Source organism: Harpia harpyja, chromosome 21 (genome assembly GCF_026419915.1).
Source record: "Harpia harpyja isolate bHarHar1 chromosome 21, bHarHar1 primary haplotype, whole genome shotgun sequence".
In the NCBI taxonomy this organism is placed as follows: domain Eukaryota; kingdom Metazoa; phylum Chordata; class Aves; order Accipitriformes; family Accipitridae; genus Harpia; species Harpia harpyja.
The window spans coordinates 741009-880640 of NC_068960.1; the positions used below are offsets into that span (position 1 = coordinate 741009).

At 54.0% G+C, this 139632-nt stretch overlaps 4 protein-coding genes across 8 annotated transcripts in view; 3 read left to right on the forward strand and 1 right to left on the reverse strand.

Moving 5' to 3' along the window:
• The first annotated feature begins 15767 nt into the window (after nucleotides 1-15767).
• HS3ST2 (heparan sulfate-glucosamine 3-sulfotransferase 2) lies at nucleotides 15768-30638 on the forward strand. The gene is made up of 2 exons (XM_052773042.1): nucleotides 15768-16357; nucleotides 29337-30638. The coding sequence occupies exons 1-2, from the start codon at nucleotides 15867-15869 to the stop codon at nucleotides 29953-29955; spliced, it is 1110 nt and encodes a 369-aa protein (XP_052629002.1). The 5' UTR covers nucleotides 15768-15866; the 3' UTR covers nucleotides 29956-30638.
• A 24239-nt stretch (nucleotides 30639-54877) lies between these two features.
• On the reverse strand, nucleotides 54878-101826 carry USP31 (ubiquitin specific peptidase 31). 3 transcript variants are annotated; one of them, XR_008232810.1, is made up of 19 exons: nucleotides 101133-101826; nucleotides 86526-86663; nucleotides 85941-86029; nucleotides 84187-84279; nucleotides 82879-83014; nucleotides 82228-82372; nucleotides 81259-81442; nucleotides 80402-80513; nucleotides 79694-79788; nucleotides 79065-79142; nucleotides 78463-78592; nucleotides 76998-77117; nucleotides 76596-76821; nucleotides 75592-75750; nucleotides 74714-74866; nucleotides 72109-73667; nucleotides 64808-64905; nucleotides 64029-64256; nucleotides 54878-57962 (listed from the first exon to the last, which is right to left on the reverse strand). XR_008232810.1 is itself a non-coding variant. In XM_052772706.1 (17 exons), the coding sequence occupies exons 1-16, from the start codon at nucleotides 101739-101741 to the stop codon at nucleotides 72124-72126; spliced, it is 4011 nt and encodes a 1336-aa protein (XP_052628666.1). In that variant the 5' UTR covers nucleotides 101742-101826; the 3' UTR covers nucleotides 54878-57962; nucleotides 72109-72123. The 3 variants fall into 3 exon arrangements, 2 of the variants coding, with proteins under 2 accessions (XP_052628666.1, XP_052628665.1); XM_052772706.1 differs by lacking the exons at nucleotides 64029-64256; nucleotides 64808-64905; XM_052772705.1 differs by lacking the exons at nucleotides 54878-57962; nucleotides 64029-64256; nucleotides 64808-64905 and having other exon boundaries at nucleotides 65468-73667.
• Nucleotides 101827-102199: 373 nt separating this feature from the next.
• SCNN1G (sodium channel epithelial 1 subunit gamma) lies at nucleotides 102200-114579 on the forward strand. The gene is made up of 13 exons (XM_052773185.1): nucleotides 102200-102329; nucleotides 102610-102940; nucleotides 103835-104129; nucleotides 104558-104751; nucleotides 105710-105813; nucleotides 106279-106442; nucleotides 109385-109483; nucleotides 110703-110820; nucleotides 111314-111392; nucleotides 111472-111529; nucleotides 111888-111949; nucleotides 112151-112226; nucleotides 112676-114579. Exons 1-13 carry the CDS (start codon nucleotides 102299-102301, stop codon nucleotides 113063-113065), a joined length of 2001 nt encoding a protein of 666 aa, XP_052629145.1. The 5' UTR covers nucleotides 102200-102298; the 3' UTR covers nucleotides 113066-114579.
• Nucleotides 114580-124916: 10337 nt separating this feature from the next.
• The window catches only part of SCNN1B (sodium channel epithelial 1 subunit beta), an 18369-nt gene continuing 3653 nt past the window's right edge, over nucleotides 124917-139632 (forward strand). Inside the window, exons 1-9 of one of the 3 annotated variants that reach the window (XM_052773280.1) lie at nucleotides 124917-124991; nucleotides 127359-127590; nucleotides 130596-130910; nucleotides 131801-132257; nucleotides 133519-133712; nucleotides 134580-134683; nucleotides 135156-135319; nucleotides 135777-135884; nucleotides 138861-138978. In XM_052773280.1, the coding sequence (XP_052629240.1) occupies nucleotides 130600-130910; nucleotides 131801-132257; nucleotides 133519-133712; nucleotides 134580-134683; nucleotides 135156-135319; nucleotides 135777-135884; nucleotides 138861-138978 (1456 nt within the window). In that variant the 5' untranslated portion in view covers nucleotides 124917-124991; nucleotides 127359-127590; nucleotides 130596-130599. Of the gene's footprint in view, nucleotides 124996-126175; nucleotides 126379-127358; nucleotides 127591-130595; nucleotides 130911-131800; nucleotides 132258-133518; nucleotides 133713-134579; nucleotides 134684-135155; nucleotides 135320-135776; nucleotides 135885-138860; nucleotides 138979-139632 lie in introns of those variants that run through there. The other 2 variants (XM_052773281.1, XM_052773279.1) reach the window with 2 other exon arrangements.

A 139632-nucleotide genomic window follows, 5' to 3' on the forward strand; every position in this document is an offset into this window, starting at 1 on the left:
TTACGGGTCGTTCTCCCGGGGATGCCCACTTGTCTGCAGGAATCGATGTTTAGCCTGAAGCCAGTTAAGTAATCACAATAGCTCTTAAAAATGGCGCATGTTCGCTGCCTGGGAGTTCCTCTTCTTCCAGGTCAGGACATTCCCAGCGGCTGGGGGGATGCTGCAGCCCGCCGGGCACAGGGCAGTCCTGCAGCAGGAGCAGCACGCAGCGGTGTCGCCCTGGGTGGCGGGCACAGACCAATGTTAGAGACATTACTCCTCGTTTAGCCCATCCTGCACCCTAGGCTGTGTCCCTGAGGGGTCCTGTCCCCATCCCAGGGGCTCAGCACCAGCACGGTGGAGCGAGGGCACCCCTTCCCCACTCTGCCCCCTTCGTCCAGGTATGCCGTAGCTTTGACTGTTTTTCCAGTAATGAAACTTTTTTATTATTATATTATAATCTGCTTGGTGTAGATGGCTTGTCCAGCCAGCCCTGCAAATCACCTGTTATCATTGCAGTCAATGGTGTGTGTCAACCCAATTTCACAGACAAACGCTTCTCTCCCTGACCACGGTCACTGACATGGATAACTCTGATTTACAAAGCCAATAAAAATAAAATCACTGAATTACTAAGAACCACTGACTTAATATAGGAGATTAAAATCTCCAAATTTAGGGTGACTGGAAGCCATTTAATACATGAACGGTGGCAAATGGGTTATAGAAATGTCAGCCTAGCCAGGGTCAGATGCCACAGTATGGTGATTTATTGGTGAGAAAAGGGCTAATTGATAAGTTACCTTTAATGCTTTTTTCCAGAGGCCAGTTTATTTATATCATGGTTTGTTTGTCATCTTTTACTTTTGGGGTCAACCAAAATTTTTTATGGTAAGAAAAATCTCAGTGGCCTGTTCATTAAAGTAGCAAGGTCAGGCTGAAGGGTGGAATTTAGCTGGAAATAATCGGGTTGGTGTGATTAACTACAGCCTCGCCACCTCTCGGTGCAAGCCACCGGCAAAGCCAGCCTTCAGAGAGACAAAGCGTCAGCCACCGGCCGCTGGCAGACATGTCTTTAGAAACCGCCAATAAATAAGCAGAGAGAAGGCGATGGGCAGTAACGAGATGAAGCACCTGCGTTTCCGACCCCATCCCTTGCTGGGAACTGTGGTCACCTTCCCCCTTGCACTGTCTCCGAGGGGGCTGTGGGCAGCAAGCTGGCCCCCCGCGGCCCCTGGCCCTGCCTGGGGAGGGTCCCCAGGGTCCCCCCGTGTGCCCCAGGAGGGTGAGGGGGCACCCAGGGTGCTGCAGGGAACCTCCGGGATCTTCCCCCAGGCTCCCTCTGGGCCTCAGCCTCTCCCTATTTCTTTGCATGATTTTTGCCCTTAAAGATCTTCCCAGTTTGTGTCTCTGCCCCACCTGCTGTTTGCAGATGTTTGCAGATGTTGTTTGCCGTCACAGCAGGGTCTCCGGGCCAAAGCCTGCCCTGGGTGCGTGAGCAGGTGCTGGAGCAGAGCAGTCCTCCCAGCCCCTTGTTCTCCTGGACACTCAGTGCTGCGCCAAGGTCGGGGGGTTGCACCCCCCCACGGGGCACGGGCACAGCCAGCAAAGGACATTAAAGAGCCAGATGAAAGCACAGCCCCCAGAAGCCAGTTAGGAGGGATGTGGGATGACAAATGAAAGGCTTGTGTAGACTTTAAACTTCACTCTGCCTTCATAAAGGTGTCAGCTGGAATTATTTTGGGCATTTACTTGCGTGGTCTAGTGCATCACTAGCTAAAACAGTTTTTTTAAATAATGGAATTTGCTGCTTGGCTCATGCATATAAAATAGCGAGAACACGACCCAATTGCATAATTTTTTGGTAATAAATAGAGTCAAAAGTGTTTAGCTCAGCTGCTGGCGCAGTGGGAAAACCCTGTGCGTGGGGACGTGGGGCAGGGAGCCCCAGGCAGCGCAGCCCTTCATGGCGTACTTGTGACCAAGTCCTCGGGCCAGCGCAGAAGAGACAGCGGGGGAGACCCTGAGAGATGCGGCACCTCGGCTGCTTGCGGTGGCCCGCTGCCCGCAGCCGTGGTCCCATGCCACAGGAGGGGCAGTTACCTGTGGGGGCTGCGCCGGCCTCGTGTCACTCCTGCTTCATCTGCGTGTCCCGCACGGCTCAGCCCTGGCCCTCCTCATGGTTCAGCATGGCCGCGCTCCTCTTCCCACTCCAACTGCTCCATCTCCAGGAAAGCTGCTCTCCTCCTGGAGAAATGCAGAGCATGAACCATTTTACCTCCACGCTGTTAAACAATTGGTGCATGAAATATGTTTCTATAGGAACCCCTACAGATGTTAGCTCAGCGCAGCCCAGCATGGACGGGAGGTGAGTCACTGGAGCATGCACAGGAGAGCAAGATGTGGCAGGAATGACGTGGCCAAGGCCAGCCTTTCATCCCCGCCGGCATCAGGGCCCTTCTCCCGTGCCCCAGCGCTGCCGCTGCGGTCTGGCCATCAGACCAGGCTCACCCAGGACCCGCGGCTCCCAGCCCGCACCTCCCCTCCTGCGAGCCTGGGACTGGCATCGCCGAAGCTGCTGGGCTGCCTGCACGGGCTGCCGAGGGTCTCTGCAGCTGTGGGTGCTGCAGGTGGACACAGGACCAAAGGGACCCATTTACCAGCCTCCTGCTCACCAGACACACCTCCCGCCCTAGCACACCGGGAAATGCGCTCCTATTGTATTTCTGACAATTAAAAAGGTTCGCAGCAATTAATGCTACCTGTGGTGAGCCAGGAGATAGGCATAGCAGCCGGTTATGGCCCCCAAGGGAGCCGTCCCGTGCCTGGTCCCCGGAGCAGGGCTGGGGGCCAGGGCAGGGCGCAGCGGGACCCCCCCCACAACACAGCCACCAAGCCCAGTGCAGGAGCCTGGTGCAGGGCTGCAGGTGCCAGCTCTGGACGGGGCACGGGACGTGCTGGCCCTGGCCCTGCTCCATGGGGTGCCCGGGAGCCCGGGGAACTGCAGCTGGGGGGGATGCCCTGCCCGAGGCACAGCACAGCCCTGGGCACAGGGATAGAGCAGCCTCTTCTCCTGTGCAGAGGCAGTTTTATAACAAGTGGCATTTTGATTGATGCCATTTGACATACAGAGAATTCCCCACAGCGGGCAGTCACTCACCCGGCTGATTACGGGCACCGACTTCTTTCTCTAATTAAAAGTCTCCCTCCCACTTTAATTCCTTTGCCCCCGAACTCCCTGTTCTGGATCACGTCCTAATGTGACACTAACTGCCTGTGACAGGCAGCCAGGGATGTCCCATGCCCGGACCGTCCAGGGCCCGGTGCTGGCGAGCACAGCTGCACGGCAGCCCCGACCCAGCACCGCAGGGTCGGGGCACGCGGGGACACCCCTGCCCACCCCTGCTCCTGCACAGGCTGCCCGCACACCTGGCAGCTGGGTCCCTGCCCGGCCAGATGTGCCCCTGCCCTGGCCAGATGTGCCCCTGCCCCTGCTCCAGCAAAAGGCACGTCCCGCTCTGCCCCTGACCATTTTCGAGCTGTGTCCATAGGGACACACAGACCGCAGCCTCATCCTTGTGAGTCCAGTGTCTGGATTTTTGGTGGGCATCTCTTTGCAGTGACCTGCCCAGGGATATCCTCACCTGCACGGCAGGGGTCTGCTTTTCCCGCATGAGAGAGTCAGGTTTTCACGACTAAGTTGCAACCATTTCCCTCCCCTCCCAAATCCCACACTGTATAGGAGCCATTCAAACCAAATCCCTTTCCTTAATGTGTCCCACCTCCCCACAGGCAGATGCCTGTCTGCAGCTCGGTGCAGCCCTTGCACGGGCTGCCTGCATTGGGCAGCACTGGCAGGGTCCGCTGAGCATGGGGGCAGAGCCCAGAGCCCTGCCTGCACGGACCCCAGCAAAGGCGTTTGGACAAGAGGGGCCATGGAGAGCGCTGGCCCCCGCAGGGCAGGGCAGGCAGGGCAGGCAGGGCAGGCAGCCAGGCTCCGCTGCAGACCACGCTCCAGCTTGTCTCTGGTTATAGCTGACCAAAGCGGGACGAGTAAAATGGGATTTCTGAAGGAAGGCAATAGCCTGCCCAGGGGGCTGGTGAACACAAAAGGTCTCGCTCAGGTTTTCTTGGCACCCTGGGACTCATTTTTAATGTAACTGAAAGGAAAATGTGTTTAAACACAGGATTTAACCCTCTGACATGAGCTTTATTATGGATGAAAGTAAATCCCCAAGGAGCAGAGCCCAGCGCAGAGGGCACACGGCCCCGGCGCAGGAGCATGAGTCAGCGATGCCGGTGGGGTGCGGTGCTGCCGGACCAGAGCCCACCCGCAGACCCCTCCCCAGGGACCACAGCCGCCTTGTCCTCCCCCTCCCTGCTCGGCACCCGCCTCAGCCCTGGCCCTGGCCGCACGCTGCCTCGCTGGTGCCTCTCCTCTGCGGGGGGGACATTCGCTGTCCCAGCTACATCTGTATTCAGCCCCAACACCCCGCCAGGCTGGAAGTCGCTTGCTACAAAAATGTGCAGTTATTTTATATAAACAAGTTACCAAGCTGGAGTTTTACTGCAGCGGGTAAATACTGGGTCAGGCCCTCTCGCAGCAATGTCTCTCACTGTAATTAATATTGATTTTGTGCAGCTGAAATACAGCTACAAAATTTAATTTTGCTGCTAAGATTTTTGACATCGCTGTTCTTAGAGATTAATGTGGGATTTAATGAAGGATTTGGCCTCTCATCTGTGATGTTCCCTCATCCTGTCGTGTGCCGCAGCCCCGCTGCTGACTGCTCCATCGGTCGGCTTATGGCGGCGTGTGGCCCTGTGCCCGCAATGCCAGCGGGGCCGGGGGGACCGGACCAGGCGCACGGCTCCTGTTCCTCCGCGCTGCTTTAGAGGAGAACTAGGGCCCGGGGTATGCCGGGAGATGGAGCGCAGCCCCTGGGACGGCACCACGGCTGTGCCACAGGCAAGGGTGGTTTCGTTGCCACTGCCACCGGAGCGCGGCCAGTCGGTGGCTCTGCCCACCCCAAGTGGGACAGTAGGAGTGTGGGACAGTGGGACAGGGAAGGGTCCTCTCCTCGCACCCTGAGATGTGCGGTGGCTCCCGAACCCAGCCCTGAAACAGAGGTGGGAATTGTCCTGCCTCGGCTCCAGGTCCAGTAAAGAACGAGCTGGGGGGGCACGTGGTCCCGTCAGCCCCTTCGCTCTCGGCTGGGTTCAGGGTCTGACCCCTCTAGCCCTGTGCCCGCGCCCAGCAGGATGAGGCCAGCACGGTCCCCTGCACCTGCTCCAGCAACTCGGCACGGCACAGCACGGCACACCATGGCATGGCACAGCACAGCACAGCACAGCATGGTGTGGCCCAGCACGGCACGGCACAGCACAGCACATCATGGCTGGGCAGGACCCGGAGTCCTCTGCCCCGGGGAAGAGCATTGCAGGGGGCTGGCCCTCGAGCTTGGGGCCACAATGAAAAGAGCACAGGATGGCACCCATCCTTGCCAGTGCCTCCGAGGGGAGATATCGCATAGAACAAGGACCATGTGGCCAGAGCAGATTTTTCGCTTATCAAATCAAGGAGCAGCTGGATTAGAGGATTAGAAACCAAATTAATTACTAATGACTTCCCTGGGCCCCTGGGCGGTTCTGACATGAGTCTCCTAGGCAGCAGCAGGCAGCGGCAGTGCCCATGGTGCCGGGCACGCGGGGAGGGGACCATTCATCAGCGGGCAGCAGGACGAGTGTGCAGAGCCAGAGGATGGGACCTGGTCCCCATGGGAAGCCGGCACCCTCCCGGGGGGGGTCCTTGTGCCGCACCAGCGGTGTCCCGCAACTGAGCCTGACAGCCGGCGGCTGCTGCACCTGACAGGCAGAGCTGTGGTTGGGGGGAAAGCGCAGCCCCTCGCCACTGGCTCCTGCTTAGCACAAGCTGGAGCGTTTCCACAGGCGTGTCTGAGATGTGGCCCCCCCAGCCCAGAGGGAGTTTGAGTCGGGGGGACCTCACCGTGGCTGGCCCTGGGATGAGCCTGTGCTGCTCCAGTTTCCCTGCGGGATTTTGCTGCTGGGGCAGTGCGTGGCCCAGGGTGCCTGCGCCGTCCCCCCCCCAGCGCTCCCCACGTTACCTGACCTGCTGAGCTGCAGCAGGAGATGGGAGCCGGAGTGGGAGGGGGCGAGCGGCTGGTTTTGTTGGTGCAGTTAATTGACTCGGTAAACAAGCACTCATAAACAACTGTTCCTGTCCCCATTAGCCAGGACAACTGGGCTGGTTTCCATCTGCTTCCTGACCTGGATATTAAATTGCAGCAGATGATGAAAATATGTCAATGGGAAGAAAGTTTTCTTATGCCTGCCAGAGCCTTTTGCTCAAGTGTGCAAGTGCCAGGCAGAGAGACAGAAGGACGGAAGGACAGGAGGACATCGTGGGGAAGGGCGAGAAGGGCAACAGGCTGACTGTGCGTGCCATCCCTCTGCCAGGCGCCGTGTCCCCACACTCTGGCCACAACTGGGCCACCCCACAGTGCCGCAGCTGTGCCACAGCCAGGAGCTGCTGGTGCAGCGCTGGGGACATCCATGGGGCCCCGGGCGGCCGGCACAGCCGTCGGCCCAGCTCTGCCCAGGAGGGCATTTCTGCAGCGGTTGCGAGCTCCAGGATGCCAGTCGATCAAAGAGCTGGAAGGACTTTTTAAACCAGATCAGTCTCTGCCTCTCCCTTTCTCTGGATGGAGGCTGGGTTGTCTTTTTAACCAGGTACGTCACAGCTCGCAGAGGAGCTCCCCTGGGACATGAAACCTCCCGGGGTCCCTGGGGAGGGCGCGGGGGCAGTCCTGGCCAGCGGAGGTGGCTGCGGCCGCCCCTCGCTGCAGCCGCCTGGCATCGCTGCTCCCCGGGGCCAGGCCCACTGCGACCACTGTCGTGTCCCATGGGATGTGGGGGACACGGCATGGGGACAGCTCTGCACAGATGGCACTGGCTTACAGAGCCCTGTGCGAGGCTGGCGGCCACCCGCTCTGCCTGCCCCATGGCACAGCCAGCGCAGCCCAGCCGAGCACGGCCGTGCCGGAGCGCCGCAGGAGCACCCGTGCCTGCTGGGCAGCTCCCGGCTCGTTTCACTTGTTACACTGGGCTAATTGGTTTAAAAGAGATTGCTGGGTCACTAATTATGGAACCTATTGAACGGCACATCTCAGCTTAGGGATACAATTAAAAGTTCACCCTAATTAATCAGGGGTAATTAACAGACCTTGCATTTCTCTGAGATTAATTAATCAAGGAATCCAGAGCAAATCAATGCGGGCAGGAGGGAAGCAGGGGAGGGAGCGAGCGGATGTCGCGGGGGCGACGCGCTGCGTGACCCACTTTTCTGGGCTGGGAGCAGGGCCGGGGTCCCCACGCCAGCTCCCGCGGCTCCTGGGTCTGTGCCACCCCCCCAGCCTGCTGCCACCGCTGAGACCCCGCTCTGCCCCGTCCTCAGCACAGGGCTCTGCACGGCTGCAGCGATGCGGGACTTGGCTCCTGCTGCGGGTCTGGCCAGAGACAGCACCGTGGCGTTGCTGCCGGCACCGTGGGGGTCCGGCCCGGCGGGGTCCCGTGTCCAGCCAGCCGGGTTCAGCCCACCGAAGCCTTCGCGCCCTGCTCTGCCTGGGCCTCGGCCATGCACACGCGGGCAGCAGTGCCCACGCAGGGCTGCAAGCCCAGGGGACGGGGTGACAGCGGCTGGAGCACCACGGTGTCCTCGGCTGAGGGCTGCTGCAGCCGTGCCAATCGTTAACGGTGGTTTGGCTGCAACTGCTTTATCTCCAGCTCCCCAAGGAGAAGTGTATTGAGATAATCCAGACAAAATGATAGATGTACATCGGTGTCTTGTGTATGGATCTGGCTCAGTGTTTGTAATATTTTGTTGCTAAGGAAGCCCTCGTTTGTGGTGTGACAGAGGACCCTGTGCCAAATCACAGAAATTGATGTGCTCATAGTGGGAAACTTAATCACCAGAGGGGAAATGCCCACCTCGTTTTTCTCATGAAAGAGGAATGCAGTGCTTTGATTTTTGGCTCCAGTATAAACAGGGTGTGATTAAATATTGTTTCCCCTTTCTTTCTTGTCATTAATCAGGCTATAGCTGTGAGCGCTGGGTGTGATGTGGGGACACTTGCTTTGATTCCTCAAGTTCTTAAATGGTTTTGTTCTCTTTTCAATCCCATTAAAAATAGAAGGCAGGGTGTTTCAAAGTGCTCCTGCTGGAGAGCGCTTCTGATCTGAAGGATGCGCGCTCGCCGGGAGACGCGCCTTCTGCAGCTGGTGGCTGCGCCGGCAGGTAAAGCACCAGCCCCGCGGCTCCTCCCGCACCTTGCACGTGCGGGCGCTGCTGTGCCGTGCCGTGCCGTGCCGTGCCGTGCCACGATGGGCCCTGGCAGCTGGGGCAGCCTCGTGGCACCGGCGCGAATCGGGGCTCGAGGCTGCACCCTGCAATGCAGTGGGAGGGCGGCCGCCCTGATGCGCATCCCACCCTGTGCTGGCAGGAGAGCGCAGGCCAGAGCCCCAGCAGGGCACGAGCCCCCGCCGGCTCCTTGCGGCACGGTGCGGTGAAGCTGTGGCTCCTTGAGTGCTGCCCCAGCCGGGGCGGTTGGTGCTCACTTCTGCCAATACAGGCGTCCGATGCGGGGAGGTGCGGGGCAGCCCGTGCCCCTGGGACCCTCAGCGAGGGCTGGTGTAATCGGCTGATACGAAAGCAGATAGATCCTCTCCTTTAGGTGCATCCACTCCCCTGACCTCGCGTGGGCCATGATGGGAATTACTACCCGCAGCAGGGGAGGCTGGGCTGGAGGGAGCTTTTGGTCTCCGGCCACGCTGCCCAGCAGAGCCGGCGGCTGCTCTGGCCGCTGCAGGAGAGCACCGGGATGGGGAAGCCTGCGAGCACCATGGGCTGGGAGCCCTCTCGCAGCGGGCGCTCTCCTCCCGCCTCCCCTCCGCCGGCCGCCACATCTGCCGCCTCCCGCGCAGTCAGAGGACGCTGCAATGTCACCGGTGGCTGGTTTAGGCTGTTCCCAACAGCCGGAGAAGGGTGTCGATGCCGGTGGTTTTGCAGGGAGGAGAGTGCAGGCAGCGTGAGCTGCCGGGAGCCCTGCTCCAGGCATAGCCCACTGTGCAGGCAGGACGGATCCAGCCCCGCAGCCCCCTCCTGCCCACCCAGGCTGGCAGCGACCCACGGCTCCGTGCTGCCAGCATGCTCTTCCCGGCAGCTGCCTGCACACGCTGCACGTCCCTGCCTGCAGCTCGCCGAGACGGGCAGCGCTTCACTTCTTTGCTCCCGCCCGTGTGCTTCGCTTGCTTGCAGCTCGGGCTCCCATTTTGGTGGAAATGCACCAGAAACTGCTTTAAAATAAGTTAATTTTAGTGCAAAGCTGTGACAGAAGCTTCTGTTCTGCCTGTCACAACCTCTCCTGTCTGGTACAGGCACACCACCCCTCCCGGGGCTGCCCAATGAGCCCAACAGACAGGTCCCCACTAAGCATCCCCCTGGAGAGACCTTGTGGGTGCAGGTCTTCTCTGGACCCCCCCAGTCCAGGTGAGGAGCATGCAGGTGATTAGTCAGGTCATTTAAATTGCCAGTGGGTGAGGCTTTAAAAGCTTCTAGCAGTGCAGCTCTGTCAGGAGTAGGGTTGGTGTTGTCAGTCCTGTGGGTACAGCACTTGTGTGAGGCTCAGGTGGGTACCCCGTGTTGTGCCTGAGTGGCCCCAGGGCCCCCCAGCACCAGAGCCATTGGGCTGCCAGCCCAGAGGGGTCAGAAGAGGAGGGAACTGCTTGCAGATGCCCAGCAGCCCCCAGGAGATGGTGCAGGTGGGTTAATGCTGGTGTTGGGGTGATTGCAGGGACCCCTCCTGGGCTGGGGGGCTGCTCCCCCTGGAGCAATGGCTTTCCTGCAGCCTGAGACCTCTGCCAGCATGCCCTCCTCTCCTGGTCTTTTGTGGCTTTTTAGCTGGCCTGTGGCTTCCAATGTGGGGAGTGACACCTCCTGGCATGTGGAGAGGGTCTCTCTCCCCAGTGCAGTGAGGAAGAAGAGGGCAGGCCTTTCTCTACCCAGTGAGGGTGCCAGAGGACACAGCAGTGTTGGGAGTGAGTGTGAATTACTCAGTTCTCCCCCTTCAGTGTGAATGGGGTGGCTTGCTTCTTATTTTCTGCCTTGAAGTTTATGTAAGGCGAAGATGGGGTTATAAAGATATAGAAGAGCTGGGCTGAACATGAGGCGACACTGAAAACAAGCTTTAAAAAAAAAAAATTACCAGCTTGTGTTTGAGTACAGATTCCTCATTTGCAGTTAAATATAATTGTGAAGGTCTGTGAGCCAAAGAGATATTTCTAGTTATTGGAGAACTAGCTCCTGCCCCTGTGATCCCCAAGGAATGATAATGAGATTTAACCTAAGCAGATGCTGTGGAGAGCCTGGGAGAGCTTCATGCGTGATGGTGTAATGATGAGGAGCAGAGGATAGTTACAGGGTCCCTGTCTGCTGCAGCGTGCAGATGAACTCTGCTGACTGCATAATTTTCTGCACTGTGCTGTTCATACAGTGGCTCCATGGCATGAGATGCTGACAGACCCGGCACGGCCACGCAGAGCCCTCCAACACCAGGGAGGTGCCTCTGGCTCCTTCAAAGGTAGGAAGGATGCTCGTGGTGGAGAGAGGGAGGATCCAGCTGCCCTTGGGGGCCAGGACACGAGGAGATCCTCAGGCCTTTGTGCATCTCCAGCCCTAGCACAGCCAGGAGGTGCCCAGCCCCGTGGGCAGGATTCAGCCCACAGTCCCGTGGCAGCTGCCTCCTTTACCCAAACAGTCATGGTTGGGGACGGAGGGTCAGCCTGACCTGGCATCCTCATCTGCCGGCTGCAGTGCTGGGGTTGGCACCCACCAGACGACATCCCGGTGGGAGCAGCCCTCGCCTCCGGTGTGGTGGGTGGCGGGGCTGTGGCACGGCCGCCCGCTACGAGGGGCAGGAGCTCAGAGGGCGCCGGTGCACCCCTGCCCGCCTCTAGTTATGGTCTTTGCAGCGTCAGTGACAGATATGGAAGGATTAAATTGCAGTAATCTCTGTAATCTACTTACTGAGATTAAAACCTCCCCCCGCCCCCAGACTTTATCCCGTTCATTCCAGGACTCTGCTAGCAGTGATTACAGCTGGGGGAAGCCATTTAGCTTTTAAGCACCACTCCATCCTGCTTAAAAATGCATTTCAGAATCAAATGAGTTTGTGCAGCATGGCCAGGGCTGGCTGCTCTGGCTGGGCAAGAGAATTAGGACCAAAGTAGCTTGAGTCAGAGTCAAAATTAAATTTATTGTTTCTGGCCTTATTCAGAATACAGTGCATTTACAACTGATTAATGAAGCTTAACAGGAGTTTCAGACTCAATTCAAGGCAGCTTGGAAAGTCTCTGCTTCCACCCTTCTGTCTGACAGGCACTTTTGGACTCTGCTGCCCTTGGGAGACCCCACACTTCGGAGCTGGGAGACCTGTGTTGAGTTTGGTGGTGATGAGCTGAGGGGCTGCGGGAGCTGGCATCAGCCTTCGGAAGCAGCTCTGAGGCCAGGGCAGCTGAAGTGCCATTAGCTGATGGGACTGAGTATCACATCCATCTTCCACATCGCCAAGCCTGTGGCTCTCGCTGGGGCCAGGATGTTGTGAGGGCTGCACCAAAGAGGAGCGAAGGAGAACCACCTGAGTGCTGACAGCCACTGCAGTGATGCCAGAGCCTTTGGCATTGGCTGGAGCAGGAGAGAGGATGCAGTCCCAGTGTGCTCCTGGTGTTTGGGAATGGCCAGGTCCTGCTGGCACGTGCCCTGTCACAGTGCCCGCAGCGGTGCTGGGGGACGTGCCACAGGTCTCTGAGCACCATCAGCCCTGACCCCCATCCTCGCACCCTCCTGGCCCCTCACTGCTGCCCACAGATCTGGCTTGGCTGCATCCCTTGCTCCTCCACTTCCTGGCTGCGAAACACTGAAACATCCTTTTTCCAGCTCCAAGTTTCCTGCCAGGTCAGGGAGAACGGGGAGACACTCGAGCAGCAGACCCTGCGGCAGACGCTTCGTGCAGGCGTTCAAGGACATTGCCAGGGCTGTGAGGCTGGAGCAGCTCAGCCCCAGCTGCCCCGGGGCACTGAAGATCCCCCCCATCCAGGTACATGTACTGCTCAGCCATCAATTCCCAGCACAAAGGAAGGTGGCAGTTTGTCAGCCCAGAATCAAAAGGTTGTTAATGACATACATATTAGACACAGAAAACTGGATTAACAATGACACTTTGGCCCTGAGGGCTTTTTTGGCTCTGGAAATAAATACTAACCTTGATCTCTTCTGTCTACAACCTGAAGACATCAAGGGCAGAATACCACCTTTAATCTTATTTGCTGTTTCCAGTATGCATTTTATTGCTTCTCTTTTTTCCTATAGGTTTCATGTGTTCCTGGCACAGACTTTCTTTGTGTATTTCTGTAATAATCTCCTGATCCCTATGTTTCTGCAACCTTTCTCTTTTTGCCTGCATGTCAGCTGCCTGTGCTTGGGATGAGCCCTTGGACCGGGTCCTCGCTGGTGAACCCACCGAGCTGGGAGCCCCTCGGCAGCAGTTCTTGCCTGCTGTCCATTCGTGGCCCTGGGTGATCAGTGCCTCGGGGGGTGGGGGGGGAGCAAGGTGAAAGGACTGAGGGATAGGGACAAGCTCCAAATCCCTTCCATGGTGTTTGTGTCATGAATGCTGTCTGGCCACAGTCCCTGTGAGCTGGGCGCTGCTTTGGGCAGGGTGGGAACAGAGGAGCAAGAGATGCTTCCTGGGGGCATTGGGAGAAACTGTCCTGGGGCAAACCAGCATCCAGGAGCATGCAGTGAGCTGCAACTGGCCTGGGAGGGACCTTCAGGGTTAATGCTGGGCAAGGCTGTGGGGTCTGGAGCTGCTTTGGTAAATCCCACCCCAGCAGGGAGATTGGAGAGCTTGGGAGTGATGAAGGAGGAAAGATGGGAAAGATCAACTTGGGAAGAGAGCCAAGAACCCAGGAGAGGTGAGGAGGAGAGGGGGGCACCGGCAGGACCCTGAAAAGGGGCCAACTGAGGCAGAGGAAAGAAGACAAAGGAGAGGAAGGTGTAAGGCTGGCAGCAAAATGCAGTGCCAGCTCAGTTCAAGAATGGGTGAAGGGGGGCAAAAGAGGAGCCAGGACCTTCCCTGGAGCTCACAGTCATTCTTCCAGCTGCCGTGCTGCGAGGTGCTGGCTGATGAGAGGGGAATCTCCTGCAGTGATTCAGAGGGCTCCTTCCTCCCTCGATGCCAGGGCAGCTCCAACAGTGGCACGGTGCCTGGCTCCCGCCCCACGGGGAGGATCCCACTCGGGGCTGACTCCTGGGGCTCCTGTTAGCACAGGTGGCAGGGCCAGGAGCGTGCCAAAAGTGCTAGAAAGCTGTTGTTTATGTGGAGTGGGGTGTAAATAGCAAACACGTCACGGAGAAGACATGCCCTGCAAAGATACAAAGACTGAAAGCAAAATTGTCAGCTTTATAAAACATTCCTCCCTTGTAAGCAGAGAAACCTGGAGGTGTCTAGGCATCCACACCAGCTTTATTTATCCAGACGCCTCTAATGTTCATGCTTAAGCAATGTGTTTGCTGCCGAGGCTGGATCACCACATGGAGGCAACAAAATGGCTAAAAATGGAAAAAGCAACTTTTCCACAGCTTTGGCAGTTTGTCGTGGAGCGGAACTGAGTGATGGACACCTCCTACCGCTGGAAGGGGAGCCTGCCGATGCCCGGCCCCTCGGGTACGCCTGCTCCTGTGCTCCTGCCCTGCTATCACTGCCTGGGCAGAGCAGTGTCCCCTGGCTGAGGGGCTGAATCCCTGCGGGCTCCATCAGTGCCTGCTCGGTGCTGTACTAGCTCAGGTGGAGGGTGTACGGCCCGGTGGAAGTACCAGATGTGGGTGAGTTTACACCAGCCAGGAACAGCCCAGTACTGGCTGGCTCCTCCAGGCTGACACTGGATGCACGGCTCTGTCTCCCTATCTTGACCCACACAGAGGTGCTGGTGCCCAGCCCTCCTGGGTAGGAACTGCTGTTGCACAGAGCAGCAAATGCAGTATGCAAGATCCCTGTGGGTCACTTCGGTGTGTCAGGATGATGAGGTTGTCCCCATGAAGACTCAGCCCCTGTTTTTAGTTCCAGAGCTCTCCTGAGCCAGCAGGCTCTTTCTTCCTTAAGAAACTATTTTTAAACTCCTAGGGAGATCCAATTCCACTGCTCCCACACCAGCACAGGTGAAAGAGGCTGCAGAGAGCACTGCTTTTCAGCCATTTCTTCCATCTTTCTTTACATCTGCACCGAGTTCCTGGGTGTTGCACAAGAGGAAACCTCATCCTGACCCTGGACTGGCTGCCAGGGAGCCAGCAGCTTCCTTGTTTGTGTTGGGCTGGCACTTCTTGCCTGTCTCTCTCCATTATCATCCTTCTTCCCAAGTAACAAGACAAGTAGTTTTCTGCAGCTGAACAAGCTTTCTGTGCTGAGAAAGCAGGGACGATGACTGTTAATGTTTAAGCGGTGCTGCGCACAGCCCTTTGGCTTTACCATGAGCAACCAAGCAGAAGCCTGGGATGTCAGGGCGTGAGAGGGAGGGAAGCCGTGTCAAGCAGAGGGAGCCAGAGGGGTGGGGATGGAGCAACACGCTGCACCCGCACCCTGCAACAGCCTTGTGGTTTTCCTGGGTCAGCCTGCTTGTAGGGCATCGCAAACCAGACAGGCGAGGCTGACCATCCCCGGCCTGGCAGAGAAATTTAACTCTTTCATCATCTTCAAGCCTTTCCTTCTCGCTTACCGGAGGCACCACAGCGGCCGATGGCTGCTCTCCCTGTCCTTGCTGAGGACAGAAATCGTTGCTGCCGTGCGGGGCGGCCCCTCCTTGCTCCCGTCCCCTCCCTCGGAGGAAGCCGGCTGCGGGGCAGCGCGGCTCCGGCACCCGGGAGAGGGGGATCCCCGGGGACCGGCTGGGCGGGTTGCCCCACAGCTGCCAGCTGTGCCCGGGCACGGCTCTCAGCCCCGTCTGCCCGCCTCCCGAATCGGTGCCTGCTCACACCCGCTCCGCTGCCGGTTCGCGTTCCCGGCCCGGGGGCCGTGCGGCTGCGGGAGGCTCCGCTCCCGGCCCGGGCTGGGGGGGGGGGCAGAGGCGGGGGTGCCCCCGGCCCCGCACCGCTGCTCTGGGTAGTTGGGGACTCGCTGCGGGTTCAGAGCTGCCCGCGGGGCCGGGCAGGACAGCGGGCGCCTCCGGCCCTGCCCTCCCGCCCCGGCGGCACGGCGGAGCCCGGGGCACCGGCCGGGGCGGGACGCTCGCACCGGGGCCGCGCCCGGGCAGGGTGGGGTGGGGTGGGGCGGGCGGGGGCCGGGCCCGGCGGGGGAGCGAGGCCGGCCCCGGTCCCGCGGCAGCCCCGGCCCGGGCGGGAGGGCTCAGGTCGGCGCGGCGGGTACCGGCGGCCCGGCCCGGCCCGGGGGAGGCTGCGGCCGCCGAGCGATCGCGGGGGCTCCGGGAGGAGCTGACGTCAGGCGGCCCCTTAAATAGCAGCGCAGCCGCCTCTGCCCCGGCACTTCCCGCGGAGGCGAGCGCCGGAGCCGCCGCCGTCCGAGCGCCGAGCCCAGCCCAGCCGCGCCCGCCGGGGATGGGAGCCGCGGCGGCGGGGCCGCGGGCGCGCAGGGGCCGGGGCGGCGGGCGCAGCCCCCCGGGGCGGCCCGGCCGCGCCGCCGCGTAGCCGCGGGACATGCCGGAGCGGCCGCGCAGGGTGCGGGGCGCCGCCGCCGCGGGGCCCCGGGGGCAGCGGCGCGCCGGGCCGGGCCGCGCCATGCCCGGCGGCGCGGCCCCATGGAGCCATGGCGCATAGGGCGCCGAGCGGGCGGGCCCCGGCTGCGGCTCCGGCTCCGTCCCGGCGGCTGGCGCGGAGGGTCCTCGTCCTCTTCACGCTGTCGCTCTCCTGCTCCTACCTCTGCTACAGCCTCCTCTGCTGCTGCGGCGGCGGCCCCGCCGCGCCCCGCGCCCGCTGCGCGCCCTCCCGCGCCGCCGCCGCCGCCAAGAAACTTCTGCAGAAGTCGCGGCCGTGCGGGCGGCCGCCCCCCGCCGAGCCCCCGGGCAGCGCCGCGCCCGCCCGCCGCCCGCGGGAGCCCTCCGCGCCGCCGGCCGGCAGCCCCCCGGGGCCGGCCCGCCCGGGCGCCAAGCGCCTGCCGCAGGCCATCGTGGTGGGCGTCAAGAAGGGCGGCACCCGCGCCGTGCTGGAGTTCATCCGGGTGCACCCCGACGTGCGCGCCCTGGGCACCGAGCCCCACTTCTTCGACAGGAACTACGACCGCGGGCTGGAGTGGTACAGGTGAGGGCACCCCTGCGCCGCCCGGCCGGCGGGAGCGCGGCCCCGACCGGTCCCCCCTCCCCGTCCCTCCCGGGTCTGGGGTCCCTCGGCGCGTCTCCGGTCCGGTCCGGTCCGGTCCGGGCGGGCGGCCTTGTGCTGCCGGCGGAGTCTGTCGCCCGGCCGCACTCGGGGAGTTTTCCCTCCTCCTCTTCCTCCTCCTCCTCCTCCTCCTCCTGCGGGGCCGCGTGGGGCCGGGCTGGCTCCGTGGGAACATGGCTGCTGGAGCCCCCGCCAGCGCTGCGGCTGCAGCCGCCCGAGTCCCAGCCCTGCCGGGAACGGGCTCTGGAGCCGGGACGGTGACAGGGTTCCCACCCCGTCACAGGGAACACTTGCCCGTGAGAAGGGGCTTCTAAAACGCCAGTGAATGACTGGCCCGCGGGACGGCACGGCTGCCCTCCCCGCAGCCCCGCTCGGGGTGCCTCAGCACCCTTCTGCCGTCGGGTTTTACCTCTGACTCCGTCAGAGGGGCAGTCCCTGTCCTCCACCGTCCTGTCTCTCTGAACTCGGATGAGTGCGGCTCTACCTTAGGTATCTCATAATTTGCAGAGAATGGCAAGTGCATGTCCAGCAGGAGATGATAGGATTTTAATTTCAGTAAAGGCTTTTGTGAGGAGCTCAGGGGTGCTCACGGAAAGGCATGGAGTACCACGTGTAAGTGGGTCACAGCGCCCGTGGGCTCATTCCCTATGGCCCCACAGCACCTGTGGCCCCACACTCGGTGCTGCAGGCAGTTCACCCCTAGCTCCCCGCGGTGTCCAACCCAGCATACCGGTGGTTGTTTGCTGCGCCGTTACGGAGCGCTGCAGGAGCTCTGGGCTGCTCTTGGGCAGGGCCACGGTGCTTCTGCTGGGCATCAGGCTCAGGAGGCAGAGGAGGGCTCAGTCTGGCCCCGGGTGCCTGCGGGCTCGCAGCGGGGGAAAGGACACCTGGCACAGTCAGTGCATTGGAGCATCATGGCAGGCGGTGGGAGGCAGCCCGAGGGGCCACACACGGAGCTCGCTTGCCCCTCCATCTCAGCAGCGGTTTCCCAGTGGAGATGTCCCCTGTTCCAGAGCAGGGCAGTGCTTGTCAGCTGCCAAGCAGGTTGGGAGGCACCGTGACATGGTGCTCGCTCCCAGCTCTGCTGGGGTCCTGGTTTGTCTCCTTGCTGGGCAGGTGTGAGTCGTGCCTGTGGCACAAGGATGCCGGTTTCTGACCATGAGTGGGTCAGAGCTTCTCTGAGCAGCACCTGCCTGCTGGGCACTCGGCTGGTGCTCTGGCCCTTGTAGCTGGGGTTCATGCCTGGGGAGGCAGCTCAGGCACTGCACGGGGAGGGCTGTCTGCAGACACAGGCAGGTCTACTGCCCTGTGTTGTACTTGGGTCACAGTGGACCCTGCAGCTGCGAGTGTTCAGCTCCTTTTGCAGCGGTACCGGTGGCAGGTGACAGGAGAGCCAGAACAGGCACAGGTGGAACTCTCTGAAGCTGTTTCCCTCTCCTAAGGCTGTCCTGCAGCATGCCCAGTTCCTCCTGCCCTTTGGAGAGGAGCTGCAGCAGTGTCCTTTGCCTGGTCTCAGCAGGTCTATGTCATTCCCCCACCCTCCCTCCGACATCAGACACTGTCACCCATCTCGCAGCACCTAAAAGCAAACAGCTGGGAGCAGCCCTGCAATACAAGCGTGTAAGGACAGGAGCAGCAGTGGTTTGTTTAAACCAGAGTAGCAGGATGGGCGATGGAGCAGGACATGGGTCCTGGCTGAGCTCCTCGCTCAGAGGGCAGCTGCGTGTGCTCAGTGCCTGGCTGGCAAGCAGCCCCTCTGATCCTGAGCTGGGGTGCCCCCGCACAGTCCTTGGCCCTGCAAGCTCTCCAGGCTCTTCTTGCACGCGCATGCTTCCCATGCGCACGGTCGGTGTGGGGAATTTGGGGCTGGGAGCCTCACGGGCAGCACACGACTGACCCTCTGGGCACGGCTCCTGCAGAAGCCAGGGCAGTGCTTGCCAGCGCCCGTCTGAATGAAGAGAAGGGGCTGTCCCCGGGACAGGCCCTGCCTGGGGCACATAAGGGCACCTGTGGGCACCCGGCGTGGTGCTGGTCCAGGAGCCGTGTCCCCCTCCCGCACACCCTTCAGCACCGCCGAGCAGCCGATCTCCTGCCCCGAGCCGTGGTTCAGCCTGGGATCCTCCATGTGAAGGGACTTGTCTGTGACCAGGAGGGACGCAGCCTGTGACAGTGAGTGGCAGTGGTGACAGGCAGCTGCTGAGCGAGGCAGGGGCAGCGATGGGAGCGCAGCCGGGTGAGCAGCCTGCTGCCCAGGGCCCGGCTTTGCATCTGGATCGATGGAAAGATCACGCTGGAGCAGCGGAGACTCCAAATTAGTTCAGCTAAAACAATTAAATGACACTTCCCTGGTTTTATTACTTTTTCTTTTTAACCTCACGAATGTGCCAAAACTTAAGCACAGAGGCCGCTAATGTATCAAACGTGGAATTGATTTTCCTCCTTGCAAGTGGAGCAATTAAATGTGGAGCAGGTCTAACCCGCAGTGTGATGAGCTCCTGTCGCTCTGCCAAGAGGCCGGGGAGCAGGAGAGCAGTGTCCTGCCGACGGCCGTGTCCCGGGGAAGGGCAGAGCTGACCCTGGGAACTGCTGGCTGCGAAGGGCTGCCCCACCGGGACCCCGGGGCGGGGAGGCTGCTCCTGGCCTGCCTGGAGGCTGTCCCCAACTGCCAGCTGGGGAGAGGTGATGTTCCCGTGCTTGGGGAGCACTGCGGTGCGGTGGGGTCTCTGCAGGTAGCCTGGAGCACAGACCCCTTGGAAAGGCAAAGGCTTTCCCCATCGTGAGCAGAGACTTCGCCTGCAGGAGCCCCTGGCTGCTGTGATGGCCGAGCGCCCGGTCCAGCTCCATGCTTCCTATTTTGTGCCCCAGTGGGGAGCTGGGCAGAGGGACCAAGTAGGTCTTCGATGCAGTTGAGAGCAGTGCAAGAGCTGAGCTCCTCTGATGCTCAGAAAACATCAGTTCCTGTTTTTCCACATTTTCCCCTGCCCCGGAGTTGGTCTGACGTGGAGGTGGCAGAACCAGCAGGAGGGGACATCTCCTGATCTGCCTGTCCTTGCCGGCTCCAAATGTCGTGCTTGCTCACAGCTGCTATTTTCGTGGTGCCTCCTGTCTTAGCTCCTGCCATCGCCCCAGTCAGCCTTGGCTCCCTCTGCTCTGGGAGAGAGCACGCCAGGCAGAGCCAGACCCCTCTGCTTATCCCCCGTGCCAGACCACCGCCCAGGAGCTGCCTGCTCACCGACTTCAGACCCAAAACACCCGTGCTGCGCCCAGTTCCCATCAGCCTCTCTAATCCACCTCATTAGCTACAGATACACTACAGGAAAGGTATTTTTAGCAAGATCTGTTTTAAGACAACTGAAACCAAACAGCCAGCTACTGGGGAATATCGATTCATTACCAATCCTGGACTAAATGTTCAATATAGAGCTTTTTCCTACTGCAGGTAGCGTGTGCCAATAACCTTCAATATTTTCCAGAACACGGGGAAGACAGTGTCGTTTAATTTGCGGTTAACTTTGAGCAGTGACTCTAATTACAGCATCTCAGGGTGCAGTTTTACTCCCTAGAATTCCTGAGTAACCCTGTCAGATGCTCCAGCGTTATTTTCACAGAGAGGGGCTTTTCCTAGCAGGTCCAGCTGCAGGCTGAGCCCGGCTCCTGCCTGGCAGGCTCCGCTGTGCCTCTGTCTGCCGGAGCTGGGCCAGGCGGCAGGCGCGGGCGCAGGGGAGAGCCTCGTCTGGCTCCCGTGCGGACCCACCTGCCTGAATCCTGTCCCAGGGACCGCGCTTGGGCCAAGCCCTGGCTTCCCCACGTGCCGGTGCGACAGGTCCCCGGGAGCACCCACGCTGCTGGGGCTCTGCCCCATTCCCCCCCCCCGTGCCGCCTTTGGTTTTGGGGTGCTCCTGGAGCTGCCGCAGCACGAGGAGCGCTGCTGGCCTCTGAGCGGTGGGCACTGCGGCTGCCCTGGGGGAGCAGACCCCGCCAGCCGGGGAGCATCGCCTCGCCGTCCCCCGCCGTCCCTCTGCCTGTGGGAGGGAGAGGAGGGAGCGTGCAAACCCGGCTTCTGCACTCCGCCTCGCTAATTGCTCTCTGCTAATGGCCAGGTTGGCTCACGCACAAATGGGAGCCCATTAGGCTTTGCCCAACGACACGGACTGTTTTGTGGGCTTGACTGACAGTGCATTTTGCTAAAGTTAATTAGTAAGAAGAGAGGAAGGCAGCAAGCTTCAAGGATGCTTTGAAATTTCCTTGACTTCAGAGAGTGCCCTGGCTCTGAGGAATGGGTACAAAACCTCCTGCAGAGACTTCTGTGTGAGGAGCTGCCCTGCAGGCAGCGTGTTCCCTGGTCACTGCCTTGCCTACGTCTGCCTGGGGCAGCGGTCCTGCCCTGCTCTCCTCTGGGTGGGCTTGGGTGCTGCACAGACCCTCGCTCAGGTCCCGGGAAGGCTTCCCCTGCCAAGGTGCTGGGAGAAACGCAGGGAGGTAAATCCACGCAGGGCGCCAAGCCTTCAATATTAATGAGGTGTGTTCTTGCTCTGTCTTCCGTGACCTTGTTTGTAAATGCTGCAATTTGTTCTAACCTTCCCTTCGGTAGCACGAAATCCAGCTCGTAACCTGGCGTGGCTGTGGGCACAGATGCTTGGTGAAGCTGACAAGCGAAGGACACCGGTCCCTGGTGACCTTGGGTGTCCATCGAGGTGCTGTCTATGGTATCTGCCATGCAGTGCGTGCTCCAGGGATGGCTGGGGCATGTGTGCTACCCACTGCCGCCAGGCTGGGAGCAGGGACCAGGGCAGGCTCCCGGGGCAGGTGGTGCCCGAGACCCTCCGGCAGCACAGCCGGCCACCCCGGCATGCGGCTAGCAGCACCCAGCCTTTGCGGCTGGAGACGGGTGTCTGCAGCCCTGGATCCTCTGCATGATGACCGTGTCCCAGGTGCGTCCCCGGCAGCAGGCGTGTTAGATGTGGCTGGAGCTGCTCTTTGTCGGCGCTGGCGTGTGACGTGGGGTCTGTGGGACCCGACGCTGGGTCGGTGTGGTTCGTTCTTGGTGCCGGCACGTTGTCCCATCCTTTTGCACACTCCTGAGCACTGGAAGATCACCAAGTGGGCAACATATCTCTGACACCAGCTTTTAATTAGGTTTTTAAAATTTTAAAATGCAGCAGCTGGGGCATATTGGGTGATTTTTTAAATTTAATATTAATTTTTAAAGTTTCACCTATGGAAGGACTTGCCTTGGAAATGGGAGATGGGGAGACCCCAGCCTTTCTCGCTGAGCCACGGGGCCTCACCCAGCAGGTGGGCTCACACCGGGCTGGGGTGCGTGCGCTGGCTGGGGGGCTGTCTGCCCCGACCCAGCTGTAGCAGCAGGGCCGGCGAGCTGGGTTCTGTGAGCATCGTGCTGGGAAGCCCTCGCGTCCCACTGCTTCCCAGCCGCACTCCCCTCGGCACTGGCCTTGGGTTTGTTGGACCCTCACCTGCTGCTGGACGGTCATTTAGGATGATGGGAGTTACACGTCGGCTCGTGTGCATGAAGGGCGTCGGCAGTGTGCCCTTTGGAAAAGATTTTGTTGACTTAAAGGACAGCACAAATCTCTGGAGCATTTAAATGATTAAAAATGAATCAGCAACAAAGTTAATTACTGTGTTCACACTGCTTTTATGCATTGAAATGTCCCTCATTAGCTGTCTGTGAGCACTGGTGTAAATTCTTTGAACATAAACATTTATTAAAGGCAGCTGATCCATCATTAAATCTGAGGCTGCCTTAGTGCAGGGTGGTGGCAGCGGGGACGCGGGGCCGGGCCAGCCGCTGCCTGGGCCACAGTCCCTCGGGGCCACATTTCCCCGCTGCGGACACGGTGCAATCCGTGGAACTGTGCGGGCTGGGAGGATGCAGCGAGTCCATCCCGCTCAGCATTGCAGGAGCCCCGCTCCCCGGGCCAGCCTGCTCCCGGCCCCATTACTGTAGTGCTGCCAGCCTTAGTGGGTCAGGGGAGGGGACGCGGCTGCGGCGCTGGGGGGCCCCAGCCTGGGGGATCCCTGTTTGCCCCGTGAACCCCTCGCAGGGGTCTTTCACTGCAAAGCACCAGCTGTGCAGCTCTCGGCCGGGGTGTCCCTGTGTCCTAGACGTCCGCTGCAATGTCACTCAGCCAGGGAGAGCTTTTCATCTTCTTCACACCTCAGCTTCTCGCGTGCTTGACCCAGTTTTGCTTAAACCTCCATGTAGCCTCGCTTGAGCTTTCATCTAGTGATGCTGTCCGTGATCCCGCTGGGCCACCAGGCGAGAGTCAGTGGTGGCTGTCAGGTGCGTGCACCCACAGCACGGCACAGCGTGGCACGGCACAGCGTGGCACGGCACAGCCCCCTCGGCAGCGGGCAGGGAGCTCAGGGTCAGGCTCCTGCTGCGGTGCTGACTCCCGTGCAGCAGCCGGGCTCACTCCGCCATTGCGGGTGGGATTCTGCCTGTGCCTTCCCCTGCTCCTGCCGGGGCAGCGCAGCAGGGATGAAGGGCGGGCTGTGGCATGGGGAGGTGACCTGCCATCGGGTCGAGGTGGAGTGGTCCCACAGGACCATCCTGATGCCAGTCTGCGCTCTTGGAAGAGTTTCTGTGCTTGTCTCCAACATGTTGAGCTGCAGCTGGAGACGCGCTGGCAGGCCACCCTTCTCCCAGCTCCCCGGTGCCACACGGAGCAGTGACCCTCACTGCTGCCTCAGCACCCTGCGAGCCCCAGCCGGCCTGGCCCCACCGGGAGGGTGGCGAGCGGGTGGTCGCTTGTGCTGGAGGATTTTGGCTCCCAGCCTGGCGGGCTCCCCTCTCCCTGCCTGTGCGCGGGCAGCGTTCCTGCGTGCAGCTGCTGAGCCTGTGACATCAGCTGGAAGAGGGAAAGCGCACAACCCTCATCACAAGAGCCAGCACTTGGGATTTTTTGCCAAATTAAACAGTTTGGTTTTATGCCGATGAGTGGATGGAGTCCAGGATTATGCACACGTCAGTCTGTAGCCTCTGAGGAGAGCCCGGGATGCGCCTGCCGCGTCCTCGCACGCAGCCAGCTGCAGCAGGCAAATATTTACCCGGGAGCTGCCCTGCTCTCCTCCGTGCTCTGCAAGCTGGATGGAGGGGCTGGTGCTGTAACGGGATTATTGGATGGGTGCTCCCCCCACGCACGCTTATCTGCAATATCTCAATCATCTGATGAATTTTTGTACAAATTCCTCCCTGGAAGAGTGTTTCACGCATGTTCGACATCAAAGCAGTGCAGCCAGCAAGGGAGCACATGTTTCTTTAATGTGGGAGTGTTGTAGGGGCCGTGGGGTGCCCAAAGGCAGATTATAAGAAAATTAATAATTCAGGTCTAGGAAAGGTGCTGGTGAGAAGTTAACTCCTTCAGGGCGAGGCACTGCCTTCGCACTGGCACAGCCGCAGCTGGGGCTGGGCTCTCCGCTGCTGCTGCCCCACAGCCATGGGGCCGTGGGGGCTGCCCAGGGATGTGCCAGCTCCCAGGCACCGTGGGGCATAGTGATGCTGGCTCGGCCGCGTCAGGGGAGAGCAGCTCTTCTGGGTCTGTGCCAGCGATGGGATGTACCCGACGTGTGGCCCCTCTCCAGTAACGTGGGCAAACACAATCTCTAAATCTGCAGGTTGGAAGGGGGCATTAATGCCCATATCAAATGGCACTAAAGGGCTTTAAGAATTGAGTACCTATAATGAAAATAATCTCTAATTCAAGAGGAATTAAGGCTGTCTCTCCAGCTAGAGTAATGCGCTGAGCGGGGGATTTGGCTGGTGCCGGGGATGCCCCCCGCTCCCCCTGGTACGCTCAGCAGGTCCTACTGCGTGGGAGCCCCCAGCCTCGGGGTAGTGTCTGTAGGGGCACGTCGAGCATAGGTCCCTGCAGCGCCCGGCTGATGGGCTGTCCTGGGGGGAGCTGTGATGCCCCTGATAATTAAATGCCTCTGCTGATCAGAGCATCGGCCTTCTTGGCAAAAGCAATGAAAAGCAAATGAAGTGAAAAGCCTGTGGCTGCTGAATGGCATCTGCGGGGAATGAGGGTGCGCTGCATCCCACCGTTACTGCTGGAAGAGCTTCAGACACCTCCCGCCGAGGCTCGTCCCTCCTCGGAGCGGACCCACCCCGCACATCCCTGGAGCGATGCTCCGTGGGCCGAGGCCATGTCTCTGGTCTTGCAGCTGCGGGTGGGTGCGGGCAGCGGCGCAGGCAGCAGCTCCCGCCCGGTCAGGGAGCCCGGGCTGGGGCAAAGCACGGCATCCTCTGCAGAGAGCGGCAGGGCTGCGCCGGCGCTGGGCACGATCCCTTGTGGTTCTTGTCTCCCAGGCAGTCGGAGGGAGCTGGGTGCAGGGGAGGGACAGGCGGCTCTGCTCTCCAGCCCACGGCGTTGCTGCAAGGCCAGAGCGGAGTTTGCTCCACTATGTCCCTGATGATTTCTGTGCAGAGCTGCCCTGGTATTCTCTCAGCATCAGCGTTTTTGACCTCCTCCGTTTCTGCCGCATGGCAGATTCCCATCACCAGGATATGGTGCGGATGGCTTGTGGACCACTGCCGGGTGGAGAAAGCCTCAGTGTTTCTCCAGCCTGACCATACTGGTGGGGAGAGGGCTGGCAGCAGCTGGTGTGACACCAGCATGGGCAGCACTGTCACGCTGCAGGGGAACCGGAGGGGCCCTGGAGGGGAGGGCTGGGGACGAGGGAAGCGGCCTCGCGCTGCCCTCCCAGACCACCAAAGTCACCCCCCCGCCTTTCCCACGGCAGATGCGACCCCCCAGCTCCACCGTCACGGGGGGACCCTTTATCTAGCAAGGTTGTGAGCGTGGCCATGCCATCCGCCTCCCAGCAGCACCATCCTTGTCCCTGGTTCAGGAGGAGACGGCTGCTGACCGTCCCTCGGCACCCAGCAGCTCTCCCAAGAACGGCGGGTTTGGTGTCTCCTCTGCACCCCACAAGTGCTCCAGCCATCCCTCCCTGCCGGTGTCGCCGGTACGTCACCGCCACCGTGCTGGTGTCAGCTCTGGCACTGCCTGGCAGAGGCTCGCTCAGCATGCACCAGGAGCCGGTGCCGAGGCTGTCTGTGGAACTTTAGCAAAGTCACAGGCACCCAGGACGGGTCCCCAAAGCAGCAGGAGCGGCTCCTGCCTGAGCCCTGGCCGTGCGGTGCCGCAAGCCAGTTACCAAGAGCCTTCACACCTAAACGCGCGAGCCTTGGGCTTAAAACTATGTGACATGCTATTTGTATGCAAATAACTCTGTGAATGCAGAAGTCCAAAAATATCATTTTAAAGTCAACTGTAATTAAGTTTGCAATGCATTTCCCTGCTCTTGCAGCCCTGGGGATCCCGCCGTTAACGTAAAGATGAATGCCTGGATGACATTTCTCCCCCTTGCATGGTTTCACTGGTGATTTATTTATCTATTCGGGTTGTGTTTTGTTGTCTCAGCAGTCTCTGTTGTTCAGGAACAGCAAACACTGGGAGTCCATTTAAAAAAAAAAACAACTCTTGTCTCATTTCAGTAATTTACTATGCAGAGATTTTGTGTTTTTCGTAATGGATTAGAACCTGTAATTTCGTTTTTTGAATACATGGACCTAATAGCTCACGTAATGAAAGTCTAACAAGCCTGAAGATGAGCCATTAATGAAACAGCAGTTTTATGATTCTCCGCCAATATATTGTAATAGTGAATCACTTATAAAGCTGTCCCGTGCTGATTTATGATGAAACTTGTTTGTGATAACGGAGATACAGCCGTGGTGCCTGCCACTAAATTAGCATTTCCTGACAGTCATTAAACAATGGGAATCATAATCTGGATTTATGGCGTTTGAAGCGGAGCAGTGGGAAAGGCCAATTAAGCCACGTCTGTGCTCAGGTACCTCTGTAAAACAGCCCTGTTAATTTATGTTAACTAATCAGTTTGGTCTCTTTCAAATGAGGAAACCGGTCAAGTGCACGTGAGGGTGCGCAGGCTGGCTGCCATGCTGCCCCGTCCCTTCGCGCAGCCCCGTCCCCTCACCGACGGGGCAGCGGGGCGGCAGCTCCGGGGCCACGTGGGGCAGGGGGGCTGCAGCCCTGTGCCAACACCCGGGGGAGCGAGGCTGGGCTCGGCCATCGTCCCCAGTAGCTCCCCAGCAACCTGGCGCAGACCTCTGGGCACGTTTCATCAGTATCTCTCCGCGGGTCTCTTCCAGCTGCTCATCTGGTCCCCCTGGGCCACGGTCTCTTCTTGTCCCCACGTCACCTTCACAGGGAGCGTCCTGTGTCCACCAGCGACCCACCACCCTCGGTGCGTGCTGCCACCCTCCGCGATGTCCCCGGTCTTCCATCGCGGTCCCCTTGTCACACAGGATGTTGTGGGCTGCTGTTGCATCTCCTCCCAGTTAGGGCTTTCATCGAGTTTCTACAGAGCAAGCCCCAAAGCTGGTGGCTGTGGACCGTATTTTAGGGACCCTGGAGGTGTCTGGTCTCGGTCACTGGGCTGATGCAGCTCTCAGAAACACCCATGTTGCAGCATGCCAGCGAGGCAGTGTGGCCGTGGTGGTTGTGCAGGGTTTATCCCATGAATAAATCAGTGCCTCACTCTCTCGAGCTGAATTGCTGCAGACAGGGTTGCTGATGTTTGCTCTCCCTGAGAGCTTCTGTCCCGAGGCCTCGCTGCGTTACCCAGACATCCATAGCTCCAGGTCTATTGAAGTGACTGTTGTACCAGCTCCTCCCCAGATCCTTCCCCGGGTCCCCTTGCAAGGGTGAGCATCTGCTGGGGTCCCCGGCCGGGGCAGACCTTGTCTGGGGGATGTGCATTGCAGGGGAGCGGGGGGCTGACACGGAATCCCACGAGCTGAGTTAATGACGTGCCTGCTCATGCAGCGGCTGCTGCCGGTGCCATGGGGCTGCCAGGGTGCGGATGCGGCTGGAGGGCAGCAGCCTCGCTGCCCAGTCCCCCTCACTGCAATGCGCTTGCTGTGCACTGAAGCACCTTCCCGCGTTCATGAGAGGAGCAAGCCGGCTGAGCTCACCCGTTCCTTTTGGAAGAGCGCTGCTGCATCCCTGGAAAGGTGCGGCGGGAGGTGACTGACTTGGGGACACCTGTCCTGCTCCCTGGGGCCCCGTGGCCAGGCTGCCTGCGTGCTCTCTGGCAGCCAGTGTTCTGGGCTGCTCTGCTCTGGGCATGTGTGGGCACCTCGCGTTAAACATACTGGCTCTCTTTTAAAGGAAACACTCCTGGGGGCACTTTTCACAGTTCCTTGTAAAATTCTCCCCAGGCAGTGCCTGACTGTGCCTCTCAGCCTGTGTTCTGCTGCACAGCTGAATCCAAATCAGCCAGTTTATGAACAGGAGCCACCAACTCGTGCTGCAAGGTGGGAAAAGTGACAGATGCTTCTGAGCTATGAACGTAACGGCAATAGAAGGTGACCTTCCAGCCTGCGCCTCTCCCCGAGGGGCTGGGGCAGGAGGGCAGCAGCCCCGGGGCAGGCGCCCGGCTCGCTATGGCACTGCTGCTGGGAAGGCTCCTGCGTGCCCAGAGCTGTTGTGGCAGCAGCACGCTCCCTGGCATGGATGCTGGTGCCAGTCGGTACCCGTGGGGCGCTGGCCTCGTCCTGGCTGCTGGCATTCCCTGCCCACTCCAGGCAGGTGCTCCCTGCCCGTTCCCTGCCCACTCCAGCGAGGGGACCCGGGGCGCCATGAATCTGGCTGCAATGGATTTGATCATTTACTCTAGTAATACAGGACCAATTTATAAATCTTTCCATCCCATTAGTTTTTATTTGATTTGGATGTTCACATGTCAAAGCAAATTATTTAATTAGCGCTAAGCTGGGCTGCAGGGATGCTACATTTTCCCCCGCTCTGGTGCTCCCTCCCTGGCCTTGCAGCCCAGCTCCCTTTGCCAGAAAGAAACCGGTGTACGCAGGACCCCATCTCAGAGCCCTTGGGCCTGATCAAGCCCTGGCAGTGTGGGTGATACCCTCATGGGCACGAGCCCCACGTCCCCTGGCAGCCCCTTGCTCCTGGCTCCCACCGGCGGAGCAGCACAGCACCCTGGGGCCTCGTCCATCACCCCGCAGCTTCCCATGGCGTGGTATCACATAGCCACCACGCTCCTGCATCCCGGCCCTGGCACCGTTTGCCATCACTGGGCACAAGGATTGTGTACAGGCAGCACTGATTTCCTGCCCGCCTCCAGGATGAAGGCAGAGGATGAGGGAGCTGTGCTCCCGCTGGGTGCCGGAGACTGGCACACTCCTGGGCTAGCACCCTCCTCTGCCCTGGGCACGGCACTCGCCACGGTGCCGGCGGCACAGGGTGTGCAGGAGCCTGGGTACGCTGTAATGTGATCGGGGAGGAAACACGCCACGTAATTGCAGTAATTCTGGAAGGAGCCACTATAATTTCTTTTGCAAATGGCAACTGGTATAGGAATGGGGTATGAAAGGCTGCAGCAGAGGCTGTCTGCTGGGTGATGCATCCATGCGAGCGACCGGGGTGGGTGGCAGGACCCACTCCCCTTCCTGGCTGCAGACTGAGCTCCGGTGCTTTCCTTGCATTGATAACAACTTTACTGCTGATGGGGACAGAGCAGCCCTGGCTGCTGCGCAGCGGCAGGGTCCCCAGCAGCCTGGACGTGCCCTTGCCCTCCGTCCTGCCTGGCTCTGGCCTCCCTTGGGAGCTGAGCATCGGTGCCCCTGTCCTTTGCGTGGGGGGGGTCCCTTGGGGCTGGGATGGACCCGGGAGACAGCCACGGCTGGGAGCCCTCTGCACCGCTGCAGGAGGGAGCTGTGCCTGCCTTGTCGTGCCGGGAGGGGACACCCCACCAGCCCCACGTTGCGGACACCACCTCCCGGTGCCTGGCCCGGCTCCTTCCTCACTATCACCTTTTGCTTCACTTGCAGGAGCCTGATGCCGCGAACGCTCGACAGCCAGATCACGGTGGAGAAGACCCCCAGCTACTTTGTCACCAAGGAGGCACCACGGCGGATCTTCAACATGTCCCGGGACACGAAGCTGATTGTGGTGGTGAGGAACCCGGTCACGCGGGCCATCTCGGACTACACACAGACGCTCTCCAAGAAGCCAGACATCCCCACCTTCGAGGGGCTGTCCTTCCGCAACCGCAGCCTGGGGCTGGTGGACACCTCCTGGAACGCCATCCGCATCGGGATGTATGCCGTGCACCTGGAGAGCTGGCTGCAATACTTCCCCCTCTCCCAGATCCACTTTGTCAGCGGGGAGAAGCTGATCACGGACCCAGCCGGGGAGATGGGCAAAGTCCAGGACTTCCTGGGCATCAAACGGGTTATCACGGACAAGCACTTCTACTTCAACAAGACAAAAGGCTTTCCTTGCCTGAAAAAGTCGGAGAGCAGTGGCTTGCCTCGCTGCCTGGGCAAGTCCAAAGGCAGGACTCACGTGCAGATAGACCCCGAGGTGATCGAGCAGCTTCGGGACTTTTATAGACCGTATAATATCAAATTCTATGAAACAGTCGGGCAGGACTTCAGGTGGGAATAAGTGTCCGGGAGCAGAGCTGCGGTGACATGAGGCTGCAGTCTTCCATGAGGGGGGGCCCAGGAGGGCTAGAGCCAGGACCCCCCGGCCAGCCTGTCCTGCCCAGAATCCATGAGCAGAGGCAGGTGGGGGGCTTCCCTGGCCCTTGGGAGGCCGGGATGCTCCAGGGCCAGCCAAGACGGGGAAGACACAGAGTCCTGCCACAGCCACTGAGGGATGCGTGCCCAGCGGGCATTGCCCATCCCGGCAGTGCTGTGGCTTGTGCCATGGGGTCGCATTTGATTTTACTGCCACATGGTCCCTGAGGCCACAGTGATGGCCCTGTCGTGCAGGCTGCTCCAAAGCACATCCCTCCTCTGCGTCCCAAAGCAAACGGGCGCTCCTGGACACCCCCAACTGCGGGCAGCGGCCATGGGGCTGTCCCTTGGTGCCACGTCCCACCATGGTGCTGGAGTGGGCAGAGCTCTGGCCGCTCCACTTTGCCTTCGTCACTTAAGCGCAGTGTGTAACCATGAGGACTGAGATGTATCTGCTTGAAAAAGAAGTCTATGAAAAACGTTGTACCAATATTTTGTCCTGTGAATAAAGCACAGAATCCTGCTGTTACGGGTACTTTAGTGGCACTAGTTTCCTTGTTCAGCATGTGATCCCTTTGTGTAAATAAAAGCGGCTACCACCGGTCCGTATGCATGGGCTTTTCTTAGGGCAAGGCTGGGCAGCCCCGTGCTGCTGGGGGCCGTGCAAAGCCCCACTGCACCCATGGGTCAGGCGAGGCGGCAGGCACGGGGCTCGGGCAGGACGGCGGATCAGCCCGGCACAGCGAGGAGGGGACCTGTGGCACAGCCCTTCGCAGGGGTAACGGCACCGCTCGGGAGTGACGGAGGACCCCGGGGTTAATGCTGCCTCCTGCCAGGCGCAGGGGCGGACGCTGCATTAAACGCAAGCAGCAGTAATTTATGGTTGAATTTAATGGGCTGTTCTATAGGAGCCCACAATTACATTGAAATGTCAAGTGCTGCACGCTTTGCTAGATGGCCCCCCCTAGCCTGTGCACACTTCCCGGTGCATTAGTCATGGTTGTCCTTTGATTTACCTCCCCAGAGGCTGCAGCTGACCTGGGTGGAGGTGCTGCACCATGGGCAGGCTCTGCAGGCAGGGACAGGCAGCCCTGGCAGATGCCCTCCCCTCCCACCCTGCCTCACCTGCACGAAGCGGAGCAGCAGCCGCAGCACCTGCAACGCGGTGTTGGGGAAGTGCCTCAACGCACACGTGCCCCGGGGAAGCTCCTACGGGATCTCACCCAGCCACAGGAGCCGGGAGCTGCCGCACCTTCCCAAGCAGGGCTGGAGCAGAGCCCCCCCGTGCCTCCCCGCTGCACCCCAGCCCTGGTCCCTGCGGGTCCTTGCGGGAGGGTCCCTGGTCCCCACCCTCAGCACCAGCCCAGCCGCTGGTCCCCGAACCCGGCCAAGCCCCGCAGCAGTGCAGTATTGGGTGGCACACAGGCAGGAGCCTCTCGCCCCAGCCGGGTCAGCCCCCTCGCTGCCCCTCCTGCAAGCACTGCACCGCTCCCCGTGTCTCTGAGCCGATCCTGGGACCAGCCACCCTCTGACTGCTGGCGCGTTCGGGGACAGGGAATTCTCCCAGCTCAGCATCCTGCCTGGAGCCGAGATTGATGGGCTGCATCCTTGGGCGCTCAGAGGCAGGTGCAGCATCACTGTGCTCCTGGCTCAGCACTGCTGTGCTCCCGGCTCAGCACCGCTGCGGGTCCAGCTCAGCACCTTGTGAGCAGCTGGGGGGGCCTGGGGGCCCAAACAGCTCCCGCAGGGCTCAGCTATGGGGAAGAGCCGCTGGGCACGGCCAGGCAGCGTGGGGTCCCAGCCTGCCATGGGAATGCCTGCTCTGTGGATGCACACACGTAGCCCCATCCTATCCTGCAGCAATCCATCTTACAAGCCTGTTAGCAGGCCCTGTAATGAGCACCGCTGTTCATGAATATCAATAACGGTTCTTGTTGGAGTGGTGTTATTTGCCTTTCCGAGTGCTGGACTGTTTGAATCATCTATTGATTTTTGTAGTAAATCTCAGGCATTTCTGTCAAAGGTTGCAATTTACCACTAGCATCTAAATCACAGCCCAAGCCTTCAGCCTCTCCCCCGTGCCCACACAAACCCGTCTCCATGCCATTCTGCAGCTGGGCTCTCTCCGCTGCAGGGAGCAGCCGGATGGGCCAGGAGGCTCCCACCACGTTTGCCAGCGCAGCATGGGTGCCGCAGCAGGGCTGGTGCTTAGGTGTTAGATTCCCCACATGCTCGCTGGCAGAACAGCCCAGGGTATGGCAGGACAGGGACAAAACCCCCTTCCCAGGGCCCCTCCGCCAGCTGCCGGTGCAGAGCTGGGCACAGCGAGGGGGATTCCTGGCCAGCCCCACTCAGACGCATCCTCCGGCAGCACCAGGGCCATGGGGAAAGTGCCTGGGGAGAGTGGCAAAAGGTCCAGGGGGGTCCTCCTAGGTTGGCTGCAACCCAGGAGGGCATGCTGTCACCCCATGGTGTGGGGGACACAGGCACCCCCGGAGCCGGTGACTCACAGGGGCATGTTTCACTCTGAAACCTGTGCTTTCTGCTGGGGCTGCACCAGGCAGATGCAGCACAGGGGGATCGGCCTGAGCCCAGCCCGAGCAGCCCCTTGGCTCCGCGCACCTCGGGGACACGCTGGCACGGGGGCTGTGACAAGTGCCCAGGAAAGGGGACACACCTGGACGGGACCAGGGGCTCAGTTTGGGACAAGGCTGCTCCCCCCACCTCGCGCTCCGGTGCTCCGTGCTTGTACCGCAGGCTTCCCTGCGGAGGGGTCAGCTGCGGGGCTGCTGGAGACCCCAGGTGATTTGGCGATACGTCCGGAGCTCCGTGCCGGCAGGACCAGGGCACAGGTGACTGCGGGGAGCCACGGCCCCAGGCAGCCTCTGTCCTCTGGCGTGGGGCTGGAGGATGCTTTGGAGCGATGGATGGTGGCCATGTGGGGATGCAACACAACCACAGACCAGTTTAAGAGGCCTTACTGGCAATGATTACTGTCCAGCGAGCTCTAATAGGAAAAAATTGGAGGTAATTAATGGAGATCTAATAGAGCCCTATCTGCATCTCTTCCACTATCATCCGGCAGCAGCCACAGGAGCTGCGGGGCGACCCAGCAGCGAGGGTACCCAGAGCCAGCTGTGGGCAGGCGGAGGGAGAGCAGGGGATTAACAGTCATCTACAGGAAGATGGGATATTTTCTTGTATGATTTTTCCTTTAAAGGAGAAAAACATTCACAGCGAGACTCACAAATCCCAGCCTCGCAGTAGAAAAGCCATTTCCAATCCACTCTGAGGAGGCAGAAGGTGCCGGGTTAGATTGATCCCCCTGACAATACTGTATTAGTGGGAAATTAGAGCTGGAGCCTGAGGAAACCGCTGCAATATCAAACAATTACTTTACATTTGTCCTTACAAACGGAGGGAGCAGAAATGTGCTTAAATCAAGTATTAGATTTCCAAAGGGTAAGCAAATGAGGGCTCAGGAAGGGCTGTACTGAAAATGCTTATCACATTAGGAGCTCTTAAAACGCGGCTTAAAAAGCCTCAGAGTAGATGATCTGCATTCCGAAGAGGCAGGGCGGGGGGGTTGGTAAGGACATTGGGCAGCGCTGGTTTGGTGACGCCGATGCTGAGCAGAGGGGCTGCCAGAGGGAGCTCCCCCACTTGGCCAGCCCGGGTCCTCCCCTCTGTGAATGCCCCCAGCCTGGGGGACATGGGGGGCCAGAGCCACTGCTCTGGCCATGAGAGCCAGCTCGAGGGTCCAGGGTCCCCAAAACACCTCTCCCTGACTCCTGCAAGCCACATGCCATCGCCACCCCAGCCTCCGCGCAGGCAGGGGCCACACAGCCCCCAGGTGGGCAGAGGCTCTGGGGGAGCAGCCCGGGTTCCCTGCGAGCCGGTGGGCAGGCAGAACCGGTGGGCAGGGCTGCGGTGCTGCCCTCGCTCTCAGGACAGTCACTCACATCCACACTGCAAACAAGCAACATATCTGCCGAGTGCGGGTCCTGCTCCAGCCACTGCCCCCCGAGCACGGAAGCTCTCAGTGAGCACCATGATGCATCGCTGGCCTCCTCCCCCCGTGAGCCCCAAAACTCCGGCCAGTCCTGCCAGACGCAACAGCGCAATTTCAAGCAGACCGGTTTAGCTGCACTAATCCCTTCCCAGTGGCTAAATCTGCTCAGAGCTCTGGCTTTGCGAGCACGGTGAGATCCGGCCAAGGCGCGCAGGACCGCGGTCGGGGCGGGAGGAGAGCCGTTGGGTGAAAGGGTGCGACTGGCTCAAGGTCCAGCCATAGTGTGTGTGGCAACACCTAAACCAGAGGGTGGTTTCCAGCCGCCCAGGGAGGGGGGCTCTGGTGCAGCAGGGGTTTGCAGCGATGCTCGGCATGCCGGGATTGCCACCGTCACCTGCGAGGAGCAGGAGGGCCCCGGTGCAGGGCCGTGCCTGCATCCCTGGAGGAGCGGGAGTGTCAGGGGATGCACGCTGTGCTCTTCCATGGCTGCTGTCGGTGACCGTTCAGGTCCGCTCACAAAACGTGCGGTACGGCCCTGAGCGGGAGTGAGACCCGTGGTGCAATTACAGGGAATTGGCTTTGTGAAAAGTATGTCCTACATTATCCAGCTGCCACCCTGAGCAGCTCCCACACCATTAAATGGCTGTAACAGTCAGGAGGAAACCACTTTCTTTAAGTGCGAACTTTATAAGCCAGCATGTAAATTGTAACGACTACTGTGTAATTTTTACTGGGCTGGAAGGTACGTGACTTAAGGCAACTGTTTCTTTGCGAAAGGTGACGGGGCCTTACTAGAGCGTACTGCAAAGCCTTGATGAAAGTGTCCAAAGACAGGATGACAAGGGGACTTTTTGCTGACCTGATTAACGTGTGTACCAAGTTCAAAGTGCTGAACCCCACTTGCCCGCAGAGGAGGGCTGGGCTTCAGTAACAGGGTGCCAGAACTGGAGCCGAGCGCGCAGGGACACAGCAATGCCCCGCAGCCGTGCGGGTGGCCGGACCCTGCCCTGGGGCTGGGCACACGGCGTGCAGGCTGTTGGGGTGACCCGCGGGATTCGTGTCCCACCAGCGAAGCTGGTAGCACAGACACAGGGCGCTGGCTATGTCGGGGGGGCCAAGAGACACTTGACGCTGATCAGCAGGAGGGTGCACGCGACCGTGCGAAGCCATCCCTGGTGCAGCACATCCCGTGGCCTCGGCTGCCCCAGCGGCACGGCCACAACCGTTGCGTGCAACATGTTTTGATTGGTTCACTCAGGCTTGAACCCCAGAGAGCAGCTGTTTAATATTTATCAGCTCATAAATACTTAAACATAATGAATGCGACCTAAGTGGTCCCTGATCCTGTTCATGCTGAAGAGCTCTTGAGATGCGCTCGGTCAAGGGAAACCTTCCCAGGGCCTATTTACATCACTGCCAAGTGCAGGGCAAGTGCCCTGCCCTGCCCTGCGGAGAGCAGAGCCGCCGGCACGTCCCCAGGAGCCGCAGCACTGCTCCTGCCCGGCAGCAGCCTCTCCTCCCCTAAACGGCCCTGAACGCCCCCTCCCCGGGGGGACCATCCCAGGACCCCCCGGTCAGAGATGTTAACTTCGATTTAGCATCTCTGTTAGTTATTTACCTTCCCTGTCTCTTGATGAGCAGACCCTGACCCCAGGCGTGAGCCACCCTGGGAGCACTGCAGTTATTCTCTACTAGCAGGCAAGTGCCCAGAGGCCCCGGCCAGGAGGAACTCCACACCAGCAAGCTTGAGCTGCAGCGCTGGACCGGCACATTAAATTAAGCCCAAGTATTTTTGGTTGCACAAGGAGCATCATTCATCTGACCAAGGTGAGATCACAGCACCATAAGCACTGAGAAAATTTGATTAACTTCTTATTAATGAATATAATTCAGTTTCACTGCTGTCTCCATGCTTATTGGCAGCAGTGGGGATGGAGAATGCAAGCAAGCCCTGGGAGTGGTGGGTGGGGGCAGCCCTGCGGTGGGGGAGCCCCAGCCCTGTCCCCACTCCGCGATGCTCCGGAGCTGGACCCCTGGCTGGTGTCGGCTGTTACAATCCCCCCCACCATGGCTGTGCCTCTGCACTGAGCTACGCGCATTTCTAACACACCCTCTCCCTCCACCCAACATGGAGCTGAGCAGCAAATAAATACGATCATTAACAGAAACCTCTAACCCCTTGGAAATGATTAAGGCTCAGGAAGAGCTGGGATGCTGATACATTCAAGTAGGTCAAGTTTCCTCCTATTATTTTATCAGGCTGCAGCAAGGGACAGAAACGTGCTGTTGGCTGAACCCCCAGGCTCTGCCACCGCTGCCCAGGACAGGTACAGCTGCGACATCACCCAGCAATGCCGGCACCCGCCTGCCTGGGCAGCACAGAGGCAGGGCAGACACAAAAGACGGACTGCCTGGAGTGCCAGCTCTGCGCCCACAGTGACCCCGGGGACGGCAGACATCCCTCCGCAGCACCGGTCCCACGCACAGGCTGTGGGAGCTGCGCCCCACTGCCTGTCCTCCCCTTCCCCAGTGGGAACCCTCCAGCCTCTCCCAGCAAAGGTGTCTCCACCGAGCTCCCAGGAACCACTAGCCTCCGACCCCCAAATTTGCTTTCCTTCCTCCCAGCCCCACTCTCCTGCCCATGGGCACTCAGAGAGGGGCAGGCAGCTGCCCACGGGCACCGAGTCCCCACGGCCGTCCCCTGCCTGCCTGCAGCGCAAGGGGGGTGACAAGCTGGGCAAAGGAGGAGCTGACGTCTGTCCCTGAGGCTGCCAGCCCAGCTGCTGGTGCCAGCCCGTCCGCCTGCTCTCCCAGTGACTTGCCACCGCGCACAACTGATTAACACGTTTAATTTGCTTTGAAAGTTTTCCAAGTTCTTCTACAAGCTCTGCTCAGTGCTCCAGCGAACAGGAGCATGTAGAAATGAGAGGAGCTGATGGTATCAATACTGCACTGAAGTCCAGGCATCACTGCATAATTCATTACCTGACAGCTAATTAGCCGGCAGGTCCAATTAGGGTGACTCCTCCGCAGCCAGGGCTCAGGGCGCAGGGAGGGGGGCTGACACTTGCTGGCACGCAGGCAGCCGTGCCGGTGGTTTGCAGGGCCCGGCGAGGATGTCAGCTGCCACATGAAACTGCTGCCAACAGATGGTGGCGGGTGCCGGGCACGGTGCACAGCGATGGCTGCGAAAGCGCCTGTCAAAAGCACTTTCGCACTGACTGAGGAATGATGCTCCTTACATCCCTGCAGGACCACGGATTCCTGCAGCAGCCCCGAGGGCCCCCGTGGTATGAGGGCGGCCAGAAACGGGGGGAAGTGCCAGACGCCCCAGGGAAGGGCACATCTCACCAGGGCACGCAGGCAACGCTGCTGCCAACGCAGAGCCCTGCTTGTCCGCAGGATCAGTCCCCAGCTCACCCGGCAGAGGCTGGCAGCAGCAGCCACGGCATGCAGCGGCGGGCAGGCTGTCTGCGGGACTGCTGCTGCCAGCCTGGGGTGGCTGCCAGCTCCGAGGAGGGAAAGGAAAGCTGGTTTGGGGCTCACGCCGCATGGCGCTGGGTCCCCGGCCGGTCCTGAGCCACAGCATCAGGCAGGCCCACGCTGGCACTGGCAGGGTCAGCGCAGCTCCCCGCTAACCGCAGCCAGCTCCTGCAGCGAGCACAGCCGTGAGGACAGCAACCCTGGCTCCTGCACGCTCCAGTGGCTGGCGATAAGGACGGCTTACGTATAAATATTTACCCAGTGACTGAATGGATTCAACTGAGTTCATTCCTATTAGAGGATGTGTTAGTAATTATCTGAAGACGCGTTATTACCTGGGGACCTATAATCTGCCACAGTAATGAGTTCAAGTGGCTCATGTGGCATAATAAGCAGGAAAGGGAAGGTGGGAAGGGGCCTGCTGCTATCCGCAGCAAGGGCAGGGCAGGGCTCAAGGACAGCGGAGTTGCTCGGCTTCGGGGAGCTGCCGCTGCCGCAGCACCGCAGCTGCGGGACACAAAGCTGCTGCTTCGCCTCCCCGAGCAGCGGGTCAAGGGCGAGCCTGGGCAGGGTCCAGGCAGAGCTCAACAAGCTCGGAAAGGCAAAAAGAAGCTGAGACCTGAGTGAAACTGCTGCTTCCCCGGCCAGGCGTTGCTGCAAGGGATGCGCTGCAGGACACAGCGCCTGTACTGGGCACGGGGTGAATCCTGGCTGCACGGGGCAGCCCTGGGGGGCTGCTGGGCTCCGCACCCCCACAAAGCTGGGCTGTGGCTTGGCAGCATTGTCCCGATCCTGCCTGCCATATGGACTCACCCTGCAAACTTGAATTGACTTCATGTGACTCAACTAAAATAAAATAAGTAACGAGTAGGATGCAAGGCAGAGAGCTTATTATCCTCTGCAGCAGATACTGATATATCTCCACAGCTAGCAAGGGAGAAAAGTCCCCATCTGGGAGATGTGTCCAGGATCTGTGTGTGTTTGCAAAGTGCATGGTCCATGCTGCCGTTGCCATTCGGCGCATGTCCAGCCCTGTGCACCGCGGGGCATGGCAGCTCCGCTCCATGGGGTGGGGAAAGCTGCAAGTGTGTTGATGCCCGAAACGGCACCACAAGAGGGAAAGTACCCAGGAGTGATCGAGATTAATCACTCTGCTGCTAATCCTGTGAAGGATCCAACCTGCCAGCTGAAGTGAAAGCCCGCAATCCATCTCTCGTTATCACACACACCATTTTCCCCTCGCTGGCACATGGCACTCTTGGCAGCCGGGCTGCCAGAGCCCAGGCTCACACCGCAGCTCCATGGCCGGCACCGGGGAGGATTGAGGGGTTTGAGGTCCCATCTCAGCCCAGCTGAGGGTGACCCACCTCCCCAGGGCAGGGGCAGGGTCTGGCTGAGCCCGCAGCGCACGGGTGCCCGCTCGCCCCTCGCTCGCAGGGTGCAGCCGTCCCCAGCCGCCCGCTCCCCCCGCAGCGGTCCAGCCCTGGACTCGCGGTGCCTGCCGGTGAGACGCTGGCGCGTTCAGGTCGGGAGAGCTGCAGCCCCTGCTTTGGGCAGCCTGGTTTGCTTGTTAATCGTTCAGTGCTGGAGAGACACAGCTTGGCAAGGTGGCGAGAAGAAGGCGTGAGGGCTGAGGAGGGGGTCCCACCGCAGACCTTGCCCTGGCACGGGAGCCCCGCTCCCCCCGAAGCGCTGCCCGCGGCACCCACCACGCAGGCAGCCCCGGGCCCTCGCTCAGCCCCTGTGGGAAAGGGCATCACCGGTCTTGGGAGACAGGGGCTTCGGCCCATACCCCTCCTCTTCATGCAGCTCCTACCCTCTCCCACCTTCCCTGAGCGCTGGCAGGTCCTGCTGGATTTGTGTATTTTAAATGTATTTCTTTATTTAAGAAATAATGATCCTAGACCAGCAGATAATCTCTGTCCCATCTCTGCCCGCTGCAGTGCTGCCATGTGATATTACTGTATTTAGTCACGGCGCTGTTATGAGAGCAATACAGTCATTAAGCTCTAATTTCTAAAACAAAGATAAAATTATGTGATTAAGATCTAATTAAAGTCTAACTACCAGCACCACGAATCACTTCAGCACACAGTTTAATGGATGTCTTTTGAAGCCATCATTCATTTTGTTTCCTTCTGTGGCCAGTGATTTCCCTGCAGGGACTGGGTTTGCTCAGGCTGATGTTTGCTTTCACTGTTCCTGCTTTGGCTGGGGACCACTAAAAATGTTTACATGTGAGCGAGGAGCTCAAAAATCCATTTCTAACCAGACAGAAAATTTCACTTGACAAGCTCGTTCAGATGTGCATCTCTGTAGAAATAAGTGGAGCAGGGAGGGTTCCTCACGCCGACGCCGGCCCCTGGCCCCAGTCTGGGAGCATCATTTCAGCAATGCCATGTGCTTTGGTGCAATTAGCACGAACCGCAAGCACGCTGGATGGCCTGGTGCCGAGGTGCCTTGTGGCCAGAGCTGTGCTAAGTGCCATTAAAACTCTCATTGTTAGGAAAAAAAAAAAAAGCAAACAAGAAAACCTCCCTCACAGCTCCTGGGCTGTTGACTCTAAGGGACAGCTCTATAATAATTTTGATGGAAAGTATTGTCATTTTCCTTTTTCCCAGCAAAACATCGCCTGTTGATGTCCCACAGCTGCCTCTGCCAGATCAACACAAGCATTTTAATGCCGTCGCTCCTGTGGCCACAGCCTGCCAAGGCGGAGATGCTGCCAAGAGCTGCCTCCCCTGGAAACGGCAGCCGCCGTGGCCGGCAGCAGCCGGACCTGCCACACCGTCGCTGCCCCGGCGCACGGCCAGGCCGCCCGCAGGCACGGGCTCTGCCAGCGGCATGGCACGATTCCCCTCTGCACCGGGCGCGCCAGCCCAGCCCCGATGAGCCCGTCCCAGAGACCCTGCCTTCTCCTGCCGCCCTCCGTGGGGCCGGACAGCACGCTGCCCATGGGCTCTGCTCGCTCTGTGCTCTGCTTCCAGCCCAAAAGGCAGCACCTGCAAAACACTCCTCGCTTTTCAGAGCCAGCGCCGCATTTACGGAGCTCAGTGGGGGGGAGACGTCGGAGCCGTGTGGCCCCTGGCAGAGGCAGCGGTGCAGCCTGTCCCCAGTGGTGGCAGGAGCTGAAAGCCCCTCCAGCTCCCACCAGCTTCACTGCCAAGACCTGAGGACCTGCCCGCGCCCTGGGAAGCGGGTCTGACCCCAGACATGGACAGCCCCCCTCCATCCCGGGGGTGCCAGGCTCCCAGGAGAGCCCGCAGGCAGGCGGCGATCCCGCTACGAGCCAAGGCAGCTGAGGCAGATTCCTCCGCGCTGTGTTGACCCTGGAGGATTAGGAGCAAGAAAATCTTATCATGACATGAATCCAAGGAAGCCCAGCGGGGAAGGCCCACCAGAAGCGCACGTCTGCATTATTAATGCAACGGCCACCCCTGCTCACCGCGGCTTGGCCATGGGAGCAGCCGGAGGGATCATCCCGCCTGTGGCCTCACAGCCCCGCGGGAGCAGCCGGAGGCACGCCAGCACGGCTGCCGGGGCGGTTATGTCTCTCTGACCAGCCAAGCACCACGAAACCCGTCCCCAGAGGCCCCTGCAGTGATTGGCACCGTCCGGGACAAGACGGACTGCACCTACCAGCTGAGGTGGCGGCTGCCATCCTGCCCGCGGTGCTCCCGGCGCTGCAGAGGTGGGCAGCACAGCCCCTACAACACCAGCCGCTCAATGGATTAATTACACCCACAGGAAAGTTTAAGATGAAGACAGCCCGGTGTTTCCCTTGGGGAGAGCACACAGTGAAATGACCTCTTCCCTGTTGCTCACAGGTGTGGGATGGATAGAAAAGGGTGTTGGAGGGAAACAAGACAAAGAAAACTTACAGCCCCATTTAGGTTTGTTTCGTTGCCTTTTTTTAGTAGATTCTTCTACTTTGTTTTCCCTGCGATGACACATTAAGTGAACACGTGTCCTCCTGGGGATAGCTGCAGCTGCAACAGGTATCTAACAAACTGCTAAATGGGAAAGAAGATTTCCATCATTAATCACACACTGTGAAATGAGGTAGTTCTCAAAATTGCACCCCCGTATAATTGTTACTGGATACAAACAAGGAGCAGTAAGTCAGGGTAATGTTCCCCAGATGACTCAGACAGCCAGAGCAGATAAAGGAATTGAAATTCAGGAGCAGTCCTGGTTTACATCATCAGAGGGATGAACTTCCTTAAAATGCTCGTTAGAACACAGCGGGGCTCAAAACCAGGTTGTTCCTTTTAGGAACTGGACAAATGCACCCCCTTGGCTTTGTGAAATATGAAATACCGGCAAGACAAGCCTGGGAGGGCAGGCGGGCGTGCGGTGTCCGCGGAGCTGCCGCAGGGGAGCTCAGTGCCAGTGGCTCCGGCCGGAGCAGAGGGGCCACAATGAGCCCCCGGGTTGTCTCTGCTTCCTCCTGGCCCTGGGGCCATCACCGGGGGTGCTCGGTGCCCCCGGGAGGGTGCCTGGCCCTGTGCTTTACTGCTTTACCGGCACCGAGCCCAGGCACTCACTGCACTTCCAGCTGCCACAGTCACAGTACAGACGCTCAGTGGCACCCGGAGCAGAACGGCTCACACCATAATGATAATTATTTATAATGAGGAAACGCCAAGGAGCGAGCAGGGTTAGGCTATTCCTTAGCCAGCTGGCACAGTGTGCCCATGCTTTCAGGAGCGATTAGCAGCTTTGGGTGCTCAGCTTGAAGCAGTTTCCAAGGGAAACATGGAGGTGATGGAGCAGAGTCACTGAAGATGTGGGGACAGGACCACACTGGTATGATTCCCAGGTGCTATCAGGGTGCCCAAGTTGCTGTGCGGAATGACAGCATCTCTTATTGCCAATAAAGCAGATCCAAAATAGTGTGACACCCCATTCTCGGTCTCCTGCCTTTTTCCCCCAGCCCAGCTCTGTCCCTGTCTGCGGTCACTCAGCTTCGCCAGAGAACCGGAGCCACCACGGCCCCTGTGCAGCAGCTCGTTCACTGGAATTAGCAAAACCAGCAGTTAGAGCAATGTGAGCTGCAAGCAGAGAAATAAGAGGGGACAGATTGCTGATGCTCAGGGTGCACATTAACAAGGCTGTGATTAAGGCATTTCATGCCTCCAAATAACAGGAATGCATGCGCAGCCGGCCGTGTCCCGGCAGCAGAAGCGCTGTCGGATGCCCTGGGTTGGCTGCCCTGGGTCGGCCGGGCTGCACCCGAACCAGAGATCGCCCAAGGCTATAAAGAGATGAGCTGCAGAAGTGACAGAAAACATGGGGCTGTATTTTACTGGCTGCACAGAGGACCTGCACTTCAGGCTCTGCTGAACGAGCCCATGGTGTGGCCCTGGGCAGGAGATGTCAGTGCCTCGTGGTGGAAATCTCCTCATTTTACTGCTAGCTGCCCTGGCTAATCCATTTGCAGAGAGAGCTGAGGCACCAGCCCCGTGCCAACAGTCACACCAGGCTCAGAGGAGTCCCACTGCCACTTCTCCTGTAGAAGGTGCGAGAGCCAGGGCAGGTCCCTCCATCTGCGTGCTCCTCTCCAGCTGCACCCACCAACACCGGCAGCGAACGCCCATGGCTCTGCAGGGGGCTCGGGAGGGACGGGAGGTGCCCGGCCGGGAGGACGTGCGGGGGCTTGCCTGGCAGCGGGTCCCACCGGGATGCTGCTCGTGGGCGCAAACAAACGGCCAATGCTGCATCACCTGCACCCGGCCCTGCCAGCCCCCAGGGTCCCTGTCCTTGAGGGCAACTAGATTGGATGACACGATTTGGCTCTGGAAGACAGATCCGTGTTGGCTGTTCCTCATCTTGTTTACTCCTAGGTGCTCACAAGCAGTTTCCTTGTCTGTCAGCTCGGCTGCAGTTTCTGCAAACACCCTGCGACCGCCAGCAGAGTGGTCGGTCCCCGACATTGCAGCTCCTGCCCTCACTGCTCGTTAGCGGAGGGCTCCCCTCACCCCCATTACCTGGAAGCGAGGCTCAGACATGGCCATTAATGAGCTTCTGGATGCTCCAGCTACTTGCTTAAATTAATTTGGGCCAGCCTGCTTGAAAACATGTGGTTTAGCTGTATAGTCCAGTCTGGCCTTTTCCCGTCTCCTCGGGCTCTTACCTCGTTGCAGGGCTGGTGAGTGAGTGTGTGTGTGAGCAGTGCCGCACTGTGTGTGACCAGCATCGGTGGTGTCGGTTCCCCTGGTTGCAGGCAACTGGTTTTGGGTGGTTATGAGAATCACGGTGGGGTTTACACCTGGCTAAGCCAGGAGGAGATGGACTGGCATGGGATCGATGAGGCGAAAGGAAGGGAAGAGCATCGGCAATGGAGGTGCAGGGCAGAGGATGCTGCGGGACAGCCACGGGGCTGCGCTGGCACCGGCACCTGGCACCCTTCCCTGCCTGCTCTGGTGGGACGTGGTTCACCTCTATGCCAGGACAGGGGCTGCCTGGGGCAAACTTCAAAAGGGGGAGAAAATATTGTTTCTCTGAGTTAATATTCCCTTGCAGATCTTGTTCTCCTCATTATTCTGGTCGTTACTTAAGCAACAGCCGCTCGTCACTTGTGGTTCAGCAGCTGAGGGAAGGTCTGAGTGCAAGAGGCTAATTTATTTTCTTTTAGTGCTTCTCATCCATGGCAGCCCTTGGCTGCTCCTCACCACTGGTAACCAACTGGAGGCATTTCAGATATTTCTAATGTATGACAGCAAGTGGGAAACAGAAATTACCCTCTCTGAAATAATTCCTGAGATGGATTTCTTTTGGCACTTTGCAACTGATATGCAGAGGAGACATGGGCTGCATGTACTAGTTTGCCTTTCCTGAGCAATTTATTAGACCTGCCATCTGGTTAAGACCTTGTTTCTTTCCCCCAGATAAACATTCCTCATTGGCAGAAATGGCAGCTGCAGACACGTGGAAAAGCAGAGGAGAGAGCAAGGGGCTCTCCTGCTCTGCCGTGCTGCATGGCGCACCAGCCGGCTGGGCTCTTTTGCGGCGCAGGGCTTTGCAAAGCCGGGCTCCAGCCTCGCCTGCGCTTGAACGGCGCTGGGGGAGCGTGGTGGCCCTGTGCAGCCCCGCCGGAGGGACCGACGGGTCCCTGCCCCTGCCGTCCTGCCCCCCACCCCGGACCTGCCTCCGGCCACTGGGCAGGGTCCTGCCCCGGCGCCTCAGCCCTGCAGCAGAGCACTGGGTGAGTGGGGCGGTGGGCCTCGGTGCCCTCCTGCCCTGGCTCGTCCTGCCCAGCCGGCTCCCTGGCTCCATCGGTGAGGAGCCGCCGGCATCATCTCACGTGCTGGGCCCCCACCGTGATCCGGAGCAGGAGACAAATGATCTGCTTAGGATGCGCTGCCTGCACTCCGCCTGCTCAGCCCAAATGAAATTAAAATATTGACAGAAACAATTTCCAGAGGGAAATTGGAAAAGGTAGCGGCGGTGGCGAAGCCGTGCGGCTCCTGCGGGGCACTCAGCAGCCACCAGCTCTGCTGCCCATCATCTTCCTGGGGAGCGTGGGACGGGCAGCATCCTCCAGCCGCTGCAGCCAAGCAGCACCGGTGGGTGCCCGGGCACGGGGCGGCAAGTCACTCCGGCTGTGATGTGCCACCTGCACCGGGGGAGCATGTTGCCCTGGTCAGGGCAGTCCCCGCAGTCAGTGCTGCCTTATTGCACTTTATTTAAGTCAGCCCAGGGAAACAGGAGTCAGGACATTACCGACAGAATGCCCGAGCACCGCCCTGGGATCCCTGAGCGGGCATCGGAGATCTGGGGCACTGCTGGCCCCAGTGCTGCCCCAGGCCACTGCACAGACCCAGACATGCCCTGGCCATCACACCCCATGGCATGCACATCCCATCCCTCCCCGCCACGCTGCACCATGCTGGCAGCCCTGTCCCGGCAGAGAGTGTCCTGCAGCAGCCTGCAAACCCCTTCCTCTGCTCTCGCTCCAGCCTCCTGCAATGTGGGGGGACCCATCGCCTACAGACATGAGAGCCCAGGGCAGCGCGAGGGAAGTGGGTGCATGGATGGGCAGTGAGACAGTCGGCCAGCAAGAGACTGAAAAACAAAAAGAAACTCGGCTGGAGTGGCCCTGCAAGCGAATCAGGGAGAGCATGAGCCCCACGGCGCGGTGCGGTGCTTACAGGGCAGGGACAGGGCAGGGCCGCAGTGAGGGTCTGCCTTGCTGGCCAAGCTGCCGGAGCTGGGGGAATGCAAAGAGCACCCCAAATGCAGTCTCTGAGCATGGCCTTCCCCTCCTGCTACCGGTGCAGCTCCTGGCAGAGGAGCCCCAGCAGCAGCACCATGCTCACGCCAGCCGCGATGCCGGGATGGGAGCTGCCGGGAGCACACCAGCTGGCACCTCCAGCAAAGTCCCCACTGCTCTGTGAGCCGCTCCCCGCGGCCACTCGGCATTTTGTGGCAGCTCTTGCGGGCCTTGGGTGGGCTCTGACCTGCCAGCACGCTGATCTGAAACAACAGACCTGCAGGAGATCAAGCCGGCTGCAATAAAATTTTCATTACTGGTGTGTTTGAAAAGCTGTTGTACAATTTTAGAGAAGAAAGGCAATCAGTCATGGCTTACTAATGCACCCTAATGGGGTCCTTTGCGTGCGAAGGACACGTGGGGTCCATAATGTTTACCGGGGGCTGAGCAGCCCCGGCGGAGCACGCACGGGGCAGCGCAGCCCTGCCACGGCACGGCCCTGCCGGCTCAGCCCTCCCGGCGAGCACGTCCGTGCCAGCCGGCCCCGGCCCCTCGGGACACGGGGGGGACGCAGGGAGGGCGGCTGTCGGCAGTGAACACGCGTGTGTCCGCGCTGCTCTCCTGCTCTTGGCTGCTTCCTCTCCCCCAGGAGCTCTAGTGCAGCGTGGGACTTGTACCTGTCTGCAAGTACGGCTAGCACGGCTGTGCAAGTGCTGGATTTTAAGAACAAAAAGCAGTATTTAAAAAACAGCAATAAAGGACTTCAGCAGGCCCCATGTTCTCACAAGCAGGGAGCTAGCAGGCCCCCAGCACACCTTCAGCTGTTACCGGCGGGGAGCACCGTGCCTCTGCCCACGTGCAGCTCCAGCAGCGTGGCAGCCAGCAAGGCGAACGGCCGTGAGCATGGAGCTGAGCAGGCTTCTGGCTTCTGGCACAGCGGGTGGCAGACTGCCCGTCCCAAAACGGCCTGAAAACTCCCGGAGGAGGAACCCGGTCCTGAGAGCAGACGCCATGAACGGGGCAGGAGTCGGCTGCCCCCCAGCCGCGGTGCTTCCCGGGCAAGCCCAGCAGCGCCTGCTCGGCAGCACCGGCAACCGCTCAGAGCTCGGCAGCCCAGCGGCTTCCGCGCAGAGAGGAGCAGATGCTGCAGCACAGGGGCTGCGGGCACGAGGTCCTGCCCAGGGCTCCAGGTGCTGGAGACGACAGCAACACACCCGGGCAGAGCGCGGCTTCCAGCCAGGTGCTAAATCAGCCAGGGACCTCTGCCTTCACCTTGAAATAGGCCCTGAAGTGGTGAGGAGGGCTGAGACAAGAGCTGTGTAAATCTGGCTGTGGCTAGAGCCCCGATAAAAGGGAATATGGTGGTTAATTAAATTCGTTCATAATCAGATGGATTTGGGTCTTACTTTGGGCACGGTTTCCGCTGCTTTTGCTACACTCAGAATCATCTTCACATAACGCTTTGGGAAAATAAAGCAAACTTGACATTTTCTGCAAATGCGCATTTTCCCTGGAGACCCAGTGTGTAACTTAGGGAGGGCAGCGCACACGTTCCCGTGCGAGCTGGGTGATTTACTGCCCCAGAGCAGCGTGAACATTACTCACGTCTCTCCTCCGTTCACACTGCTACAGCACCGAGTGCCAGTGCCCCGTGGCACCGCGGCACTGCACACCGGCGCTCCCGCAACCCCAACCAGGACGCGGCTCCCCGGGAAGATGCCGCCGCCACCACCCGGCTGCAAAATGGCAACAGCGGCAATAGTCCCTCCCGGTTCTTCAGCCTCATTTTCTAATCCGCTTTTCGACACCTTTTTAACCAGAGCATTGCGGCACTGAGTGAAACGCTGTCCGGAGCCTGTTATTTCTGTGCCACCACCAAACTCATAATCTCATCAGAGAATGAAATCAGGTTGGTTTGACAGGACCTACTTCTTTTCAACCATGCTGACAGGCATGAATTTCTATTCCCAGGCTCTAATTCTCCCATTAATTGAATCTTGCATTAGTTTTTCCACCCCTTTGCCCAGGACTAATGTCAAGCTAATTGGACGTAGTTGTCCAAGCCATCTCACTCACTCACTCTGTTGTCTCTTGGTACGACCCATTCTCCTCCCACCCAATACCATTTTCCAGCTCTTCAGCATGAAGAGGGAAGCTCCAAGGGGAGCTGCTTCTGACTCCAGTTTAAATCCATTTCTCCCCAAAACACCTCTGTGCAGGTCTCAGGGCCAGGCTGCTGCAGGACCCAGCGGTAGCACCCAGCACCGCATGGCACGCTCACTGCACACCCGGCAGCCAGCACTGCTGCTCACCCATCTCAGCCCAGCACAGCCCCAGACATGGGCTTGCACGTTTCCCTTCATTCTCACCATCTGCTGCACTGGTTTCAGCTTCTGGACGCCTCATTTCCCAGTACCTCTCTGCAACCAAAAGAAACGATGATTCTTGTCTTTTATTGGCGATGGAAATCTCCTGGTTTTGTTCAAGTTTGAAGACAAATGGGATGCTTGGGACAGCTCCGAGAAGCTGCCCGCCTGCAGGCTGGGGAGCTCAGCATCTACACGACGTCTCCCCAGCGTGCAGCGGAGCAGGAGGTGATGCTGCCAGAGCCCGAAGCCGCCAACTAGCGAGAAGGGGCAGGGGAGCAGGGGATGCCCAGCACCCACGGCCACGGCTGATCGAGCATCCTCTGCAGAAGTCCCCTAGGACCGCAGACCCTCCATGGAGGGGATGCCCTGTGCCAGGCACTGGGCATGGCTGCTCTGCACAGGGTCACCCCAGACTCACCCATGCGGGACGGCCGCGAGGGCAGCAGTGTTCCCCCCGGCATGAACAGCAGGCACGGCGCAGCCCCGGAGCTCTTGCAGAGCTAGTGCTTTGCTTGTGCCTTTTTTCCCCCTTAAAATCTTTTTCTTGAGCATTTAATAGGTAATTTGCATATTGCAGATTCATTTTTAAAAACAGTTTTCTTGAAGGTGCTCCTCTGCATGTGTCATCCATCCAGGCTCACACCATATAAATCACCACTACTTGTGGAAAGGCTAATTAAAGGTAATCATGAAAACCTCATTAGTCCTCATTTACATAAGATACACAGAGAAATTTCCTAACCTTTAATCCTGGCCGTCACAATCCATTTAGGTATCTCCTGCATGCTTAATTCAAAGGCAGAAGCACAGCCCCATTCCCTCTGTGCTCGCTGCCCCCAGAGCTCTGCTCTCAGCCACCACAAGCCTGGGAAGAAATGAGCCCAACTGCTTCAACCATGGCTGAGATAGGGCTGGGCCAGCACATGCTGACCTGCACGGCAGGGCGAGCATGTCCTGCATCACAGGCGAGCACGAGCATGTCCTACATCCTGGGGACAGCATGTCTGCATCTCGATGTCAGCACGTCCTGCCTGCCCTGCGTTGCAGGACAGCATGTCCTGCAGTACCCAGGATTTGGCCCTGCCCTGGTCCCCCCTTGCCCCAAGAAGTGCCCGTCACCCCATGCTCGTGCTGGTGCTGCTCACTGGCACCGTGCACCAGCACCCCAGACACTGGGGTTTTATTATTTACAAAAAAATAACTCTGAGGAAAACAAAGTTCCACTTCTCTGCACAGCTCTGTTGTCTTCAGCCCCAGCCTCACCATCACCTTAATAACATGCATTTGTGGCAGTGCCAGGGCTCGGTACAGCAGCTGGTGAAGGTGACGGTCACACCGCAAAGGTCCCCATGAGCCACCATGCACCACAGCAGCTTCTACCCCCTCCCTGGCAGAGCCCCAACCTCCCACACTCCCGGTACAGAAACACAGCTCAATTAGGACCTGTTGTGCCATAAAAATATTGGAGCATTAAATGTATTAGATAAAACTCCTTCTGCTATTCAAGCAGATCACGTCCTGGAAATCTAAGCAGTAAGCTGTGCAATTTCACCCTGCAATAGGACTGGATTAAGTTCTTCCCACAAAAGCCTCTTATTGTACGAAAAAGACCATTAGCAACCTATGAAATCAATAGGAAACACAGCCCTGGTGCTGTAAAACACCAGAATTAGCCACAGCGCCGGCAATAGGACCAATTAGGCTGGGACCTCTTTCACAAACTCTCGCAGGAAAGAGCTTTTCTGAAATTGGAGGAGTTGTTGCAGTCCCGCTGCTGCTGCTGAGCCGCGAGCCCGGAGAGCTCTTCCTGGCAGGACCGTGCAGCCATCCGGCACGGCTCGCAGTGCAGTCCCTCCAGATAAGGAGCGGGGCAGCAGCGCGGGCAGCGGGAGCTGCCAGACACTTGTCAGGGTGATGGGGCGAGCGGCAGGAGCTGGTGGATGGAAGCCTACAAGACTGAGAAGCCCTTCTCATCCTTCTCCCGATGGTCTTCAGGGCTGTTCAGCTTTTTTTTTCTGTGAATTGGGCTGGGAGATTTTACCCTCAGCCCCTCAGACTCCCACCTGCAAACTGCCACCGCCGCTCCAAAGCCCTCTGCTCCAGGAGCCAAGCTGATTTTCCCAGGAGCCCCGAGGCCAACGGAGCAGGACCTGACGGTGTTAGCCAGCGGCAGAGTGGCAGCTGCACCGATGCCATCAGGTTATCTATCGCCAGTGCCCTGCCTGCCACTGGCATAAGTGCGGGGAGCCATTTAAGTCCCTGCTGTTTTCTATTACCTTCCAAAGATGCTGGGTTTATTTTTCAGTGGCTCAGTCTTGGGCAGAATTGGGTGAAATGCATCAAAGCAACAGGGAATATTGCAAACGTCATGAAAAAATGTTTGCAAAATGGGATTTTCCTCAATTTCTGCAAAGTAGGTTCATTTGCTGTAATTCCCTAAGTCAACGAGCACGGAAACTGGTGTGGTGGAGACAGACGTTATTCTGGTGAGTAGCTCCCGCCTTCCCTCTCGTCCTCACAGCTCTGCAAATCCTGCTCGGCTCCTGATCCCAAGCCCATGTGCCCGGGGAGCTGCCCCGGGGAAGCCACCCAGGCTGCAGCCGTCCTTCAGCCGCAGCCACAGCGGCGCTGCCGGGCAGAGCCGCGCTGCAGGCTGCTGTCGCCCAGGGCGGGCGCTGGGATCCGGGGGGACGAGCAGATGCCCCAAGAGGGGACTTCGCCCCAGCTAAACCCCAGGGCACTGGGGCGGTGGGGGGATCCTGGCCGGGCTCGGGGCTGGGAGGCACTCGCAGCAGGGAGGGGAGCGGGACTGGGAGCATCACCTCGGCTCAGAGCTGCACCCAGCCGCAAGCATGGGGGGATGCGCCGGCCCCCAGTCGAGCGGCGCATCCTCTGGGGCTGCCCAAGGACTCGCATGTCTCCTGGTGAACACGGCCCCGCCAGCGCTGAGGGGCACAGCAGCATCAGCTTGCAGCAGACCAGGGGTGCACTCGGGAACGTGCCCCCCACTCAGCCGTGGCCTCTGCCCCAGGCAGCCGGCGGAGGGAGGACTCGACCATCAGAGCTGGTCCCACCGCTCCCGGCATGACCCGCAGCCAAACCCACGCACAGCGGCAGAGACGACTGGACCGTCACATCGGATTAGGTCCTCTGCTCCTCAGACTGACATCTAAGATTATTTGTAATTAGGATTAAAAGACGAAGTAAGAGAAGAAACAGAATTGAAAATGGGCTTTCGGTAATTAAGAGCACTGCTTTCTCTGCCGTCGCGGGGCCGGGCCTCTGCCAGTGCCCATGCATGGCTCCGTTGTTGGTGTAACGGGGGCTGGCAGGAGGAGGAGACCCCTCGCCAACTGCACTCAGAGCCTCCAGCTCTGGTGACAAGTATTTAAATATTAAACGATCCCTTAAAGCGCATGAGAGGCTTGAAGCTGAATCATCACAGAAAGTAATAGGCTGCGAAGGAGGGAATGAAAGGACAATCATGCGAGCGGCTCTTTGCCGGAGACGCATCTCGGAGCAGCCAGCGCAGAGACTCCTGCTCTCGAGAACGCACAAACCTACCGGGCTCTGCCAGCGTGTTTGCACAGCAGTAATTTAATAGAAACCAATCATGCAAAACAGACACAGTATGAGTTTGGGGATTCATTTCCATATATTACACTGTTCTTTATTGTTTTCCCAGCCCCAGCCTGAATGGCAGCGGCAGCCGGAGAAAGTGCCAGGCTGGCAGAAAAAGCCAGTGTCCAAGCCAGCCCCAGCCCCAGCAAGCAGTGACATTCCTGCTCTCCAGCTTAGGGGGGGCCGCAAGTTCCCCAGAAAGCGTCATCACGCCGCTGGGGTCTCCCAAACTCATCATTCCCCGGCACGGGGCAGGCTGGGGGGGGAGCGGTGCTGGTGGGAAGGGGCCGGCAGTGCCCGGTCCCAGCCCTCGCTCCCTGCCTGAGCCGGCATCTCCTGCCACCCGGCCCCACCGGCACCAGTGCTCGCGGTGTCCTGCCGGGCAGAGCTGCCCCTCGGGTCCCTGCCAGGGTGAGCAAAGGCTTTTGTGGCAGCTCCCAAACCCCTCCTGTCAGCTCGGGCGATGGCCTTTGAGCGGGATGAAGATTTCAAGCCAAGGCTAACTGAAGGCTGAGAATTGCTCCTTGTGATTCACGGCTGGCAGGGAAGAAACAGCCCTGCATGCCGTGCCGCCTTCCAACGGGGTCGCGCATCACACCAGGATTGTGACAAACCCCACGCAGAGAGGAAAGCCTGTCCGGCAGGAAGGGAAATCCTCCTGCGGCCATCTCGCATCCCCAGCATGTTACCAGCTATCCTGGGAATGCTGCGCACCGGCTTCACACTGACCTCTCTGCATTTACTCCCCCTCGCTTTCCACAGCCCACAGCCTCACCTGGTCCTCTCTTCCTGCAACACCTCTCAGGCAACAGCCATTGCCCCCAGGGCCAGTACTTCTGGGTGAAGGCTAACGGAAAGGCTCTTCAGCCATCGTCATGCTGGAAAACCTCGGTACCGAGCAGCCCGGCAGGGACCCAGGCAGCCAGGGAGAGCTGGGTCTCGCCAGCGTGCAGGTACGATGGCACAGCGCGGCTGCGCGGGACAGCCTGTGCCACCACAGCACGATGCCGGGCTGCACGCACCATCCCGTTGGCTTGCTCCAGGCACCCATCACCCTGGTGTCAGGCCTGGGCAGCAGCGCTTTGCCAACCTCTGCCCCACGGCGCCTGTACTGCGGGTGCCGGTGCAGCGCAGCAGGGCTGTGAGCCCCAGGGGTGTCGTGCACCCCAAAGTCGCTCAGCAAACGCCGCTGCCCCGCGCAGCAGCCTTGCAGTAGCAGCAGGGAGAGGTTTCCTCACCTGCGGGCAGCAGGCAGCACCTCATGCAATTCCTCCTCCCCGGCTGCACCTCCGCTCAGCAGTCCTTTGCCACCCCGACTAATTGCTGTTCACGTACCCTAATAGCGCACTCAAAGGGCTCAGACCGGAGGCGGTGGTCTGACATGAAAAGCAACCTGGGGAGTTGGATGTAATATTTATACGGTGCCTTGTCTCGGCGCTTGATGTGCTGGTGCAGCAGGCTGGCTCCTGATGTGCGGGCAGGGATAACCCACCTCCCCCATCCCCAAATCCCTGGGGAGCCTGTGCCCAGCCCAGCCCCAGCACTGCAGTCCCCAAAGAGCTGCCAGGTCCTGCCCCCACCCCTGCCCCTGCCCGTGCAGGGTCTGAAAACCAGACCGAGCGGCTGCTCCCGGGACCCTGCTGCCGCTGCCGGGGCTGACTGCACCGCTCGGGCAGCTTCCCCTGGGAGTGCCTGGATTTTATGGACACATGATTCAAAAATACTGTCACTTCAGGGAAAAAGGGAATGTATCTGGAAGAAACTTTATGGGAGGAATTTCTAACAGGTTTAACATTTACCCAGTTTCATACCTTCTTTAGCCCTTTTGGGAGAGCTTAATTTCCTGTGAAATTCAGGTTGCAAATGAGTTTGGCTGCTCAGCCAGCCAGGAAAGTGGCTCAAATAAGTGATCTCCCTCCAACTGACCAAGAGCACTGGCCCGCAGGAACACTGTGCAATGGGATGTGAGCACTGGAGCCCTGACAGCCTGATAAATGCCAGGTAACTTTTGATTATAATATTTAAAACCTCACAGAGTACATGAGAATCCATCCAACACCAGCACAGAAAGGAAAACAATTCCCTCACCGCTCCAGACAGGACATCTTTGCTTTGCTGACAGTTCCCCTAATTTAATTATCCTTCCTTCAGCAACTTCTTATTGCCATTTCCCAGGAGGTAAGGTTCTTTGGAGGATGTTTTTAGGGGCTCTGTTTTCAGTGGTTCAAATTTAATTGCAATTCGTTGTCATCTGAATACAGGACAGGGAGCTGCATGGCCAGCCAGGACCACGGGCACCTGGATGGGTGGGAAGAGGCTCCTCTGGAGCTGCCAGGGCTGGATTTCAGCCTGGGCTCCTGCTCCTGGTGGGAGATGCACCTGGGGGGGCCACCCCCCGAGTCCCACGGTGGAGACGTCTCCTGGGAAGCAGGCTGGGGGCTCCAGGCACTGCCCTCGTCAGCAGTCATCCAGCATCCCTCTGCTTTCAGAGAGGTGAGGGGAAGGGACGGGGCCCCTGCCAGCCCCTTCTCAGCCGTGCCGGTGATCTCCCTGGCTAACAGCTCAGAGCCGGGGATGCCACCCTCCCGCAGCCGCATTCCCCCCCAGGGCGATGGAGGTCCCTGCTCCAGACCGGGGTCAGTGCTGTGCTTCGCGTCTCTGATGCAGGAAACGTAACGTGATGCGCAACATGGAAAGCGAGCTGATGGCCGCCAGCAGCTCTTGCAGCTCTAGCGTGGCTATTTGTGGGGGTTACAGGCCCACCCAGCAGACCTCCAGCAGCACGACGCTGCAGGTACAACTGCACGCGAACATGGAGCATGCACATGCCCCGAAGCTGTCCCTGCTGTGGGGTGACGCACCGCACACCCCAAAGCTGGATGTGCCAGGGACAGCGGGCACCCGACATCGGTGCTCCTGCCAGCGGCGAGGTGGCCAGGCTGCTGCTCGCCCACCTGCCTGGCAGCGGCTGCTCCTTTGCCCAGCACCGCTCCGCACCCACCTCCTGCTGCGGCGCAGGCGGTGCCCAGCATCCTGGCACGCCAGCTGTGGTGAGACTGCCAGGGCAGCAGCCTTGAAAGGGAATTTCTAACGACCCCTGCCAAGGGTAATTCATGGCCCCATAACAAACAGATGCAAATATACGAGCAAGAAGGAAAAGTCCCTTGGATTTTTAAAACACTCAGTAACAGCAAGTGAGGGTGATACATTATTTAAAGGCTATTCCAAGGAAAGAAAATAATTTCAGCTTAGTTAGCTTTTTAGGACAGCCTAAGTAGGGAGCAGGGACAGCAGAGCTGCAAGCAGCAGGGCGGGCGGTGGAGCAGGGAGATGCACGGAGCCTGCGGCCAACAGGCACCCGGCACCGGGCTGCTCGGCCATGCCAGCACAAGGCACCGCAGGGCTGCCAGGTCCCCGAATGCCGAGATGGCTTTTCCTGAAGTCCCGGCCCCCCAGGCTGCTGGGTGAAGGTGGGTCTGGCCCAGCATGGGTGCTGGTGGCTCTGGCCAGAGCAAGCAGGGGACGAGGGGACAGAGCACCCAGCATGAAGCATCCCCAGGGCCACCTCCATGCAAGGCTGCCAGCAGCATGCCAACCAGTGGCATGAGAAACTGGCGGTGATGGACGAGAACAAGGCATAATGGGCACTGCAGTGCAGGAGCGCACTGATGAATTAGGTGTCACTGGGTTTAATCCAGAGTCATTAGCCATGCTGAACACTCACATATCATTTGTTAAACTAATGGATGGCTGGAGGTCATTGGGTAATAAGAAAGGGAGAGAAGGGTTATTAGTTTTTATCAGACATTAATTGGCCAAAATCGATTACTTATTTGGCATTTGTAGTGTATTAGGGGTGTTCCCCCCCAGAAGCACCCCGGCTGGCAGAGCAGAAGGGCAGCAGCAGCTCTGTCGTGGGCACCACAGCATCGCCCGGGCACGCGTTGGCAACTCTGGCTGCAGCGTGGCTCCGTCCCGGGGTGGACACTGGGGCAGATGCCTTCACGAGCGGCTCCCACTCACACACTTCCCATCAGCTTGTCCCGGGCTGCAGGACCGGGGAGCAGTGGGGGGTACCCCATACCCATGCAGCCGCCCCGTGCCCAAGGTGCAGCCTGCACCCAGGGCTGTGTCTTGCCCCAGCCCAGGGCAGCGCCGCAGGCAGCAGCTCCTGCAGCTCCTCCACCTCTGCCGGCAACGCTCGATGTGGCAGGGAGTGGCAGAAATGATCTGGGAACCGCTCAGGTGATACCACATTTATCTAACAAGCTTCCAAATGAAAACTAGCATTTGGACTTATTGCATTCTGGCTTAAAATTTGATTACATTTTTCTACAGCTGTAAATCTGCCTTCCTTTCTGCAACATTATTATTAAAGCCAGTATTGAATTGGTGGTGTGATACGTAAAATTTCAATCCTGGCTTTGACATTCCAGGAAGTTAAAAACCAATTACAGTGTGTGCTTTGCCTCGGGACAGAATGAATCATTGAACACAGCCACTTCACCAAGAGAAATTAAAGGTTGAAGCAGCAACATGGGGAAGGTATTAAGTTAAAAATCAAAGGTCAATTAAAGTAAAACTGAGTCTATTTTATTTTTAATATTTTGCTTACATTTTCATTCCTTTCTGATGAACAAGGAGCCAAAATAAACCTGCACTTTTATTTATTTGCCAAGTAATAAATCTGGGCTGAAGTTGGTTTCAGGAGCTAAGAGGAAACATTCAGGTGATAAAACTCCCAACCCAATAACCAGCATTAATCTCGCCAGCATAGCAATGGGGCAAAACACATGCCGTTCCTGCACCAACGGCAGCCGCCACATGGCAGCGAGGGTCCCGCCTCGCCTCCACCTGCGACCACCAAGCCACTGCAGCCGCCCACACAGTGAAGCGAGGGGCACGCGTGGGAGATGCCCAGCGCTCAGGGGACACACGCGCCCATCACCATCACCCCAAGCCCACAAAGCCTCACTTGGCCCCAGAGCTTGGCTGTGCCACGCCAGGACGGGCAGCACTGACTGCAAAACGCATGAAAGAAGGTCAAAGTCGGCACTGAGGTGTGCAAAGAGCTACGTGTCCCGCAGCCAGCACCTCCCTCAGGGATGCTGAGCCCAGTGCGATATGCAGGGCGGGGGGGGCAGCAGGTCTTGGTGAAACCAGGCGGCATGGCACCTTCTGCTGCTCTAGCTTTGCAGGAGGAGCGGGGGACAACCCCACGCACCCATGGGAGACACCCTGTGCTGTGGGTCCTCTGCAGAAGGGAGCAGCGGGGGCACGGGGCCAGGCACAGCATCACAGCACACGTCACACCATGCAGCGTCACACGGCGACAGCATCACACCATGCAGCGTCTCCCTGCACGCTCACAGATCTGTTCTTGGCTCCAAGGGGCACCCAGGGTAAGCTTTGAGCCCCGAAGCCCCTACCTGCTCTTTTCCAAACGCGAGGGGGGTGACAACTCTCCATCCCCACACATCTCACACCAGTGAGATCCCCGTGCCCCCCAGGCAAGAGCAGAGCAAGGCCTTTTCCAGCAGCCGATCCACCGCCGTGGGGAAGGCTGGCACCAGCCCCGGCTGTGGCTTCGCCAGCCCATGGCAGACCCACTGCGGGTGCCCAGGGCTGGGCACGCTGCTCAGCCCCACTGTGTGTCCCTGAACGATGGAGCCAGCACCCACCGGAGCAGCAGGCAGCGCAGGCCACCGGTACACACACACACACACACAATCCCCCCAGCACGGTGTGCGGAGAGCACGAAGGGGGCAGCCCCTCTGCAGCCCCCCAGGCAGGGATGGAGCACCTCGGCCCCCAGCCAGGCGAGCTCCCGCAGGGCTGCCACCCACCACGGCACCGACCCGCCAGGCAGCCCCCCCCTCCCCAGCCTGCCTCGGCAGCATGCGGTATGACCAGCCCCACCGTATGAATTGCTTCATCAATAAAGCAAGCAGACGTCTCCTGCACTCCTTGGAGCAGAGGGAGCCCTGAGAGATGATATCACAGCCCACGAACTCATCCGGTGGCGGGAGTGATTCAGCATCACCCTCCGCTCTTAACCAGGCACGACGTGAGCTCCGGTTCAACGGGCTGAAGCCTCCAAAGGCAGCGCAGGGGCAGGATCGGTGCCGGCACAGTACAGGACCCCACCGCTGCAGATATTTACCGACGTCATTAGAGCAGCGAGCGGGGAGGCTGGTTATCTCCTGAGCTGTGGCAGAAGCTGTTGACCCCTCCTGTAAAACAAAAGATAAGTTGTACTTTCCGTTTTCTGCAGCAGTATGTCATTTGCAGATGCCTTTTACGCATGGACTTTAATAGATAATCCATACCCTTGAAGTGGAGTATATCATCTGCTCGTTACCAATGATAAATCATTTGCAAAATATTAAAATGCTTAAAGACTGTCATATGGGCTTCATGAATTGCTTTGCAACACACACACTTCTGCCTATTAAAGGAGAAAATGTATTCATCGCAGACCCAGGCAGAGCTATCAAACTCTGCTTTATTTACAGTCTGGAGTACAAAGCTATCGGAGAGGCGCAGCGGTGGAGGGAAAACCACCTCCCGGGCCCGCCATTACCGCCTTTCTAGATAATCTGACCCCGGCTATGGAAACTCATTAAGGTCGTTAGGAAATGCGCCAGTTCTCCAGGGAGCCGGCTTCTTTTAGATTAAAAAAGGGAGCAAGAGCGCATGCGAGTGCTGCTAACTGTGCGGTTTATTCACATCTATACAAGTGTGCTAACCGCAGGGAAAGAGTAATCTAATATATTCTCAGACAATTTAAACTCATTTCAATAAAAAAAGAATTAGACGGAAGCAAATGGCAGGGAGAGCAGATGTTACAGTATTGGCGACACCCAGAAGAACAAGCCGATAGCGCCGTGTTACACAGAGACGGCGCTTTCAGCCCCGGACGCGGGCTGGGAGGGAAGGCACGGGAGGGCTGGGAGTAAGGGGATGCCCAGGGAGTGACGCGGCCCCGGAGCAGGAGCTGGGCTGCCAGCGCTGGATGCCACTGTGCCGCCTGCTCCCAGGAGAGCGCGGCCACCGACAGCTCCCGGGGACCCCACGCCCCTGCCGAGCCTGCAGGGACACACCAGCGGGCCGATGACCCACGGGTCTGGGAATCCACAACCAGCCTCGACCTGCAAAGCCACGGGCGCTCCTCAACGGAGAAGAGCGGCAAAGGGGCTGGGGATGCTGGAGCCAGGACAAGTGAAAGGGCCTGGAGGCTTCCCAGCATCAAAGCCCTGCGCTCACAGCAGCATCCCCCCATCCGTGCCCGCCAGCTCCTCGTCATCCACAGCAACGAGCCCAAGCTCCAGGCAGGGGCGTGCAGCCAGAGGCACATTAGGGACCCAGGCCCTATGGCATCTGGGGCCAGGACACCCCAGCCGGACCCTCAGCCACCAAGGAAAGGGGCACGGGAGATGCCCAGGTTATCCCCCGACCAGGGGTTCCTGCAAATGCTCTAGCTTGTTTGGTAAATAACGACTTCACTATAAATATTCCATAAGCCCAGGAACTGCAGTACATTAAAAAATGATAAGGTCCCTGCTTTCCAAGCAGCCACTCCTCTGCACCGGGGCCTGGAAGAAGTGTTTAAAATCAGATGTCAGCTAGGGCCGACAGAAGAATTTGTCGTGGGGCTGATGAATAGTTTGAGAAATATTCAATACCTTCAGGAAGGATCAATTTATCACAGTTTAGCTCAGACCAAGTGGAAACATACAGCCATCCACACTGCATTCATGTATTAAGAAATTCAGGTCATTATGTTAGACATGCAGTTTCTTACTATTTTTTCACTGGATGAAACTAATGTGGAAAAAGGGCCATGCGGGGCCTTGATAAATTGCTCCAGCAGCCAACGATGTGCTCGTTTCCCCAATTTAAACATCTCCAGAAGAGGCAGCAGGACTAGCACCAACACAGTGAGCACTCCCAGCCGGGTGGGAGCCTCAGAAATGGCCTCACCGAGCGAGCAAACCCCAGTAGCTGCAAAATCATTTCCTTTGTGGCAGCGGCCAGTCTCTGCTCCCCAAGCTTGCAGCCATCACCCCACACCACAGGGCAGACCCCGGGATGCCGCTCAGCCCCCAGCAGCAGCAGGGTGCGGAGCGGCGTGGGTCAGTGGCAGTGCGAGCAGCCCTGGGGGCTCACAGGGACCGAGTCCCTCACCTGGGCAGCCGGTGTCCCAGGTGGCACGGGCAGGACAAGCCCTGCAGGGTGCTCGAGGTCTTCCATCTCCAGGGCAATTAAGCACCACCAGCTCCAAGCTGCCAGCCAGCCCTCCGTCGCGAAGAGCCTTAACACCAAGGGCATTACAGCCTTCGCAAACCGACGTAGAGGTTTTGTAGGTGCAAAAACTGAGCCGCCACCTCCGGGGCCATGAAGGGACAGCAAGCTCCCGAGGGCTGGCATGGTGAGGAGCGCATCTCATCAGCACAACACCGCGCTCAGGTGTTAATGGGAGATATCATCAGATATCCCAGATATCATCAGGCTCAGGTGTTAATGGGAGATATCATCAGATATCATCAGGCTCTTCTCTACATATGACAAAAACCTGCACATAGGATTCCCCCTGGCAGATAGAGAGAGCGATTTCATCAGCAACCCAACCCTACAGCTGCCCCAGTTCACCATCAAATAAAAGCTGTGAGTGTCCACCAGCCAGGCGAGGTTTCAGGAGCACTCTCAGGACTTGCTGTTGGCCTCAAAGCTTTCAATTAGGTACATATGTATTTATGAAATATTATGACAATTGAAAGCCCGTTAAGTGTTACAGTAAAAATCCCTATGTGCAAAACGACCAGGGCATCAGCACGGCCTTAACTGCTAAATCCATTTGGTAATCAGGTTAGGCTGCCAGTGAGAGGCTGGTGTCAGCGGTTTTTATTAAAAGCTGGGTTTTTGCTATAAGAGGTACTAGTTTTATGTTACCATAAATTGTCAACAGTTGGTCAGATCCCCACAGAGAAAGGATCGATACACAGCAGAGAGGAAAAAGTGCTGAGAAAGGAAAAGCGATACTCTAATTAGAACAAAATTTAAGAGTCCAGGGGTATGGATGACAGTGCCTAATATGTTATAATTTATTGACGGCCTCCAAAGATTGGGTTTTGTTCTGGCTCTCAGAGGCAGCCGGGTGTTAATAAATATCCCAACAGACAGCAGCTGCCTGCAGGCAGCGAGCAGGCAGCTCCTCGCACATCGATCCTCCGCACCCTCAGCCTCCACAATCGGCACAACCAGCAACTGTCCTTGCACGGCACAGCCACCACCGGGTCAGGTCCTCCAGCCAAACAAGTGGTTTTCTTGGCTCCTCTGGTTTGCGTATCAGCTGGGGGTTCTGCTAGTGCCCCCCAAGCCAGCGGCAGGCTAGCTGCAGCCCTGCGGGAGGGGTGCTTCGCCAGCCCCAAGACCAGGCTGCCGAGACATGGGGACAAGGCAGAAAGCCTGGCCCCCCCCCAGCCAGCACTCCCCGGGGACACCCCCACCTCCCCGGGGTGTCAGAAGTCTGCGCCTCGTTTTGCAGTAATCTAATCCTGGCTTAGCACAGCGGTAATCCCGGCCGAGGACCCAAACATCTGTGAGCCCCAGCTCTGTGCCCAGACGCAGCCTCCCCTCCTGACCCAGATTTAATAACCGCTCGAGCCCTAACCTGCCCTCGCTTCATTTCACAGCACACGAAGCACCTGCCATCGGACCCTCATAAACAAGGAGGCAATAAAATTTAATCACTTGAAGATCAAAGTTCTCAAGTGTTTTCCAATCGTCCTCTCGCCATCCTCCCAGCTAGGTTAGGGGAACTGCAGCAGGCTCTCTATTTAATAAGAGGCCATAAAAACCCGGCTGGATTGGAGAAATATTGGCAAATATAATAAACAAAAATACATTAACACTAATTCTGCAAAGCCTTTGGCTATATTAATATCTCTTTAATGTAATCACCTATAAATAAGTGATGACCCTATGATTTTATGACATCTGTCATCCTCATTTCCATACAAGACATGAAGTAATTAATCTCTCTGGTACGCAATAAAAGGATGGGAGTCATATGCCGTGACTGCCCAGGGTAGCCGCCAGCTCCTCCACCCAACGCCCGTGGGCCACCCCGGGGGGCTTGGCTCTAGCTCACCATTCCCAGTGGGATGGATGGAAACATGGACCAAAACTGCACACATGGCTGTATGGCGGGGGCTGGCAGTGTCCATGCATCCCCCCAGGTCCCAGGGACACGCTGCGGCAGGGGGCAACACAGCATGGCTTTTGGAAAACAAACTAACTTCAATATTTTTATAATTGCAGCTGGGCGATGGGAGATCAGCACCAGCTGGTAACACATCTGTGACTTGGGGACCAAGGGTGGGATTCATGGGTGGCCCCTGCCTGCCCTGGGCGGTAAGCACCACAGCAGGCACGCACTGACAACCAACACGTCACTTCAAAGCTTACTGCTGCCCGAGACGCAGTGCCCCACGCCAACGACACCCTGCCCACCTCGCTGTGCCCTTTGGCCACTGGATGGGCAAGATGAAGCCCAGAGCCCCAGCCACATCCCCCAACCCCACAGCGTGGGAGGGCTGGCAAACTGGTTTCTCAGTGCTGGGACTGGTCCTGCGGCAGGAAGAGCCAGGCTCTCCTCAAGCTGCTGCCGTGCTCTCTGCTGGGGACACCAGACTTGGGCTCGGCAGTCAGACCCGGGGGACCGCAGACGGGCAGGGAGCAGCGTGTGCCCCGCGTCCCGAGCTGGGAAACGCACCAGCCGGGGAGCAGGGGCAGATCCCAGGCTGTAACAGCCCCCCAGGAATCCCTGTGCCCCCAGGCTGGGGTGGGAGCAGCGGGCCCCAGCGCCCTGCCCTGAGGCACAGGGGCAGAGGCACCGTCTGCCCCCCAGCCCTCCCTGGAGGGGTCGGCGGTGCCTCGACACCCCAGGGATGCGAAGCCGGGGACCCCTCGGGCCACGGCTCTGCAGCTCCCGGAGCTGGGCCGTGGTTCTAGCACTGGCTGCTGGAAGACCACGGCAATCACAGGCGCCAGAGCGCTCAGTGCAATCAGGAGAAAGGCAGAGCAGTCCCTTAGATGCGTATTTTTCACTGTGGCTGGAGCTCCGCTATCAGGGGAGGTGCTGGGCTCCCGGCCAGGCTCCCGCCAGCTCAGCAGGGCAGGGACGAGCCCCGTGGCACGATCCCGCTGGCTTCCTTTGAAGGGACGGCAACTCCACAGCCCTCCAGCCAGCGCTCCGGGGCAAAGCTGCCCCTTCCCCTTCTGTCCAGAGAGCTGGAGACTACCAATGCACCATGGTGCAGCTTACTGCTGTCCCCAGGGCTGGAGAGATGACAATATTCTACAGCCCTGAGACAGAAAGGCAACAAGATTTATAAGGAAAAAGCAGCTATTGCAGGCATAAGGAGGCTGGGCTGAGGCTCCTCTTCACACCAAAAGCATATAGCAGAACTGCCTCACCCCAGAACTGGCCAGAATAAAGCAGAAGAGACTCTCCACCTTATCCCCACCTACACCTGCCCTTGCTGACTTCTGGAGTACATCAACCCCACAAGCAGCAGCTTGCAAACAAATCCAGTTAAGGGGAAATGCCCAACCATCCTGCCCCACACCCCGCAGAGCTGACCGTTTGCTGTAGCAATATAGCAAAGGTGACAACCAAATAGCAGCAGCCAGCCACAACTCCACAACGACAGTCATCTCTCTGCAACCCCACATAAGAGCCCCACTGCCAAGGACAGGAGCCCGGATAGCACGGCATGTGCCAAGCCTTGCCCCAACTGTGCTCTCGGCCAACAGGACCTGCCCGGCTAGACCAAAGCAGCCCCAGGATCGATGCCAAACCTCCAAGGCTGCTCCTCCAGCTGGAGCACTGCTTTTGTGTGTTTGGGCACATAGGAGATGCTGCATCTCAAAGAGTGGGAAGACAAAAATATGCACATAGGAGGAAGGAGGAGAGAGGAGAAGGAAAAAAAACCCTTGAGAATCAAAAATTGCATTTAAAGGCAAGTTTGTGAAGCACAAGCAGCAGCCCTTACTACACCGATCTGATGGCTCACTCAAGCAGGAAGATCAGAGTCCACAGTGGAAATGCCCACAGGCAGCTCCAGCCACGAAGTCTTCCATTTGTTCCACCTGTTCTTCAGCCAAGATGACAAGTTGGATTGCTAAAGCATTTCACACCCCATTTGCCCTCCAGACCAGAGCCCAGGCAGTCCAGTAGCCACGGGGATGGTTGCCCAGCCATGCCTGCAGCAGCCACAGCTGGAGCAGCTCACTCAGCTGAGGGTGTCCCCTGCAGATGATGCGGCCACCTGCATAGACAGAGAGAGAGGTCCTCCCTTCAGCAGCCAAGAGCAACAGTCCGTCCTCCTCCCACCTTGCTCCATCATCCTCATCCTCCTCACTGGGCCGAGGCAAGGAGGCGGCAGGAGCAGCCCATCTGCATTCCTGCCCAGCAGCCCATGCTCTCCTCCACAGCAGGAGAGCCACCGCTGCACACCCTGCTAAATGAAAAACAATTTAATTAGGACAGAGCCAGAGGAGCACACAATTAAACACTTTGTTACTATCACTCTTGCACAGTTTAAGGCTCAGTTCAATAAAGAACCATTAAAGAAGGCTAGTATCAAAGCAAACCTCAAGCAGAGGAGCTGCACGCTGCATCACTACAGAAGCCAGGGGACAAGGAGCAGGCTGGAGCACGGCCAGCACCAGCACTGCACTTGAGAGGGGACACGGGGACGCTCCCAACAGAGCCTTGCACCCACCGGCAAGGGGATCGCAGCCCCAGCTGCCCTGGGGCCAACACAGGTGGGAAGCCATGATCAGAGACCCGCGGACAGACAGGCACCGGGGCAGCTGCAGCCTTCAAGCGGAGGCCTGAGCTTTCCGCAGGGCTTTAGGGGCAGGAACAGGGAGGCTGAGCCCAGACACGAAGGTACGGCTGGGCAGACAGGGGAGACCCCCACCTCTGCCTGGCCAGGTATGAGCCCCCGAACCCTAAAGAGGGGCCAGATCACATCCCCCGCCCATGGGGCTCACGGACCAAACTCACCAGCACGAAAAGGCTCCGTCCAGGTCCTGCACCCCGCTCTCACGATGTGCCGGCAGCAGGGACTCCAGCCAAGCACCAGCAGGACCTGGGCTGCTGGTCTGTGGAGAAAGAAGCATCAGGGACAACACCGGGGCGTAAGGTAGGAGCCCGTCTCTCCCCCTCCCCAGCACACAGGTCTATGCCCAAAAACAGGCCTCCGGGTTTTTTGTTTCCCAGGAGGAGCAGAGAGGACCCCCGTTCAGGACAGGGGGAAGTTACTAAGGCCTTGCCCCCCGTCCCGTGGCTGCACGGAGGGGGCAGAGCAGCCACGGCTGCATGGTTAGAGCCAGCACTGAAGCCCCCTGCGGTCCCCCCATGCACACACGGGACCTGCTCCCAAAAGACGCTCCCCTTCTGCAGGGGAGCATGTCCCACCGCGGACGGCACGGAGCATCAGCGGCAGGACCCGCAGCTGCAACAGGCTGACGCAAACCCCAAGAAAAAAAGAAAGGGGGTCCCCGAGCGAGCCCCACGGGGTGCCTGGCGCAGGGGAGCAGGCAGGGCAGCACCACCGGCGAGCCAGAGCAGGGAACCCGGCGAGGCTGGAGCAGCACGGTGTGCAGCCACTGCCGCCTTGTCGGGCGATGATGTGGACCTGGAAAAATGCTCACTCAGGCAGGATGCCTAGTAATAAATTTATTGTATTTTATTACATATTCCCCTTTTTGCACTTAATTCCAATTCCTCATATTCAAACTCTTCTTTCTGAAAGAAAATGATTTTTAACATAAAAATATAAATTCTGCATATTAAAAGTGCATACACCTCGAATAATAAAACATACAAATAAATAATAAAAGGCATTGACACAGTCTCATGCACTTGTCCTCAAATAATTTAAAATTTATGGTACAATGTTCAATCCCAAGTAAAGACAGCCTGCTTTCCAGATTACTGTACAGTTCAAAAACATTAAAATACAGAAGAGAATATCAAAGGTGTGGGCAAGCCCCACGTCCCAGTATCAGTGTACAGTGATGTGACATGCAGTTTTTAGAACTGTAGATATTCCAGTGTAAAATCTGACATTGTGTCCAGAAGAGAAACTGCATTTGCAACAGGACTTAAAATTCAATTTTAACCAATGGTGAGGCACAGTTGGTGAGCAAACCTGTACAAATTAATACTTGGAAGGCCACAAGAAAATAATCTAGCCACTTGTAGCCTGTATTCCCTTGTGTCACCCCTACCCAAGGCAATGTAGCACCTAAAAATGGTTTCTTATTGCACTGCACAAATGCCATACAAACCTAACGCTAACTTTCTTGCAACGCGTTTGTGCTGCAGGGCCTAGAGTGAAACAGAATTTGTGTTTACACTTAGTTTTAATCTGTGTCTTTTAAAAAACACTATTTGCAGATAAATTGAGTGCTATCGCCTTTAAAAAAATAGAAGACTCCCTAAAACCTTTAGACCTAATATAGATATTGTACAAGTCTTCAGGTACTTTTATTTTACAAAATAAAGCTCCTAATAGTAAATGCTTTACGGTGCTTTTATTAAGAAAACCATGTAGTACTTTCATCTCACCACAGATTAAAACTAAATTTCAGTTCCCTCCACAGGTAACATTAGATACCGCCAAATTATTTTGGATTAGTAGGCAAATGACAAGGATACAAAAAAAGATAACCGTAAAATTATTTGGAATGTTGTTTCCAAACCCTCTCTGTGCCCGCTGACCAGGGGGGACAGGCAGAGAGCCCGCGGGGGGAGTGGGGCCAAGAACCTGCCTGACACCCAGCCACTGCTCGGGCCGGCTGCTCTGCGAAGACAAGGGTGCTGCGCGGTGGTCCCTCGCAGGGGCACAGCCCGGCAGCCCAGGAGGAATCCCGGGACCTACGCTTCTCGCTACAACCAAACACGCTGCTCGCGAGACCTTGCCAACCTGCCCCCACGCCAGCCACCCCGAGCAGGCAAGCTGCCCGGTGTGCCTCACGGGCTACGACCCCGGCCGGCCCCGCCGTGCGTACAACCACCCCGGTGGGATCTGCAGTCCAACGGCAGCGCGGCTCAGGAATGCAAACGCCACCACGGTTCTGGAGCACGAATGGGAAGCACGGCCACCCCCGTGGGCCGCTGGGGCCCGGCCCGGCTCTCCCCGGGAAGGCAGGCAGAAGCCCCGTTACCAGTATGGGCACCACACCGACAACTGGAAACCGCTCCCGTAGCATGGAAATGCAACAAAAACTCTGTTTTTGGGTGCTTATACGGCTACAGGTGACTGCCTCTTCTCACAACGTAGAACATGTCATTAAAGTTACATGGAAAATGGCAGGCTACATACAGAACACTGATCAGGTTTTCCCTGTTAAAAAAAGAAAAAACAATACAATACAGAAAACCAGTTTGTTCTCATTTCAACATTTCAGATCCCTTTGACATTATGCTACACTCCAGCCTTGTCAGTAATGCAGAATTCTGCAAAGGAAAGAATCAAAGATGTGCAAACAAAGCAAGAACCCAGGGACATGCTCCTATGTGCTGACACGCAGCTGCACCGAGAAACAGAAGTACAGACTCAAGGCAGTGCTCTGGAGTCTACCGAGCAGATTCTGATACTGAAAGCACGGTCTGTGGTTTGTATTAGATGCTTGCATAGTTAGGAAGTGCATGCATTTGGGTACAGCAAGAGAACTGCCATGCAAAACTGCCCTTATTACTGAGGAGAAGAAAAAAAAAAAAAAAAAAAAAAAGGTTGATCATGCTCAAGTTTCAGCTTTGGAAAGCAAACAACCCTGCAGCTAAGATGGATGAGGGCACTTACAGTGGAATAAGTGTACTGTAATTAAGCTGCTAATTTTCTATCCTAAGCATCTTTTTTTTATTTAGCCATATTTGATAAGTTTGAAAGGGTTAACAATTTATACACCCGAAGTGAGACACTTATAAGTTACAGAGAACTGCAGGCACCAAATTGTCTATCAAATGTGATTAATACAAATAAAAGGTGCCTCTTTAATTCACGTCATTGAAAATGTGCTTATAATTTGTATACTACTAAACACTATCCAAAAGACGCAGCCCAAAAAGGGTAAAAATAATTTCTTTAGGTGACTCCAGCAGGAATCTAGCACTGGAATGAAGGCGCTGCTTTCCTGCGCCCAGAGGGCTGATTCCAGGAACAGGAGCAAGTGTCAGACTAGGGATGTGGTGTGAAATACAAGTTACACATGGCCGATGGAGGTGAGTTCAACCCAAAGTTTGTTGGAAACGCATCATAAAATCCTTCCGAGGACTTGAAGCCTGCTTTTCTTTGGAGCTTGCACACTGTTTGAGCAGAGGGACAGTGCTGGACCTCCCCCTTTCAAGGCATTCTCACCAGCGTGAGGCTGCCCTGTAAAACCTTTGCTTCCAGGTCATCGGCACTGGGGTCCCAGACTCCACCACCCCCAAGCCAGGACAGCTCACCCCGCGGGCAGCCACACCACAGGCCGTTCCACACGTGCCATGGCTGCGCGTGACTGGCAAAGCGGAACCAGACAGCAGCCATTCTTGTCCCACTCAGATGGCCAGCCACGAGACCTCTGGGCCCCACGTGCCACCACCCAAGGGCAGGTGGAGATCCCTGGCCAGCAGTGACCTTGGGAAGATGGCAGAACCCACCTCCTCCACAGGCACGAGTGCTTCTGAAGCCAAACATGATTTTTAAGAAAAGAGGTGACCATGTACAAGTGGCTGCTTCAGAACAGCCTGAAGCCTTCACTGCTCTAAGGATCAATACACAAAGCCAAGGTGGTGTTGGCATCTAGGACGTGGAAGCTCCCTCTCTGGAGTGTTCCCTAGTATCGTGCCACATCCTTACATCTGGACAACGCAATACACAGACAGGAATTCCTATGCATGAAAGGGCTAAGAAATAAGTCTGCTTTAAAGCAAGGAGAGAAGACTGATGTTGCTTTTCCCCAAATCAGTTTAAATAGGGCCTGCAATAACCTACATTCAGTTTTAGAAAGATTTACTCTACATCACTGATGGAGCCATGACTTTAACAGCAACGAGGCTTGGTTTTACACTCACTATGAACATTGTTGTCTCCTGGACCCACACCTTTCAAACCCTCTCCTGTGCAAGGAAGTTCGTATACTACTGGAAATCTGCGATACCAAAAAGCAGAGATGCAGAATGGCAGCAAACGGCTGCTTTCCAAACTGCTTTGTTACAGAATCGACACAGCCACCAAACAGGGACTGCACTTTCCAGGTCCTGCAAGGGCATGTTTTGCACACTTTGCCCGGTGTGGGCCTTATATTCAACATGAACTACAGTGCACCCTTGTAAGTCAAAATATTTTGCTTGAGGACACCCTAAGTCAAGCCCTCCCGAGCCAGAAAACATGCCACATGCTGGCAGCCCACCACAAAAGAGCAGCATCTCATCTGCTCTAAGACGAGGGCACTGTCAGTACAGCCTCTTCTGCCCACTCCATGCTCACTTGCAGAGTGAGGAGCCTGTGCACCAAAGCTGCTGTTTTCAGAGGGGCAGATACAAAATCCAGTTTGGCAGCATACACAGAGTAGATAGTGCTGGAGCTGGCAGAAATTTCCATCAGGAATTATGGGGAATACACAGAAAAAGAGCTAGATTACATATCATAGGATTGCAGAGGTTCAACTGCTTTTAACATCAGCTGCTGGAACACCTGACACCAGGATCTCCATTTCCATTTTGTCCAAATGGGAGCTCTAATGACCATTCTCATGCCCCAAACACAAACATATTGAACTGGCGTTCAGCGAAAAACTCCAGTTTGGACATGGCTTCAAATTTCCTTCAGTCCAGGCATGCAATACAGGAGCAAAAACACCTCAAAAACCATACACCAGCTTCCAGTTTAAACTTCTTCAGTGAACAACAGCATGAAAAGAAAATGTCATTTGATAAAAATAACCTTTCACAAATGTCCCATGGTAAAACGCACAGAAAACTAGGTTCTGTCTATTAAAAGATACCAAACCAAGTTAGCACTAGCTACCAGAATTACATTCTTGCTAGAAGAGTTGTTACAAGAGAAGAGCCGACACAGTGCAAGACCTTAATACAGATAAAACCTTAAACAAATACTTCAACATCAACATTTCAGGGAGTAATTTAAGTACTACAGTGTGAAGCAAGTCTTATCTGCTCTGCTGGATATAACAAAAAATAATCCAACAATAATCCAAGTCATACATTTAAGAAGCAAGTAATGCAATCTTTGCTTCTTGTTGCTGCTATAAATGAGACTGAAACAATACCCGGGAGAAGAAATGCATCAAGAAGATGGTCATGTTCAGGTTTAAAAACATAGTCCAGGGCACAGAGTCCAGCACATTGCAAAAACATGCAGGTTACTGGCATTGCTTCTGGGTTGCATGAAGGCAAGTACTGCAGAACAACATCGGGACAGAGCGAGGGTTATACTGCAGGTGGGCTCACCGTCACACACTGACCAGAGGTCTGGGGCACCCCCAGCTCAGCTCCACATACACGCTGCCTTTTCTCCAAGGTGTTAGCCACCCCCAAAACACTTCTCTCCAAAGCTTGCTGCAGTTGTGTGGTGAGCCAAGTATAAAAAGTAATCACGGAGCAGCAACGTGCCCAGCAGACCTGGGTGCAAGGCTTCTTGCAGGGTCATCAGCACATCAGCTCAAGAGAGGAGGTGGAACAGACTAACTCAGAGTCACTACTTGTCTGAGGGCTGTTTGTTACGTTGACAGAAAAGATGTACAAATATGTCTGTCCACAAGCTAAGCCTGGAGAAGCTTTGCTACACAAGACTGTATGACAGGCAAAGACCTCATTCAGAAGACAAGCGTGCCCAGCACACTGCCCACTGCCCAGCCGCTGCATGTCGTGACCTACACGACAGATTGCTGCTGTACATAAACGATATGCAGCACATTAATAAAAACTCATGAAATAAAAGCTTACACCACATGTATATAAAAGGACTTAAGGAATCCACCTTTTAAGAGGAATCTTAAAGAACTTGAGGAATCTCCCCTGTAAGAAGGGCATGTAAACAAAGACGTCACTAGATGCAGTGTTTTAACCCTGATAGAGACTGTCATCCAAACAAGAATGGGAATCATTTTGCGAAGAGACTTGTGGTAGCCAGACCCACCGGGGAAGGTGACAAGCATGCTGAAGGGAGGAACGTAGCAGCGCTCTGGAGAATGTGAAAACTGCTCTGCAGTATTTTGGTACAGCTGCTCCAACCCACACGAAGAGGCTTGTTCAAAGCATGCTCAGAGAAGGCAGAGAAGACAAGACGACACTTGGCTTATCTAAACATTACTCCTATAAATAACAGATGCTATATTCACACCACTACGATTAAGCATCTGAGCACATTAGGAAACGCTTCTTCTCAGGAGTTTGAACAGGGGTCCTAACAGCATCACTGCCATTCAGGTGCATGAAGACAGCTCTCCTATGGCACTGCAACCATCTCCCACCTAGCACTTTCACAGGTACGAGCTGGCAACCAGCTGCTGCTTAGCGATTTCTTCTGTTGCTTAGTATAGTGTTTCAAAAGAGAGAATAATTAAAGAGGATAGGGCAGAGGTTGCCTTAGGTGTGGACAGAGTAAAACTCTTCGTAGACATAGCAACAAAAAATGCAGGTTACATTTCATGGAAAAAACCCCAACTTTCTGCTGTTGGAATGCAAAAATGAAGTCTATGACAAACACGTGTACACACAGACTCACAGGTACCTTTCTGTCCACCCACTAATGCTAGTCCCTCCTATACTGGCTGAGTATATACCTGAGAAACAACATTAGTGTTGAAATATTGCCCTTTAGAAAGCTTGAAAAATGGAAGGGAGCAGGGAGAGAGGGTTGAGAGCAAAAAGAAGCGGCAGTCTCTCCAGTTTCCTTCGCATCCTCCACAGCTTAGAACAAGGCCGTATACCAGCGTGGACACAGCCTGCTCGGAACAAGACCAAAGGAATATCAGTTCACAGCTCTACAAAGCACACTAGCGTCAGTACAACTGGGTTTCAGATTTCAAACCTTGAATCTGAAGAAAGTTGTTGCATTTTCCATAAAGAGACTCCTGTACAAGTGCTATGGGACAGCTGCATTCATGTTCAACAATGACTCCAGCTAGACTACTTGCATCAGTCCTGGCTGCCTGTAGCTATTTGGTTTGATGGCAGAATCAAAAGGCGCTTTAACAACTTGCAGTTAACTTCTCCTCAAAACATACATTAGGCACATGAACAAAAAAACAAGAGCTCAGAATAAATTAGCTTCTCAGCAGAAGAAAAGACACCTGGATTGCAGCATTTCACTGAGGTTCCAGAGAAGGCCGTACAGACACCTGCATGCTGGAAGGTAATTTTTTCAGCGGCTTGTCAGCAGATTGCTTGCCACTGGAAGGAGGAGACTGGACTCCGGGATCTAGCTGGGAAGACTTGGACTTGCGACTGGATAGCAGAGAATGTTTGTTGGGTGTGGCATCTTTGGGGACAAGTTTTTCTTTTGCAGTAATGTTGGCATTGGTTTGAGAGGCTGGTGGGACAACACCTTTCTCTGATTTGTCTTCCAGCACATTTTTACTGCCTAACTTGGAACTGCCACTCCCTGTCTTTTTTGAGAGCATCGTTGTCTTTCCCAGGTCTGCTGACCTCCGGGTCTCCTTCTGCCTTAAGGCTGATTTAAAGAAAGACAATCCTTTCTCTTCTGACTTGCTGTCCCTCTTCAAACCAGAACGCACACCAACATTTGGGGACCGCAGGTTGGCCATAGAGGAACTCCGCACATGCTTGCTGTCTACTGCCCTGCTGTCACTCCTAGAGTGGCTTATCCGTGGGGAGCTCGTTCTTGAACTGCTGGTAATGCTTGTTTTATCCGACCCCAAACTTATCTTAGAGCCCTCCCTGCTGAGGCTTCGGTCTGAAGTCCGGCTTTTCCCAGCAGAAGAGCCCTTAGTCAATGAGCCTGATGGGGTTTTCTTGGCAGCTGTGGAGGATGGAGAAGAACCTGACTTTTGCTTCTGCTGAGCCGATTGGACAGCCACCTCAAGGGGCTTCACGCTATGGTCCTTCCTAGCCTGAGTGGGAGCAGGAGACCCATGTCGCCCACTGGCCCTAGAGGAGTCCGTCTTACTTCTAGACCGGGAAACTTTCTGGGAACTCTTTAGTGGTGGAGGAGAAGAGTGAGAGACTTTGGTCTCTTGGGTAGATAAGACTGTCCTTCCCTTCCTCAAACTTTTGTCTGGCTCAGAAACTCCCTTGGAGCTGTGAACCTTCTTAGGGGTGCCATCTGCCTTCTCTGCAGCGAGCCCTATCGCACTGGGGGCTTTCACCTCCTTGACTGGAGAGCTATCCACAGAATCACTCTGATCAACAAAGGCAATTTGATTGTTGTTATCAAAAGGGTCCAAAGCAGGGTGATTCCTGTCTGGCTGCACAGAGCTTTTACCATACCCATCTGAAAGATCTGAGCTAGATGTCCTTACAACAGACTCTTCCCTGAATGCCCCTTCCATGACAGCCAAAGGAGCTCTGCGAGCTGTCCTGTGCTCTCGCCGACTGCCATCACAGGGCTCCAAGTAGCTGCTAGAGAGATTCCTCAGGCTGCCAAAGCAAGAGGTGGAGACTTTATCATCAGCAGCCTCCCCAATCTTCTCCAGGGTGGAAGCAGAGGTATGTACAGGGGAATCTCCAGAGAAGCGTGACGGAGAGTTGGAGCGGAACTGCAGTTTTGCAGAGAGTGACCATGAGGGCCTAACACCATTTTCACTCACTGCCAGTGGGCTGGTGACAGATGATCTAGATGACAAGCTCTGACGCTGGACACTTCTTACAAATGGCCGAGTTGAAAATCCTCCTGCAGAGAAAGAAAGTGACATCCTCAGTATGAAAGCCAAGCCTGCAGTCAGTTTATCCTTCCCATCCACAGACACTACCTCCCTAAGAGAGTCAGACAGCCCACCCACACCACGTTGTATGCCTATCTCTTCATGCCTGCTGCAGGCACAGCTTCTTGCATGAAGCTGAATAAGGAATTCAAGAACTGTTATTTGCTAGCAGTTACCCAGAAGTAACTCTCTGAAGCCTATAACTGAAAATCCAGATTTTCCTCTCATCCCTGAGCAGCAGATGACCAAACACAGGCTTTGCACCTTGGAAGTCCTTGAAACTAGTTCACCAACTATGATTATGCTCCCAGAAATACATTTTTCTTTATTAAAGAATATTTCCCATACAATCCTGTAAAAGGCAAAGTAGGATTCCTACCTCTTTATCTAAAGCAATGTATCTGTATTTACAACACAAAGTACAACAATAAGCATTTTAGAAATGTGGCTACCATGGCTAGACCTGACAGTTATCACAACACTGCTGCAGGGACATCTCTATACCTGCTCCAAAATGCTCAGAATGACCTGTGAAGCTCCACATTTTCAGAAGTTACAAGGCACTATGTGGAGGAGCCAAGCAAAGCCAGGAACTGACACACAAGTGAATTTGAGTACCTTCTCACCTCCCTGGGAGCAGTCTACAGCACAGCAGCAGACAACAAGTATCTATGCTAAGCTGTAGCACTATGTCAGTCTCCCTGCAAAGGTGCTGCAATGAAAACCAGAAAAAACACAAGCACGACAAGTTCTTGATTGAGAGGTTTCATTGTCAGCATTTCCTTTCTTTGAAAGGCTCCTTAAGGTTCCTGCCCTGCTCTTCTCCATCCTTTCACACCAGAGAAGAGCTCACCTGTGCCAGAATCCACCTCCTACCAGCACAGTGCCTGCCTCCCCCAGCTGCTAGAGTAACTGTCCCTTGTAACTACATATTTTGCAGCTGTTTTAGTAGGGATCTTGTAACAGAAGAACTAGTGGCCCAGTATCCCCCACACACTGCAGTGTTGATACACACCATCATCTTCACTCCTTTCCCCAGTCAGCTCTACCGATTCCGAGAGTGAAGCCAGAGACGTGCGTCGTGATGATGCTGCCGAAGCAATGCTGGGCTGCTTGCTACCAGGAAGACGGCTGACCCAGTGCTCACAGAGCGAGGAGCTTGTGGAGCCTGCAAGGAAGCAGGCACAGACATCAGGCCAATGCAGCTGCAGAACACATGAAACCTTGGAAGGCTACTGAGAGCCAGGTAAATACTGCACTGCACTGCCTTCAACAGATACCTGGCATCTGGAGCTAGCCCACACAGCCACAGCATCCACACACTGCCAAGAGAATAAGTCTTTACTCTTATGAAACAGTTATGGTCATAAGTGAAAGACAGAATTGCACTTGTCCCAGTATGCTGTGAATCAAAAGAATCGGTGCAACAGCACGCAGACAGAGGGCAGTCCTTGAGCTGCCACAAAAATGTGGTGCAAATCCTTTCCTTTCCAAAGGCATGTCACCAAGCCTGCATCTGCCCACAGCTCACCCCGGATTCCACCAACACGTTCAGCTGCTGGCTGCCTGTCTGAGACCAACGGCACTGCTGGAGGGAATGAGATAGTCACATTTTTATGCCATGGTTTTGACAAGGGCAGCTCTGAGCAGAACTACCCATGGGGATGGAGGGGGGCTCCCCCATCTCCGCAGCCTCTTTCCCACAACTAGCCTTAACAGAAGAGGTGGGATTTTCCCACAGCCTCTGATGCACAGCAGCAGATTCAGACAAGCCTTGCTGAGTTCTGGGACAGAGAGTGGGGGCTTAAGTAGAGCTGGGCAGAAAATTCTTCAGAAGGGCAAACTATCCATGAAAAACTACAACCACTCCTTGACAACGCCAGCAGGGCTTACCTGCCACAGAGCTGTTAGCAGACCACGATGGGATTGCTGTGCGCCTCTGGTAGAAAAGAATATAAGCTGTCTGCTTGCAGACTTCATTTTCAGAAAGTTGCTGAACATCACTGTCATCAAAGCAGTACCACTGGCCATCAACCGAGTTTTTGCAATATGCTGAGAGAAAATACATTACTATTAGTCCTACTACTCTCAGCTTTGCTGTATGATAACTTAAACATGACCTTCTCTGCTATGATGGACCCAGAGGAGAATGAAAGGAACAGATTTATTCATGCAACACATCCTTTTCCAGTCTGACTGGCAAAATGGGGGCCTGAGGCCACCAGAATACAATAAACAGCTCGCATTTCAGGATTTCTTTGTCCAACATTACTGCTCAGAACAGAACACCATTTGGGATGGCTCCATTCACTTCACATTCTGTTACTTGTGGCAGTCCGCCTCCCTCAGTGAATCTCCTTCTGACTGAGCCCACCCAGGACAACGCAGCCCAGAGACACACATCAGAGGACAAAACCAGACACACACATTTTTTGGGCTGCTGTGTGAAGTCATACAGATCCTAAGAACCAGCAAGCAACTTTGTCTCTCTCTGGCTGCTCTGGGAGCTGCTGGAACAAGCAAAGAGGAGTTCATAAACTGGCTACACACACAGGCAATGTGCAAATACTTCCTATGTATAGCAGCCTCTTGCAACTACAGAAGTTCTGCATTGAGTGGCCAGGAGCATTTTTGAAACATGAAAGGCCAGTTACATTACTCTGAAGGAAAAAAAAAGCAGAGAAAGAAACGTACAGTAAGACATTTTGGGTCAACAGGCATTGTTCCATTCCTCAAAGTCATAAAAGTTACCTGTCTGGTATTACATAGCCAGCCCTTGTTAGTTGGGTTAGGTCCTTTTGCCAAGACAGATGAAGTAGTTATAGACACTCAATAGAAAAATATAACCATTTTCTTTCTGAAAGGATCCAACATACATAATATTGCAGGATACTTGCCTGTATAGTGTCCCCCTTGCATGGTGCCGTGATGATTGCAGACAGCATACAGGTCATAGATATAGTCCTCAGGATCCCTTCCAAGACCATAAGGTCTCCTCCAGGGTGACCAATGAGATGGCAGACTCCAGCTGCTCTGACTGCGTTTAACAACATGGGGAGTCATGTCCAAGCCACTCAGCGGGAATTTAACCATGTTTTGAAGTTTCATCCTTCGGTCTCCTTCCTGTATAAACAGAGAATAGCATGAGCTGCAGTGGCAGTGAGGCCACCATGCTTGGGGAAAACAAAAACCCAGGTGAGGAATGCATAGGGCAGACAGCTGCTTCTGAAAAGGTGGTCTAAGTCAGGTCACTCCCTGGCTGAGCAGCAGTCCTCCAGCATCACTGCAGGCGTCCTTACCTGTCTAAACCTTTTGAGATGTACGATGAGAACATCAGGTAAGGTCCAGAGGCTCAGTGTGATGCTACCCTGCTGCAGCTGCTTGCAGTGTGGGCATCGCCATGCGTCATCTGGGGCAAGCTACAAGGAAGAGGCATGAGTGGGTATGAGTATTAGTTTTCAAATTCCAAGGCAGCTTTCACTACACCACTGTTCCGCTGCTGCCCCAGGCCCAGTGCAGACACTGACCCCTGCACCCCATCTACCTCCAGCATTTATCAAGCTCATTGGAAATGCAGGGTTCCCAATGATGCTTTTCAAAATAGTGACAAGCAAAGAGACAGGCGTGCCTTATGCAGGAGGCACTTCCCACTGCAAGACAGAATTCAGCTAGTGCTGCTGTGCAGAGAAGCTATTTCCACCTTATAAACCCGAATCCCTTTGAAGTGGGGGAGAAGAAAAAACAAAGGCAAAAAGCAGGCAGGCTTGGCAGCCTGAGTAGAAGTACTCTCACAAGAAAACCAGCAGCAAAGAAAGAATCAGAACAGAAAGATGACAGGTGTACTTCAAATTTCATCTCTAACACCTCGCTGCCCTCTGGAAACCCTCTTCCTCCCTATGTCCCAATGGCACGCACTTACAAACTGCAGAGATTTTCATTGTCCACGAAGGAGGATGTGTCTTTTCAAAGACACAAACACAACATGTGTTTCCCTCCACAGCCCAGTGCTCAGAAAACTCAGAAGCCAGAGAACTTCAAGCTGTCAAACAACTTCTCCCTCACCTCTGAAAGAAGTGAGGAGAGAGGCTCCAAAATTATTAAAGCTCAGTCACAGGTCCATAGTCCACCTCTAGGACCATCCCTTTTTACAGCAGATTAGAGACCTCTGACAAAGAAACACAGATTGCTTATGTGTTCCAGGCAAGGGCCAGCTCAGACCCATCTCCAGTCTGCCCTGTGGCACACCATTGCTCCTGCCACTTCAACCTCCTCACACCACAAGCAGAGCTAGAGGAGGAGAGCAGCAACGCTTCTCGAGAACTGAGCCCAGTGGTCACTGCGCTGCCGTTCAGGGGGTCCCACTCAGTAGGGGTTGACTTGAACCCACCCCAGCCCTGTTCAGGCTTGGAAACACACAACTGCTCCAAGACAGAGCAGTAATTCCCATGAAGAAGCCACGTTGTTCTAACCCTTTATAATGTATGCCAGAAAAAGGCATCACTATTTCACAGGGAGGAAACTGCAGAACAGAGAAGTTCTCATATCAACATTCAGGGGGCAAAAACCCCAAAAGCAGTACCTCCTACAACTTTCTCCTCACTGCAGAGAAACTCAGTTAGCACTAGTTGTGTTACAAATTTATTCTCTTGTCTCAATAAATTGGTGTTTGCAGAAAAGAGCTACTCTGCTGAGTATGGGAGTTTATGCAGCACGTGGACAAGCCAGACCTTCTGAGTCCTGGCTGCTATACAGTTTTGTCCCTACCTGTTCCTCTTTGGTGTACAGTTGGAAACACTGAGATAAAGTGCAGGTCTGAGGTTGATGATGAAGCTCTCTCTGCTGGCGGACACTTTCGGAGTCTGGAATATACTCCTCTTCTGTATTCACAAACAAGCTGCATCAGGGAGACAACACATTTACCAGCACATCCACCTGCTCCCCACACTGCCGAGGAGCTGTTCTGAAGGTACAATCAGCAGCTCTTTCCTGGATTTGTCCCATTACATGTGAGCGAGAGCTGACTGGCAAGAGATCCTGCCAGGGCAACACAGCTGAACACAGGGGTGAACAGCTTCAGTGGGCACCCACTCCAGTTTATCTCAGACAGAAAAAGCTACTCACTGCCCACAAACTTTCTCACATGAATATTATTTGTGGGGGAAGGTGCCACAGGCAAGATGCCTGCTCCATAATGCAAAACTCCAGCTACAGAGAAAAGGAAAAGTCTATCCCTGCAAGCAGGGCCAGGGCATGGGGTCAAGTTTCTGAGGGGACTCATGTTTGCTGAAGGGTGCACAATTCACACAAGCAAGCCACAAGCATCACTCAAGGTGAACACAATTTAAGGCTTTTTACTTCATACTTACTAATCTTTAGTTTCTTTGTCCCATTCTACCACTAATTTCACATGAGCAGTTCCCCCCTGTCCACATGACTTCAATGCCCTGGAGAGAGAAGCAGACAGAAGTTAAACCACCTTTCAATCTGAAGCCTACGTTATCTTTTACACGCACACAACTTCTCTCCACTAGCCCTTCATCCTTCCTTCTCTCCCACACAGCTCAAGTTTGCAAAGGAGTAAAAGGAATTCATACAGCAAAGAACATGGCAAAGCTGGCCAACTGCATTTACCTAAATACATTAGTTCTGTAAATAAACGTACACTTGTTTACAGAACAGGCATCTACAAAAATTTTTGAAGAATAACAGTCACTAAAAAAAAAAAAAAAAAAACCAAAACCCCACTTTAAAATGGGGGGGGAGTAATACTTTCATTCCATTCTTCATTTCCAAGAAGGACAGACTCCAGATGGCATGACACACAACTGAGCAATCCTCACACAGCTTCTTGAGGACACGCAGTGGTTTCCCTGCTCCTCAGGCCTGTGAAGTCCATTCACACATCCACACCAAGACTGTCCCTTTCTGCATGGCCACACACTGAGTTTCCAGCTGACAAACCTCTCTCCACTTTTGGGAATGAGGACCAACTCACCTTTCCACAGTTGGATGGCAGAGGGGTCGCTCCTCCTGAGGTAGCAAGTACGTTATCCCCACAACACTGACCACTCGCAAGCTGAATGGGCAAACCTGCAACAAAGAGAGTAGAAGCCATCTCAATGGCTCAGACCCAACTTACATATGGGCAAACCTGCTCTCAGCACCAGCTGACACGTACTTTATCCTAGAACGTGTGTTCTACATGAGAAAGCAAATGCAGAAGGTCTCAAATATGCCTACGCCAAGCAGCTAACAAAGGGGTGAGGTACAGCAACTGAGGCTTTGTATCCAACAACTCCTCTATGGTGACCAGAGAAGACACCCCTCTTCACCCCTCTGCTCTCAGAAACATGCAGTCACCAAGCAAATGTTTCAGCTTTTCTTTTAGGCAAACACCACCAACTGGTGGATTTCCAGTGCAGACAGCAGCACTAATCTCTCAAGTATTTCTTGGGGGTAAGGAAGGAACCAAAGCATGCAATTTCTTCACCCGATCAGTCTAATCTTTCTTGTACCTTTCAGCAAATAGACAAAAGCACCAAAGAGGTAGAATACCAGACTTGGACATTATTGCACAAAGAAATATTGGAAAGCCATCAGTTCAGCATGTGTAGCATGTTTATCACTCCAGGTAACTGGCTTCCCCTTTAGTTCATGTCACACAGAGCTGGAAGTATCAAAACAGACGAACCATTTGTCTCACCTGCATGCAGGCTGCAGGCCGCAGGAAATACTGCATCTTCTCCAGAATTTCCTTCTGTAGAATATCCCAAGCAATTGTTTTTTCCAAATGCAACACAAAGGGCAAGCCAAACCTACAGGAAGGAGTAGCATTTGAGGTAGCAATTAAAAGATTATTCTGTTCAGCAGTCGGATCCCAAAACTCTGACAGTGCCACTCTCCTCTTCACTCAGCACCTATGGAGCTCGGCATGCTTTGGATGAAACTCCCCAGAAACAAAGCATTTAAAAACTTGTTTCCAGAGGAGAGGTGCTTAACTTTGAGGAAACGCTGTTATGGCTGCCCATGCAGAGGGCTCTTTTTACCAGGCTGCAGCCCTGCTCTGTGCTTAAGTGGCTTACTTCAGGCTGCAGAGCTTTGCAACCTGGCCAGGATAACTTTTTGTGAAACAAACTTCAGCTGCTGAGATAGTTCTCAGCCTGTGGTTGGTACAAATGCCTTTGCCATGGTCATTTCTCACTTCCTCCCCACCCCCTGTTTGCACTCCAATTAAAAATTTCCACACATCACAGGACCTGGTCAGACTTGCTTGCTGCTCTCTGAAACCATATAGCTCTATAGAGAGGTGGTATGTCCTTCAGACTGGTCTGCATTCACCACTTTCCAGTAACACTGGACTACTTGAAGTTCACCAAAATCAGGAATATTTTGCTGCATTCATTAATGTTTTTTGAACAATATGTTCTTTAGCACCTAATGCAAGCTACGAATGCAAGCTGTTGCTCCTTCACCTTGTGTTTTCACTACACGGTGAGTAAACCCCAGCTCAATTAAGGAAGCAGCCACAAGAGTAACTCTAACTGTGAAGCTGCCAGTCACCTTTTGCTCTGCTGTCCAGTGCACGCTCTGTTACACACCAGCAAGACAATCTTGTCGTTTGCTGCTGGTTTAGTAGAGGACTGTTCCAGTTTTCCAGACTTCACTGTTCCTTGAGAGTAAGATATTGTTCGGGAGTGCTCAGTGCCACATTTCAAGTTATTCAGGTTATTGTTCACATGTATTCCTGAAAAATTAGGAGAAAAGAAACATTTTGTTATGTCATTTGCCTTTAGTGCCCTGATGCCCCCCTCAAGAAACCCTCCTTCGGCTGCAGAGGAGCAGGTCAATATGGAATCAAAACCATTTTTATCACTTGTATGAAGGCTTTGAAGACCAATTACTTTTCATAGTGACTATTTCTTTACAGAAAGAAATTATATGCAAGTGCTCACCTAACTGATTTTTCACAGCAATTTGTACAAGCACTCATGGCTTTGTCTGCCTGCAAGAAAAGCTGAAGTGACAGAAACCCTACTTGTTACTTCCAATAATAAAATTTGCCTTTGATTACACTCCATCTACCCAGGATGCAATTATTGCCTTTTACTGAGAGGGAGATGCAGAGAAGCTGAGGTTTTTGAGCTTTGAAAAAGAAAGTGTTTGTTCATTCCCGAGACTGTTTATTCATCACTGGCAATCTGATTTTAAATAACACAATTTCAGCAGCTTCATCTGGTCCCTAGCAGGTCTTTAAATTAAGCCTGACAACAGATTTCACATTAAGCCAGCCTGGCCTGCAGAATCAACCCCAGGAAGAGGAAGAAAGGAGTGTACATCGCTTCTTGATAACCTCCTGGCTGACAACACCATTAAGTCTGCTGAAATGAGTCTGGACAAAGTCAGAGTTGAAATCAATAACCAGAACATCAACTACTTGTGGGACTTTTATTCTCAAGTGTATCCTTTTCCAAAACAAGCCTCCGTCACCTAGTCACCTGAGTTGGGCATTAAGCGGAGTTATCGACTTACCTCTCTGACTGAGGATACCCTCGGGCCTAAATATCTCTGGGGTCTCAAAGGCAAAAATGCAGTCACTTTCATGAATGGTGTCCAGGTCATCAGTATCGCAGAAGGAACGATGAAACCCATCGTAGTACATCTCCGTCAGCACGATCTAGAGTCAGCAGAAGCAAACCAGAACCCATTAAAACACCCATGCCTCATCCAGCTGAGCTGCCCTGTCTCTCAACTGGGATTTTCCTGCTGAAGGATGGCATTCCTCAAAACACCCTGGCATCGGCCAGGAGCAAGGAACAGGGAAAAGGACTGCCATAAAAGAGAAGCTGGGGTAAAGGCAGCACATGGAGAGGTTTTGGTGGGATCCAACAGCTTTCCTGAAGTTCTTCCTACAGAGGAACTCCCCACTGGTGCCCGATGGTTCCCTCACTGCCAGCATGCACGAATCATCGTGTGATCAGGCAGAAGGGTCCGCATGCTCCACTGACGGCTATCCCAAGCAAACACACAGGGAAAAGCTTGATCCAGACCACCACTACCCTGCTTTCCCCATTCAATCATGGGCAGCAAATTTCAATTCCTACATATCCAAAACGAGATGAAAGCCTCCGCACACCCTCTCGCTGAAGGGAGGGCATGTGGGTGACGAGACCAGCCTGTTACCTGCTCCGTGGGTATCTTGGTTTCTGAGGAGACAGCCTCCCGCAGCCTGGCCACCGTTCCAGAGATGGGCACCGCCACCCCGATCCGCATGCAGTGAGAGCACTTCCCCTGGTACACCACGGTGACGTAGAGTGGCCTGCGGAGAGCACGGGAGGCACTGCTGGGGCTGGGCTGAGCACTTCTTGGCAGCACCTTCAACAGAGTCAGCCCAACCTGGGTGCCTCCAGGCGGCCCACAAGCTACAGGGCCCTCCCAGCAGCCCCGACCCACCTCACACTGGAGGTACGTTCAGCCGCAGCCAGGCAAGTATGTTTGATTTCCAAAGATTCCTTTCTTACTACATGGACTGGTGTTACTTGCTTCCACAAGCAGAACATCTTATCAAAAAAGCCCCAGAAAGTTAAAAATAAAACTCTCTGTGACAATGCAATCATAATTTTCCAACAAGGATCCTGTAATGCAGCTTAGTCCGAGGCAGCACCTTAAAGCATTCAGAGGGAGCTGCTGCTGGGAACAGCTGCTCCAGGTTGCCTCTCCGTACTCAATCCTGCCTCCACCAGCAGCCAGAAGGACTGCCTTGGGAAAGAAGAGTGGGGCAGCCAGCCTACCAAGGACCCCTCCCTGGAAAGCCCACTCAGCCTCCACGCGGTGGCAGAGCAGGGACTTCTGAACCAAATGTGACACAGTCATATTTAATATGTCCTTTCATTACTTTGTTCCATTGCTTCTTGAACCCATACAAGTTTTCCTCATCCAAAACATCAGGTGAAGGAACTGCTCATTTATACAAGGGGTGGTTTTACTGTGCATCTCTATCTTTGCTCTGAACTTTTTATCTGGATTTCTTTTCCTCCCTGGAGCTTTTTTCTTTATTGGCAACAGCCACCTTTCAAAAAAGCAAAACATTTTGCAGGAAAGCTTTTAACTTCACTTTTTGAAATTGGAGTGATCAGTGAGACTGTTCAAAAAAAAAAAGTGTTTCATCCTTTTTCCCTTTTTAATTTTAAAATGCTATAAATTAAGTCAAAAGCAAAATATTTTGGTTACCTGAATCAAAGATATTTTTTTCTCCCCAAAATTAATTCTATAGGAAGTTAAGGGTGGGGGCAAAGGGCCATTCTGAAACAAGTAAAAGGCTCAATTTTCCAATTTACCTGCTAAGCAAAAAATTAAAGCCCCATATGGTCCTATCTATCTTTTTTAAAGACTTACTGGAGAGATTTTGCTGACATCTCTCTTCCTCCTGTAGCAAATTAAAGACTATATGCATGGGAAACAGCCAACGTAAAGTTCAAGACAGTTACATACCGTGTATGAGGCAAAGGAATCGGCAGAGAGATGCAGAGAAAAGGGTCAAAGGTGTTACTCTGCTTCTGGCAATGAGGGCACGTCAGAGAGGACCTAGTACAAATATCAGTAATAGGGCAGTTATACCTCATTTCATCAGGAATGGATAAATTGTCAAATCACAAATACCAGCCTTCGCACGTCAACCTGGCTGCCCCTTTCTACTCTTCTTTCTCCATACAGAGCAGCTCTGCACAGAGGCTGTACAGACATAGCTGCTGTAAATGATGGGTTCCTGATTTCTAGATCCTTTTAAATTAGTCAGTCTCAAAGTTCATTACATGGCATGCCAGGAAAAGACTTCACTCCAGTCACTGAATTTGGCTTTGAACAAATAGACGGGAAAGAGACAGTCAGCACTGCAGGCGTACAGATCTCTTACTCAGAAGGAAAAAACTCCAGACAATACATCTCTCACATTCAGCACTAACCTGCTCCTTACACTGGCTTCGTGTTCTATACCAGGCTTAAGGTTTCTCCTTTCACAGAAAGCCTTGGTAAATATTGGGGAGAAAGCCCAGCAATTAAAATTCTTACAGCAGCACAGACACAAGCCATCGAGGAACACTGGAAATTAGGCTGTTTTCTTGTATTAGTTCTGAAATTAGAAAGCTCACTTCCCAGAAGCACGGGAAACTCATGGGAAAGCCCTGAAGGGACAGTGAAAGATTCAGCTCAGAATTCTCAAGTGCCAGACAACAGGAACTCTGCAAGACGCCTGGGATCCGTAACTCCCCAGCAGCCTCCAGGCACTTCCAGATCTTGCCACAGGCCCTTGCCTCTGAACAGCCAGGGTAAGCCTCACAGCACTGAGTTGTCCGAGTCTTTGCTCCACTGAGCACTGACTTGCTTTCAGGATGCATCAGGGCAGGTGAAGAAGTGGTACATACTGTAGTTTTTCACAGAATATACCAAATTTGAAGTAGTGAAATTCTCTCTCTCCTCTGGAGCAAGATCTTAGTTCAGATGTCATTCAGCAGGAATTCAGAAACAGCTGTTAACAAAATGACACCAGTCTCAACTGTACTGGGAGCTAGCATCAGGGCAGAATTATACTGGGGTGTCCTGGTTTCGGCTGGGATAGAGTTAATCTTCTTCTAAGTAGATGGTACAGTGTGTTTTGCATTTAGTGTGAGAATAATGTTGACAGCAACAACTAGAACACCAGTGTGTTAAGTAGCACTTAGGATAAGTTAAGGATTTTTCAGTTTCCCCTGCTTTGCCGACTGAGCAGGTGTACAAGAAGCTGGGAGGGAGCATGGCAAGGACAGCTGATCGGAACTAGCCAAAGGGATATTCCATACCATAGAACGTCATGCTCAGTGTATAAACTGGGGGAGTTGGCCAAGAGGGGCAGATTGCTGCTCAGGCATCAGTCAGCAGGTGGTGAGCAATTGCATTGTGCATCACTTGGGGGGGTTGGGTTTTATTTTTTTTTCTTATATACCTTTTCATTACAATTATTACTGTTGTTATTATTATTGTAATTTTTATTATTATTGTTAGTATTACATTTTATTTTACTTTAGTTATTAAATTGTTCTTATCTCAACCCATGAGTTTTATTTTTTTTTCCAATTCTCCTCCCCATCCCACTGGGAAGAGGGGGGAGTGAGCAAGCAACTGTGTGGTGCCTAGTTGCTAGCTGTGCTTAAACCATGGTATGGGGTCACCAATACATGCAATAATGCCTCAAAATCTACAAAATATCATACCTGTACTGGGCTTGAAAGAGTTCCTGCACGAAAGTACTACTGATTGGAAAGGCTGGTCCCTCGAGCAGCACATCATCCTCCAGCGGTGGCTAAAAGAAGAATAAACCCTAGAAGCACACCCAGGCAAGGAGGTGCATCACACCAGATAGCTCCAGTACTCCTAGTCGAATTTGTGCCCTCCTTGCCCAAACCCACCAGAAAAACGTCACCAGATTTTTAAATAAGTGCATTCTGCTCACATGGGTGGTTATGCAGGAATGTGAGGTAGCTAGGGCAGCCCAAGGAAAGGCAGGGATCTCACAGCAGATGATGTGCCTGGCAGTCCCTCCCCTGTAATACCTCCCAGCTCTTGCAGAGCGGTATGTGACCACTCACAAATGATTGTATTGGGGAGCACTTGTCAGGGATTAGTGAAACAGCTAGTTACATTCACTGGGCCAGAAACAAACAGTATTTTAATGCAAGCTTTTGTTCCATCCAAACTATCGGAGTTGAGAAGCCAACAGAGAGATCTAATATAAAAAGAAAGACTGTATGCAAAGTTAGAGCTACTCTCCCATGCTGGCTGCCAGCAAAATCCCTTACCTTGAGTGGAGGCATGCCACTGTAATTCACTACATTGTTCAGATCTTCATGGACTCTGTCTAGAAGCCAAAGCAGGAATTCCTGCGCATCGTGCTGGGCATTCCCACGGTACTGCATAGCGTTCTTGGACACAATGTTCTGCAGAGAGACAGAGACAGCATACAGCAAAAGCACAAGAATTGAGCTCTTCCCTTTACCAAGCCCTCACAATCAGACAGGCAGAGTTGACAGCACACTCAAAACCAGGGACTGCGGACAGCTCTGGATGGGACACTGCCTTCCCACACCACCTGGGGACAGGCCAGGACGTACCACCACATGCAGGACCCTACACACAACTTGAGTTAAAGAGGGAGCTGATGCCTTGCTCAGCAGAGAAACTGCCACCGGCTCTCAGAACAGACCAGAGGGGTTATGGCAGTGGTTATGGAGGAACTGCATCATTATTTGAACAGAAATATTTATAGCAAACTTGGGGCTCAATTCAGATGAGATGAACACCAAAACAATCAGTCTACAGTACTTCCACACAAGTCAAGAGCGAAGCAAGCTCACTTCAGTCCACCGACAATGACAGGCAGTATTTCCCATGCTAACACAGAGTCATGGCCATTTTTAATCATACCTATCCATGTACCACAGGGTCTGAAACTGTTCAACTCAAAATCTTCTATTTGTTTAAGCTGAAGCAAAACAAGTATTTAGCCTCCTAATGTCCCCTCACCCCGTTTAGCTCATTCCTGCTTTGGTGAGGTTAACAGATTTCCCAAAACCTAGATGTAGATGCTCAATGCTAATATAGGTATACAATTCCAGGAATCAGCCAAGATCAAAACTGCAGATGCTACTGATCATCCCAATAATATGCAGGTAGAGCAAACTTACTTTGCATCAGGCACCTTCTTAAGCACATAAGCAGTACAATCACCATGTGACTTTCTCTACTAGGTATCAAGTACCCACTATGCACAACTTGCTTATCCTAAATACCATCTTCTGTTGCCACTACCCGAAACAGAAAACTTGCTTAGGACAGACAACTGAGCAGGAGGAAAAGTGCAGTTTGCGCTGGCATTGCACACAGTTATGAACGACTGTCCAAGCCAGGTAGCTGCAGCTTTCCCTCCAGCTGGAGCAAGCACAGGGAACCAAAGCATCACAGAGCAACTGATGCCAGAGCAGTGCAGTATGGGATGGGTGCTGCTGGACCAGCAAACTCCAGACAAGTGAGGACTCAGACAGCCACAGGTGCGATACGCACAACTGGCACTACTTTGGATACATGCTGGGAGCCTGGAGAACACATCTAATTTACTCTTGAATTTCCAGAAAAGCTGTCTCAGAATGACACCAGCACACCCAAGGGATTTACTCAAACCTGTTTTTCTTCCGGACATGAATGGGAAGGGCTTGAAGCTCACCAGCAACCAAAATCTGCTCTTTGCAGATTTATCCTTGCCCTGCAGCTCTTTTACCTTTCATAACCTTGAAGTTTGCACTGACCTCTCCAGCTGGGCCACGCATGCCCCTTCCTCAGGGTGATGTCTTCTCCTCCTCCTTGAAAAGCCAACAGGAGCCCACAGCAGGGTTTGGAAGGGCATCTTCCTCACCAAAAACCCACATCAGGAAACGCTTTCTCTGCTCCAGCTCTCCGATCTCACTTTTACCTCCACAACAACACCCGAATCGCCAGCCAGCACTCACTGCTGCCTACCAGGGGACACGGCACAGGCTTTGGAGGACAGGAGCCAGGCACCAGCTTCTGCATTCAGGACCCCCGCCATGAATACTCCCTGGAGTAACATGCCATGGTGGGCTGACCCCAGCAGCTGAGCCAGGGTTCCTTCCCCAGCAGCACACACCACCACTGCTGTAGAAGAGCTAGCATGTTCTACTTCTCCAAGGGGGCACCAAGCTGCAGCTGCGAGAACCAGCCTGCTCCTCCTGCTGCTCATGGAACAGGCAGGACATTCATCTAACACATGGTCATGGGTCAGCTACCCCCACGCTCCCACCCCACCAATTTTAACAACAAAGTCAATACCAGGCTTTTCTTTGTAAGCAAAGCTCACATCAGCTATTCCCCAACCTTCCTGCACTGCATACTACCGGGAAAAGCAATCCTGTCTGGGACGTGCCATGTTAGCAGTGCTGCACCTATGTCTGTTGGTACACCTGTGGAGAGACAGAAAGGGCTTACACGGGACTCAAACTTGTTTGAGCAGGGTCCCCAAAAAGGGACAGTGGCACCAGCAGAGACCAGACTGTACCTGCAGGGAAAGAACCATGCAGGAAGGCTGCAGCAGACCAGCTGCCCCAAGGAATGCCAACAGGGGCAGGCAGGCTGCACATGCGCACGGTACCAGAGCTCCTCCATTTCTCTAATCAGACTTTACAACAGATTTGAGAAATGAGGTTGGGCTGCTCGCTTTATCCCTCTAGAAAATGGGGTCACCAGAAGGGGAGGGTGATGAAAAAGACAGGAAAGGATGATAAACATACACTCTCTATCCTCTATAATCTGTCCACCTGCCTCAAGGCACAAAAATAAGGGAAAACAGAAATAATCTGCTCTCATTACATATGTGCAAGCCCTTCTGACAACAGATTTACTGCCCTTGCCTGTACAGGGACCAGCAACCTTCCACATAAAATATGTAAACACAGTTTTAAACAAGTGAGTGGTCCACAGCAAATGATCACCTCTGCCCACACAGGTGCGAACCTAGCACATCCCTGCTTGGTGCTCAACATAACATGAGCTTGGGACACTGCTGCAAGCCAATTTATTGAGGAGAAAAATGTGAAGTAGTCTGTAAGGACTCAAAGATTAAAGGGGACCAAACAGCATTCTCCACTCCTAGTTACCATTGAGCAAAACAAGGCAGGAAAAAAAGTGACAAAACATGGTCCAAAAAATGATCTTAAGCCTCTTCAGGTATCAGCCTGATACCTCTTGCCCTCCTTCAGCAGAAAGCCTAGTGAATTATTTGTGTTGCACCAATTTATGAAATTTAACACTAATCGTGAAAATACAGTCAACACACTTGCAGATCCTGGTCTGATACCTCAACACTCGACATTCACCCAGGATAACAGGACAAGACGTCAACAACCTAGAGAAACCTAGTTTAGCTGTGCTAGAAACCCACCACCCCTGAGTCACACCTGAAGACACAACCTTGTCATTCCACCAGCTGACCATGACTAGCCTAGACCACAGACTCTCATAGACCGATCTCTCCTTCGCATCACTAAACATCCTTCAGCTGAACACTACAGCAGAGGATCCCACTCCCACTAACTTTATTACAATTCCCGGTCTTATACTTCCCCTGTTAGATTGACAGAACTCCAGGCTGACCCATCTTAGGGCACTCACAAGGCAGCTCCTCCCTGTTGGATACCAGCAGGGCCCAGCAGCAGGTCTCAAGGAGCACTGCTCCGCAGACCCTGTCCCTGCCTTGAGCAGGGGCGTTGGAGCTGGTCACCCTTCCAGCCCCATGACTTGAGTCCCTGGTCCCAGGTAACAGTCAGTCATTGCTGACAGGATTTAGTGGGTCATCTAGAATTAGGAAAAATTAATATTCAAAAATATCCAAAACATCCGTAGCAAGGAGAGAAGGCTGATATTCACAGCAGCTGTGTTTAGCTGAACGCACCCAAGGTTGTAGGGAAGAATTTAAGACACACACGTAGAGAATTCCTTTACAAACATTGTCTTTGATCAAAAATATTACACACTGAAAATTAAATTTAGCCCTTATATTACCGTGTCAAGTTCAAAACTGAAAATCAATCACTGAACCGTGAAGCAGAGATTTTAGTCCAGTCTTAAGCAGCTATCTTGCTACATCTTTTCTCTAGAACTGCTATCTATGACTCCACACTTGCCTTTTAATGGCCTTATTCATCCTTCCCATTCCCTCCTGCACCCAGCTCAGCACGCCGAGGTGACAATGTCCAGTACCACCAGCGAGGGAGGAGGGCTCCAATGGCACTGCAGGTCACAGCAAGCCCAAGCTCCTTCTCAGCGAGTTGACCAAAGAGGGCCAAGAGAAAAAGAGGTGCCGAAACACACACACACCCCTGCCACAGCAGCATATGGTCTTCTCTGCCCTAAGATATAAAAAGGTGTGATATCATCAGGGCAGCATTAACACTTTTCGGTTGGCATGCTAAGAGCCAGCTGCCTTATCTGGTCTAGTTTGTTTTAGTGAAGTTAGCCAACAGGTGCTACCACTGCACTTGAAGTCCTAGTCTAGACAGAGTTGAAGATAAAAGGGTCTTTAGTATTGCTAGGAGGAAGTGAATCTGGTATTTCAAGTAAAAAAAGGGGGCAGGGGGGGTTCTGTATGGAAACAGACATAAGTAAGGACTTCAGGAATCCAGGCTAGTGTTTCTTATCACCTCTCTCCCAGTGTCACCAGCACATCACTCCAGTCTAGACCCTCACTGGCTTTTACTGACATGTGTTCCTGGTGATGTGTCGTCCTACAGTAAGCTGCACAATCCTGTAACACCCCGCAGCGGAGCAAACCCCATAGCCATGTGCCTTGGGCTGTATCTGTGTCATTCTCCATCTCCAAAGCATCTCCATGATAACTGTTCTGGTTTCCTCAACACTCTCGCAGCCTCAGTGGACAAAGGATAAAGAGCTGCCTGTGGAGACAGATCACAAGATGTTGGAAGTGATTCAGGAAGCACTACAAAATATCAGATGCAATTCCCTCACAAGAGGCTCCGCTACAAAAACACTCCAGCAATAGCAGCGTGTTCCCAGCGTTACTCATGCTTCCTGCCATCGCTGCTACAAGTGGGTTTGTTATTACTTAAACCTCTGCATCTGCTGCTCTGTGAAATGTTATGTGCCTTCCTCCCAACACACTCCGAAATGCTGGGGCAGCAAAGCCATCAGAGACAGGCAAGGTGTAAAGGAGGAGCAACAGACACGCAGTGTGGAACAGTCAGTACTAAGGAACACAATTAAATCCAAGTGAAAGATAAAGGTGCTGACTCAAACAACCAATTTAACAATTTGAGCAAAATACCAGGAACTCCTAAAGCACAGCCCCCACTCAACTAGACGGCTCAGCAATCAAATACAGCCCCACACGCTTCGCTGTCTCCAAAGCCAGCCCTCTCGCTCAGGCCGAGGGCAGCGGGCTGTACGAACAAGTGGTGGGGTCCTTACAGCCCTGTGCAATAGGCGGGGGGACTGCAACCTCTCGGCAAGCCAGACTGGCAATTCCTGAACAGCTCCAGTAACATTTGATGGGCAAGAAGACAAAGCGAGCAAGTATCTCATCATGAAGCATCATCCACCCAGAACCTCTTTATTTCCTGAGACTCGCCTTCCAGCTCATCAGCTGCAAAGCTGCCACGCAGGGGCAGCGGGTCTCCTGCCCTTGCTGCGGAGCATGCTCTGGCATCCTCTCAGTGCAGGGCTAAGGTAGTTCAACTTAGTCTGTAATGGCGCAATCCAGGTGACTTCCACACAGCTCAGGCAGCGACCTCGGTTTAGACGAGGTCCCAGCTGCAACACCCCCTCCCCAAGATACCTGCTTAGCCACCTAGGCTGCAGAAAGATTACTTTACACAAAGACAGGTATAAGTCAAAACTTTCTCTCCTCTTTCGCTCATCAAGTAAGAGAAGACAACACCTCATTTTGCTGGTCCTGCTTACGCTGAATCCACTGCAGTAACGCAACAGCAATTGCAACTGCCTGCAGATACAGAGTTAAGAAGCAATTGGTTTAAAAAACACAGGAAAACACATTAAAAACACCACATTTACCAGCCCCCCATAGCCTTTAATCCTCTGCCCCTAATCTGGCTGTGTTGTAAGTATAGGTGGCACATCTGAACAGACTCCGTCCACCACCAGAGGGTATTAAGAACGGGTCAGGAACAATTTTGGTGCAGCTGTTTCAGCTGTGAGATACCAGGAGCAGGTACAGACTCTGAAGCTCCCTCCCAACACCCTTCCATGACCGTACAGCCATGCACCTCCAGCCCCTTTCCTCAGCTCAACCCTTAAGAGTTTGGCAGGAGAAGGAACGAATCTTCCCTTCCCCCAGATGTGCGAGCACTGGCATGCAGGCACCCTGAATGGAAGTGGCACCATCAAATGAGATAAGAGGGGGAAAATCATAATTTCATATCGATTGCATACACTTATCTAACCCCCTAATGCAAGCACCCTATAACCAAACAAGTCCCTGTCCATCTATAAAGCAGATTTACGGCAAAGACGCATTATCATTTTTATCAGTCCACTGAAAGTTTAATAATCATTCTTCTATTGCTCTAAATAGATGCAATAAATAAATCCAAACATAGCTGAACTACTGGCCTCTCCTTTGCTGCTGTTATTGTTCCAGATCACAAAGACAACTAAAGGAAAAATGTCAGTCTGCTATTTTCCAGTGTGCCTCTGGTAGGAAGCAGCTGTGGAAAGGTTTTTGTACATGAACGGATGAAGCCAGCTCATTAGAGACCTGACACAATGACACACATGAGCAGGAAAGAAAGGCTATTCTTTATCTTTCATTGAACATCATCAAGTTATGCTCAACCAGATTATTTTTTTTTTCCTCTTTTAAACCCACAGACATAGTTCTGTGTTTGGGCAACTTCTACAGCAGACGTCTCATGAAGACTGTTAATCTGAACTACTCCCCCCACTCACACACAGAAACAGCAATTTCCCCTCTCTGAAGAGAGGTACTCTTTTCCGGGGAAAGCAATACCAGGGAAACAGTGTGGTTCAGACCTTCTGTTCTTCCCCAGGTCCAGGGACAAAGCCAAAGCCAGCAGTGACCCTTCGCCCAGCTGAAAGGGCCAGCAGGGATGCTGCCAGCAGGGACCGTTACGCTCTTTCCTGGCCAGGGCCCTGCCGCTGGCTGCCGCCAACAGACCTGTACAGCTTCCAGCACCTGGAACATGTTGGCTCAGCTGCTGCAGGCTGCACACAACAGAAAAAAGAAAACCAGGGAGACTCGGTGCAGTGAGCCTCCCGCCTTCCACGGAGGCTCGCAGCGATGCCGGCTGCCTCCCCGCAGCAGCGCTGGCATAGCAGTGCACTGAGCAACCCACCCTTACTGCCAGGACCTGGGAATCGGTGGCAGAGAGCCTCCGCAGCATCTCCCTGCACATGTAGGGCCCAGCACCGCTGCAGAGGAACAGCTGAGCTCACAGCCCCCTGAGCTCAGCACCAGCCCGGGGGTTCACCATGCTGCCTTCTGCCAAGCACCGAGGATGAGGCACTGGTCCAGCCCGGGACAGAAGAGATCTCTGCTGCCTGAGCTTTACCACAGCTCTCCCAAAGGCAGAAACAGGGAGTTTTGAAGACAGCAGGTCTGCCGAAGCAGCCAGGGCAGGACAAAATGCTCCTCCTTTGCCCCGTGGGGCATCCCAGAGGTGCTGGGACTCTGGAGGCAGCACCCCGTGGGAGAGCGTGGCAGCTCTGTGGGCAGCCAGCCGCCCCCAGGGCTGGTGCAGAACAGCTCCCTGCACAGCCAGGCCCTTGCCTGCCACAGAGCGGGAAATAAGCACAGCCATTTATTATTCCACTTCAAAAAGTAAAAACAAGAGGAGCACAGCAGAGTGCAGCATGCCAGGACCAGAGCGGGTTCTCCACTGCATTTAACAAGCCTGGACAAGAAGCAACACCCCACTGGCCCCTGCCTGACATCTGTCCTGCGCTAGCAGCTACTCTCACCCTTCCAGGCTGAAGCCTTAGTTAATCCTGATTAACCACCTTTCTTAACATGTAAGAAGAGAGTGAAGTTTGTCAAGACTACACTTTCCAGGGTTGCTGTGCACGCACGCAGTGCTCCCTCCTCCATGCAGGCACCAGTGGGCAGAGCCGCTGGCAGCTCCCCAGCACTGTGGAGCACAGCAGGAGCAGGCAGAGTGCTCGCAGCCAGGGCCAGCGCTCCTCAGCCACCTCTCCCACATGGGAAAGCGACCCAGAGGTGAAGGTGGGTTGTTGGGTGCTGCGTTCCCAAACAGGCATGCTCCTTCCCAGGCTCTTCGCAGGAGCACGGTCACGCCTGCCAGAAGGCACTGCCAGGAGTCAGTGCTAACTGCCAGGAGAATTCATCCTTATAAATAGCAGAAATCCAATTTTGTTCTAGAAAAAGACCTTGTTTTCTTGCTATACCAGCAGAGCAATTGGTGGGATCCAAAAGAGAGAGGGATTAAGGAGGAGGAGAATGCCACAAGTGTGAAGCAGTTCAGTAAAGGAGAGTCAAGAAATGCTGGTGTAGAGGACAGACTCGAGGGCTGGGCTTGGGACCCCAAGGAGCTTGTGCCTCTCCCGCTCTCTCCAGGTTTTGCCTCAGGTCCCACGTTAGAGCACGGGCCTCTGAGATGGGGGGATCTGATCACTACCGCTCAGGCGAGCCTCCCTGTGCACTTCAAGGATGCTGCAAAACAAACATTAATTTCACTGACACAATCATATGCAAAAGAGTTCATTAAAACTGCTTTGCAGCAGTCATGCGTTCAGATGGAAGCACAAAATGGGTTTACTCGCAATCAAGTGTGGCCATTTATAAACGCCAGCGTGCAAAGCAGGGCATGGAGCAACGCACAGATCCAATTAAGCTGCCTAAGAACACGTGCTCCCTTACCCCCTCCACAAGTTGCCAGCCATGACATGGTTTTCATACTTTCACCATTTGTATTTCTGTGGAGGCAGTGTGGAAATAAAGACCTCAGAGCTCAGAAGACAGGGAACATGTATCACCCTTACAAGCCCAGAGAGGGTCCATCCAGCCGTCAGCCCCCAGGGCCACCTCACAGCAGGGCCGCAGAGCTGCTCCACATTGGGGTCTCTTCCCCTGCCTCTCCCTCGCCCTTCCCTCCGGCTCATCTCCTGGACTTCTGGAGATGAGCAGCCGCACCACTTATGCTTCCCCCTCCAGCAGAATCCTCTCAGCAAATCAGCCCGACCTCCGGACTTTGCAGCTTGGCTCTCTGCTCCCCCACCCTTCTGCTCCACTTACTCAGATCAAAGTTTGAAGTGTAAGCCAGAAATCCCCAGAAAAGTCTTTGGATCTGACAGGTACATCACTGCTGCTTTAAGGCAACCAGGATGTTGCTGCAGGAAACCCTTCTCAGGGGGTTTATGTCAGAGGGGGGAAAAAAGTAAAGAAACTGTAAGGAAATATATACAAAGAAAAAAAGTAAAACAAAAAAAACAAACACACACACACACGATAATGGACTTGCATCTTATTGATCATTAACATTAAAAAAAGAAAAGTCTAATGGGGAAAGACTGCCAAAGACCTTTGTAATCCCAGCGAAGAGAGAAACATGTTCCCATGATGTCAAGAAGCATCACAATAACAAAGTAGAAAATTTGTAACTTGCTTTTTGTTTCACGTGTCAACTCCAAATCCCAGAGCAGCTCTAGGACAAGTCTCCCCATTGCAATGCCACCACGGGGAGCACCTGGACTGAACTGGAACAAGCACTTCCAAGATCCCACATCACCTGGCCCCCCTCAAAGCCCTTTTAGATGAACAAAGGAACTGAAATACCAAGAATCAAGAGACGAGGGACCAGGAGGTAAGGGTGAAGGGTCTTGCATTTCTTCTTCCATGCCCCATTCTTCCACCTCTTTGTGTAAAGGTAGGACAGTCTGCTCGCCGCAGAAATATTTTAGGAATAAGCAGTTGACACTGTCCAGAATAAAATAACTGATTGCTGCACTAGGCAGAGAGCAAGATAATTAAATACGATCCAGGGGATCCCGTTTCACATATAACTGGCCCTGTTAGCAAAGCACAAGGGCTTTAGCGAGTGAAAGAGCTTGTGACTAACAGCTCCGGGTGCAGGACTGAAGGCTTCCAACACACAAACTGCACCAAGCAGCCCTATGCTGAGAACAGCTGTCACTACAACCAAAGGTAAAGATACTGAGCATATCAATACTTTGCAGGAGTTCCTTCATAATTCAGAGGAGTTATTTATTAATTCACAAAGAAGCGACCAACACAGTTGACAGACTGCGTGTCCCAAGTGTGATATTTACACCAAGTGCATTTCCAAAACAGAGCACCTTGAAACTGTAAGTTACACACAGCTACTATGAAATCTTACACTAAACACAGGTTTAAAAACAAATAAATAAAAATGGAAACAGCACTATTAACCTGGCACAATAATCCCTGCTCTACTAACAGAGATTCATTCTGTGTTCAGATCTAATTCTGATAATCCAACTCAATCAAGTTATTATGATTTTGCTGTATTTGCTGTACACAGTGCAGGTCATAAAAAATAAGGCTGTCTTCATCTTGTGGGACAAAAAAATGCAATCAACACAGTTCCAGCATACAAAGGGTCTTGTTAAACATTGACATGCTTCAGCATGCAACTGGCTTAGCTATGAAGAAAGCCTCAAAACAGAAATCAGCCTCATCATCCACAGGAGGCCAGAACTCCAAGGAAGGCAAAGGTAGAGGATTTAGATGAAGTACATACAATTTTTCAAGCCCAAATAGTTTAAATAAAAATCCTTCTTGCTTAAGACCCCCATCAACACCTCCAAGTGTCACAGACCGATTCCCCATTACAAAGGGCGCTCTGTCCTCACTATCTGACCCTCACAGGAACTTTGCAGGCAGCTCCCTGGAAAAAAACAAGCCCAAAGCACAGCTACTGCTTATACAATAGATGTTTGTCACCATTGTCACACCATCACAAAGGGGAAAGAGGAAGCACAAGCTGCAGTATTGGCCCTTGTTATGAAAGCAGCAGCTCTGTTTAGGCAGGAAAATAAAAACCACTGAGCAATCGGAAGAAAAGGATTGTTAAAGCAAACTGCAAACGAGCACAGGACCAACAGAAAAGTCATCCAAAGCAGAGATAAAAAACCCAAAACAAAACAAAACATCCATCACCTCCACCACGGTGCTCCTGTATCGTCTCCCTGGGAAGGGGCTGCCTGAGCTCCCTTCTGCGCCCAGCCCCAGGGCTGCTACCCAAGGAACCAAACCCCTCTGCTTCCACATCCCAGACCATTCCTTCCCTGACCTTTTCCTACTGCTATGGCCTTCTAGACCTCCTGCTCCCCAGCCGCCTCCCAGTGCTCCTCCAGTTCTCGTGAAGACATGTTTCCCCATATCCTTTGCCTCCTGCTAGCTCAGCCTCCCGCACCCACAGTAAGCAAAGCACGCACCCCTGGGTGGTGAACACCTCTGTAGCAGGGATAGCAGAGGATACACACAACTTCCATGGCACTTCCACTTCAATCACAGAGAGCAAGTGCTCCCAGTCTTCCTTGGTGTCCTTTCCACAGCAGATCCTTGCCCCGAGGATAAGCCATTGCGAACACTTTACGGAGCACTCCACATGGATCCACATTGCAGACCGGGAAGAAAAGATTATTTTAAAAAAATTTCTCATGGCAGAGAGAAACATCAGGTTTAAATTGCAGAAACCAGCAGAGATCCTTGTGTTTCAAGTAGATCTGACCAGAGACAATGTGCTAGCTGCTGGCCGGGTGAACGCTTCGCCTCCCCTCACCGTGCATTAGCTCTCTTGCAAGGCTCTCTCTCGGCCCTGCAATTACAAGACAAACCATTTTATACAAACCACTCGTTTTAATTGCCTTCTCCTTGTTTTCAGCAGCAGGACTACATGATTAATGAACCCGTGGGATGGGTTATTTCTCGAAGACCAACGTAAAAAGGGAGAAAATACTACCAAGAAAAAACAGCTAAGGGCAAAGAGCATCTCAAAACTCACCCCCTCAAAGGCCTCTGTCCACAAGGACTCAGAGAGACTCTGTCTTAGAAAAGTTTCCTCTGCTCTAAGAAAAAAGCCTACAGATATAAGAACGAGCAAGAGGATATATATTATCCTTTACCCTAAATACGCTTAGCGCCTGCAGATAAGTATTTAGGAATCAGGAAGTGTCTTCACCCAATTATATTCAGTGTCAAAAGAGGAAAAAGGCAAAAAAAACCCCAACACACATGGATTTTCTAAGCTTGGTGGCTAAAGAGCTTTTTGACTACCAAATAAATGTTACTGTCAATGGCTATTAATGTTGGAGTGAAATCACAAAGTGACTCTCCTGGAAACACTTTTCACTCTTAAAAAAAAAAATTAAAGCAACAAAGATAGGGAATGTTCCACCCTCTACTCAAAACAAGCTTGGGGCAATGTTTTTCTTGTTTTGGGGAAAAGCAGCAGTTTCCAGAGTGAAAACACCAATCTTCACCTTTCTCAAACCTAAGCCTGTTGTTTACATCTTTGAATTAACTGTGCAAATCTGCTGCTGAGAAAAATTTTAATTAAGAACACTGAATTTAATAGCAGGTTCAGGCTACTTAACTGTCTTTAGAGGCGTTAAATTACTATTAAAAGTAATTGACCCCTGTAAGGAAACAGCCAAGTACTTGACATAATGACAAAGTCGTTCTGAATAAGACAGGGGCTGTTGACATTGTGCAGCACTGAACAGGACTTACTGGGACAAGATCCCCCACAGCAAGATGTGTTTTAAAAACTTCCAGGGGACCTGGCAGATAGAAGATTGATGGGCTCCAGCTACATCAACAATGAGTAGAAAAGCATTCGCTTACCAGTAGTGATGCCTGCAAATAAGCAAAGAAAGTTCCACTATAAAACACACCCTTAATTTAATCTACAGACCTGTTTCTTTTCCTCCTTCTGTCACTCTTATCTGAACACCTCTACCGCAGGCCTGCATAAACAGCGTATCTTGGCCTAGAAAGTGGTCTGCGTTCCTCTTTGATTTTATCAGCTACACTGGCAAAAGATAATTCTGCTTTTGCAACCTTTTATTCCTGTTATTGCTCAGGAGAAATCCACATTTTCTTCTCCTGCCAGAACGCCTCTAGAGCAGTGACGGATTAGGATAAAGGTGAGCGCCCCGCAGTGCTGCCAGGACTGGACGCACCGAAACCACAGCTGAGCAGATCGGCTTCCCAAGCGCTCCTCCATCAACAAACACTTCCGAAAACACCGGAGTCGCACACGGTCCCTACCCAGTGCCCATGCAGCCACCTGCGCCAGGCATCCTCGAGAGACGGCAGGTGCCTTCGCTCCAGAGGCAAACAGCCGGGCCCCCCAGGGAATACCCCCCACAGCTGCCAGTGACGGTGGATGCAACCGCCTGGAAACACACAGGAGAAGCGAAGGGAGGAGGTGCCAGCCATGCGTCAGTCCAAAAGTCAGTCCAAACGACTGAGGGCGCCAAACACCGCTGACACCTCAGGAGCCTCTTGGCCAGCCCACCATCCAACAGACACGGAGGGAGAGCAGACGCTGGTACCCACGGCCTCTACCTGCTGCCGCACCCCATCTGAACTGAAAGCAGAGAGCCCGAGAATGTGTGAACTACGTTCTTGCCGTATTTCCATGCATCTGTGCATCCCCTCTCCAACTCACTCTGCAAGAAAAATTCCCCTAAAGCAAAGGTCTTCAAGTTAATGGTGTGGAAGCTACCACCTACCCTCCCATTCTTTCACATGGCCTAACAGTTTTATATGCCAGGGAATCGCTGTTATGATAAAACTTCTCAATATTCTTACTGTTTCGAGAAGCAAGGTAGACCTGGAGCGCTTTTAAAACAGTTGTGTCTTATTTCATCCAAAAGCATTGCAGGACATTTTTAAACTGTAGGTGCGGCAGGGCACAGGACGACACGGCGGGGCAGGGCATGGCGGGAGACGGTGCTGTCAGATCAAACCGCGGTGCGAGGACTCCAGCAGGGAGAACGCCACGGTATTGCACACCGGTTAGTACAAGCAGGAGGTTACGATCTCATACTCCAGCAACTCATTCCCCAAATCAGCCCAAACTCCCAAGTGCTCGGGGAGACTGCGAGGCACACCTCTCAACAGCCGCCGCCTCCCGCGCACGCTCACAGCTCCGGGCTCCGGCCCCACAACAGCAATTAGACACAACTTTTCTAACGGCAGCACAACAGAGGTATGAAACAGCAAAATGGACACTTTCACCAGTAAAAAGCAGCAGAGCCGTCAGCCGGCTTTCAACACCATCAGTAACGAATGCAGCAGCAGTGCCTCGACTGCAGGCGCTCAGCCTGGCCGATGGTGTGGGCACGCAACGCCGTCACTTGGCCAGGCTGCGCGCGGCCGGGGGTCAGCTTCTCCGGAACGACGCCGGGAAGCCGGAGCAGCTCTCCGGAGCTACCAGCGTGTGGCTGGTGAGGCCAGAGGGCTGTTCGCACCATTTAAGCGCTCAGACCAGCGACGAGGCCCCGCCACGCCCCGACGACCGGAGCGGCCACGCGGCCCACGGTGACACGGGGAAGACACGTTCTTCTGCTGTCGCCGCCACCACAGGGCGGGCAGGCCTCTCCCACCGGCCCCCGGAGCGACACACGGAGCCCAGCCCCGAGCACGGCGGCCAGGCGAGGGGCACCAACGGGCCGTGCCATCGCCACGCCGAGGGGGAAAGGGACTCGAGGGCCGGTCGCGAGCCGCTCCCGGGCGGAGGAGGCCCGGGCGGCACGGCTGCCGCGCGCTCGGCCTCCCCGCCTCGAAGAGACGAGGCGGCCGTTCCCTCCGGCCCGGGCCCCGCCGCCCCGCTCACCTTGAAGTCGCGGCTGTGCTGCGGGGTGTACTCCAGCGTCCAGAGCGCCCGCACCAGCTGCGCCAGCTGCTCGGTGACCTCGCCGGGCGCGGGCGGCGGGCCGTCGGCGGCGGGGCTGGGGGCGGCGGGGGGCGGCCCGCCGCGGAACTGCTCCAGCGCCAGGAACTCGGCGAAGAGCTCGGTGTTGCTGAGGCACTGCAGGATGGCGTTCATGAAGCAGGTGTTGCCGTGGTTGCGCAGCCCCGCCACGCCGGGCACGGCCTCGGGGCCGCCCGCGGGCCGCGGCGGGGGCTCGGGGCTGCGCGGCGGGCCCGGCGGGAAGCAGCTGCCCAGGCCGCCGGCCGCCTGCGGCGGGGGCAGGCGCGGGGCGTGCGGGCCGCGGGGCTCGGGCTCGCTGCTGTAGTGCGAGAGGGTGGAGAGGGTCTTCAGCACGCGGCTCATGAACCCGCCGAGCGACCGCCCGGACGGGGCCGCGGCCGGGGCGGCGGCGGCGGAGGCGGGGGCCGAGCCGGCGCCGCCGCCCGCCGCCCGCCCGCGGAAGAGCCGCTTGCTGAAGGAGCGCTTCTCCTTGGCGCTGCCGGCCGGCCCGGGGCCGCTCACCCGCGACATGGCTGCGCGGCGCAGCGCGCATCCCCGCCCGGCCGCTCAGCCCGCCGGCCGCCGCATCTCCGCCCGCCCGCCGGGCCGCAGCCGCCGCGGCTCAGCCGCCTCACGGCGCCGCCATGCAGCGGGCGGGGCGGGGCGCGCCGCCACGTGACCGCGCCGCCACCTTAGCGGCGGGCAGGCGCCGCCGCCGCGCCGCCATCTTTGTGGCTGGCACGGCGGCGCGGCGGCCGCGGCCCCGCCCCTCCACGTCCCGGCGGGGACAGGCGGCGGGCTGGCACCGCGCCGTGCCACCCGCGGCGGACCGCCGCTGCCGCCGGCGCTTGCTGCGGCCCGCAGGACCTTGCCCGGGGGCGCCCGCCCGGCCCCGCCGCTCCCGCGCCAGCCCCGGCGGCCGCCGTGGGGCGGCGCTGCGCGGCCGCGGAGCGGTGGGCGGTGGCGGCGGGGCGGGGTGGGGTGGGCCGGGCCGGGCCGGGCCGGGCGGGGCGGGCGGCGGCGGGGGTAGGTGCCGGGGCGGCCGCCCGCCGCGCCATCGGCAGCGGCGCCGGGACCGGGAGCGCAGCATGGCCCCGCCGGGCCCGGAGGGCGGCCGAGGTGAGGCGAGGCGGGGGCGCGATTTCCCCCGGGAACAGGCTGTTTTACGGATTAAAACACCCGCCGGGGGCGGGGCGGGGGCGGGATGCCGGTTCGCGGCTCCGCAGTCGCCGGCGGCGGGGGGACGGGACGGGACGGGACGGCCGCGCCGTGTCAGCGCCGGGGGTCGCCCGGCCGCGCCGCGGGGGCGGGCGGTGGCAGCTCCGGCGGTAAGGCGGCGAAGCGGTGGGAGGGAGCCGGGTGTCCCCCCCCCTCAGGCGCCCGGTCCGTGTCTCCGCAGCTGCCGCCGGCGCCATGGCCCCCGGGAAGAAGATCACGGCCCGGATCAAGAGGACGCTGCCGGTGAAGGGCCCGCAGGCGCCGACGCTGAGCGAGCTGATGCGGTGGTACTGCCTCAACACCAACACGCACGGCTGCCGGCGCATCGTGGTGTCCCGGGGCCGCCTGCGCAGGTTCATCTGGATCCTGCTGACCCTCAGCGCCGTCGGGCTGATCCTCTGGCAGTGCGCCGAGCTCCTCAGGAACTACTACAGCGCCTCGGTCTCCGTCACCGTCCAGTTCCAGAAGCTGCCCTTCCCCGCCGTCACCATCTGCAACATCAACCCCTACAAGTAAGGCACCGGCGGGCGCTGGCAGGGAGGAGAGGGTGGTCCCCAGCCGCCGGGGTCTCCTGGCGAATTCGTCATCCCCTCACCAGCCCGGCACCGAACCCCTTCCCAGGCTTGTCCCGCTCCACCGCGGTGCTGCTCGTTGGCAGTCTTTCCCAGCCGTGGGTTTTCCCTCTGCGGCACTTTGAGTAACGTATCCACCTCTGTGCTGATGCTCTTCGGACGCACGTGGATTATAATCGCGCCCTTCCCTTGCTGCCCGCTGAGCTAGACTCAGTTGATTTAGCTTTCTGCTCGAGACAGTCCCTGGTCAGCTCCCTGGTTCTCTTCAAATTCCCTTCTTCCCAGGACCATAGTCCCAGGATTACAAACAACGGCGTCTCCTGAAGAATGGAAAGGGAACATCTGTCACTCCTCTGTTGCCTCTTTTTTTTCCTTATAGGATGCTTTAACTTTATCAATCAACAGTACTTTTTCTCCTGCCAAATTACACTTTACCTTGATGTCTGTTCTGCTGCCAGCTATCCACCCTGCTCCCTGTAGGCGATCCAGCTCTCCCGTGTCTCTTGGCACAGACACAGAAGTCTTATTTCCACATGCTCTGCCTCCTTGGGCTTTCTAACACAAACTTCAAGGAGCTTGGGAGTCTGTGAGGGCTTTCTCTGTAGTTCAGTCTGCTTTGCTTCTTATGGTCTGTGCTCTGAGATCTCTCTGAGAGTATGGCTGTGTCTACCCGCACCGATGTAAATTGATGTGGTGGTAAGAGAGATCGATGTGAGTCCACGACGGAGAATTCTGTCCTGAGCAATGAGGTTCACAGAGCAGTGGGCAAAACGCTGCAGCTAGGTGGTGAGGTGAGATGGGATGTCACTTTCTATCCCATTGTCTCCAATGCAGGTACAGTTCCATGAAAGACTATTTATCTGAATTGGACAAAGAGACAAAAAAAGCTTTGGAGACTTTCTACGGATTTTCAGAGGGCAAGTCCAAGGTGCGCCGGTCGGTGGATGAATGGAACAGCACAGGGAGTGACTTCTTCAAACAGATCCCTTTGCTGAAGTTTGAGGACTTCTCTAAGACAGCAACTGACCTTCGCAGTGGCCAAAAGAGGAAAATCGAGGGCAGTGTCTTTCACAAGGATTCGTCCATAGTGAACTCTGGGGACTCAAATGATATCATCGGCTTTCAGCTGGTAAGTGTTGCTCTTCCTTGGCCAGCAAGTTCCCTGTGGGGCAACGAAGGGGTGTTTTGGGTTGGTATCCCTCTGGCCAGTGTTATTGCTTGCTTAGGTGGCTCTGTAGTGAATAACACTCCCTCTGCTTTTTTGCCCATTCTGCCATGCCTCCATGGCTGCCTGCAGATTCATCTCCAGCTCTCTGGAAGAGAAATACCTTCCTGAAGTCTACCCAAATAGACTTAGTGCCTTCCATGACCTTTCCTTTGGGCCTGAAACATGTGATCTTATCACTCAGCCATGAATGAAAGGTCTCTGATGCCCCCTTGTCCCACTATAACTTCATACGTAGTTATTACTGTGGAAGAGAAACGGTGTCACACGTACCTTGTAGAATACATAACTTCATTTCATCTGAAACACTTTTTCCCCTTTGTAATTATCAGTGCGATGCAAACAACAGCAGTGAGTGTGCACTTTATACATTCAGTTCTGGTGTTAATGCTATCCAGGAATGGTACAAGCTGCATTACATGAACATCATGGCACAAATTCCCCTGGAGACTAAAGAAAAATTGAGTTATTCTGCTGATGACCTTCTGCTGACATGTTTCTTTGATGGCCTATCTTGTGACAAAAGGTCAGTGCACAGAAAATACCTGCCAGCTTAACAGCTTACTTCCAAGTACATAATATGTAGGAATTGAATATTTGGTATATCCTGAATTCCAGCAGGAACCATTTCCATTTTTAAATGAAAGCAAACATTTGCGTCTTCATGAACTTAATTATGCTCTTTAATTTCATTTGTCTTAGTGTTCTGCTGTCCACGTTTCAGATAAATCTATGTTTTTTGGCAGAATCAAATCTACCTGCTTATGATTGTGGCAATGCACTTCTTTCTGGTGGCCGGAGCATCATCCCTTTGTACTGGGGGGTAGCAGCAGAGTTCCCCCATGCAGCTGTGGGGATAAGCTTGCACTTGTACTCGGGTTTAGCAATTTCCCCACTGCCATGTGCAAAGCAAGCTGCTCTGTAACTCTCATTACTGAAGGCATTTTGCATGTGTCTGTGATCATGCAAACGCATAACAGCTTTTCCTGGAATGAAGACATTTGCTTGAGTGGGAGGGGATGTTCACAGGAAGGACAGGAACGTGCTTGAATCACAAGGGTGTGTCCTTTTGCCCTCCCCTGCTTGACAGTGGCTGACATCTTTTCTGAAAAATGAAGGTTTGTGTTCCTTTAGACACTTGGCTGTCAAATGAAGGAGGACTCTGTCCCTTCCACCGCCACCTTCCTGCTAGTTTTGTAAATCCACTTCCCCCACTCTCTCAGCCCCCATTCCCACATGAAAACCTGTTAAACTTTTCATTTCCTGATGCTATTAAACCAGATCATATTTCCATGTAGTTTCAAGATACTAAGAAAAAGACCCACACTTTTCAGCAAAATAAATTGCTTGCCAAAAAAAAAAAAAAAAAGAAATATCCAGTCTTGCTATGTCTCTGCCAAAACAAAAAGCCCAAATCTGCTGATTTTCTCCCACAGACAGTTAAAACTGCAGAGGGCAATGTAACAATATTCGATTTCTTTCAGGCACTTTACTCGATTCCATCATCCCCTGCATGGCAATTGCTATACCTTCAACAGTGGAGAAAATGGGACGATCCTGAGCACCTCCACTGGAGGCAGCGAGTACGGTAAGGAAACTGAGTTTGCAGAGGAACTATTAGATAACAAACAAGCGGTTCAGCGAACTGGATCCTACTGGAGAGTGATTGATGTGTTGGCTCTAGATGCGCAAGCTGATTGGGGGAATGCTTGTTTGAACTAGTGCAAACTATTGCCAGAGAATACAAAGATAATATCATTGCATCACTAATGTTTTCCATCTGAAATTACTGCTTCCCAGTTATATAACTTTTTAAAGTAATTTTCAGCCATGTTCTATGGAGACATGATTTGTTTGCTGTACTTGGGGCCGTGGAGGGACATTACTTGCTGCAAGCGTCTCAGTCTAGCACTGCAAAGGCTTTGCTTGGTTGTTATGGTTCTACTTAAGGCCAGATAACATTAAATAAACTGTGCTGCTCTCCCTCACCAAAAAAAACGGCTCTGGTTTCTGGTGTAACTAACTCTGCTCCTGCCTTGTCCCTGTTCTTCAGGATTGCAGGTTGTTCTGTATATAGATGAAGCTGACTACAACCCCTTTCTAGTGACATCCACAGGAGCCAAGATCATTGTCCATGACCAAAACGAATATCCCTTCATTGAAGACATTGGCACAGAAATTGAGACTGCAGCAGCCACCTCCATAGGGATGCACTTTGTGAGTGACAGCAATCTTGTCTCCAGGTGCATGGCACCATTTCCTTGAAACAGATGTAAATATGAACCGATACGATGTTTGAACGTAGGCAGCAGCTGGAAGGCATCTAATACCTCACACTTGAGCAGCTGAAGTGCCCTGACGAAAATCCTGTGATAGCACTTTTCTGAACAGTTTTCCTTTGCACAGAGGCTGTTGGAAAATCAGGTCTTTATAAACCAAACAGCTACTGGGATTTTGTTTGTTCTCCCTTTTCTCCAACCCTTGGGCTTTCCAGGGGATTTTTTTTGTTTGTTTTCACAGCAAAATCCACAACCACAGAAATGTGTTGTCAAGTGCCTTGTTTAGCTTTAGCAATAAGCAGACAAGTTTGCATCCCACGCAGGTTCTGGGGGCAGAAGAGAATGAGGTGGAGCTGTGGGTAACCCGTGTTAGGGTCAGGTCTGTAAAGACGACTGCAGCGCAACCCCTTTAACTGTTTTGTGGGTGTAAGTCTCGTTTTGCTGGGTTTCTTGCTATCCCAGCTGTAAAAAAAACCTCGCGGGCAGAGACTTTGCCTTTGCCAGCTTAGTAAAGCATCTTGATGTTGGTGTCAGCAAGGGCAGGGAAGGCTGCAGCTCCAAATTTCCCCGATTACTGTAGTGCAGACAAGGCATTTGACCCAAGGGGTTTCTTCCCGTGGTAGAGAAGTGAAAGCAGTGCCATCAGGCAAGCCAGACTTTCCCCTTTCATCTGGATGGGCTGTTAAGTGAGCATTTTAGTTCTGCCTTTTCTTCACTGATGGTTGGGTCAAATGCATCAGCCAGCCTGCTTATCTGTCCTGGCTGGGCGTGCCAGATCTAGATAGTCCACGCATTAGAAAAGACATTAAAAACAGGACTGATGTTTTTTTAAATGTGCAAATAGTTAACTATCTTCCAGCTGTCTGGAAAACTGTGGCAGCGACTGCTTGGTCTAACCAGTGGGGATAAATGCCACCTAAAAAACGAAAAGTGAATAGGAGGTATTAGAACAAGAACAGTTAAAAGGAGGCAAACTCTCACAGGACTATTTCCTTTATAACTATTACACTGTACAGGAGAAAGTGACTGCAGGCAGAGTCTCAATATTTAATGTAATATTTTCCTGGCACAGTAGATTTGAACTGTTGCATATAGTATAAAAAACAAGATTGAACAGATCTCGGTGGCTATGGTTAAAAGATATGGCATGAGGAAGTGATCTGATTGCATCCTAACGTAACAGAACAAAACCTGGTCATCAGTGTACTGCCAGTTAAGGAAGACTCCAGAGAGCCTGCCGAGGGGGAGTCGCAATTGTCAGGACAGGGCTCCACCATGGAGGTGCCGGATCAGTCCTTGTACCCACATCCAAGTACATGAAGGAGGACACAGTGGACATGTGCCACACTCAAAGCTGCTTGCTACAGGCTTGAGCACGGCAATCGCTGTTTTCCAAATGCGAATGTCAGTGTCTAGGTTATCGCTCATGTATTTCTGCAGTGTACTAGGACTCCCCCCCACCTCCAAAAATATTCCAAGATGTTTGGAATGCAAACAAGGCCTTGCTTGGTAGGAGTTTCAGTGCTTTAGTTAAATATTTAGTTTGGAAATTATTTCAGCACCTGAATGAACAAGTAAGCTTTTGTAGGAGTATAAGCCACAACAAAAAAATTCTATACAAAGGATCTATCATCTGTTAGAAGATACAGTGGCAGACTGAGGCAGGTGTCCTGGTATTAGATTGTCTGCAGAAGTTACAGGCATATTAAAAGCTGGTTGCGTTCAGTTTTCAGAAGTAATCAATCTCTAATATTGAAATCACATATTTCTGTGTTCCCTCCAAAGAGAGATTTGAGCATCCTTCTGAAAGAGCTGACTTGCACCATACATGCCTGTAGCCTTCTATTGCTGCAGACAAAAATGGTAATGCTCGCTATCAGGTTTGACCTCAGTAACCTGTAGATCTATAGTCAATGCCTTAAAGGCAAGCAGGCATTTCTCAGGTTCCTACTAAATTGAATCTTTGTAGGATCAGCCCCTAATTTTAAACTCTGTAGAGAAAGACAGGTGAATGGATTCTTAAATGGATGACATTTCTTGTGGTTTCAGGCCACTTTCTTTGTTATAAAGTGGATAATTACTGCAGAAAGATAGTAAGAGTTTAGGGCTGAGCAAGGTAAGGCATTCTGCAGGAAGCAGACAATGTAGCCTGAATCGGGTCTTGTGAATCTCACAGCTCCCAGCCCTGGTTTCAGCAGACCTCGCAGGCGCAGCACTTGGCATTTCAGAGCTCTCTTCTCTGGGCAGAGATTGCAGAACAGAAAAAGGTGTTAGCATTCATTGGAGAGGAAGGGTCAAAGCAGTACCTGGAAAAAGTCCTGAAGGAGATACAAACATTTGATTTAGAGTGATTTTAGAGAGGTGCTGTTGAGCACTAGCGGAGCCTGAAGTGCTGTTTTACCCACAGAACAGGAGCAGCCAGTGCGACAGCTCAGGAAGGTGTGGGTCTTCACAGAAAACAAAACAAACAAACAAAAACAACCAACCAACAACCCCGCTTCCCTCAAAACACAAACGCACATCCAGGATAAATGATGCATAGCCTCTAGGACTTTGCAATGAGAGAAGACACACGTGAATTACTCTGCTTTGAAAAATCCTCACTGTTATGATTATACCATCTTGGCATTCCTGCAGAGGTTTTCAGTGAAGGCAGCAGATAATCCAGCCAGAGCAGTGTTTTGGGAAATGGATACTACAAACACCCCCCCCCCTTGTTTTGACAAGTGATTGACAAATCATTTGAGATGGCAGAAGGTAAACGTGCTGTTCAAACCTGCCCCATCACTTACAGTTTCAGAATTATGATGAATTACCACTAAATCCTTTGGTTTCTCTGTGAACTCCAAAAAACAAGATTTGTTCTTTTCTGGTTCTCAGACTCGGTCTCGCAAGCTGAGCAAACCCTACAGTGACTGTACGGAGACTGGTGCTGACATACCAGTAGAAAATCTCTATAACAAGAGCTACTCACTCCAGGTAAATCTGTTACATTTGTTTTTATCAGTCGCTTGAAAACTACCTTCATAAAAAGCTTTACAATATTCTGTAGTTCAGGATCTGAGATTGTGAACAGTCCAGGTGTAGGGTCACTGCTTTTAACCACTGATGTAAAATACCACAGCACTTTTTAAAATCCAAGTTTTATTCCTAAGTGGTTGATGTTTGAAGTTCCCTTAGGCACCCTGTTAGATAAAGAGAGAACATTAGCTCATTAGGCAATTTTCAAGCAGTGTGAGACTGGAAAATATTGGCCAAGTAAATGTTGCAGCTTAGTAACCCTTGAAGCCAGAAATTGTGACCTTTAGGACTCCAAGAATAACAGATACCATCTAATCAGTATCCAGATAGCAGGATGTTTGTTTACAGAGTAAGTTTCCACTAATTTTGCATGGTTTCTGTAATTGGGTCCTCTTGGAGAGTGTCAGTTGTTCTGGCACTCTCTACTTGAAGAATTGTAATTATATTAGCTGGTGCCTACTGCAAAGCCTGTGCCTAGGCTGGATTTTTATTTTATGGGGTATTATACCTGAACTCTGCTGTGATGTATTGCCAGGTAGGATCACACAGACATTATCTCAGGTTTTTAATAACAGTACTCCACTGAAACTTGGTACTTAGGAGGGCTGGGACTGGGACCAAAAGGCTTGATGACTGGGATTTCAAAAAGAGAAATTCAGTTCCAGCTTGTTCCAACTGATTAAGTGTTTTAGCACAAAACACTGACTCTACTCCCCTATTAATCCTTACAACTTCAGGTCTCCAAATATGCACCAACACAATTTGGTCAAAGCTGTGAACTTTTTCACCAGTGAGTCACTTCCCACACCTAGTTGTTGATTCATGGACCACATGCCATGGCAGACTGAAAACCTTCTCCATGGCTGTGGAAAGACCAACTGCAACACTGAAGCTTTTGATGGCTATAGGGGAAGTGGGGGCATTCACAGACACACCCCCCTCAGAGAGGATTATATTCTTATTTCTTGCACTAGAGCATAAATCCTCCATGGTACTTTCTGCCTGTATTTGTATTCACTAGCAACAGAGCCTGAAGGCCCAGTGAAATGGGGTTCCCATCTCACTGCTACTATGACAAACAGGATGTTTTTAGCTGCATACAAGCCTGGACTTTGGTGCTGCAGAAGCCCAGCAGCCTGTGCTTTTTAGATACCAGCTCTTGGTCTATCTCCTCCAGATTTGCCTGCACTCCTGCTTTCAGAAGGCCATGGTGGACTCATGTGGCTGTGCCCAGTATGCACAGCCCTTACCTGCTGGGGCAGAGTACTGCAACTACAAGAAAAACCCCAACTGGAGTAAGTACTCAAAAACCTCCTGCATTGCACGTGCTTCAACCACCTGCTGCCAGTGACAGCCCTCCACAGCACCATCCCCAGTTAGCACAGCCCTGCCCGCACCGAGCACCTTCCGAGCCACACAGCGTGCTGGGAACAGGCAGATCTGCTTTAGCCCATTTAAGACCCAATACCGCAGAGCCTAAAACCACCTCTCTTGTTCATATTGACTTGTTTCTGACAGTTGTCCTAATTGCTTGTTGTTTGTGCACACCACAGAAGTGTCAAGTGGAGGACTTGACTAGGTGAGGCAATTGTTCACGCCTATAGCAAGTGACAACCACTTCTCAGAGTATTTTGCAATATTTATAGGGTAAATCTTTTTATCCCCACCACGTAGGTGATGGCCACAAAGGCCACCTACACCCCAGAAGCCCCACTCCAGCACAGGTAGCAAGAGATCATTGCTTTTCTTTCCAGCTTCTCGTACACATGTCTTGCTCCCTTCTTGCAGTGTATTGCTACTACAGACTGCATGAAAAGTTTGTGAAGGAGCAGCTAGGCTGCCAGCAAATCTGCAAAGACGCCTGCAGGTAAGTCCTGCCCACCACCAGAGGTAAAATGCTGCGTGGGAGTTGGAGCTCACAATTGACAGCCTGTCTCTCTCTCCAGCTTCAAGGAGTGGGCACTCACCACCAGCATCGCCCAGTGGCCATCCACCGTGTCAGAGGTCAGTTCCTAATTGCGCTCCACTGTGACAATAGCATACCACAGCAAGGCATTAAATAAACCCAGAGGTTGAGCACGGAAGCAGGGGGCCCTTGGGGTATTTGTTAGCACTTCGGTGATGCTCCTCCCAGAGGCTCAGTCTGTAGTGTTGAGGTCAGGACTTCCCCTCCAGGAGTTCACCATTAAACTAAAATTTGGCTTGTGGGCTGGGAGATCCCCTCAGGGACAGCTGGCCCGTCACATGCATTCAATTCTGGCACCCAAGGTGGTTCAAGGAGGTGTGGAGCGTGAGCTCCCTTTCCAGGGGATTTCTACACAAGCACACACAGCTATAGCAGTATTTTCTGTCTTTTTTCCAGGACTGGATGCTTAGAGTTCTCTCTTGGGACAAAGGGCAAAAAATCAACAAGAAGCTGAACAAGTAAGTTTCCATGTATGTGTTTCTAGCTTGCACCTCAAGCTCAGATATAATCTCAGCAGCCCTAATGATGGCAATTGGGGAAAAAGCTCCCTCAGATTGGCCCAGCCCTACTGGTCCAACTGGTTATTTGCATAGTTTTTCAGTATGTTTCATGTTATTGTTTTACTAAACCCTCAGCCTGCCTTCTGCTTCTCCTCTCAGGACGGACCTCGCAAACCTCATGGTGTTTTACAAAGACCTGAACGAGAGATTCATTTCGGAGAATCCTGCCAACACAGTAAGTGAGCGCAGCAGTTCCCTGCTCAGTGCCAGGAAGACGCGTCTCTTCCTCCCAGACAGGCTGGAAGTTTTCCTCTGGCCAGGGAGAATCCCATCCAGGCAGGGGCAGGAAACCATCCTCAGACCATGCACTGTGGCGGGGGGGGGGCCAGTCCTGCCCTTTGCAGCCCTTTTATCCGGGGCTGCTTTTCAAACTGTCTGGTTCTAAGCCCTGCACTGGGGTAGCCTGCGGGCTGCCTCTGGTAAGCACAGCTCTGTGTCCCTGCTGAAGCAGGGCAGGAGAGGATAACGCAGGCAGCAGAGGAAGGTCCCACTGCATTTGGTAGCACTCACAGCAAACCCTGGGTACCCCAGCTTGACACAGCCTCCCTGCATGCCTTAACAGTGCCATGGACACGCGTCTGGTGCCCGCAGGAGCCGATAACCTTGCACTGTCTTTTCTTCCAGCTCGTAATTCTTCTTTCCAACTTCGGAGGCCAGCTGGGCCTTTGGATGAGCTGCTCAGTCGTTTGCGTCATTGAGATCGTCGAGGTCTTCTTCATTGATTCGCTTTCCATCGTAATGCGTCGCCAATGGCAAAAGGCAAAGAAATGGTGGAACGACCGAAAAAGGGACCGGCTGGGGAAGCCACCACAGGCTGGCGACCTGGAGAGGCAGGGTCATGATAACCCTGTCTGCATCGATGAGGACCTGCCCACCTTCAACACCGCCCTCCGCCTGCCGCTGCCCCAGGACAACCCCTTGCCCAGGACTCCCCCCCCCAATTACAGCACTTTGCGGCTAGAGACTGCGTTCACGGAGCAGCTGCCCGATACACTAGAGGTTGGGCAACACTGACGCTTATTTATCCGCCCATCCAGCTGCCAAAATAAGAGGTGGGTGCTGGACCCACATGTCCAGGGGTGAAAGGCATGCATCCACACGAGCACTGAAGGGCTGTTGGGTCAAACCCTTATTCAGGGATTGAACTTGCAGTCAAAGCTTCTCTGAGCAAAGCTCAGACACAAAACCCAAGGGCTCAGAGACATTAGGAACTTCAACATCAGTTCTCAAGTTAATCATTGCAGGAGATGGCTGGAGCAGGATGTGGCACTGAGCTGGGATGTCTTGCCAGACAGAGACATACAACCAGCTGCACACACCCCATTGTATGTGGGCAGGAATTACTCCACAGCAGAAGATTGATGCCACATTGAGTATTAATGCTAATTGCTCTCTGCTGTGTGGCTCGACTTGTGGGAAAAACCCGTGGCTTTCAGGAATGTAGCATGACATTTGTAGGAAAGGGTATGACAGAGGTTTGGGAAGAGCACAAAATGGATAAAAAGGAAAGCTCTCAAGCTGAATTTTGATTAGGAACCTGATTCCAAAGGTGGCCTGAGGAGCTCTTTATTCTGAGATGAAAGGTTAGGATAGCCATAGATGTGCTCATAGAGCAAGTTATTACACACCTTGAGTAGGAGTACCTAAGTCATCCCAAAAGAATCATCTGAAAAGGGCATGAAATCTAATTTGGATCACAATAGTGAATTGCATACTCTGCAAGCTTGTTTCATTTTACATCACTCAAGCCGGCCATTAAACGTAACCTCAGAGGAGCTCATTAAGCTGTGCATGGCCTTGGCCACACGTGACTTCCCAGAAGCCTCAAAGGGAGCTGGCTGCTCTTTTCCTGCTCAACCCCGGGCAAGGACTTCCCTCCTGTGGCTGCCCGGTTCACCGCCCCGGAGCTGGCAGTGCCCAGGGAGGTGACGGAGCCACGCGGGGCTGGAGCTGCCTTGGGCTCCGCACGCATCCCTGAAGGGAGGTGGCCGGAGGATACATCTGCCCCACCAGTACGTCATCCACCTTGCTTACGCCCCTTCCATTCCACGGTGCTGCACCAACACCCCGCATCTTGCCTCCTGTGCACTGTGCCGTGCTCCTTCCACCGCGCCGGACCCTCCCGGTGGGCCAGAGGCTGCTGCCTGCGCCCGCCCGTGGAGAGACCTCCAGGGCGCCCAGCTGCGGTGGCAGCTCCCTTCCCCTTGCTCCCAGTTCTGCACCTGACTCTTTGCTACCATAGCCGATTCTTAGCTGCCTAGAGCACGCTGTGTAGATGTTGAGGATGAATCTAGCCTACGCCGGGTTGGCTGCTTAGGGGTTTTGTAGAGCAAGAGTGATTCAGAGCGTGTGCGCGCGTGCATGTGTCAGCGTAAGAAAGTGTCTCTTTTCCTTTCTCTATATAAGCTTATTTTATATAGGACAGTGAGAATCCAGAAAGGTTCTTTAATGTGCAATAAAACATATTTTAACTGAATTATTTAAAAAGCTGATAAACTGAAAAAAAATAAAGATATATTTTTGAATAACTGCTTTGCCTTTTTTTTTTTTTTTTTTTTAAATCAACGATAAGCAAGTTGGGCATCCCAAAAGATTATGGGACTAGCCTGTGCCTGCCCCGGGGCTGCCAGGTGCTCAGCACCCAGCCAGGCACCCTGCGCTCCTCTGCAGAGGTGGGGCTGTGCTGGCAGAGTGCTGCTAGACCTGGCTCAGGAGCAGGCAGCAGGGAGGCCAGGGGTGCAAGCAGGCATGCAGTGAAAATGTCTTTCAGAAATCAGCACGAGCCAGCAAGGTGACCAAAAACGCTGGAACCTCAGGTGTCCCCAGACAGTTCCATTCCTGGGCAGCCCTTTAGAGACCATAGAAGAAGAGAGAACTGGGTTTGCTCTGCCTCAGAGCCCCTTCTCTAACGCACGAAGGTGAGGTGCTCAGAGCAAACCATTGCTTGTCCCCGCCACCTCTAACACAGCATCGAATAATAAGGACGCCCGTTACACTAGACTTGTCCCATTTGCAACAGTGGCAAAACAGACCTAGAGAAAAACAGACTAGCCTGCGCAAGCCACACGCGCACCAGGGACACCTTCCCCTTTGCATTACAGGTGTGAGCTGTCACGACCAACAGTGGTGGAAGTAACAGCAAGCTTCAGCGCTAGATAACGTCTTACAATAAGCTCCTTCCTTGCCAGTTTGTTAGTTCTTTATATAGGAGCTGGTTTGGCTCAGTTACACCTGACTAGGGACCTTCTTCCAGATGCAGGTAGTTGCTAGGGTCAGTTTTGACTCCAACTCTTACAAAGCACAGCCTCCTATGAGCATTGAGGGGGGCAAACATTTCCCTGGGAAAAAGCAAACAAACATCGCAAAGCAGGACATACCACAGTTCTGTTCCTCATCCGTACTTGCGTGTGCAGCAACGCTCGACAGACTGCAGCTCTCTGCAGGGACTGCAAGGTTTGCTCACTTCTGCTTGCAGGCAGTGCCAAGGAGGGGCTGTAGGATCTCTGCTTGCTGCTGGGACAGCACAGCTCCTTCCCTGCTGCCAAGCCTGCTCACGCAAGGACTCCTCTTCCTCTCAGGCAGCTCAAGTGGCTCTGCCCCACTCCCAGCAACCCCCCAGCACCAAGAGCTGGGTTAAATCAGCAGGTGCTAATCATGCAATCAGCCCCCCTGGAAAGGAAGGAACCCCCCCACAGCTGCAGCATGGAGAATCATGCTGCACCTGGGTCCTGTGGCCGGGGAAGGTGCCTGCATCTGGTGCAGCTCGGGATGGCCGAGGGGGTACGGCCTCGGAGGGTAGCTGCGTCCCCAGCGCTCATCAGTGGCCACGCTTCCCATCGCGGTGGCAGCCAGAAGCTGCGTCGTGTGGGTGCTGCAGGTTCCCAGATCTCTCTCCGGGGTACCTGAGAATTCACAACACAGGCAAAGCCTTGCAGCACCGCATTTGTTAAAGCAAAGTCAGACTCGGGGAGAGCCGTAAAGTGGATGATGCTTCAACTAGTTGTAATTTTAGAAAGCCTTGTATCTTTAAAGGCTTCCCAGAGCAAAACAAAAGCCCTTTAAAATAAACTAAGTGGTGCCAATCCTGCAAGAAAGCAGTTGTATTGACTGGTCAAACTTTATACCCAATAACTGCACTTCTAATAAGGAAAATATCATTTAATTGAGAGCAAAGCTGCTGAAGCGTAGCATTCCCCTGCAGCATGCCTGTAAGGCCTCTCTGGTCGATAACCCAGGACATGTGTCCTGCCGGGCGCTTTTTGCCATGAGTGCTCACTTTAAGCTCTTTGGAAAAGCACAGGTTTTCTGTAGGTGTTTTTTTGCATTTACTTCTCAGGGCAGGTGCAGCACCTTTTCCCCTTGTATGAATAATCCTTGGGAGGCAGAAAGCCACGGAGTAGCTACAGAAATGGATTACTTTATTGTGAACTAAATACTGAACTCTACTGAACTCCTGAGTCATCTTAAACACAGAAAACTACCTGGGACAGAATGAGAATCAGGTCTGACACACACTGAACATCATAAACTAAAAGCGTTTGAGAAACTCAGCTTGGAGTTTATGGGAAGAACAGGCAGTAAAATTTGTGGTTTCGTGATATCCCCTCGTCTGCTGCTGCAGCCGCTGCTCTGAGAGTCAGGTGGGAACCCCGGTCTCTTCCCATGGGGACAGTATTCCCAGGAGACTCGCGGTGCGCAGTGGGAGCCCAGCCAGCCCCAGGCAGGGCTTGGGAGCAGGCAGCCCCCCGCTTGCCGGCAGCCCACCGCTCACCCCCCAGCCCTGGGATAGACCTGCCTCTCGCTACCAGACCTGGCCGCGGTCACGGTGTCCAGGCTCCTGGGCAGGGACGATGATGGCCCCAGCCCCGCAGACCCACGGCTGTGGCTTCACGGCACCGTGGGGCTACAGGGGAGCAGCTGCGGTACCCGAAATCACGGCGAAGGCGCAGGCAGCATTGCAGGCACAGCGCTGCCACAGCTCCGGGGCAAAGGATGGGCTGGGGAGAGGTGTCGAAACAAACCTGCAGCAAGCAGGTACCAGTGACTCATGGGGAAAGGCTGCCTGCACGCCGGGAGTGGCCCTTTGGACCAGAGGAGGCACAGCGGGCGAACCCCGCTCAGCTCTTCCGCAGCTCCCAGCAGCAGCCGCTGCCGGAGGGGGGAAAGTTGCGGGTGATGGAGGAGCTGCTGGGGTGGGGGGTGAGGAGGAGGAAAATCCAGCTGCACAGAGAAGGTTTGCCAGACGGGAGGAATCTGCCGGTGCCTCCCCCAGCAAGTGATGCCCTGACAGAAATAGGGTTTGAAAACACACGGAGCCTGCCGGCCCTTCTCTGTCCTGCTGGGGAATGGACACCTCCATACACCACGTTATGGAGTCTGCTGGCCATACCCAGGGCTGGCTTTGTGTCCCTTGATACACAATTGCCCCGTAACAGCCTTCAGGGGCATGGACCAAATCTGGTTTTTTTCCAAGAAATCTTCCCAACCAACCCTAACCCAAATAGCTCAGGCGTTTTGCTTGTGAGTGCCTGATTTCTGTAGTTACTGTCCTGACCTACCCCTATCCCCCAAAGGAGCACTGCAAAGGCTACGCGGGCTCCGTCCTGCTGTGAGGAGTTTGGAGATTGGTTTGTCCAAGCTGCGGTGGAAGCAGTTACAGAGCAGGCATCAGTCCCGCTGCTGGCCTCGCCTGCTGGTGGCTTTCCCAGTGCTCCCAGCTCCTTTGGCACAAGTGTGCAAATACCTGCCATGCAAACCATGCAGAGAGGGGCAGCCGTGCAGAGACAAACTCCAGTTGCAGCGCTGGGACTTGCTGCTTAAGTGCTTTTGAGAATCAAAACTGCTGGGCAAAGGCAGTTTCCCTGAGTGGAAAACAAGACTCTCATCCTGACTGCTTGTTTCACTGCTCAGCATGAACAGCCAGCACAAAAGTGACTCAAAGACAGGACGGCCAAACGCGGGAAGGATATGTGGTTTCCCTATCAGACAGAATTTCGCCCGGTAATGCAGAGAAAAATGGGAGCATCCAACCTGCCAGTCAACCAGCATGAAAAACTTGCCCAGAATATGACAATGAACAATAAGTCACAGATTCCTTGGAAAACACATCTGAGATGCAGCCCGGCCCCATCCCAGTCCTAGCTGGCCAAGGCACCGCTGCCCCAGCCCCACGGGGTGCAGCAACCGGGGGTGTCAGCCTGGAGGGGTAACTCCAGCCTCCCTCAGAGCGAAGGGATGGCTGCCCAAAGCTGCTCCCAGCAGATGCAGCCAGGCGGCACCGATGGGGTTAAAGGCTGCCCGGGCCCCCTTCCACACTGGGTGACATTGCAGTGGTCCACAAACAGGTTTGGGAGTTAAATGCCTCATTAATATAGATGGGGCTGGGGAAAGGCATCTCCAGCACATGCCTATGGAAAACGCTTTCAGGTTCTGAGCCTCTGCTTGTGCCCCACAATAAGGCACAGCTCTGGGGAGGCTGGGACATGGCTGGAGATTACGGATGTTTTAATTTTACCCCTTCACCTTCAGGGCAGGGTGAGCCAGCTCAGCATGGAGAGGTTTCTCCTCCAGACACCCACGAAGGGGCCCGCAGGGCTATGGCAGCTCTGCTGCTGCGTTCTCCAGCCAGACCTCCCAGGAAACACCCAAGTGAGGGGCTCTGCCCCGCGGGAGCCCACCCATGCCTCCCACTCAGCCGAAGCCCCACGGTCTGGGATATCGGTGCTACCTCACCAGCAGCAGCCGCAGCTGCCACCAGACCCCAGGGGCCAGTCGGTGACACACTAAAGCAACAGGCGTTCTCGACAGGCAGCAGCGACTTCCCTCTGCTTGGAGCTGCAGCCAGAGAGCCCCAGACCAGCACCGCTCCCAGGGCCCAAACCGGCTCGGGAGGCTGTGGCGGCCGGGTGTGCAATACGGTAGCTGCTGGCAGGCAGGTACTTTATTGTACAAAATCATTGCCTTGGCTTGAACGTCCCACTGCCCATCTCAGGCGATGCTGCAGCGGTGAGTGCCACGCAGCCGGAGCCGGGCACCCCCCTGGAGCAATTCCCCACTGCCAGACGCCAGGTCCGAGCCATCCCCACCAGCCCAGCCTGCACTCGGTGCCTTGCAAAAGCCTTTTCGAGCAACCTCAGCCCCGGGAGGGCTGCCAACAGCCGGAGCATCCCAAGCACAGGCCCAAGCCGTGGCAGCACCAGAGCAGTTTCATGCAAGCGTGAGTCAGAGGCTGACCCGCGATTGCAGCAGCTGCCCTCTGCAGTGACATGCTGTGACACGCTGTGACACGGCTCCGGCACTAATCCCGATGCCGGCATCTCCCTGCGAACAGGACAGACCGGGAGGTGCGGAGTCATCGCCAATTCCCCACGCCTCCGCCGGCACACGCGTGTAACACGGTCAGCGGGGTGGCTGGGCGGCGCTGGTCACGGCTGACGAACGCCGGGAAGAGTGAGAGTCGGGGCTGAGTGTGACCGATGCCTAAGGAGGGGAAGGAGAGAAGAAATCCCAGGCCAGGCTGGGCAATCCCACCCGAGAAACCGGACTTCCCTCCCACCCTCCCCACTGCTCGCAATGTCTCCTGGTGCCCCGCGCCGTGCTGGTGGCTCAGTGCCATGCTGCTCCCAAGGAGCAGCGCCGGCAACAGCCCTCTCCTCTGCCAGATGCCCACGCACCGGGCTGCTCAGCCACGTTAGGCGGGGGCTGCCGGGCATTGGGCTGCACTTGCCAGCCCACAGCCGCACAATTGCTCCCAAAATGAGCTCGCAGCAATGCATGCGCAGGGTGCTCGATGCTTTCTGAAGCAACGGCACAATTAGCCAACCGCATTGCTCCTGAACAGCTTTTCTCTTGGGACTGACGCTTTCTGGCAGCATGGGCACCCCGATCCCTTGGGGTTTTTTCTGAAATCTCTTTCTCCATCTGTACCCCTTCTTCCCAAAAGCAAAGGCTCTTCTCCCACACCCCGCTCATCCCACTCATCCGCTCACCCCGCTCCAGAGCAGTGGGGGCTCCGGACACCCCAGCCCTGGGGAGCTGGGGGTCGCAGGGTGGTGGGGGCGGTGGGCAGGGGCTCCGCCAGCCATCCCTGCGGCACCGGGCGGAATGCTGCGCGGCGGGTTCCTGCAGCAGCCGGCCACGCTGCACCGGGGCTCTTCCCTTTGGCCCAGGCGAGAGCAGCTGCGGGCTCGGGGCGCTGACCCGGCAGCTGCGCCTGCTCCCCGGCCCGGTTGCAACACAGCCCGAGGTATAAACAGGGAAACACACCCGCCCTCGGGGCCGCGGACAACATGATCCTGGCATTTTGTTGTCTCTTGTATCATCACCAGTGCTTTGGCACTTTCCTGTAACACTCCTGCACTGCCTTGTGTCTCCCAGTCTTACATTCCTGCCTCAGTTTCCCTTCCAGAAGGAGCTGGTTGGGAGCTGCATCCCACTCCCCCCGGCGCAGTGCCCTGCACTGCCCCAGATGCCATTTTCACCCTGGCAGCCTTGCCATCAGGCAGCGTTCCCGAAAGCAGCGGGACGCGAAGCGCAGGAGGGGATCCTTGCCAGCGAAGCCTCTATTGGGCTGAGTGACACGAACCAGTGTCACCCCGACCTGCCTGCCTCCTGCCCACCTGAGAGCAAACCTCCAGGCAGGGGGAGAAGCCCAACCCTGTCCAGCGCACCGATATGGGATCACTTCTGTCTCCATCCACTCATGTACTTTGCCCAAATATGTTTCTAAAGCTGGAAAAATGTCTGTATTCACTAGATGTATTCACCTTAAATTTCAAACGTGACACAGTCCCAGTGGAGCTGTGATCACCGCGAAGCGTGGCTGAACGCAGGTGCTGGCCAGAGCCACGGTGAATCACACTGTTGTCACAACGCCTCTTGCTGCAGTACCTTCCTCACTTGTGGTTTAAGACCTTCTCACCCAAGTTTACATAATGAATCCAGAAAGGTACAAGCTGTTCCCCTGGATAATCACAAAGGGTAATCATCCCTGTTCTTGTTCTTGTTATAAAAAGTCATCCGTCACAAAATATTTCACATTTCCCCTAGAATTGGGAGAGGACCATAAAGCACCGGCCCATGGGGATCTTTCTTTACGGTGATCCACCCTGCCCAGTGCCACACTGGCACACTCCCTGGCCTGCGTTGGGGCAGCGTGGCATTCCCAGGGCCGGACCCCACCCGCAGCTACCGCGTCTTTAGATGCTGGAGTCATGGCAGGCTGGTTATTTTTTCCAGTAAACTTCTACAGCAGAAAAGGCAAATGAGTGCAACTAATTGCCTGTCACACCAATTAGTTACGAAGCAGGTCTGGGGAAACCCCACCGGTGACAAACCGCCGCCCGGGCGCGCAGCCTGCCGCAGCCCCGCACCGAGAGCCTGCTCGGTTTCACCCACCCCGAGGAGCGCAGCCTCGCTGGGGCGAGTCGAGATTCGACGATCAATGTCACGGATGCTCAGGCGGGAGGGAGCTGTGCCTGAGCTGAGTTTTGCCCCATCCCTCCCGTGCCGGAGCCCACAGCGTGGCTCGCAGAACCACACAGAGCAGTGGTACCCGCACCCCAGCAGCACGAGCCCCGGCACGGACCGAGCCCCTCTCCCACCAGCTCCGCAGCCGGGCCGCGGCCGCCGGCTGACTGTGCTGTGCCAGGCATGCAGGAGCTGGGCCCGGGGAGGACCGCTTCCCTCCCCTCTTCTGCTGCTTGTAAAACAAAACCAGTCTCAGTTTTACTGCCTGATCTTTGTAACGCAAACAGAGGTCAGTTAAAAAGGTTTTATACGCAGCGGTTACCGACATAGGTTGGCTGGTGAGATGCTCGCTATCATTTGACCGTGATTTTACTGGTCACAACTAAATTACTCTATTTTGTTTAGTGACAGCGTGTCTCTGAAAGCGCACCCGATAAACTGAGCAATTAAAGTGCTGAATGAGCCTCTTTGCACCCTGCATGGGAACGGGTGATGCCCGGCTTCCCTCAGCAGAGCGGAGCAGGAGCAGCCTCCCCGCTGCCGGGGCCGCAGCGCTGACCACCAACGCAGGGAGAGTGATGGCCACGGCCATGGCCATGGCGACGGGCGCGCTCCTCCCTTGCAGCAGGGCTGCCTGCAAACCCCAGAGCTGTCCGACTGGAAGTCAGGCTGCAGACGTGACTAATATTTAGCACGTACATCTTGCAGCTCCTGCTATATGGCAATCTAATTAGCGGGTGCGGGTGTGCTGGCAGTGCCTATCGTCAGCCATAGGCAGGGCGGTTGGGCGCACCATCCCGGAACCCAGGCTGGGAGAGGGGCTGCCCGGGAGGGGACTCCGGCAGAGGCCAGGCAGGTGACGTGGGGCAGCAAAGCCACGGCACCGCTCCCGTTTCTGGAGCCCAAAGACACTTTCCGAATCCTCATGAAACCGCTGAGCACCGAGGAGTGACCGGGGGTCTGACGGCCGCCACCGCAGCTGTGCCAGGCTGGGACTCCCCAGCGGAACCTCACCTTCCCCCCGCCCCGTGCCAAAGGGCATAATTTGGCCAAAAGCAGTACAGATTTACACAGAACCAGATACGAATGCGTCATACATTTTCTCCAGTGACCTGAACTCAATCCTACTAACAGGGTTGCAATTTGGAGGTGATTTCCTCCCTGCAGAGCTGTCGTTGGGCTCTGGTACAAGCACCTCCGCTCTTCTTTGTCTTTACATACAGGCCTAAAAACCAGCCCAGAAACCTTTTCAGCCTTTTTCGTATCTACTGCAGTCACCATTAAACTATTTTCCTTTTACCAGATAAATTTAGGACCGGTTGATATTTTTGAAACACTAGCAGATTAGACTGATGGTGCCATTTTCTGGGTTGATTCGCCCCGTGTATCCAGTTTCTCAGCTGTATTTAGCTGCTGTCAGTGGCGTATCATGCCAGCACAACACCCCAATGCGGAACACAATGCCTGGGGTGCAGAAGAGCTTTCCACGGTGTATTTCAGCTGTATTTTTAGCAGGAGGTTTTTGCTTATGAAATAAACTTTCTCATGAAGCAAGTGAGAGAGACAACAGAAAGTCAAGCCAAATTCAAGGTCATTTGGCTTCACTGGCTTCACAGCTGATGTTTCAGACCACTGAATAAATGGAGCCTGCTCTATTTTCAGCATTAGAGCTGCCAGTGCTGGTAACAGACATTGTTCTCTGGGGAAATAAGTAGCGATAGAAGGGCAATTATTTTGACAGGACAGAGGTTAGAAACTGGGTAAGTCCTGGTACTCACCATCGAACCTGTTCATTCTAGCTTCACTTGGAAATACTGTTTAAACACAATCCCGCATTCCACTTCTGACATAATGGTAGGAGGTACACTTGTGCAATTTAAAAATAAAAATCCCTTTTGTTCCCAAACAACAAAACATGGGGACATTTGGGAAAGTCTGACCAAGTCCTGATTGAACAAGAACCTGTGATTACTCTTCCTAGCAAGAGGCAATCGTTACCTTTTACAATGTTCTGCTGCTCTGCAGTGATTTATAGTTCCAAGGAGCTTTATACACATTTACTGTTCTGTTGTGAGGAGTTAACATCTCCCACAATCGCTCAAGATGCTCAGAGTTTTACCTCTAAACTGTGATTGTACAGTAGTGTTGGGTTCAGGGATCTCACCCCATGGCATGCAGTGTACTGGCCCCAGTTTAGGAAAATATGGAAAATAAATGGGGGGGCATGTGTCTCTCCAACCCCCCTGAGGGATTAATTATGTGATCAACAGGAATCAGTGTGCAAGACACATAAGATTGAGATTAAGTCATAAAATCCAGAAATGCATGCTAAACACCATGAAAATCACAGACAACCGGGCTATGAGGGTGCTCATGAGGGCACCCAACCCCGTTCGAGCCACTCACATTCCACCCTCAGAAGCAAACAGAAGAGCTGCTTCGTCTTTTAATTTCATTGTCATCTTATGGAAGCAGAGCTCATTTCTCCTGGCAAGAGATTGTCACCTTTCAGGCTCAGTCTGCTGGTGCCACCGAGGCAGAGTTCTGCCCCTTCTATTTAAGCATCAACATCTTCTGTAGCCTGCACTTGAAAGACGTGCGGTGTACAAAACAGTCCCAGGAAAGCATGCCCAACAGCAGTCTTGATAGTAAACACAGCTGCTGAGGGAGGCTTTTTTTAGGGAAAAAAAAAAAAAAAATTATACGATCTTATACTTCTTTTAAAAAAAGATTATAAGATCTTTTAAGAAAAGGATTCTAAAACTGTTTCAAAATACTAGTGCAGTTCATCTGCAGTTATTTAATCTGTGACAAAGGCCTGTCACAGGGGGATGGTTGGCACAAGGGAAGCCAAAGCAGTGAGACGATGTCCTGGCACCTGGGACATTTCAAACCAGACCGTAAATTGCTGCAGTGCAGGGGTCAGGGCAGTGGCCACAAACCTGGTCCTGCTGCAAAAGTCTCCCTGCACCTTCCAAGTGACTGCCCGCATCCCAGCTGTGACCCAAGCGTGCCTTCCCTCATGCCTGCCATTCTAATAGGACTTTCTCTTCTTTTGGGGAAAAAACAAGGACGGGTGCTCAGCGGGATGGAGGCACAGCTTCCTCACCATCTTGTGAAGCGGGAGCGGGCAGTGTCACGGGGAGATTTGTGCCACTGACCCCGCGCTGTCCAGTGGTCTTGGTAGGACCAGGAGCAGCAGAAGCGGCTGCAATTCCTGGGGGGGTGTTAGGAAAAAATTAAAATTACTGCGAAAAACAATTAAAACAAGAATTAAAAAAATCAAACCAAGAATTTAACGAAGCCCGGACGAGCCAAGACTAAACTGGGAGCGACTCCAGCTTGAAGGAAGGGAGGGTTTAGATGCACCGTCGGGAAATGACAGGGGCGGGCTGGGGCGGGACCGGGGCGGGGGGAGGCGGCGGGGCCGGTCCCGCGCTCAGCGGGGAGCGCTGCCGGAGCCGCCCGGGCGGTAGGTACGGATGGGGGGGGGGGGAACCGGGGAGGGGGGGTCGGGGCTGGCCGGTCCCTTCGGCACCGGACCGCGCCGGAGGGATGCCCGCCGGCGGACGCCCGCGGGCATCCCTCCGGCGCGGTCCGGTGCCGAAGGGACCGGCACGATGGGGCTGGACCTGCGTGGGTTAGGTAAAATATCATTTACATGTTAGTTCGGGGTTTTTCCCTCGCTTCTCGCAGCGGAGGATGCGGTTTTAAGGCCTAATACTGTTTCTAAAGGGAAAAAAATAAGGGGAGTCCTTTGTTGATTTCTTTTTTTTTTTGGAGGGGGAGGGGGACGGAATGAAAAACTTCAGTTTGGTCATGGGGTCTTTCTGCACTGATACAGACGCGATCTTTGCATGCTTTTGCAACAACGGTGCAGGTTTTCTGCCCGGTCGGGTATTCTGGATGTGCGCGGCGTGCAGTCAGGTGTAGTCCTTCTTATTTAACTTCTGTTTACACAGTGTTTTCTTTAATCTCCCTGATCATGGAAGCAAACCGCAGCTTTCTGAATATTTCACTGTCCTGTCACTTCCCACAACACTTTGTTGTGGGAAACGTGCACCCGCCCCAGGCTGCTGCCTCCGGGGTGAGGGCAAAGGATAATCCCTCTCTGGGACACTGGCCTTATTGCAGAATAAGAGATCTGCAGGTGAGGAAGGAGCTGCTGGGTTTTTTTTTTTCTCCTCTTACGTTCCAGAATTCACATTGTTCATTGCACAAGCAGCAGAGTTAACTTTCAGCAACGTGACCTTACTGGCACGTGAGGAGTAAGGCTTGTCATCATCCTGGGAGACAGGGACATCACGGGAACCACAGGGTTAGGCAGGCAGGGGAGGAAGGGATGGAGCGTCTAACATACTGCACAGAGTCAGGGAAATGCTATCTAAATTTCCAGACTGTAAATACTCTTCGAGTGCTGTACATGTGCCCGTGGGGATTAGAGACCTGCAGGCGCCTGCGTGGATCGGGGCGGCCATGGGCACCTGAGCCGGCGGCTGCGTGTGGCGGCCGCTCGCCCTTCACACACAGCAGCAAGGCAAAGCATCTGCTGGGCACTCTGTGACCCTGGGCGCAGGAGAGGCTTTCTCACTGACACGTTACTGCTCCACTTTTCTCTTTCAACTGCCAACCTATAAATTCGGGATGTAATAAAAAAGTTTCCTCTAATTTGCAAAAATACCACTAGATAGCAGAAATGTCTTCTCTAGGAAAACAAGGTCTTTTCATCAGGCTCTGGAGAAGATGGCAGATGAGCAGCTGGTGATCAAAGAGGAATGACTGTTGTGTCCCCCAGTATAGAAAGTACTGACTAATTGCAGTATCAGGCCTGGTAACGTTGGAGTGGTTTTGCAGCCGAGGTACCACCCTGGAGCTTCCAGGAGCATGCTGAGTTTTGCTTATGTCTTTATTTCCTTTAAGTGGCAATTGCCCTAGGAAAACCCAGAGGAGATTCAACACAGCCAACGTAATCATTTCGTAATGTGGGAGTCTGATCTCACCCGTAAGGTGGAGGAGTTTCACCTGGGATGATACAGGGCTGGACTCACGGCTGCTGGGGGACAGTGAGGACACCTCCTTCACAGCATAAAGCAAAACCACATTAGAACCAGGAGCACGTAGCTTTTAGGACGGCTTTGGTCATCATGGGGATGTGGATACTGCCAGGAGAGAGGCATGTGGCACCCTGTGCACCGCAGGAGTCTCATGTCCCTAGGGTGAACTCCTGACAGTCATTTTAGGTGACACCAGTGTGCTGACAAGGGGCAGCCCAGAGGAAAGCACGGCAGTGGGGAGGTGGCGAGGGAAGCAGCAGTGGTTCCCTGGAACCACCTGCAACGGAGACAAAGTCAGTTCTTGCCTGCATGTTACAGACCAGTTCTGCAAATGGAACAGTGTGACAATTAAAAATGCAAAGGAGAAGGAGGAGTGAGGGAGCCTAACGGGTATGTGTTCCCCTTCCCTGACCGAGGCCTTGGAAGTGGAGCAGCCAAACAAGAAATAAAACCAGTGAGCAGCAGGCAGGAGCTGCCAAACATCTGGGCCCTCGAACTTCACAGGCTGTACAAATAACGGGGGATTTGAGGGCAGCAGCAGGGACAGATTTTTGTAACCATGAGCCTGCCCTGCATGCCACTCGCCAGCAGGAGCCAGGCTGCGTGTCCATCAAGGGGGAAGCACCTCCTGAGCCCCCAGCCCTGATCTCCTCCTCCTGGGCTCCAGTCCCACTGTTGCCTCCGCTCCCTTTCCCCAGAGGGGGTTTTGGGAAGGGCTGACAGTTACCTGTGTACTGATGGAGGGTGAGTCTTGTCATCCCTCATTTGTCACTTCTGTGCTCCAGGTCTGGCCCGCTGATGGGGGAGAGCAGGACAGACTCCAGGCTGGCACCAAAACCAGTACCAAGCCCCCTCCAAAGAGCTACGGCATCTGAGCACCGAGCCTCTGTGCCCGGGACAAGGAGCCCCCCATAACAGGGGCTTTGGCTTCCGATCGAGCAAGGCGCCTCACACAGAGTGGCTTCCAGCAGTGAGAAAGAAATAAGAAGTCTATTCGGAAACATTCTGGAAATAAAGGTAAGAAGAAAACTATTAAAGTAAGAAAAAAAGATTGAAAAAAGTCATCCCAGTATGGTCAAGCGCAGCTTTTGCTTAATGCCATTTCTTTTATCAAATGACCATTTAAAAGCACAGCTTATGTCTAAAGGAAGAATAAACCTGGGTCCTTCACTCTGCTGCCATGTTAAGACATCCCCTGTAAAACCTGTGACTGTCTGCTTGACCATATTGCCAGCACACCTTTGTTAACTTGGGTTTTTAATTTTGGGCTCCGTGAGTTTCATGGCAGGGAGGGGATGCTGCAGACATCCTGCCTGAAGACGCTCTTCCAGCCGACCCCGTCCCCGTGCTCCCCCTGGCAGGTGTCCCACGGGGCTGTGGGACAAAGCAGCACTTACAAAGAGCAGGTGCCATAGCTTCGACATGAGGGAAAAACATCTTAAATCAGTTTAAAACATATCTAAAAACTAGTTTAATCTTATTTTCCACAGTGTGGCCTGAATCTAACTTAAAAATGTGAAAATGCTGCCCTTCAGCACAGGGTTTTTATGGTTGATGAGCTGAAGAGATAAAGTGAGCTAGAAGGCACTCCAAGCTTTGCTTAAAATTGATTTGGACCTGGTCTTCCTTTCCTAGCACAGCATCTTCCCCTTGCTATCGCTAGCAAGCATACCATGATTTTGCAAAGAGCACTCTCAGGCTAGGTGGTTAAATGGAAATAAATTCAAGGTGGAGAACAAGTGTATCAATGACTTCTGCAAAACCATGAACAAAGTTAAAGCAGCATGAAAATTATCCATTCTGTATCTCTCACTTTACCCAGTTATGAAAGCAGAGCTTTTACTCTGTGTGTGCTCCATAACCCGTAAGTGTGTGTCTCAACATTGCCATCAGGAAAAAAAAGCTAAAATTCAGCTTCAGGAAACAGTATAAAAAATAGAAAAAATAACTTCTTCCAGCAATGTCAGGTTGATGAGCAACCCACAAAGATCTGTACGACAAACTGGGATCTCTCCGTGGCAGGTCTCTGACACTCGGCAGGAGCCCACGCGCCGTGTTTGGCCGGCGCAGTCTGTAAGCAGCAGAGCAAACAGGCTGCAGGGCATGTGGCCAGTCAGGTCCAGCCAGGCTGGATTTTGCCCAGTGCAGTGTAGGTGTGTTTTAAATTTTAATCTAATCTAAGTAATTTATTGGATTTCTTAAAAGGCAGAAATTATTTACTAGTTTGCCTTGCTAGTCTCTCTGGATTTAAATGTATTTTGATGATACTATTTTATAAAGCAGAGACCAGTCTTGAGGCTGTGCCTTGAGATGGGTTTGTGTTCACACCTGGCAGCAGAAGGCTTGGGCAGAACGGCTGCGCGTCTTTCAAGTCTTCCCCATGGGTAATTAAGCAGAGGCTAAGGTCGTTGCTCCTGTTTTCGTTATAGTCCTGCCCAAAAGCCAGCAAGTGTCTGATGCAATGTAAGCTCCTTCTGTGAATAAACCCTTCTGCAGGCAGCTGTGGGCGAGAACCTCTGTGGCACGAGTTCACGGAGGATGAGCTGACGATGCGCTGGTGGGTTGGGGGTCTGGGGGGGTCCGGGAGGTCCGAGTCCCAGGGGAACAAAACGCTTTCACACGAGAGTAGAGCCTGTCCTCAAATCTTGGAGGAAGCAGCTGGAGTTTCTTCTTTCCAAAGCACTCTCCCATCGAGACTTCCCTACATCTAACATCACATGTAATAGGGTGTGCAATGAAAACCATCATCTCTCTTTGCATCATGGAGTGAGACATCATAAAATCTATTGGGTTTATACTTTTATCAAATTCTGTATACACTACTCGGGAGATTTTGCAGATCTGGCCAATAAACCAATGAATCAGTATTACCTTTTTTTTTTTTTGGAAAAGTAAGGACACAGTTGCTCCTGCTCCCCGAGAGACCTGTGTGCACCCTTCAGCTTCCCCTTGTACCTTTGGCAGTCTAGCTACAAATAACTTCGTGTTAATCTAGTTTCTGCATTGCTGAGTACTGCTTATTATTGACATATTGCTGTATTATTACAGCACTCATTCTTCTAGGATGCTGAGTTATACACAGCATTAATCTTTAATTCTGTTCTCCCAGTTTAAATCTGAAAAAAGTTGTAAGCAGCTGACTTGGGTTTATTTTGAAATCCTGCCTCAGGATATTAAGATTTAGTAACACAAATTCTCACCTTAAAATAGCAGCACAAAATGTTCTATTTACTCACAATATGAATGTAAAATATGCAGCATCCCTCACATGAGCGGTGGAAGCATACCGATAGTATCTGAAAGACAAAGGAATTTGGTGGAAAAAACCAATCCGTTGTCCTTCCTCCGGCGGGCAGCAGCACTGAACAGCATTCCTGGTCCTGGGAAAGGTGCTGCTCGTTCCAGGTCCTCTTCTCCTGCCCCCTCCAATAGCCTGGTGCACTGTAATACTTTTTACTTTTAAGAAAAATTGTCTTAAGCCCTATATTAGCTTGAAAACTAAACACTGTTAGCCTGAATTCTAGCTCAAACCAGCTCATGTGTGTACTGCTTGGTCCATCTAGCGTTGGCAAAGGTTTCAGACGATGTTACAGACGTACCAGTTGGCACACAAAACACCAACTTCCTAGAAGTTACCTGGTTAGTTATTGCAACATCTGCAGGACTCGAGGGCCAGTCTTGGTAAGTCACACAGGCAGAGCCATGTCCAGCAAGTCCAAGTCACTGCACTCTCGTGGGGCTGGAAGGGACACGAGAAAAACTTTTGCCACTTTTGGAACCGCTCAGCACAAACCTCCCCCTTGTACCCTCTCGGGAGGTGAGGGGCTCCAGGCCATTTCACTGCCACACCGTGACCCTGCAGAACACCTGCTCTGAATTTCTCCTGGGTTACAAAACCACGGTCGGGCCATCACATAACTACTCCAGTTCTGCTTTGCTGACAATACAAGTGTACTTGGCAAAACACAAACCTTGCCTTTCAACACGGCTGTTTTGATGTCTTTTCTCCCACTTGCAAACAGCAGCATGAACCTGAAGAAGTACTTCGTTCGTGCGCTGCACCGCCTGCAGAAGGGCCCTGGCTACACCTACAAGGAGCTGCTGGTCTGGTACTGCGACAACACCAACACCCACGGCCCGAAGCGCATCATCAAAGAAGGGCCAAAGAAGAAATTAATCTGGTTCTTCTTAACGCTGCTCTTTGCGTCTCTGGTCTTCTGGCAGTGGGGTATCCTCATCAACACCTACCTCTCCTATAACGTCACTTCGTCTCTCTCTATTGGCTTTAAGACCATGAAGTTCCCAGCAGTCACGGTCTGCAATGCCAACCCTTTCAAGTAAGTTTTTCTTCACCTAATTTACCCAGTCGTGCTTTAACACCCTCAGTTATACTGCTAGTGTAAGGTACTGTGGACCTGTTCCTGTCTCAGCTATCATGTTAGGAGCATCAGTGGACTCACCAAGTGGCAGTAAAACCAAATAAAGGAGAACAATATGAGGGTGAATGGCTCAGGTCCAGAGGAGGGTTCTGCGAGTTTGCCTGGGTTTCCTTACTGTATCAGTTAATCTAATGGTGGTTGTTGCCTCCCAGCAAACTTTCCCTGGCTCAGGGAAAACTCAAAGTTCAACTCACTTGTCACAACCAAAATCAGTCTCTTGATCTTTCCCCACAATTCCTTTCTTTCTCCTTCCTTGCCGTGAACGTCCCTCTTATCGCTCACACTCCAGCCATTAAGAGCTGGTTAAACAGTAGTATCAGCTGTGAGCTGCAGTGATATAACTCCATCGTAATTTCAAAGGAGTAAGTGATTTTTTGTTAGAGCTGCTTGAAATTTATATCCATGCAATAGTGTAGCCCAAGACAAGATGCTCTCAACCAACACGCAGGAATTACTTTGGGGTTGTTTTTTCTCTCTGCTTGCTAGAGATGTTTTGTGTAAACTATAGCGAATTACTGAAATACAACCAATTCGGTTCTGCGCTGGCAGGTTCACCACTGTAGCACTCTCTGTTTATCCTCCTGCTGGTTTTCCACCCAGTTGCAGGCTGCTGGGATGCCCGTGTCTGAGCTGGCCGTACTCTGCATGGAGGCTCCCGTTGTTCTGCAGTAAATCTTTCAGGCAGAGAGCTGAGGTCCCCAGGAAGGTCCAAGCCAGTGGAGCGGCGATGAGCTGCTGCACATCCCCATCACCTTGACACTGCCTGGTAACTGCCTTTTGTTCTGCAGATACTCAGAGGTGAAGCATCTGTTGAAAGAGCTGGACAGGCTCATTGAAGCGGCGCTGGAGAGGATCCTGCAGCCTGCGCCAGGGAACAGCAGTGAGAACGCCTCGCCACCGCTCGACCTGAGGCTCTGGCACCAGATACCCCTGGTCCTCATCGACGAGCACGACAAAGACAACCCCGTCATCCTGGACATCTTTGAAAGCAACCAGACTGCTGGGGGCGACCAAACCGCTGCGGGCAACCAAACCACTGCGGGCGACCAAACAGCTGCGGGCAACCAAACCTCTGCCGGTGACCAAACTGCTGTGGGCAACAAAACCGCTGCGGGCAACCAAACTGCTGCGGGCGACCAAACCGCTGTGGGCAACCAAACCTCTGTGGGCAACCAAACCGCTGCTCCACCTGCCCCAGCCAACGCGACGTCGGAAGAAAAGAAGTACAAGTTGGCGGTGAAGCTGGTGAGAGGGGTCCCAGGGGAGGCAGCCGGGGAGGGGTGAGGGACGGGCAGCGCTGGGCGCCTTGGCAGGGATGCAGCACGGAGATTGGCATCTCTTCCCCACCAGCTGCCTGCAGCCACTCTGCCTCCGGCCTCTGGTCCAGCCATGCCAGGGCAGGGCCAGGGCTGGGGGGATGCCTGTGCCGGTGGCATCCTCGGTACAGGGCAGTTTGCAAGTTATGGCATGTTATTTCAAGGCTCCAGGGCTGTTTGCTTGTTTTTCTGAGGAAGGCAGCACAGAGGTATTTTAAGATTTTTTAGAATTTCAGAGGGGAGTCTGATCCCCTGCAGGATACACAGCCGGACACCCAGCTGAAGCTGCTGGATTTCTGCATATGGGGCCTGCAGCAGGATCATACCCTCAATATACTTCTTCCTAAATGAAAGGAAGCCCAGCAAGGAGCCATGTTAAGTTAGTCTGTGATGAATTTTAGGTAGCTGCATAACACCAGTAAGATGAGCACATTCCTCATGGAAAAAGGGACTGACAGCGTGTAGCAGCCTAGCACTGCCTCGGAGGTACGGAGCGGGTCCTGCCAGCGGGTCCGTCAACCTCTGGTGAGAGGGATGTTGGAAACACTGGGCGGCAATGGGCAGTGACCGAGATGTGCACAGCGTTGATCGGCAGAGTCTGCCCGCAGCGCAGGGGACAACGCTGTACATCCTCTGCGGTCTCCCAGCGCAGCCCTGCTGCGGGCTGAGCCCAGGGCAGAGCCAGGGCAGGGGTGCTCCGCGCAGGCTCCCTGTCACCTTCACGTCTTTCTCAGATCTGGCACCCAAAATACGGGGGCCGCTGCCCCTGTCCCTCTCTTGCTGCGGTCCTCAGTACAGGGGCACATGGTGGTCTCACGGCCCCCCACCCTCTGCTCCCGCAGAGGCTTCAGGGACCCTGCCTGACCAGAGCTTGGAAGCTGGGGCAACTCCAGCCTTAAAGAACTGGCCAAAAAGCGAGGTTTTCTGTAAGTTTGTGGAGGTAATGCTGGGACTGATGGAGAATGTGGCCAGATGGGAAATCTCCCTGGGGAGGGACCCATCTGTAAGCACAGGCAGATGTGACAGCCGGCTCCACAGCTCCCGTTTGCCCGTACCCCTCCTTCCCCCGCGAGCAGCAGGCAGGGCTGGCATCAAGCCGAGCGTGCAAGGAGAAGGGGTTCGTGCCGTAGGTCCCTCCTGCCGCCCCGTGCCGCAGGACGGGCTCACACCTGCCTGCTGTGTGTCCCCAGTGCAGCCATCAGGGCTCCGACAACTGCACCTACAGGAACTTCACCAGCGCGGCGCAGGCGGTGACCGAGTGGTACATCCTGCAGTCCACCAGCATCCTCTCCAAAGTCCCGCTGCAAGAGAGGATCAGGATGGGCTATCAGGCAGAAGACATGATCCTGGCGTGTCTCTATGGGGCCGAACCCTGCAACTACAAGTAGGTGCATACCGAGCTCCCTGCCCTTTTCTGTCACACCAGGAATGGTACAGGACGCTAAAGGCATGACAGCCTCTTTCTTTTCTCTTTTTGAGGTATGTTTCAGTTAATACAGTGATTTCTGCTGGTTCTTAACTCTAACAATGTTTCCCAGAGGGTTTCTGGATGTGATCCTGGCTGAAACAGGTTCTTTTGGAATAGTGCTGCATGAGTTTCAGTTTTGGATGGGCCGTTTTGCTCATGACACATTGAGACTAACAGCATCTGCGGGACCTTCCCAGGGTTTTTAGTGATAACCAGCTGCCAGCCCAGGTGCTGAGTCAGTGTACCCCTGGTGCAGCAGTGCAGCCCTCAGTTACAGCCCCCCCTTTTTTACACAAGGCTTGGAGAAATGCATTTTAGCCATCGTTGTTTCTTGTGAATGCCAAATTTATATATCTAGTTTTGAGAAACGTGAGCGCACAGCAGCAGCCCAGGCTGCGAGGAGTCCTGCCCGTTCTGCAAAGAGGGCAACAGAGAATTACTGTCGAAGAACGAGATGTAGCACCAGCCAAAACCTGTTACCATAGCTCAGATCAAGCAATTATTTCTCTCTTCTGTGTGACAGATGATTCCTTTCCATTCCAACAAAGCGTTACCCCCAGTGGCTGTGTCTCAGTACACACCAGTACCTTGCTTTGCTTTTTTTTTCAACAGCAGATTGATTGAAATTATATCAGCTGAAATTTCTATACAGGCATTCAACAAAAGAAGCAATTTAAAGTGAATCCCAGATGTAGCTGCCAAGCACCGGTCCCACCAGATGCATTTTTTATAACCCTTTAGTCTTCCTCGAGAGTCACAGTTTTATGTGCATGATTCTTCCAGGAATTTCACCCAAATCTATCATCCAGACCATGGTAACTGCTACATCTTTAACTGGGGCATGGACGAAGAGGCTTTGAATTCCTCCAACCCCGGAGCTGAGTTTGGTAAGAGAGAGCTCTGCTAAGGAGGAAGGAGATAAGGGAGCAGAAGTGCTGGGAGTTAGTTATTCTGTCTCTCAGCGGCCATTTCTGTCAGATAAAACAGATTTACCATTTCTGTGTCTCTGGAGCACTACAGCAGGGAGTAACAGTTTTCTGGAAGTGAATAAGCCCCCAAAAGGGAAACGTGCCACATAGAAACAAGTGATGTGACTATGGATGTTACTTAGCAGAAGTGTAACATCTAGATAGCCGAAATATCTGAGGCAATGTCTGAATATTCACTCAGATATTTCCATCCTGTGCATTCGCCATCATGTGTGTTTATGCACACGCAAGGCTGACATGACAGCCAGACCCCGGCTCTTCCCCCAGGGGCAGAGATCTTTGTGCACAGTGAGAAGAAAATAGACTCTTCTTTTTTTCTGAAGACCCACATTTTGATACAATTCCTGTTCTGTTTTGTTTGTTGTCCCAGGGCTGAAGTTAATTCTGGACATCAGTCAGCAAGACTATATCCCCTACCTGTCATCCGCTGCCGGGGCCAGGCTCATGCTGCATCAACAGAAGAGCTTCCCCTTCCTTAAGGATCAGGGCATCTATGCAATGGCGGGGACAGAAACCTCCATCGGTGTGTTAGTGGTATGTGTGGCATTCCTCTAGAGCAGATTGTCTGAGAATAATGTTATCTGATGGGACTGCAACCAAGTTTGTTTTAAGTCTTGGCTGAACTGGCTCAAACCAAAAGAGTCAAGGTATACACTAGCTGTGGGCTGGAACAGTTTATGGAGGCTTTTATGTAACTGTCCTGGCAAAGTGCTTTATTGAAGCCAAAATATTGAGCTCAGGTCATTGTTCCCTCTTCCTTGAGCATGTCAGAAGGTGCCTTGCTAGAGCATACTGCTCCTGAACATCCTCATCTACCTCAATCCACCCTGGGGAATGGGCTGCATCTCTTTCAGCTCTGCTGCCTATGATTCTTTGATTTTTTTTCAAAGTCAGCAGGGAATACAGGAATTACAGAGTCTCTAGAAAACCGGCACCAGGGACCTGGGGAGGAGTGATAACTGCTGAAGTTTGCTGTTTGGTCTTCTTTCAGGATGAACTGGAACGGATGGGCTACCCCTACAGTGACTGCACCAATAATGGGTCTGATGTCCCCGTAAAAAATCTCTATAGCCAGTATAATACTTCCTATTCCATCCAGGTAAAACACATTTTTAAATCAAACAAGACTGTTCAGGAAAAATCATCAAAGCAGTTAAAATCTTTGACTAGCATGCAGGATTGCTGGCAGATCAGCAACGATGAAGTAGAAAGCATAACCCAAGTACAGGAACCTTCTTTTCTGGTAAGGAGAGGGCATCAGCAGTTATTTTTCCCTTAGCCAGGTATGAATTTTGTTTCATTTTGAGAGGATGAAAATCATCATTTTCTCAAAAGCCAAACCACAGCAAACCTCCCCAGGATCTCTGTTGTTACACAGGACCCTGCTATGTGAGACCTACCAGCAAAGTGCTAATTTGCAGACAAAAAACCCAAATATTTTTACCTCCACATATGACCAGGGTTTAATGCTGGTCCTTTCCTCATACCCTGTCACCTCGGTGCTCAGCTCCCCAAAGCGGAGGGTTCCCTCTCATCCTGAAGACCAGGCAAAATGAGAACAGGGTGCACCTGGGCCCCTCTGTCCCTTAAAAACTGCTGGCTTTTCAGTTTTCCCCCCTTTTGGCTCCCTGAGCAGCCCCAGCTGCCCATCACGCACCGGTCGGTTACTGCCTTGGCTTGGAGGGCAGAACCGCAACGCGAGCCAAGGAGACCTCGTGCCCCCATCCTGCCCAGTCTCACTCCCTCCCTGCACTGGTTTCACTGGGAGGTGCTGGGGACCACTGGAGCCCCAGGGTGGCAGGGTCAGGAGGCAGCCCCCTCCTTCGGTGCAGGGGAGAGTGGCTGAAATGGGCTGAAACTCCCAATAGCTTTGGCTAATGCTGGTTCCTTAATAATGTAAGAAGTGCTGGGAAAATACATCTTCCAGGGTGTCCCATTGGAAGCGCGGATCTCCCCATCCTCCCCGGGGACCCGACCTGCTCCCGGATGGCTGCCGGCACAGCGTTAGCCCGACGCTCCTCTGCCAGCTGCCCACCTCAGCCCCAGGAGGTTGCAGAGCAGTTTTTCTATTTTAAAAAGGGTAACTGCTCATGCCATGTCATTAAGGCAATTCATTTCTTTTTCAGCTGCGAGAATATCTTTTTTTTCCCTACAATTTCCATGCTTGGCTGAAATCTTTTAATTATAGGTAGATCAACCGGCAAGGGCTAGACTCTAGTCACTCCCCATGTCCAACAGGCTAACCGCTCTAAACTCAAGGGTGTTTTGAGCAATCGCCGTAGCTGCGTGTGCCGCTGCAATGGGGACAGCAAAACTGCTCTGTCCGAGCAACCGCAGGCACCATCCTGCAGCATCAACGGCCACCGCGGCTCTGGGAAGCTTTTGCCGAGATGTTAATGTGACACTTTTCAGGAGCTAGGCTGGCTTCTGCTGCTTGGGGTGCGCTGGGAGACTAACAGCTATCCGGAGAGCTATTGTGCTCCGGGTTTTAGCCATGGCACTGCTCTAATGTGCACAGCAGCTCCTATTTTGTGTGCACAAGTAATATTTATCCCTGGCAGGAGAGGAATAGACAGGAGGGATTCCTCTCCTGAACACTCCTACTCTTTTTAATCCTTTTCTCTTTAAGGGAATTAAGTCATTTTTCACCCTGAAAATGCCTGCTTGTTTTGTATAGGAAATGAAGACAGACCTTTGCCTTTTCTTCACTTTAGCATTGGGATGAGAAAGTTGAGTGTTTGTAAACCTTGAAACTGTAGAAAAATATAGTGTAAACATTAAGCACTGGTTAATTTGTAACAGGCTATAACATAAGGGAGAAGCATTTCTGGAGGGTGAGATCTGGCAATAAGGAAAACATCAAAACCATTTTGGGGGTTATTTACAAAAGCCTGGAGAATACACCCCAGACAGGTGGGAGGGCTTCAGTCTAGCAGGGGTTTTTTATGTTTCTGCCTTTATATAATTATAACAATTGGACAACTTTACCCTACTTTTTAAGATGCTTGTATAAGGTTTAAGCAAATACTTGAAATGATTACATTATTACTTAGAAGTTGCTAAATGCTGACTGGGGCTCTATGTCCACATAATCCATGTTACTTCAGAGACCTCTCAGCAAAATCAGGCTTTTCCATCACTCCCTGATTGCAGTGAACTCTGTAAGCTTTTCGTATCACACGGAAATTCTCTGGTTGTTCTACCTAGCTGGAACTGTTAAATTTAATTATCTTTTCATAGACTTTGTTATTGCTTTGTGCACTGTTTCGTCCAGAATCCCACTCCAATCTCGGATGATTAACTTCATGCCTCACTGAGCTAATGGCAGCGCTGCAGCCTGGCTCACATGCTGCCGAAGCTGTGGCTGCAATCTTTTCAAGGAGAGAAGCAGATGCACAGATAAGATAATTCAGATTTCTAAAACCTGCTCTTTATGTTGAAGTATTTTTAGAGTCCTGGCTTTAAAGTGGAAACCAGCCCTTTGTCAGTATGTCATATAAAGCCTGGAGACAACAGCAGTGTCTATGCGTGTAAGAGAACATTTTTATTCCTTTTTGGAAACTCCATATTGCTTCCACGAAGCCCTAAAATAGTTAAGAAATGAGCAGCTTCTCATGTGACTGGGAGCAGGCGTTGAGGTCCCTTCTGCTCCTGCAAGGTGACTTACCCACGGGCAGCTCACAACTAGGATGTGCCTTAAAATCCCCAGGAGCGGTAGTAAAAATGCATCATAAAGAAAACCGTAACTGCAGTGCAACTCTACACATGGCAGCTTATCCACCTGCCTCGTCTCGCCATTGTAAAACCAGTGTCAGTTGTGACAGGCTTCCAGAGCGACGGCGATGCTCAGTGCACGCTGGAGGAGGCATTCATGCGGGGATGGGCTCCAGCAGCACCCACTCCCTCTGTGGCTTCAGCCTTCTCTGTGTGCGGCCACAAAATCATCTGTTCAATGCAAAAGAGAGAAAATACCTCGGAACTGAGTGATTCTCATAGCCAGCATAGACTCCAGAGGCACAGAGGTGGGCAGGGGGGCTCAGCCCACGTCTAAGCAGCTCCCTCTTCCCTTTTTCAGGCTTGCCTGCGCTCTTGTTTCCAAAATCACATGACTGAAATCTGTGGATGTGGTCACTATATGTTTCCTTTACCTGAGGGGGTAAATTATTGCAATAACGAAGATAACCCAGGTTGGGGTAAGAACATGAACAAAACTATTTGCACAGCCTTCCCAGGGTCCTGGCACGCAGGAAGGGGGGAGCAGACGCGAGCTTTATTGCTGTTGTAAATGCAACAGGTGAATGGCTTTTGCCTGTGTAACGTCTCCCTGTGGCCGTTGGGGTCAGTGCTGGGGAGAGGGGGCGAAATCTTGGTCCTGGCCGCGGGCTGAGGGGCCTCAGCATCCGCGCTGCCCCAGGGCAGGGCTCTCCCAGACAGCCAGCTCCAGCCGGGGAAGGTAACGGGAGCTTCTGGGTACCAAAGGGAGAGGAACAGGGGTGATGCTCCAGGCCTCCGCGCCTCAAGAGTTCGGGTGCTGAGACAAGCTGGCCCGGGCAGGGGCAATGGGCTCCTGCGAGGAAGCTCGCGGGCAGGCAGAGGCCGGTGAGCCAGCTCTGCGTGGGCAGCTCTGGCAGGCAGCCACCCTCCTACCCCTGCCGCTGGCCGGGGCTGTGCCAAAACCACTGCCATCGGGCAAGCTAACCCTATAGAAACTGTCTGCAGAAAATTAAAATTTATTTTTAATTTATTATTAAATTGTCTGACCGCTTTGCCTGAGTTTCTCAAGGAAAGGAAGGTTAGAGGGGAAGACAGCAAACTTGTGCAGCAGGTTCATACCTAAATATTTATTT

What these genes read in the sequence shown, in the direction of transcription:
- HS3ST2 (XM_052773042.1), top strand. Translation starts at nt 15,867, where the DNA reads ATGGCGCATAGGGCGCCGAGCGGGCGGGCCCCGGCTGCGGCTCCGGCT. An exon ending in CGCGGGCTGGAGTGGTACAG is followed by an intron (nt 16,358 to 29,336) that starts GTGAGGGCACCC and finishes CTTCACTTGCAG; the next exon opens with GAGCCTGATGCCGCGAACGC.
- USP31 (XM_052772706.1), bottom strand. Translation starts at nt 101,741, where the DNA reads ATGTCGCGGGTGAGCGGCCCCGGGCCGGCCGGCAGCGCCAAGGAGAAG. An exon ending in TGCCATCCAACTGTGGAAAG is followed by an intron (nt 79,143 to 79,693) that starts GTGAGTTGGTCC and finishes TTCTCTCTCCAG; the next exon opens with GGCATTGAAGTCATGTGGAC. An exon ending in GGAAAGGAGTGAAGATGATG is followed by an intron (nt 73,668 to 74,713) that starts GTGTGTATCAAC and finishes CTTTCTCTGCAG; the next exon opens with GAGGATTTTCAACTCGGCCA.
- SCNN1G (XM_052773185.1), top strand. Translation starts at nt 102,299, where the DNA reads ATGGCCCCGCCGGGCCCGGAGGGCGGCCGAG. An exon ending in CAAGAAAAACCCCAACTGGA is followed by an intron (nt 110,821 to 111,313) that starts GTAAGTACTCAA and finishes CCCTTCTTGCAG; the next exon opens with TGTATTGCTACTACAGACTG. An exon ending in GGCCATCCACCGTGTCAGAG is followed by an intron (nt 111,530 to 111,887) that starts GTCAGTTCCTAA and finishes TCTTTTTTCCAG; the next exon opens with GACTGGATGCTTAGAGTTCT.